The sequence below is a fragment of the Toxorhynchites rutilus genome, chromosome 3 (assembly GCF_029784135.1).
Source record: "Toxorhynchites rutilus septentrionalis strain SRP chromosome 3, ASM2978413v1, whole genome shotgun sequence".
Lineage (NCBI taxonomy): Eukaryota > Metazoa > Arthropoda > Insecta > Diptera > Culicidae > Toxorhynchites > Toxorhynchites rutilus.
In genome coordinates, this window is record NC_073746.1 from 47,318,527 (window position 1) to 47,462,705 (window position 144,179).

The 144,179-nt window shown below is 38.7% G+C and overlaps 6 protein-coding genes and 1 long non-coding RNA gene across 11 annotated transcripts in view; 1 reads left to right on the forward strand and 6 right to left on the reverse strand.

The window, feature by feature from the left end:
• Positions 1-9,443: 9,443 nt before the first annotated feature.
• Positions 9,444-50,490, reverse strand: LOC129779788 (uncharacterized). 3 transcript variants are annotated; one of them, XR_008743769.1, is made up of 5 exons: positions 50,341-50,490; positions 15,381-15,762; positions 11,678-11,801; positions 10,157-11,457; positions 9,444-9,999 (listed from the first exon to the last, which is right to left on the reverse strand). XR_008743769.1 is itself a non-coding variant. In XM_055787491.1 (5 exons), exons 3-5 carry the CDS (start codon positions 15,584-15,586, stop codon positions 9,889-9,891), a joined length of 441 nt encoding a protein of 146 aa, XP_055643466.1. In that variant the 5' UTR covers positions 15,587-15,762; positions 33,124-33,536; positions 50,341-50,473; the 3' UTR covers positions 9,444-9,888. The 3 variants fall into 3 exon arrangements, 2 of the variants coding, with proteins under 2 accessions (XP_055643466.1, XP_055643465.1); XM_055787491.1 differs by lacking the exon at positions 10,157-11,457 and adding an exon at positions 33,124-33,536 and having other exon boundaries at positions 50,341-50,473; XM_055787490.1 differs by lacking the exon at positions 10,157-11,457.
• An 11,513-nt stretch (positions 50,491-62,003) lies between these two features.
• On the reverse strand, positions 62,004-63,596 carry LOC129773086 (uncharacterized). The gene has a single exon (XM_055776637.1). It carries the CDS (start codon positions 63,594-63,596, stop codon positions 62,004-62,006), a length of 1,593 nt encoding a protein of 530 aa, XP_055632612.1.
• A 59-nt stretch (positions 63,597-63,655) lies between these two features.
• LOC129773087 (uncharacterized) lies at positions 63,656-66,089 on the reverse strand. Its single transcript, XM_055776638.1, has 2 exons — positions 64,056-66,089; positions 63,656-63,733 (listed from the first exon to the last, which is right to left on the reverse strand). Exons 1-2 carry the CDS (start codon positions 66,087-66,089, stop codon positions 63,656-63,658), a joined length of 2,112 nt encoding a protein of 703 aa, XP_055632613.1.
• Positions 66,090-79,600: 13,511 nt separating this feature from the next.
• LOC129779783 (ankyrin repeat domain-containing protein 13C) lies at positions 79,601-106,475 on the reverse strand. Of its 2 annotated transcripts, none has more exons than XM_055787481.1 (6): positions 106,140-106,475; positions 105,687-105,728; positions 91,432-91,536; positions 90,575-91,371; positions 86,954-87,201; positions 79,601-86,819 (listed from the first exon to the last, which is right to left on the reverse strand). In XM_055787481.1, exons 1-6 carry the CDS (start codon positions 106,240-106,242, stop codon positions 86,804-86,806), a joined length of 1,311 nt encoding a protein of 436 aa, XP_055643456.1. In that variant the 5' UTR covers positions 106,243-106,475; the 3' UTR covers positions 79,601-86,803. The 2 variants fall into 2 exon arrangements, with proteins under 2 accessions (XP_055643456.1, XP_055643455.1); XM_055787480.1 differs by having other exon boundaries at positions 79,601-86,839.
• Positions 106,476-108,556: 2,081 nt separating this feature from the next.
• Positions 108,557-109,987, reverse strand: LOC129779785 (serine protease easter-like). Of its 2 annotated transcripts, none has more exons than XM_055787484.1 (3): positions 109,486-109,987; positions 109,342-109,420; positions 108,557-109,287 (listed from the first exon to the last, which is right to left on the reverse strand). In XM_055787484.1, exons 1-3 carry the CDS (start codon positions 109,904-109,906, stop codon positions 108,681-108,683), a joined length of 1,107 nt encoding a protein of 368 aa, XP_055643459.1. In that variant the 5' UTR covers positions 109,907-109,987; the 3' UTR covers positions 108,557-108,680. The 2 variants fall into 2 exon arrangements, with proteins under 2 accessions (XP_055643459.1, XP_055643458.1); XM_055787483.1 differs by having other exon boundaries at positions 109,342-109,423; positions 109,486-109,981.
• A 189-nt stretch (positions 109,988-110,176) lies between these two features.
• On the forward strand, positions 110,177-111,553 carry LOC129779784 (phenoloxidase-activating factor 3-like). The gene is made up of 3 exons (XM_055787482.1): positions 110,177-110,662; positions 110,720-110,804; positions 110,869-111,553. The coding sequence occupies exons 1-3, from the start codon at positions 110,236-110,238 to the stop codon at positions 111,482-111,484; spliced, it is 1,128 nt and encodes a 375-aa protein (XP_055643457.1). The 5' UTR covers positions 110,177-110,235; the 3' UTR covers positions 111,485-111,553.
• A 13,403-nt stretch (positions 111,554-124,956) lies between these two features.
• The window catches only part of LOC129779791 (uncharacterized), a 181,125-nt gene continuing 161,902 nt past the window's right edge, over positions 124,957-144,179 (reverse strand). The window contains exons 3-4 of the long non-coding RNA XR_008743770.1: positions 132,327-132,389; positions 124,957-128,258 (exon numbers count right to left, since the gene is read on the reverse strand). This is a non-coding gene — a long non-coding RNA (uncharacterized LOC129779791). The remainder of the gene's footprint in view (positions 128,259-132,326; positions 132,390-144,179) is intronic.

The following is a 144,179-nucleotide window of genomic DNA, read 5'->3' on the forward strand; positions in this document are numbered from 1 at the left end:
TGACATTTCATATGGATGCATCGTGATGACGTTTTACCTCACGGACTTCCAGACTGAGTTGCCAGATTTGCAAGCGGACATTTAATGTTTGTTAGTCTTTTTTGCGATTGCAATTAAAATTTATAAACTTTTGAAATTGTAGGAATCATAAATGAAAGCTTTTGGTTTGGAAAACTGATACAGTAATTTACATTTAATGCGATTTGCCGGAGAACCACTCAGTGTCGCATTGGAGGCGATTTGACCTGTAATTGGACATTGAAGATGAGAGTGGTACAGCGTCGACGCTTGGGCCCGAACTCGATGTTTACAAAAATGTCTAACTAAACGTGTCGCATACAGGTCTGTCCAATTAGAAAAATGTCGCATTAAATGTAAATTACTGTACTTAAAATAGCAAAATACTATACTTTTCGCGATACAAATCAAAACCTCAAAGTAAACTGACAATGGGATGGTGAGAGAGTGAATGAAAATTAACAACGTCTTAGGAGTTTTTTAACATTGAACTCAGTCATTCTTTGCGCTAGCGAGCGGGGCAGCCACTTTAGTCTAAATTGTGTGTTTCTTCACACTCCGCTATAAAATTTGGAGAATGAGAAGATCTGGGAAAATCACAGGTGAAAAAACATCACGTGTTAATTCAAGTTACAGTAGAATCCCGATTATCCGCGAATAGTCGAGATGATGTTTAAACATAGAAACTATGTTCTATCAATGTAGAAATAGATACAGATACAGATAATCGGGGTAAAGATACAGATACAGATAAACGGGGTTCTACTGTCATAGTCTTATTTATCGAATAAAAACATTTGCTTGCAGATAATATAATTTGCATATATTTTCTCAATCTAAAATAATCTGGCATCCCTGAAACTGAAAGGATCAGTCTGTATTTGTGAAGCGAGTATTATGATGTGTTTTTGAGAAGAAAAAACGAGTTTTAAAGTGTAAATTATGAATGAAAATTAACTTTTCCAAATCAAATTAGTATTCTATGTGAATGCAAATCACTTTTTTTCTGCGAGTGGTGAGAAAATCCCATACAAAAATTGTATCTGAAACTGACGTTATATAATAATAATAAATTTTAGTAGAAATATCTGAAAATTCATAGAAAATAGGTAAACTTAGAGTTAGGACTACGCGCTTCAACTAATTAAATAATACCAAGTAGATATTTTCATTCAAATTTTACCAATTGAAAATTGCCTTTTCGCCTTCTAATTTGATGGAGAATAGTTTGGATCCCAAACTCGAATGTCGCCACTAGCCATCGGGGATATTTTCGTTGTCTCGGGTTGAGGGTGATATTGACCGTGTAAGGTGGCAAAATATTGATTGAGGTTAGATCGGATGTCGAAAGCCTAGCTGTCACGATATTGAAGACACTTATTGTCAATCAGTTTGATCGTGTAAGGTTCCCATATCAATAGAACATTAAAAATAGGCATGAACTGCGAAAAAACAAACAATGTTCCTATCCATATTGACATTGACATAGTCAAAGTCTCAACTTCAGGTCCAAAGTTTTTTCCAAGGCATATCAAGAAAATTTTGATTTTCTGATTGAGAATTGAACCCAATATCCAAAAGTTACAGAGAGATCTGCTACAATCAGAAATAATCGATATAACCATCTGATGAAAGATAGTTTACGACAATTCTGAATGAGCTATCCCAATTCCAGTTTCCACTTCAGACCCTACATAAAATTTCATTGTGTGTCAGTTTTCTGCTTGTGTTCGTTATTAACATTAGTCCAGGCACATCAAACGCGCGCGAGGCTCAAACTTTCGTAGTAACGCTCGTTTTTCTTTTTTTTAATAATATTTTTTTTAAATTTTTAAATAATAAAAAAACATCATCATAATTAGTACGAACATGGCAGTTGGAGATACCTGTTATTTTTTTTAAATTTCAATAATTAGTAAACATAAATAAATTAGTTAAAAAAAAATTCGAAAATTTGTTTACAAAACAGATTTAACGTACACATTCTCTTAAACTCTGCCATTGTTGCCGCTCGTTTTATTTCACTGGGCATCGAATTGAAAAAATATATTCCTTTGTATAACAACGAGTTCTGCGAACGACTGAATATAAAGTTAGGTGTTCTTGCATCATCCGCGTTTCTAGTATTGTATCTATGAACATCACTTCCTCCTTCAATCGACCACACAAATATCGAGGCAGCATACTGTTTAAAAATTTGAAGATGAACACCATTGTTAAATAATAAATTGTTGGAGCCGATCTGGCGTGGAGGTAACATCCATACTTCTCACGCTCAAGATCACGAGTTCAATTCTCACTCCCGACATTCTTCCAAAATGGAAGGTAAAAGTGACGAACCAGCCAGAAGCGTTGAAAGTCACTATAATACAGAAAAAAAAATAAATTCTTTGCTTCACAGATAGCCACTGTAGCGCGTCCAACATCAAATTAGAGTAAGTGTATCTGTTACATCTTAAAATCAAACGCATTACCTTATTTTGTAAACGCTGCAGGATCGACAAGCAAAAGTCTATATGTGGTGAGATCAATGATTTATAGAACTTAATTTTACTATTTATTATCAACTCCTTCTTCAAACGAAATAAAACGCTGTACTTTTTGGCAATCTTTTGATAATAGACTTAATATGAGACTTAAAAGTTAAATTGTCATCAATGATAACTACTAAGTATTTGATTTCTTTTACGCGTTCTTGTGTCTCACCATCTATTTAAAAATTAACGTCATTATTGGAGTTGGCTGAAGATTGGCATGTATTTTGTTTTGCCAACATTCAATTTCAATTGTTTGAATTTAAGCCACTGAGCCAGAGAATGCAAATCTTCGTTTATGTGTTCCTCGGTTTCTTTTATATCCTTAAGGCCCATTTATACGTTGCTAGTAGCTGACTTCACAATGAGCAGCTACTGACCCGGTGAACTCGCTTGACAAATGGTTGACTCGCCTTGTCCGTTCACACAATGTGAGCTGCTGACAAGAAACCAGATACCACGACACGGGTTTACCAGAGATGCCAGGCGATTTTTCAAATGTCCATCAAATAGTCAGAAACAGCAATCAGGTCCGAATTTGTCAGATGATTGATCCGAAATCGGCTTCTTTATTGGCAGTTTTCATCTTAGGTTTTCAGTTGAATTTATCATTACACAATTTTATAGCGAAACACACGCTGGCCGTGTTTAAAAATACTTTGTGCTGAATTTATTTTATACTGAAGGTACTATCCGAAAAAAGCAGAAAGAAAAAAGGATTCGGGCCAGAAATTGGATGCAAAGAAAAGAAGCAACAAATACAATATTGAAGTAACTCTACAATGATGATCTCCGAGAGTACAGAGCAGTGTTGAGAATAACACCTGAAAAAGTGAGAAAACTGTTGGATTTAATTGCTCCACAAATATAACGCCAAGATACACTCATGAAGGATGCTAAACCTACAAGAGTGAAACTAGAAATGATGTGCCTTTCTTCTGGAATATCGTTCAGATTATTGTCGAAATTTTTTAAAATCTCGAAAGCATCCATAGCTAAAATAATTCCGAAAGTATGTGGTGCTCCAAATGGCAGTCTAAAAGATTTTTCAAAATTTGATTTATTTCGCCTTGACAGCAGCTTCGTGTACCAATTTGTGAAATAAAAATGTTAGTAGATTTGCAGGAGCAATTAATACGCCTCAAAAACTAAAATAATGAATGAAAATCTACTTTTTCTAAATCGAATATGTATTCTGTTTCTTAGAACAATACTTTTTTGCAAGTTTTGAGTGAATTTTGAATTAAAATCGTGCCCGATAATGATTTTATATTTAGATCCCCAAGAAAACTATTTTTAAAAAACGTGCCCCGTCAGCGTGCAAAACTAAATAATAACGATTCCGTTTAGAAACTATGAGGGTTTAATTTGTTCTTCCAATAATTTTCAAGTCTATAAATATCTTCGCATATTTTCAAATATCTTAAAAATAGAGAAATGTAAAGACAATGTCAAGATTTGGCATCCCTGATTCGAGCGCTAAAATCTGTTTTTGACGTTTTGAGGGATGCGAGTGCGAGTAAAGGCCCATTTATACGTTGCTAGTAGCTGACTTGAGAATGAGCAGCTACTGACCCGGTGAACTCGCTTGACAATTGGTTGACTCGCCTTGTCCGTTCACATAGTGTGAGCTTCTGACGAGAAACTAGATACTACAGCATTGGCTTACCAGGGATGCCAGATGATTTTTCAAATGTCCATCAAATAGTCAGAAACAGTAATCAGGTCCGAATTTGACAGATGATTGATCCGAAATCGATTTCTCTATTGGCAGTATTCGTCTCAGGTTTTCAATTGCATTTATTTTATTTAGTTGCACAATTTTATCGCGAAATACACGCTGACCGTGTATAAATATACTTTGTGCTGAATTTCTTCGAACTGAAGGTACTATCCGAAAAAGCAGAAAGGCAAAAGGATTTGGGCCAGGAATTGGATGTAAGGAGAAGGAGCAACAAATAAAATCTTGGAGGAACTCTACGATGATGACCCTCTAGAGTACATAGCAGTGTTGAGAAAAACACCTCAATTAGTGGAAACACTGTTGGATTTAATTGGACCAAAAACACAACGGCAAGATACACTCATGAGGGATGCTATACCTGCAAGAGTGAAATGAAAAAAGGACATTGATGTGCCTTGCTTCTGGAATATCGTTCAGATAGTTGTCGATATTTTTTAGAATCTCGAAAGCATTCATAGCTAAGATAATTCCGGAAGTATGTGATGCTATAAATGACAACCTAAAAGATTTTTTTAAATTTTATTTATTTCGCCTTGCCAGCAGCTTCGTGTACCAATTTGTAAAATAAAAATGATAGTAGATTTGCAGGTGGAATAAATACGTCAAATGCGTCAAAAATTAAAATAATGAATGAAAATGTACTTTTTGAAATCGAATATGTATTCTGTTTTTTAGAACAATACTTTCTTTGCAAGTTGTAAGCGAATTTTGAATGAAAATTGTGCCTGATTCTATATTGTAAATTCTCAAGAAAACTATCACAAAAATAAAGCGTGCCCCACCAGCGTGCAAAACAAAATAACAACGATTTCGATTAGAAACTATGAGGGTTTTATTTGTTTTTCCAATAATTTTCAAGTCTATAAATATCTTCGCATATTTTCAAATATCTTAAAAATAGAGACATTTCTTCACATTTGGCATCCCTGATTTGAACGCTAAATTCTGTTTTTGACGTTTTTGACGGGATGCAAGTGCGAGTGAATTCAAAAAACTTTGAAGTAGCTCGCACGCCGGATTACACATGACACTAACTGGCATGATGTGTTCACACGGTGTGAGTAGCTGCACTGCAGTAACTAACTAGACCGACTCGTATGCTTAATCGCACCGTCTGAACCCGGCTTAAATTCAAAAAACTTTGAAGTAGCTCGCACACCGAATCACACATGACACTAGCTGGCATGATGTGTTCACACGGTGTGAGTAGCTGCACTGCAGTAACTGACTAGACCGACTCGTATGTTTACTCGCACCGTCTGAACCCGGCTTTAGCTGCGATGAATTGGACAGTATCATCCGCGAACAAATTAATGTCACAATATCGTAAAAGCCGTCGCAGATCATTTATATATAAAACTAGCTGACCCGGCAAACCTCGTCCCGCCCAAAATTTATTTTTCGTTATCACATTCACGTTTTTTACTGAGCGCACGTTCATGGGTCTAATCGCAGAACTGTTCATTGATTGATTTTCTAATCTACCCTTTCAAATTACCTTTTGCTATAAAATTCCTAGTACTTCTACCAAAACTCGTCATTTTAATTTCAGATTATTTTCAGACACAATTCTCGTTCAAGAATTTTCAACCATTTGCAAATAACATGTTTCTCCGTTACATGGAATAAATGTTTGATACAGAAAATATGATAGAATAAAGACAGCCCTAAATCGGACAATTCCTTTCTCGAGTTTTGCTCTTATCAACACATTCGGTGATCCATCGTTTTCCATACGTTTTATCTCACTATCAGCCCCCTCTCCTTCAGAGAGAGAAAGGAGGAGTGTCTATCTACCATAGAAAAGTTTCGTGCCTCCTAGAACCTTCACATGCCGAATTCGGATCCATTTGCTTGAAGTTTTCGAGTTATGCAGAAATTTGTGTTTCATTTGTATGGCAGCTCCCCCTTAAAGAGGGGAGGGGGTGTCTAACCACCGTAAAAACATTTATTGCATCCTTGATTCATTTATTAGGTCCAGTAGATCGTGTCCAATGACATGAAAGCAATCTTGTATCACTTTTGCGTTGACATTATAGATACCAGCCGATTTTTGCAACGAAAATCAAATATCTCTTAACTCAGCAAAAGTGATGGGAGACAAACAATCTAGTCTACAATTGATATTAATCGGCTGATTTATTTCGTCAGGTTCACTGGCCAACTCAATACTTTGGTTGATCAGCTATTGACACTATTGACGAAATAACTGTTGAATTTACCGGAGCAATACGCAACTTGCAATGAGTAACATGCAATAAGCTATATTTTTCTCGCCAATGGGTTTTTCCATTACATTTTTGTTGACACACCGATGCAATATGATATCGCAGTCGCATTTGTATAGCAACATATATCGCAAGCAAAACGACGTGTTGGTGTTGGTTTTTTCAGACTTGAGTGATCATTCGTTGATAATCTCCTCATTAAAATTATATGGGTGTAAAGAAAAAACTAAATTGACTAAGACTATTGTAGATCGCAGAAGTCTTAACGCCTGCTTCAAAGATTTCCTGAACACGGTTGTTTGCGGAGAGAGCGTCGAGTTGTGTTTGAGTAATCTTACGTCAACGTACAACTCAATGTTGTCTCAATGCTCCAAAACTATTTCTGTGGAGATAAAAACCAAAGGAAAAAACTGTCCTTGGATGTCTTTTGACCTTTGGAAATTGATAAAAATGAAAAACAAAATTCTGAAGAAGGTTAAGACTCGACCAAATGACTCGAACTTGAAAGAGATGTTAATACACATAACAAGCAAAGTTCTCTCTGAAAAACGTAAATGTAAAAGAGTATATTTCCAACAAGTATTGAACTACTCAAGTCAAGCCAAAATGTGGAAAACAATTAATTGTTTACTTGGACGCTCTACCCAGAAATCAGAAATTACACTAACCCACAACGGTGCGAAAATTTCTAACGATGAGGAAGTGTGCGAAATTTTCAATAACTATTTCTCGAAAATTGGGCAGGAATTATCGAACAAAATTCCCAGAAATAACGACCACTCACCGCTTACTCATTCTCGATATGTCCAAAACTCGATCTTTCTGCACCCATCAACACCAAATGAAGTTTTAAGAATAATAAATGAACTGAACAGTAAAAAAACTTGCGGCCCTGATAACGTCCCGGCACAATTAATTAAAGAGAACTCGTCAGCTTTCGCTAGAATCTGCTCAGACATGTTCAACAGAATACTAACCACAGGTAGTTATCCTAAATGCCTCAAAGTAGCTAGAGTAGTGCCAGTCTTCAAATCTGGTGAAGCCTCGAATCCATGCAATTATCGACCAATTTCAACGCTTTCTGTATTCAACAAGATTTTTGAAAGAATGCTTGTGAACAGATTATGCGAATTCTTCGACATAAATAAAGTCTTCTACAAGTTTCAATACGGTTTCAGGCGAGGTTGTAGTACGACAACAGCAGTCACTGAGCTTGTAGATGAAATTATTAATGAAATTGATCGAAAAATGATGGTTGGTGCACTCTTCCTAGACCTTAAAAAGGCTTTTGACACTATCGATCATAGTATATTATTGAAAAAACTGAACACGTACGGAATCCGAGGAATAGCCAATGATATAGTGCGAAGTTATTTAACTGATAGGCAACAATATGTAGCAGTAAATAATGCCAAAAGCACATTGTGTTCTATAAGTATTGGGGTACCTCAAGGCAGCAATATTGGACCTCTGTTATTTTTGTTGTATGTGAACGATATTGGCAATCTACCTTTAAAAGGAACTGCAAAACTGTTTGCTGATGATACAGCTCTATTTTACCCAAGTCCCGACGTGGAGCTTCCATGTAAATTTCGTCGTAAAAAAACTCGCATCCCTTTGTGGTATCTTGAAGAGAGTATCACCTTTCCTGCCTCACAAAGCTCTGATTAACTTCTATTTTGCATGCATCCATTCTCAACTCCAATACGGGCTACTGGTTTGGGGCTATGCATGCAAAACAAGACTTAAAAAAATACAAACATTGCAGAACATGTGTCTTAAAATAATTTATAGGCTACCGAGTTTGTACTCAACTCTAGACCTGTATCAAAATGAGACTCACAGTATCTTGCCTCTTATTGGATTGCGGGAACTTCAGTCTTTGAAACTTATACATAACATATTACACAATAACAACATACACCATAACATGACAATCCCCACCGCGAGTCATCATTACGTTACACGACAAGCACAACACTTATTACGAACTCGAGCAACATCTAGCATTGGTCAACAGCGTTTTGGACCGTCGCTATTCAACAGTTTACCTTCGCATATCAGGTCGATAACCAGTATAGACTTGTTCAGGGCAAAGCTGCGATTGCTCCTGAAGACGAAAATTAACTCTTTTTTAATATAGATATTTCAATTTTTTATGTAGACAGACTGACAGACAGACATAATTGTAGACATACAGTAGTCTGATCTTAATAATTAGTTTAATTGTGCACTCTTTTTGGATCCCTTAAAAGAATATCATTTCACTGGGATCCAACAGGTACTAATTGTTATGTATTGTACTCTTACCTCTAAGTGTTTAGCGTCCTGTGAAACAAAAAAAAAGGAGACCAACTCTAGGAAGCTCGAGTATGAGTTTCTTAGAGATGGGGGTGAGAGGAGGGAATAAAAAAAAAAAAAAAAAAAGCAACTTATCGCCCATAATTTGGCAAGTTTCGTTAATTAAGCAAATTGTTTGCATATTATCAGGCGTTTTCATTGCTTTGGTATGTGAAGTACAACAAAATATGTTGCATGTTGCATATTGCGTATTGCTGCTTGCTATTTGCTTATTGCTCGGGTGTGCGAGCCGCCTAACAAATTTGACAAACTAATATCTTATGGGTTTCATTGATTGTGATATGCGACGAGTGTTGAATATTATTTCTTTTGGATGTGAATACATCAAAATCTATCTTCGAATGCGGAAATTCAGGCGCATAAAATTAAAATGGAAAATTTAAATTGGAATAACTTCTCCAGAGATGATAAAAGTATGGCAACTTCTGAAAAAGCTTGGGTGCATTGAACTGTGTGGAGTTGGATTTAGGAAGCGAAAAATACTTAGGTGTTTGACGGACAGTGCAAGACATAATAATATTAGAAAAAACTTTGGCTTCAGAATATGAACGAAACACGTTCTAAAAATTTGTTACTTTTTTATTTTAAGTTTAAATAGCCCTATTGCGGTTCGATTTAAATAGAACTAATTTACAAAGGTTGGTAGAAATCCACGACTTGTTATGTATTTAGCACAATTTTGTTAATCCTTCACTTTCTTTGCTTCTCACTTTCAATATACTTAACACTTCGAAACAAAATCAACAACAAACAATCTTCATCCTTCTATGGATGGATGCGTAACATTCGCAACGTTGTAAAATCAATCACAATATTATGTCTATTTCATAGAACAAACAAAATGAAATAGTTGCGTGAGCGAGTATATAGATTTCAGCGGAAAATTTCGTTTCATCGTTTCAGGTCCTCAAACGCTTAGACGTTATGGCAATCCACTTATTTACAGGCATTATTGCGGTAGTTCTTTTTTTCTCCCTTTCCAGAACAGGGATCAACAATCCATCTAGTGTTGTCGTTTGGGCTTAATCCTCTTCATATCTTCGTCCATGTCCATGAATCGGCTCAATCGCGTTCCGTTGAAGGGAGCATCGCTGCCCGGTGGGTGCATGCGCATCTGTCGAGAGAGATTGGCCATTTTATTAATTTGATCATTTAGAACGGGAATCGGATTAGTTTTGTGTCGCAAATAAAAAGCTTCCCTTATGAAAACTAAATGTATTGAAAAAAATTGAAAAAAAAATATATTGCAAGCATTTACTGCTCATACGCACCTGCTGTTAGCTGCGATCCCTTGTGAAAATTGTGGCATGTTTTGTTTGCAAATCATAGTTTCCGTGTTTATGTAATGTATATACGTATTTGTACATGTTTTTTTTTCTTGTCGCGGTTGTCAAAAATCGGTTGTTAATTGGTTTTGTCTCGATTGTTCATGGCAAGATCGTTAGTGGTTTTATTGTTAAAAGGACTATGGGAATCAAAACTGTACTGTCCATGTTGGAAGGATTGACTGAATTAGTGAAACGGATTAGTTTGTATAGTCATTCCGGAAACCAAAGCAAACAGTTAGTGTTTTTTTAAATATGAAATGATTCGTTTTATTTTATTCCACCAGCCTGATCACATTTCATAGTTGTTAATAGCTCGAAAAAATTAACCGTGGTTGAGTGTTGTGCTGACGCACCCACGTTCCGCCGCAATTAGCAAACCCATTTCATTCCGTGTTTTAGGCAGTAGAATGGTAAACTAATGAAGCGGCTATTTTGGAATGATACTATGGAACTACTACTAGATGAAAGCCTAATTTGAATGAAACGGTTGCAAAACTCCGTTTGTAGAGAACGATTAATGCATTTTTCTAAAAGAAATTATTCGAATGAACGTTGTCTGCAATGGACTGGCAACACTTTCAATTCATTGCCAAATTCATTGTCATTGCCAAATTTTATAAAATTAGTTACTTGTTACTGATTAAGGGGTTTGTATAAATTCGAGTTTTCGTTAATATTTGGTAACCGATTGTTGGAACCCTTTCTTGTTCGTGTTTATTTAAATGATCAACTGCTTTCTAACATCAAAGCATTACTATGGCTATACACATTTTATCTTTCGAAAAAGTTATAGAGAAGCTGGTGTAGCCTGTTTTGGCATTAATTCTGCAGGAAAGCTTCGGTTTGTTATTTTGAATATACATTTTCGTTACTCGGGAAATAAAAGGAAACGTTACGTTATTAAAATGGTATAGCTTGTCAAAATTCGTAGAAGATCGTAGTATAACAGAGAGGAAGAACGACTAATAGAAGGTCAGTTGTACGTATTCGAGGGTTGCGGCTTTAGGTCGGTTAAGTCTAATTTTATCGTTCAATTTCGTGCATATTGCGTAGAAGAAAAAGATGAGAGAATGCTCGCGTGCGTTTTCCATTGCCAAAAACTTGGGCTCGCAGTGTAGGCGTCTAATGAAGAATTCGCGAGTGCACTTGGCGTTGCTTTGTTTGGTTTGTGTAGTTGTTTTTATTTATGCGTGTTTGTAAATGCGTTTTGATTAGATTTCGACATTTTCTTTGGCGTACCGTTTCTGAAAGTTACGAGAAAAACCAAAAAATAAAATATATCACCATTTATCGATTAGTAGGTTCTCCCTATCAACAAACGAATATATATAGATAGAGAGGGTGCAAAATTAATACTGCATTCAAGCCGAATTCAAAATGAAAAATAAAACGAAAAATGAGCCACGTGAGCGTATTGCTAATTTGCCTCTCAAATCAACACGAGCATCATATTTGAAGGGTTACCATAATCCTGTATTTTTCCTTGCAGGCATAGTCACTTTCGTCCAGATCCTTGTAACAATCGGATTTGTAGTCTTCCGGAAGAGGTTTACCCTCGTACTCGCAGAGTTTGTGCAGTGGACGAGATCTGGAAGGAGTTTGAATTTATTAGTATTAATGTATGATCGACATTTGTAACCGCGATAATATAAGTATCAGAGTATATTAGACGCAATAAGTATATAAGATAACTTTTTTTAAGTATGTGACCGGTGTCGTTTAACCATTAGAAGCCCGAATTACGGGAATTTGTATAATACAGCATCGAAGGCAGCTATATAACGCCATTTAGTGTGAGTTCTGTGTAACGTGGCTCATGACAATCACGGAGAGAAACAAGGCCAAGTAGAAGTATCAGAAATTGATCAATAAGACTGTTTTTATTTATTTTATCCGTAAAGATCAAAATCATTCTCGCAGACGAATCCTTCTGAAGGCTAGCATTGAATTTCATGGCGATATGATCATCCGACAGCCCTGGGTTTTCCCTGATCGTTCTCAGTACCTTCAAATACAGCTTCCGATCCTTGCCGTGATCCTGTCTATCAATAGTATGTCGCTCATGGTAATGCTCGAGAAGGCTAAGCACAGCATGCGATTTCGCCAATTTCCACGACTTGACGATTTAAAATCTGAACCTGTCGGATTTTCAAAGTGGATGTCCAAAATCAATTTTCAGTTCGCGGCTTCCTTAAAGCATACTTCATTGAAACAAAATGAATCGTGAGAAGCATTTCAGCACTGAGAGAGGAAACATTTTAAAACAAACTGCTGTCCATACATTCCAGATCTGGCCACTAGGAACACTGCCGAATTTATGGCTACAATTCAAAAGAACGCATAATACATTTGGTGATTCAATTATGTCTCAAACACTGTATGAATGGTATAAAGCATTCGAAGGCGGCCGAGAAGAGATGGGCGATTTGCCACGACCATGACACTCTTGGATTTTGTGGTGAAATGAACACACTTTTGAAATCAAAATTATGATACACAATTGCATATAACCATGCAAACATTTTCGTTAAAGTTTAGCAATTTAAAAGTGCCTTCGGGCCTTTGAATCTTATGGAGAATAATTTGGGTCCCAAACACGAATGTTGCCACTGGACGTCAAAACTGTACATTTGTCATTACGGAGCTCGTAACAGGCTTTTATTCGAGCCAGAGGTTTTTAAACCCTTTGCACCTTTTGCACTCGAGACCTTTTTCGCTTGCGTGAACCAGCAATCCGAAACGATTTCTGTTTGAAACAAATGTTTCGCTGAGAAAAAGTTTTCAAACTATCTCCTGCCACGTTCGACTGCCTGTTCCCATCCGGAGCGAAGAAGAATTATCGGTTTTTCATACGATTATCCTGTCACCTGGTGGTGAATCTACCTATGTATCGCCAATCGTTGTGTAAAGAAACCCTGTTGTGTAAAGAAAAAATTGACAGCGTTGTTGGTTGATTTTCAGCAGCCATGGCAACAACGCTCGAGGCTTTGATCTTACTGCTAGCTCCTAACCGGAGCGAGGAAGTTGGACATCGTGAGACACTTCGTGTCCGCGGGATATAAGCGATCCAGCATTAACAACATCCTCTCGCTTCTACGAGGTATGGCTATTCAATAACGAGACTGGTTACGAAAAAGGGTTATATTTTGAAAAATTATGGTACAACGATATGCTACCCTTCAATATACTTCCCTTGGCTCCTCACATACCTTTCCATACGTTTTTTCCATTGTTCGAAGCAGTGCTGAAACTCTTTTTTTGTGATGACGTTCAAAAGCCGCGTCGCTTTTTCCTTCGCGATTTCCTACGGAATGAAATCGGGTACCGTTCAACACGGATTTGATCTTATTGCCTCCAAGCGCGCAGTCTCGTTATTTAATAGCCATATCTCGTATGTCGTGAGTGCAACGGAAGCTGAAGAGAAAGACCGAGCGTTCTGTATAGTGGGCCAGGAGATCGGAGCAACCGGCCTAACGTTGAAGAAGTACCTGGTCAAAATGAACATTTTTATTTGGAAGCGTCAGTCGAAGCCAGCCATGTCTGAGTGGCAGGTAATCGCCCATTTGATCTTGGGGAATAGAAAAAGTCGCATGGGGCTAGATCTGGCGAGTACGGGGCATGTTCGAGCACTGGAATGCCCTTATCGGCTAAAAATTGCTTCACCGACAGCGCGTTATGAGCAGGTGCGTTGTTGTTCGTGTTTTTCGTCACACATGATTTACGACGCGCACTACAAACCACGTTCCATTCAAACCACTGCTGCTCGCCAACTACTATAGTGACAAAAACGTGTTTTCGTACGTTTATAGCAGACATTTCAAGCTACCGAACGCACGAACGTTTTTCCCCCCACCCCTCTAGCGCGCCCACCAGGCGCGCAGTCTCGTTATTTAATAGCCATATCTCGTATGTCGTGAGTGCAACGGAAGCTGAAGAGAAAGACCGAGCGTTCTGTATAGTGGGCCAGGAGATCGGAGCAACCGGCCTAACGTTGAAGAAGTGTAATTTCCAAACTATACTATTTTACAAGCAAATCCGATCTGAAGTGCGAATGGTAAATTTAATGCAATATCTGCCATCGATAATAACTCCAGGTCCAAATTAGATCTATGATACGTGAAGAATCAGATCTTTAGAGGACCTCGACAGCGGCCATATGGTGCGTTGGAAGCACACTTGTTGGTCTGCAAGACTTTGGAAATCACCAGTCTTCAGAATGCAACACGGTGTTGATGTGTAACATGTTTTTTGTACTCTGTTATGTTTTTGCACCGAGTTTTTCATCGTATTTTGCGCCGTATTTCTATACCTGTTTTACGCCGCGCTTGAATCTGGTTTGCTTTCTCTGTTGCGTTATTTTTCTTCACAAGCGCATACGGTTGGTATGGATGCGCGCTGTTGTTTTTATGCTTTGCTAATAACTAGCGAAGACAAAGTGGGCGCTAGAATTTTAAGTGTGTGTATAAAGTGAGGCGCACATCACACTAGTGAGAAACGATGTTTAGTATCTGAATTCTGTGCCGTTGTTTATTCGGCGCTCTCTTCCTTATGAATTTGGTACACTCCGTACCAAGAGAGAATACGTGTTTGTTATGAACGCGCACTGATGAAAATTGAACTCAAGCGCAGCGCAGCGCATGTTTTCTGAAGACTGGATACCACCAATGGAGTGACCTTAAATTCATTTTGTCATCAAACGACAGATAGTTATTCCATTTGTTGATTTTTGTAGAATTGTCATGGATTACACTAAACACATTTTTTAAATCTTTCATATCATGTTGTTTATTAATTTTAATCGAATAAGACTTCATGATGAATTTCCCAAACGTTCCCAAATCTCAGGAAATATTATGGTGGAAAATGGTGGCGTTGTTGTTAAACTGACATATAAACTACTGCGTCTTAATTGGAGGATCCTGCACATATGGATTGGCTAAAGATTTAAAGAAATGTGAAAGTACCATCTTGACGAGACGAAATTGGGACGAATGATAATTCTTGATGTTAATGTTAATGTTAATGTTAATAATTGTTTACAGAGCATCATGAACGGATATATGTTTTTATCCTAACACAACCCTCTTAGATTTTCCCCTTATTAACACCGTTTTGAATCTGTGGGGATTTTTCTAATTTATAGCCATTATCAAGTGCAAACACTTACCTCACAATCATCTTATCCATCCCGGTGGGCTTGTTGGTGGGACAGTAGAATACATCGGGTGTGTTTTTATCGTACACGATCGACTTTCGCATCAGATCTTTCTCCTTGTACTTGATGTGTTTTTCCTTGGTATCTTTGGCCGCTTGCGCGAGCTCTGCCACCGCGAGCGCCACAATGAAAAATACGATCGCCGCACATTTACTCATGTTTTTCTTTGTGTTTCCTCCTTCACCTCACGCTCGGCAACAACAGGTGTTTTGAATGGAAGCAAATTTGCTCGGCTGCCCTTTGCTTGTAGTTCGATGGTCTCAATATCCAACACTGGGTCTTTTGTATGATAGTTGAGTGGGTTCTTCTATGGCAAAATGTGGGACAGTTCAGTCTGCGAAAGATAATGAAGGAACAAGCAGAAAGTTTTAATTCATATTTCTGGAATGCTACAATAAGTTTACGGTTTTCAAGGTCGAATCATGTTGGAAGAACTTATTAAGAAAGGGGTCAATCTCGACTGAGCTGGGGATCGACAATGAACTTTTAGTTAGGTCTGTGTAGATCCCTGCAAATTGACAGTGTACTTTTCTTAATTTCATTTTCGAACTTTCCAAACGAGTAGTCCACTGTCGTTAATCCGAAGGGGACCGCTGTACCAGACGGTAAATTTAATGTGTAAAAACACAAAATTTATGTGGTCGTTCTACTATTAAACATTAATATACAAAAGTTGTGCATGTGAGATAAGATGCGCTATGGTGTTTTTGTACAAATTATTTCATGGTCAAACCGATTCAGATAACCACACGCTTCGGTTATTATTTCAATCCCCAATTTGTGATCATTGTTCCTGTCCGGTTGCAGTCATTCAACAAAAAAGTGCAATTATTCGAAAGAGAGCAATGGATTAGTGAATTTAATTCAGAGATACCGCTTTACTACGGGTCGATTTTAGTTTTTTCCTCACCAAAATTAATCATCGAATGAGTTAATGGGTGCAGTGGAAAAGTTTCTCGCACTATTGTGAAGCCGGCTACAAGATCACCAGCGATTTGCATCTTATGTTGGGTACTGCAGCCGCAGAACAAATAAAAAAGACGAAATAAATGGGAACTGCACCAGTTCAAGTTCGAGAACGGTACAGTGCTATCACTTGTCCGGGATCTCTCGGAAAAAAAATAACAAGCCATGTCTGCCAATAGATTTCTGTGTCGTGGACACTAATCGCTACTTCTCAAGTGACTATCGGAACAAAGTCTTTGTTTGCTCTCGTTGATTGTTGATTGCTATTAATATTTACTTTGAGAGTCAATACAAATATAATACTTGTACCGAAGAATGTATTTTTCAATTTTACCAAACCTAACCACGGAATAAAATGGAGTAGTTTCGCCGCGATTTCATTCAACTATAAGAAAATCTGATTACAAACTAAGTGCAGTAATCAAATAATTCATCATTCATGGAACTTAATAAATGCGTTTAGAATAAAACGATATCTTCGATACGTTGCGGCAAATTGACCAGAACATTAGTCTCGTTCATGAGAGTTCGCTTCTTGGATCAACAAAGAACATAATTCAAGAGCAGTAGTGTCAGCAGTTACGGTCCCGTGGCTGAGTGGTTAGCGTTACACGTTATTATCATGCCGGGGGTTCGGGTTCGATTCCTGTTCTGGCCGAAGGATCTTTCGTCAAAGAAATTCCTTCCAATTAGTACTGTGGTTACGCGTATTCGAATCTCTAACATGTCTACAGTTTGGCGGCTAGTGATGCATGGTTAATCTCACAAAAAAGTAGGTAATAATTTTTGAAAATTGATGAATAATTGAATTGATGAAGTCACCGTGGGTGACCACGACCCACGACCGTGATCATTATATTTGTTTCAAGAAAACGTTTTCTTGAAACTTTAGAATGAACGTCACCCGTCTTCTTTGAAATTCGTTCGAGTTCATTCTGTGATTGATGTCATTATTCAGTGAACAATTTCACCATGGAAATGTTCATGTAAATAATCTTTCTTGGGTTTTTTTTGTTTTGGATGGAGGTTACTGATTTGAGTAACGACAACCCTCATTAAAAGGGTATTCTAGTGTACACAAAAATTTTTGGGCACTTTTTCTAGCTCTGAACAAGTCAAACAACGAATATTTTCACTATCAATTATTTCATAACTAGTTTCTTTATGTTTTAACATTACAACAAGAAAGAAACGGTAAAAATATTGAAAATTAAAATAGTTACAAGCTGGTGAAGTAAGGGGGCTTAGAAAAAGTTGCGCCATGGCGTAAATGATTCCAGCTCTTCTGGTTATCTTAAACCAAAAAAAAAAACGAACAGATCAGTAAAGATGCCGCTATCGTATGGGCCTCGGAAAAGTGAAAAATCACTAAAATGACTATAATTTGGTTAACGATGGAATTTACGAAAAGTCCTCTCTGGGGTATATTCTTGAATGTCTAGACTATGAAGAATATGAAGGAAAAAAATCTTGTTTTTTTAATTTATATACTACAACACATACTACCTTAAATGGAGAGTGACGGTTCAGTTTTCATGAAGTGCCGTTCTCAATTTTCGACAACGCTCCAACCATGTCAGGGGGAGTTCAAGTTTGGTGGGGAAAGCAAAACAAAAAAGCCGTATTCAAGGGTTTGTAAACCACTCTTCGAACTTACATGCTTGTAATTTATCTTGTTGGAGAAAAGAGCATTGATCGTTTTCATTGAGAATTACAAGAGCGATCAAAATCGCCAAATAAGTAGCCGTAATTCAAGCAAGACACATGTTAGCAGTATCTGACAGCGAATTGAAAATGTTGATTCCCAAATTTACAATTTTTTCATAAAATTCCATGAACATGGCGGTATAACACGACAAACATATTAAAAGAGCCAATTTACTATAAAAAGACAATAAATTATAAATATTTTTTAAAATATCTCGAGAATGGCTGCATTTAGAAGAAGATTGAGAAACAGATTTTTTGTTTTTAATCACATCAGAATTCATAATTTGAGCCCAAATTTTCTACATGAATTCTATTTTATATGAAAAAATAAAAAAAATATTAAAAAATATGTATTTTAGAAATTGCAAATTAAAGTTTTTTTTTTGTAAATAGAAAAAAAAGTATTAATTTTTTTTCTGAGTGTACATTTTTTTCACGTTTCAACAACAATACTCCATAACACTTTCTAAGACACTATTTCGGTACCCGCGTAAAAAAACCGCGCTAATTGGAAAATTCGCGGAAAAACCCCCGTTAATTGCCATATCCGCGTAAAAACCACCTCGTAAAAAAACCTGGGTGCATCTACGTTTTCGTGCGAATGTCCGATAAAGTTTAGAAAATCCGGTGTTCTAGAAGATAAATATGAAAACATTCTGTGGTCCTGTGGTCGAGGAAGGTGTCGGTGTCTTTCGAACCTCTCATACAGGTAAGTACGTTCTCTCCGATAGTTTTCCATCGCCTGATAGTTCTTCGACTTTCAGTGCTCCTCAGCAAATCTGCAGCATTTATCCGGATATTGAAGCCACTGAACTTTTGGAAGGCTCCAGCGTAACACCAAGCCACGTTCGACACGTATTGATGATTCATCTGATTTCGAGCGAACAACAAACGACGGTCTCTTGGTGTACTACCAGAACGTCCGCGGCTTGAGGACAAAGATAGATGACTTATTTTTGACCGCTGTTGACTCCAACTACGACGTTATAGTTCTCACTGAAACCTGGCTTGATGAACGAATTAATTCCTTACAATTGTTTGGGAGTATGTACACAGTATTTCGTAATGACCGTTATCATCTGAATAGCTCTGAATCGCGCGGAGGTGGCGTCTTGAATGCAGTTTCATAACGTCTTCGTTGCTTTCGCGACCCTACTCCAGATTGTACATCTCTTGAGATTTTGTGGGTGAAAATTACGACACCAAATAGAGCATTGAGTGTCGGTGTGGTGTACCTTCCTCCAGACCGGAAATCGGATTCCATCAGTATCACCAAATTCATCAGTTCGATTGGTGATGTACTATCTCGACTAGAACAGAATGACTTAGCTCTGGTACTTGGTGATTACAATCAGTCTGGGCTGATTTGAAACGTCTCTGCTGATGATTCCGGCCTCTTGCTGTACACTTCTGGATGGTTTCAGTTTGCATAATCTAACGCAAATCAACCAAATTATAAATATTGACGCTCGGATTCTCGATTTTGTGTTGGTGAATGAAGCTGCAGTCACGGAATGGTCTGTTGTAGAAGCCTGTTGAACCCTTGATCGGTCTTGACAATTACCATCCTGCCTTAGAAATACATATTAATCTAACGTGAGCGTGCGTAAGCTCATCTTTCGAAGAACCGATTGTGTTGCATTGAGGCTTTTGCTCGCCCAGGCAGATTGGCAGTTCCTGGATTCCTGCGCATCGATAGATGAAGCTGTTTACTACTTCGAGGAGGTCATGGGCAGAGTGATATCTGACTGTGTACCGTCGAGCAGAACTGCGCCGAAGCCTGCCTGGTCCAATGCTCGACTACGTTATTTGAAGCAACTGAGATCGAGGGCGCTTCGCAAGTACTGTAACAGCCGTAATTCAGTCGCCAAATATTTGCTCTCAGCAGCCAGCAAGGAATACCGAAAGTACAATCGTTTCCTTCACAAAAGGTATACTAGGCGCATTCAGGACAATCTACGGCGTAATCCAAGGCAGTTCTGGTCGTTCGTTAAAACAAAAAGGAAGGAGGATGGACTACATTGGAAATCCACCTGGGCAACAGAATTGCCTGTACCCCATTTGAAAAATGCAAACTCCTGGCCTAGCACTTCAGAAGTGTTTTTAACGATCGCTCCGCTTCGTCGATCCCGATTGGAGATGCGATAAGAGACACTTTCGATTTTAATATCATTACGATTTCATCAGCCTGTAACAAAGAGAATATTTTTCGAGAGTGAATGGGATGGCTGACGACTTAAGTCTGAAATACTAAATTATGTTATTCATCAATTTTTAATTTTTTTAATTGAAATCGGATTTGAATTTGAATTTTATCAAATTATAAAATTATTCAATTATTAAATAGCTGGATTTCTAAATTATCAAATTATTAAATAACTTAATTTTTATTCTTTCTAATTTGTCTAACTGATTTTGGAGCAGTTCTCTCGGGAGTTTGCTGCTGAGTTGTGCCCAAAAGAGAGGGTCGATGTGGAGAGGTCGATCAATTCACTTGTGTGTACAACATTGTGGTGACCGTGAACTGTATCGTGGTGGTGGTATCACTACAAAAGAGATCCTGCATTGCATTGGGCGAGCTACGACGTGAGCTAAGTATTCTTAGTTTCTCTTCCCCACACATCATATGATTTTTAGTTTCGCTTCCTGCGGATCCATAGTGGAATAGGTGTTTTTTCATTCAATAATCCCTTGTTGCGGCTAGTATTGATATTCGTATGGTATAACATCTTCCGTTCCAGAGCTAGATTACAAATTCGGTTTGTGTCTACAGAATAGGATTTTGGATAACAGCTTCAACTGTTGAAATTCTAATGGCGGTGACGTTTTGCGGTTTGAGATACAGATTTAGATTTAGATTCAAAATATTGTATTAATTTCACAATTTTTTTATAAAAATTTTACACATTAAATTCGTTTAACATGGGAAATAAACGCTTGTTATATATATATATATATATATATATATATATATAAATATGTGTGTATATATGTATATATATATATATATATATATGTATATATATGTATATATGTGTATATATATGTATATATATTGTGTATAGGGGACAAATGTCTTGCATGTTTTGTTTTGATTTTTTAAGCAACATATTTTTAGCATGCGTGTTAGTTTGGATATCGTCCGTAATTACATTTGTTTTCGTCCAAAAATGTGTGCAATACAATGTATGGAATACGCATTTTCAAAATCTCGCAAATAGAAATATGCTCTCGGTCGCTTAAGGATATCGTCCATTGTTGGGGTTTGAAATATACGATAAAATAATATTTACACGTGATGAATCATTTATGATAGTTTTTTGCAGTCGTATTGCAAACCGATGGTTTCTAGGCTTCAATATTTATTACTTTAAACTATTTGACATTAGTATAAGTGCTTCTGAACATGTTTTCTATTTTTGATTTCAGCTGATAGTATTTTATGATAAGACCATCATCATTAATCAATACACAATTACACAATCCACAATTGTCGAGTTTTTGTAACGGGCTCCAGATTTCGCTTCAACTTTCGTACTCCTAGTGGCTTCTGAAGGAGCTTGTTATTATTATTACATTATATTATGTGATATCACATTATATTATATTTAATTACATTATGTTATATTATAATATTTTTCATTATATGATACCATGTTCCGAGATGTTGCTAATTTCTGGGAGAACCATGAGCACGGCTCATAATACTGGAACCCAGTTTCAGTTTTTAGATGTCTATCAGTTTCACCTTCTGTATTAAGAATGTAGTTTCTAAGTGTAGATTGATTTCTTTCATGCAGCTATTGACGTGACATCGAATGAAACGTTACATTTTACTATTGAGTTTCACATAATTTCATTCTATTAATATTTATATCTTCTTCTACTTCTGTTCAGCAATTGCTCAACATTTCTCAATTGGGTGGAGTCGAGGGCATTTGGAGGGATTTTTTTTTTTTTTTTTTTTGCAGACTTATCTCACTTCGTAACTAGGCGAACCTAGCCAGAATATTCACCAAACCCCGGGCTACTGAATGCCAAAAGGGGGACTAGGCTCTGTGGATTCCACGTATCTTGCATGCTCGTGCCGTTTCAGTCCTGACATAGGAATTGTCGAACTATCGCGCAGGTGCCAAAGATGACCGATTTTTGGATGCCGGACAATTCCTTCTCCATGTTTACACCTTAAGCGCTTCCAATTGTTTATTTTATTTTTTACTAATCCGTTTCTTTTTACAGGCTCAGTTACACAGAATGATGGATTGATGTCATTTCGAAGAAATTCAGTAATAGTAATAGTAATAGTAATAGTAATAGTAATAGTAATAGTAATAGTAATAGTAATAGTAATAGTAATAGTAATAGTAATAGTAATAGTAATAGTAATAGTAATAGTAATAGTAATAGTAATAGTAATAGTATTAGTAATAGTAATAGTAATAGTAATAGTAATAGTAATAGTAATAGTAATAGTAATAGTAATAGTAATAGTAATAGTAATAGTAATAGTAATAGTAATAGTAATAGTAATAGTAATAGTAATAGTAATAGTAATAGTAATAGTAATAGTAATAGTAATAGTAATAGTAATAGTAATAGTAATAGTAATAGTAATAGTAATAGTAATAGTAATAGTAATAGTAATAGTAATAGTAATAGTAATAGTAATAGTAATAGTAATAGTAATAGTAATAGTAATAGTTATAGTAATAGTTATAGTGATAGTAATAGTAATAGTAATAGTAATAGTAATAGTAATAGTAAAAGTAATAGTAATAGTAATAGTAATAGTAATAGTAATAGTAATAGTAATAGTAATAGTTATAGTAATAGTTATAGTAATAGTAATAGTTAATAATTATCAATCAATCACTGACTGAGTGTATCCTATGGCCTACCTTCCCTACTAACACATTTCCTAAGTTCCCGAGATATTTATGAGAGGTCGTAGAGTTCTCTGCATCTCTCTTAAGTAAATATCGAACTAACAATCCTTCCCTTTCCTCAGCAGTTGCAAGGACGTGGCCAGGACAATTCTTAACGGTTGGAGAAACAATGCCTTCATCTAAGAGATATTACCAATCGTCAGTAACGGATGGAGGCGAGCTTTTGACGTAACAGTTCTGAATTCGTACCACCTACGATATTGTGCAAGTTGCTTAATGCTAATGCTAATGCTAATGCTAATTACGATTTCATCAGCCTGTGTCGAATCTGCCATCGAAAAACTGAAATTTTCCAACGCTGCTGGTCCTGACGGAATTCCCTCCTGCGTACTGAAGAACTGCTCTGCTGAGCTTATATTACCGCTGTCTAAACTGTTCAATATCTCGGTACAGCAGGGCGTGTTTCCAACACGTTGGAAATATTCATTTATGTTTCCGGTTCACAAGAAAGGGGACAAGCCGAATGTCGAAAATTATCGAGGGATCACATCGCTTAATGCCTGTTCAAAATTATTCGAGATCATTATCAACGACGCATTATTATCTCGCTGCAAAAACTATATTTCTGCTGATCAACACGGTTTCTATCCAAAGAGATCTGTTTCAACGAATCTTGTTCCTTTCGTTTCAATTTGCCTCAGGAATATGGAAATTGGGGCGCACGTGGATGCTGTGTACACCGACCTCAAGGCTGCTTTCGATAGGATTGATCACAACATACTGCTTGCCAAACTCGAGAAGCTTGGTGTATCTCCAAGGCTCACTCGTTGGTTCAGGTCGTATTTTACCAATCGAAAACTGTGTGTGAGAATTGGAACGGATATCTCGGAAAACTTCACTAACAGCTCCGGAGTACTTCAAGGTAGCAACCTCGGACCGTTGCTTTTTTCTATATTCTTGAACGAGATTGGGTTGATCCTCCCAATTGGTAGTCGATCGTTCTATGCGTGGTGGTTTGGTGCCCCTATCAAGCGTTGTGGGTTGATAGGATCGAATCAATTCAGAGAAAATTCGTCCGTTATGCCTTACGTCATCTCCCATGGAATGATCCAATCAATCTCCCACCCTACGAGGCCCGCTGCCAGTTGGTGGGTCTCGAGACACTTCAGAAAAGAAGGATGGTAAGCCAGGCAATGTTTGCAGCCAAAGTGCTGTTGGGAGAAATAGATAGCCCTGGTATTCTTGCTGAAATGAACGTCTATGCACCTGAGAGAGTCCTTCGGTCTAGAAGCTTTCTTCATAAAGGGTGTGTCACATCAAATTGCATTACGGAAAAAACGCTGTAGAAATTTAATTTTTAGGAATTATATCTTCAGCTTTCGCTTATAATCAGATAAGAGTGTATAGATCACGTTGGCCATGCTTCACTGTAAATTTTTCGTAAATTTGGAAAAATGTCGTCGAACGAAAAAGAGCGTCGTGAATTAATCTTGTGCACTCATTTCGAGAATCCGGAGTTGTCACATCGGGACATCGGTAAGATGCTGGGAATCGTCCAATCCACGGTCAGCAGAGTACTAAAACGATACTCCGAGAACCTAACCACCGACCGGAAGGTGAAGAACGGCAAAAATGGATGCTCCGTCAGTGAAAAAGATCACAAGCGCGTAGTTAAGCAGTTTAGACGTGATCCGAGAAGTTCGGTCCGGGATGTCGCCAATAAGCTGAATTTGTCATTCGTCCAGCGGACCAAGCAGCGGGAGGGCCTACGTACATACAAGGTTCAGAAGGCTCCTAACCGCGACGAAAGGCAAAACATGGTGGGGAAGACGCGAGCCCGGAAGCTGTACACCGAAATGCTGACGAAGCCGCATTGCCTGGTAATGGACGACGAAACCTACGTCAAAGCGGACTTTCGTCAGCTGCCGGGCCTGTTGTTCTTCTCCGCAGAGGACAAATTCAGCGTTCCGGAGGAGATTCGCAAGCAGAAACTATCCAAGTTTGCCAAAAAGTACATGGTGTGGCAAGCGATCTGCTCTTGCGGGAAGCGGAGCGTCCCCTTCGTGATGACCGGCACGGTAAACGGGCAGGTTTACCCTAAGGAGTGCCTACAGAAGCGCTTACTACCACTATTGAAGCAGCACGAGGGCCCGATCATCTTCTGGCCGGATCTCGCTTCGTGCCACTATTCAAAGGACATGTTGGAGTGGTACGAAGCCAACGGGGTCACCTTCGTGCCAAAGGAAATGAACCCGCCCAACGCGCCGGAGCTTCGCCCAATAGAGAAATATTGGGCGATTATGAAGCAGGCCCTCCGGAAGAACCCAAAAGTTGTCAAATCGGAGGCGGACTTCAAGAGAAAATGGAATTCTGTTCAAAAAAAATACAACCTGACGTTGTACAGAACCTTATGGACGGGGTAAAGAGGAAGGTGCGAGCATACTGGCTTGGGCTCGAAGTATGAATAAAAAGAAAATGCCAAAAGTTGTTTAATCGTTTTTATTTTACTGTCTAAAATTTTCAAAAGAATCGGTCTACTGGGCGAATTTCTACAGCGTTTTTTCCGTGATGCAATTTGATGTGACACACCCTTTATTGGACTACGTTTGGTGAACTACGGCGCACACGACCCAATTCGCTTTATGAAAGCACGATTCAATATGTATTACGAATTGTTCGACTTCAACCTATCTGCTGAAGCTTTCCGTGGTCGGATTCAACGTGGACTACTGGATCAAGGATGATTACTGGACGAAGACGCTTCCTACTATGAGTTGTGATAAATGTTCTTGTTTTTTTATATTATTTTATAATTTGACCGCCATATGTTTTTGTGTTTCTATCAATGTATGACGTGAATATGTGAGGGTTTACACTCTGGCTTTTACCCACCGATTTTTCAGTATGACAACAAATAGTCAGATGAAATAAAGATTTAAATAAATAAATAAATAAATAGATAAACGTAAGCGTAATTTTAAATCGTATTTTAATTGGACAGCTGCGATTTCGAGCTGCGATTTTTTTGAAAAATGTTATTCATCGAAGATACCGTTCTGAATCATATTTCGGACACTTTGTTCTAATATCTTGAAATGGTTAATGCACTGATGATATAACTATAAAAATAATATCACAATTGGTTCTTTAGAGTAATTCCTTGGTTTCACTATCATTTCATATGAGAACTACATTAGAAATTATAACATAATCGGCAAAAATCTATCAATCTATCACTACTTACTAACGTTTGTGTTTGACGTTTGCTTAGCGTGAGCACGTATAATTTACCCGTTCATCAACATTAAAATTTCTCTCGTGTTTTATCAGTTCTCATCATCGTTAACAGTTTACCGTGATTGCTTGGTAAGTGTTTCGCAGTTGACTATAAAATATAATCAAGTGTAATGTAATTTTCATCAAGTGTAATGTAATTTTCGAAATTTGAATTCAATCTGTCCGAAATTTGATTTAGTGTCCGAAGTTTGATTTTTATTCGTTTTCATTTTATTCGATGATTTTTTTATGTTTTTAATCAAATAGGTACCAAAGTAGAAAGCTTCAAAGCATATTGAATTAATTTATTAAAAATATCAACCAAATAATTTCTGTGCATAATGTTTAGACCTGTCTTCTGCATCATATGCCTTAAGCGTCCGAAATATAATTCAGAACCGTACCCTCGTATAAAAAAAACATTCGTTTCTAATATGAGTCACTAGAGGCGAATGAACTGAAAAGTTTAAACCCTCTTAAAGCCAAAAAGAAGAAGAAGAAGAAATGAGTTACATACAAACTAGTATAATTGTTATTTGGGTCCACGTATGTACAAAATTGCCAAGAAAAAAATAAGAGCTTGGGGCAGGATTGGCAGTTTTTTGAGAGTTCGGCGTGAAATTGCTCATCTGTTAGAACAGGAAAGTAGGGTGTTAGATTTGGATTCATGTTCCCGTGGAATAGTTTTCTGAAAGTATCTTCTGTCATCTGGAAGACAAGTAGCGTTTACGGGACAGCAAGGGTACGGACGGTGTCAAGTTTTAATCTTTTATCAGCAAATTATGCTCGCATGCAATTATGCTGCAAACAATTAATTTTACATTTAATTTACTACGACTGACAATCAACTTGAAGGAACCAGTTTTTTTCTTCTTTCGAAGCCCGGCGTCCTTGATATTTCATCCACTTCTTTGCATGTCGTGTGTCACCTTTTTTAACCCATGGCTGGTCTACAGAAAGAAATGAAACCACTTTTTTTAGGTATTTCGAATCCGATTGTAGAATATCAGTCCTGGAATAGTATAATTTGACGATTAATTAAAAAAATTTTTTTTGAGAACCAGAGGATTCAAATACCATGGTAGAACGGTTGATTGAAATGTCAGCCGAAACAGGCAAACAATACACGAACAGCAACAGTTATCCATCTTGGAAGGTGAAATCACGACACACGGTAGACTCCGCAAATAAGTTCACCACATTCGCGTGGGTATTTCGTATTAGCGGTAACCGATCATTATTCGGGGCGCTTTGTGGGGCGGTAATCATCTTATATCACGACCGAGTGTCGGCCCGGTCCTAAAAACTGACACATAAAGGCAACCCGGAGAGGCAGAGAGGCAATTCAAACTGCCGTGCAATTATCCTATTGGCTGAGAGTTTGGAACCAGTTATCTAATTACGACTCGGGGTGGTGGTCGACCGTCGGTAGCGCATAAACTGGTCGAAGGATCAGCTCATTTGGGCCGATTTCAGTTTCCTCTTTTCAGTGGTGCAATTTACGAGCGGTGAGTCAATTATCTTTTACATGTTCCGCAGCGCGGTCCGAATTATCGTGTTGATCGAGAAAACTGCGTACGAAAGGGAAAAACGAATGCACTCTCACTCTCCAGTCCACTCTGGTGCAACGGTCGATAACATACCCGGATCGTTGGATGCACTTTTCATTTAGAGGAAAACACATGTGAACAAATTAACATAGAGATGATCGTTTTCTAATGACGTCATGATCATTGTTGAACGAAAATATACATACATAAGTTTCGGAATTACGACGGAACTAATTAATTACGCATCCAATATACGACAGCTCACAGTCAGATACTCTCAAAAAAAAAAAATGTGTCTACCTGTGCTAACGGGACATGGAAAATTTCACGTCCAGCTGTAATGTGGGCCTAACGATTAAGCGTGGAGGAAGCACGCTGTAAAAATATAAATAAAGCTGGCGAAATGTTCAGTGTGGAATTCTGGACCCCGGCATTGGAAGTAATATCCAGATCCAGCTTTGAGCCGTGGGAAGCAAAATAAGGCGGTGATCTTCTTCTGCGCAAAAAAAATTGTGTTGGAAGACCAGATTCACCAGTCGGGGGCCGAACGTGGTCGGGAATCTGGAATGAGTCATCGGGCCACGTTCGATTGGTTGACCAGCAGAAAAGAGGTTGCGTGCATGAATGATTAGGTTGGGAAGGACCATTGATTGTGGCAATATAGGTTTACAATGGCCCGTGTTTGGAAAAATAATGCGTTGGCAAAGAACTGGCGTGAATTTCTAGTTTAGCTAAGTTTATCGCGCCTTCTGTTTCTGCGGATCATCATCGCTTACCGTTGTACGTGCCGAAGATGGACTGATCAACTTACGGTTGAAATCGCTCACGTTTTTCGAGGTTGGCGAACATCGTATGGTCTCCGTCCACACCCACGTTTTAAATCAATGTCAAGATTGAGACTTAGTTTGCTGTTGTTCAAAAAGTTTTTTGAAGTTGAACGGATGTATTTTGCGAAACTGTTCTTTTGTATTGGGATTGCGTCATCAAGTTGGAAATAATTAAACAAATTTCCAAATCCTTGCGGTATGCAAACCCTTACAGATAAATTCATAAATAAACCATTTTAATTGAGTTGAACTTTTGACGTTTTCGATGTTTACCAGTTACCATGAATGGTGATGAAACTTTTAGTCTGACATTGAACACACAAGAGAGTGGAACCAGTCCGTCACCAACATCACTCGAAGCCATGATATGGTTCCAACCGTCTGGTTGTGCAGTAAACCGTGGCACGAAAACAAAACTTTCATCTGTTGAATAAAACTTCCATTCGAATTCCAAGCCCGGCGAATAATACGAAGACTGGCGCTGCCAACAGCAGCTTCTTCGAAGCTTCGATAGATAGCGGAGTTAGTTGAGGTAATATTGGTTTCGCTTTTTATGAGTCGTAATCATGGTATCGCTTTATGCAAACCACCCCGTCAACAGACAATAAACTCGATTTGAAAAACAAGCTTGTAGGAGAGTGATAATCACTTCGTGTTTCATTGATTTATGAATTGTTGTTATTGTGAACGGTAGTTGCTAGTTTTATAAGGTATGTGCTTATGAATTGGTTTTAACAAGTGCGAGAATGCCTGTCTATTGTACATTATTTAGTATTATTGACGATGAAATCGAGACGCTTTTTAAGAATAATCCTCGGTACATGACATGTAAATTTGTCGAACTACCTGCAGAATTCTCTTCAGGGCAACAAAATTGATAATTTGGATAGCAAAAAAGCACCTTGACTACCTGGAACCTCGAAAAAATGATAAAAGCCACGAATATGCTGAAAAAGCATGGAACAATTAACTAATTCAATACGAGGTCTGTACAAAAAGTATCGCGATTTCGAATTTTCGCAGGATAAGTACATCCGGCTTTAGATTTTTTTTGATACCCATTGTCTACCCATGTCTCACTTTTGCTCGAAAGTTCGGTTATTTCGAATGTTCAGATAATTTTGATGATGTTTTCATAATTTTGCTTGCACGTGTTTTGGCTCGTCTTCGATTTTCAAAAAAAAATTGATCAAAGAATCAAAACAAAATTAAGTGCACGGACACATTCGGAATATTGACTGCGGCATATGGCACAAGGTAACTAAGCCCGAAGGCACATTTGTCGGTGACACAAAATGTTCTCAGAGGGCCGAGAAAATGTCTGTCAAAAATTAACTGAACATTCAAAACTTGTTAGCGTTAGTGAAACACATGAGTGCCAACATTATGCCACAAAATAAGTCAAAACTCGAATATACGCAACTCGTGGAAGTTTCCCAGACTTTTTAGCACGCTCCCTGATATCCTGACGAACACTCAATTTATCCTGATTTTTCTGGAATGATCCTGAGTTTTCCTGATTTTTGTACTCTTTACATTATTGGTAATAAATATACTGGTTTCCATGTCAAATTTTTCTGTCATGATAGCTATCCGGTTCACACTTGTATATATCGTACATTAAATTAAATTATCTAGACGCAAAGCTGTACTTATTTTTTCTATCTCTACCCTCGATTGTTTCTTAGCTTTCCAAAACAGTGCTAGAAAATTTCATGAAGCCATATTGTCTGACGAAGTTATTGAATTACAACGAGTTAAATTTGAGGAACAACATTGCTTTATTGAGGACAATGTGTATGTAGATATATCCCCCCATGCTTTTCTCATGTGTTGAGTAAAGATTCATTCCAAAGCATGGAGAATGAATTCAGTGAAAATTTGAATATTGATTTCTCTATATTGATTGATATTGATTGACTGTAGTAATGCTGTAGGGTTTTCGGAAAAAATATAAACGATCAAAAGGTTAGGCGAAACACTAGAATTTCCACATATGCGAGGATTTATACCATGCCTCTAAATTCTTTCACATATCCGGTCTTCGCCTGAAGAATGATATAGGGGAAGTGGGGGCATAGTGGTCACCCTAAGGAATATGCCCATTTCCAGCGTCCACATACCGCTTCAATCCGCGTTTTTCGAAGAATATTATAGTTCAACTCATTGTTGTTCGAGATAACAAACGACTTTTATTATAAAAATTCAAAATAGTACATTTTTCATCATTAGAAAAAAAAGGTGAAAAATCGAACTATGTTTTTGCTTGGAGGTAAAGTGGTCACCTAGTGGGGGCAAAGTGGTCACTCTTACATATCAAGCTAAATGGGATAGATTTATGCGTTTTTTTCGTCCAAATTTGTTCAAATCATATTTGATATAGTAGGTACATGTATGAAATAAGCTTGGCCTATTCACCTATAGTCCCAATTTAAATTTTTTCATGTATACAAAAACGTAGTAAGAAACACATAACGTTCCGCATAATTAGGCTTGGTTTAGTTGGAGTGGCATATTTTCCTAGTGTCAAAGCCACAAAAGGAACCTCTTCAAGAGCAGAATGCGATGAGGCATATCAGCTTTATTAAACAGAACATTGTATGTCGTTATTCATCCATGACCACTTTGCCCCCAAACATCAAAATGAGTGCTATGCTAATCAATCGCTGAGATTAAAGAAAATATCTGTTCAGCTCTCCAAGAATATGTGAACAGTCGTCCAAACTGATGGTTTGTCTAACATATCAGATTGAATAAACTAAATTTCACGAGAAGTTCCTTACATACCATGCGGACAGAACTACGGCCGAATGGCTATCGAGAGAACAATTATTGCTTTTGTTTTTTTCCTACAAATGTCACGAACTTTCTGGACAACCCAAAATTTATATATGACAGCTCCCAGCCAGACCTGTAAACAATCGATACTTTCCATGATGGTGATCATAAGTAAGGCTGCTCCCATCTCCCATCCTCTGAGATAGAGCAAAATGGCGTAGTCATACTCATCTTGCTCGAGATTCTCTGTATACACATTTCGATGATGATCAGATTTTTTTTTCAGTTTATATTTCGCATACATACATTCAGTCATACAAAAGCTGAACCTTCCCTCTCCCATTGTCTGTCGAACTGTCGAATTATGATATCACTAAGAAATTAAATGTCGGCCAAAGTACCGTCAGAAAGATTCATCTGAGAGAAGAATTTCGATCTTTTCTGGCCTGTAAACAACCGAACAGGACACTGAAGCAGACTCTAGTGGACAAAAGGCGTGCCCGGAAGTTCAACAACGAAGTTCTTACGTAGTACGAAGGATGGATCCTCATGGACAACGAAACGTACGTGAAGATATAGTATGGCAGCTTCATGAACAATAGTTCTATAAAGCCACTGATCGAGATTATGTTCCTAGCAAGTTCAAATTCGTTTTTGCCTGCAAGGTATTTGCAGCAGCGAAATAAAAAATATTGACAAATGATACTATGGATTCCAAATGTACAAGCAGGACCCAACAATCAATCATTAGCTGTTATTGAACTAGTCAGTTGAATGATGGTTGAACAAGCGTATTGAGTGTTTAATAAGACGATGTGCTGGACTATATGTTGTATAAATGCTTATTCAAACCAGGACACGAAATTTTCGAAGGTGAAAAATGAAGACCGACTCTACTCTCACTAGCTTCGCTTCGACTAGGACTGCTTCGGCAGTCACTGTCCACAAAAAATGAATTACAGTAGAACCTCGATTATCCGCGAGCGGATGATCCGCGATGTGGATTATCCGCGAAAGCGAGTTCCCTAGTAATTCTATAGATCTACCCGAAATTTGTCATTGAATGGTAGAGTTTTGCGCTTTTGTTTTGGTCATGACTTTCACATTATCTGAACATTGGTGTACAGATGGATAGTTTAATGCTTCCTGTATTGATGAAGCATAGTTTTCATGCTAAAACATCTTTTTTTTCGTGTCTACACCTCATATTTAACCCTTCATTGCGTTATCCGCGATTTTCGTTATACGCGGTGACCTAGCCCGACTATTCCGCGGATAATCGGGGTTCTACTGTAACTAGAAAATGAATTGACTGACGTTGAGAGCGAGGATGACAGATGAACTAGTCCATCCAGTGGTTATTCTAACTGACGGGACTAATAGATACAAAAATGCCTCTTCATTCAACTGACTTCAATCCACATTTCTACCCCCTAGGAATGAAATTGTTACCCGCGTACGCAATCATATAAAGAGGAACGAAAACTTGATTTCTGATGCAAAAAAGTAGTTACCCCATTAATGAACGGTTTATTGTCTGCCCATCGTGAACTCAAACCAACGAACTTAGACAGTTATTAGATATGATATAAAGGTACTCGCGTTAGTATTAGTAAATAGCGTGCAAAATAGCGCACACACACTGCATGCTATTTTATATGTGTGTTATTTTCGTGTACGATACAAAAATAATCTAGCTCACCTGTAGCGTATGTCAAACCACGTTGAACCTTAACATCGATGCATGCATACGTGATTTATGAGAGAGAGAGAAGAACGAGTTCGTTTTGGGGGAAGCCACTTCAAAATGCAATGAAGACAATTTAATGGGGAAGAATGAAATGAGATAGTCGAGTCGAAGAGGAGGAAAGCGATTAAACGCCCGACTGGCTGTTCATTCGTTTTGGCGGAGAAACTACGTGAAGAAGCCAAAAGTCATTTCCAACTGAAGGGCGGACGACGAAATATGTACACACTGTAACAGAACAACGGAAACTCTGCAGCATAAATTCAGCGAATGTTGTCGTGTAGCAACTGCGTGGACACTGATGCAGCGTAAAACAAAAGAAATTCTCAACGGTTGGCGAACTTTATCCTTCTCGCAATTGTTAAGGCCTGCGCTAGGGAATAAGAGAATAAGAGAATAAGAGAATAAGAGAATAAGCATTTTAAAATTGCTCGTCGTATATATAAAACACATACATAGAACCGAAGGAGCCATAAATTTATTAGCGCTTGAGAATTGAATTGAATAATGAAATGTAAACATGTATTTCTGTAAATAATATTTATCAATAAATTGACAATGAATTAAAAAAAAAACAAAAAAAAATACGGAGGGGAATTTCTCTATAGTCAGCTGACTATCCTCAGTTGACTATGACAATGCCGAGCCCTAATTCGGACCAAATTGAAGCTTTTGTTCAACCATTCATATAATACGCCAGTGAAAAGTTTTGAGGGTGCTTTAATTGTCAACAACTCATGAAAAAGCTGAACAGACGCAATATAGGCCTGAAATATATCTTTTATTCGACTATTTACACTCTGTTCTACCGACACGAACCGATCATTAGATGTAATAAAATTATTCAGTTTAGTAATGGTTGAACAATGGTATTGAGTGCTTAATAAGACAATATGCTGAACTATACATTGTATAGAGGCTTATTTAGACCAAATTTAAGCTTTTGTTCAACCATCTATGTTTACCTGGGTCACGATTTGCCAGATGCCAAAGAAACGATTTGAAAACGTTTATTCAACTGCAAAGCAGCTCTTGTACAACACATGATGGACTACCAAAATGAGCATTTGCTGTCAGTGTTTTTAAGCCCATGTTCGACTGCTTGGCTTTACATGTTTAAGTGTTCTAACGGTACGAATGGTTTGATGGAGAATCATCGATGTAAAGGTCGTAAGTTTGAATCTTGGCCATTTTTAATTTTTTTTAGAAGTTCATCAGAATCTGAACAAGTTTTATCTAGTAGCTGTAAAATAATCTAACAAGCGGCTGTCAAGATGCCAAATCAAATCCTATTTGTAGAAATTTGGTAGAAGAAAATAATGCAGTCAAACCAAGATGTTCTTCGATATCGCAGCTAAGTAGAGCTAATGAAATCAGAATATGGTCGAATAGACGTTTCCATCACACCTTGGAGTAGAATAAACGTTTTCTTATTGACTTTAACCCTCTACCGCCCAAGTTTTTTATTTATCTAAAAAAACCTACTCCACTTTCATCTCGAATTTACGACTTTCAACATAAAATACTCCTAGCAGAAAGCTGCCAGCATAAAAGCAATGTGTATGTGGTATAGCTGAAAATATTCTAAAGACGTTCTAGTGGGGGTGAACATTGAAAATAATGTCTGAATAATTTGAAAAGAGAATCCGCGAAGCTCGTCTATAGAGGGTTAAACTGCATTTAAAAAACAATATCGGAATAGTATTTTGCTATTTTTTCTCAAAAGGGCAATAAATGACCTTTGTTTTGAGTACTCAAACTACTTGACTACTCAATATTTTTTCATTAATATGGTTCCGAGATAGATCCGTTTTTTACGTCCAGATAATATAACTATAACGCGATTTAACTCAAGCTTACAAGTATAGATGAAAGAAGAAGCCGCAATCGGCTACCTCGGCGAATACACTTCGACGATCATCCAAATTGACCGATACTACCGAGCGAACACGGCAGGTTACAAAGCAAGTGTTGAAAAATTTCTGGATTATCTCAACCGCTACGCCAGCTCAGCAACCAAAAGTCAATTCTCAGAAGGTTTCTACAGCGCAACCAAAATCAAGGAGAGAAAGGCCTTACATGGGCCAAGCGACTACCCATTGAATACCAAAATAAGATGAGAGAAGTGGAAGCCTCCTGTAATGAATGCTTGAACAAAATAAAGTCAACAGCTCATTTGAATTTACCGAAGTTCTATTCAGCCTCGATCTAGTTATTGTGGCGAGTAAGATGGGGTATCTCTGGGCTCCCTGTATTACCTGTAAAACTCATTTTTTTCGAGCGATGTCGTCGTACGGAATCGGAAGGGCTGGGCTTTGTTGAATACAACAAATAGTCAGAGATGCCCTACAGAACACCACTTTAATGTGGATTTCGGACTACTCGGCAGTCCACCACGATGGGTCTGGTAGAATAATGGAGTTTTATACCAAATGGGTCCTCGCAGATGATCTAAGAATATGAACTACCAAAAACTCTTGACGACAATCTTCAAAGAGTTCATTTTCATGAAGGACACTGGACCACATGACCACGGAACAGCCACGAGAGATTACGGACAGCGGACCCAGTAAACAAAGGAAACAACAACCATTGACTCAACAGGCGTTGACCAGGCACACACAAGGACAACGAAAGCCGAAACTAAATAAATTTAGCAATGAAAATATAAGAGTCCAAGCCCCAACTTCTTTTTTGAACCCTCATGTATAGGGTATAATTAAATAGACATTTTCCGCCACTTGGAGAGCCCCCTCAGGACTCGAGTAGTGGGTCTACCAGACTCTCGTTTTGCGGAGTCCTCCGAATCTCCTCCGTATCCGGATTGATTAATCTTGGATCGGCTGAACAGAGAAGCCAAATACAACATTGTTGAAAGCATCGTTATTTTTTCGACACTGATGAAATCATCGAAACATTTATAAAAACCAGTCAATGAAATGTTATTTCTGCGTCATGGCGTTTCATGTCATGAAAATTGTGTTGTTTTGATATCAATACAATTATTGTTTTTACGATTAATGGGACTATAATGTAAGTTTTAGGAACTTTTAAATTGGTTAAGAAAATTGTACTACTCGGAACACTACTACGGCTGCCTCTGCTGTCAAAAATAGTAAACGGAAAAGATTACATTCAATCAAAATGCTTCGGCCAACGAAGAGAAGGGTTAAGCTCTCCAACGTGAATATGTGAAAAATACGATCATGGAAGGAAAATATTAAGGAATTATTAACACCGAGTTACTGTGCGGAAGAACTTGTTTATACCAAAAGAGCCCCAATTCGCATGTGTTGTAAATTTGCTCATGTTACATCATTCATACATATTACTTTAGTGTTGAATTGTTTTTTTTAAATGTATTCTAAGATCCGTGTCAGTGAAGCGCCAAAGTCCGATAAGAGTAATTCCAAATGAAATCGACAAATGACAAAACATGAGTATTTTTGATTCGAATGCAAGTGTGTATTACGTTTGGGTTAGAGGAAATATGAGTTTTCCACAGCAATTGGGAATTTTTTGATTCAAGCGTAACTTTTGAAAAGGGCGTGTCGATTTGAGTAAGAGAAATCTTTGATAGTTTATATCTCAAAAACTATGAGTCGTACCGAAATAGTGTGTTAGAAAGAGTTATAGAGTATTGATGGTTGAATATGAAAAAAATGTACACTGAGAAAAAAAATTAGTACTCTTTTTTTATTTACAAAATAAAATTTTAATTTGCGATATTCAAAAATATATTTTTTTCAATTTTTTCGTATACAAAAGAATGCAGAAATTTTAAAAAATGGGCCCAAGATGGTAAAACTATTTTTGACGAAATTTGTGGAACATCGAATTTTTAGGAATTTTCGAAACTTCGAATTTTTGTATGTTAGTAATCATTCCTAGCCACAAATTATGAATTCTGATGTGATTAAAAACAAAAAAGGTTATTATCAATCTCCTTCTAAATGCAACCATTCTCGAGATATGTAAAAAAATATTTCTAATTTATAATCTTTTTTATAGTAAATAATCTCTTATAATATGTTTGTCGTGTTATATCGTCATGTTCATGAAATTTTATGATTTTTCCTAAAATTTCCAACAATTTTTTGATTGATTGAAGTTACTATTAAGGTAAAAAATATTTTTTAGTTTCGCTACATTTGTATTAACCCACATGTCTTCGAATGTTTCGTAACGTAACTCCTAAACATATGTCTTTACCATAACGATGTATTTGAAAAAGTTGTTGGAAATTATAAGCGAATTCATAAAATCTCATGAACATGATGGTATAACACGACAAACATATTTAATGGGCCTATTTACTATTAAAAAGACAATAAATTACAATTTTTTTTAAATATCTCGAGAATGGCTACATTTAGAAGGAGATTGATAATAACCTTTTTTGTTTTAAGTAACATCAGGATTCATAATTTGTGATTAAAAATGACTGCTAACATACAAAAACTCGAAGTTTCGAAAATTCCTAAAAATTTGATGTTCCACAAAGTTCGCCAAAAATACTTTTACCATCTTGGGCCCATTTTTTAAATTTTCTGCATGACTTCTATTTTGTATGAAAAATATTTAAAAAATTAAAAAATACATATTTTTTTATATCGCAAATTAAAATTTTATTTTGTAAATAAAAAAAAGAGTACTAATTTTTCCTCTCAGCGCATATTTTTTCAAATTAAGCCAACAATACTCTATAACTCTTTCTAACACACTATTTCGGTACGACTCATATTTTTTGAGATATAAATTATCAAAGATTTCTCTTACTCAAATCGATACGCCCTTTTCAAAAGTTACGCTTGAGTCAAAAAATTCCCAATTGCTGTGAAAAACTCATATTTCCTCCAACACAAACTGAATACACACTTTCATTGGAATAAAAAATACAAGTTTTTAAAATCTGCATTTTTAGGACGATTTCATTTGGAATTGCTGATAAGTGAATTAATCTAGTTACGTAGAAAAATCACAACAAACGGACTTCTCTCACACGCACTATTACCCCATAAGAACACGTGGTTTTAACACTTTGGCGTCCGGCGACACCACAGTGGTTACGTACGGAAACTAGCGTCTAAATGCCGGCGACACCACAGTGGTTACAGTGGTTCCCGATAATGTCAAGAACGGGCGGTGACAAGCCAATTAATCCAAATTAGCGCTGCCGGCGCCAAGCGAATATTTTTTTATGAATGGTGCGGACGTCAAAGTGTTATTTATACTACTACAATGGCTTCGTTCCTTCACATTCACCTTAAACGATCACTGTTCCGATTAACATATAAGGGTCTATGAAGCTGATACTCGAAATGAATTCAACTAACTGAATTCGAAATTAAGATCATTTTCGAATCGTGCTAGTAGCGCATCTAAGTTTTCATAACCAATGAATTTTCTTCACATCGAGAATGTGACTTCGGTACAAAAAGAGATATGTCAGATATGTCACGGTTACTCATTTGTAAAATTTTCATTTGCAGATTTTTCTTTTACAGACATTCTGATCTGCAGATCAAAGTCAAATGAAAGTCATAAATGAAACAAATCATTAAACAAAGAATATAAGAAGGGTAATGAAGAAAGCATATATAAATTGGAATCCATTAAAACCTATGAACATGATGGATTGACTGAAAATTTCTTTTTGAATCAGTTTACAAACAGAAAGCGAAATTATTTTCGAATTGAGTATAGTTTTAATGACACAAGAAACGTACATACGCAAATGGATCATCTAAGCAGCGAAATGGAATGGGATAATGGCTGATAATTAGAACTGATAACCCGAAGATAATTGATATTACATCAAACACCAGTCTGGCAGAAAAAACATAAATGTATAACATCGTTATTAAAAAAAAAATTACTTGTAATATCAGTAAATGTCTATTTAAAGATGTGAGAGTGAAAGTTATTCCGAAATTTTCGCTGGATCTTGAAAGTGTTGTAACCGAATATTTAGATAAACTTTCCATGGTTGTTAATTTATTCGATGGAACAGGTCAAGAGCGGTTGGGAAAACTCTTTGAAGTTGATGCACTGGTGCATTAGTTTACAAAACCTTGTTGCTATGGGCAATAGTCACCATTGTTATCATCGATAGATTGGCAACATTTTGTTATTGACTTCAATTGCTCAAATGCAACCAACCATCAAAACAGCGATTGATAGTAAAATAGTGAAAGATCCGAGAGCAGCTGAAGATAGTGCAGACGAAAATATATAAATATGATTACCGACATTTCATAATTTGATTTAAAGATTTCTTGAACAAAAGGGAAGTTGAAAAGCTGAAAATAAGCTGAAAGAAGGCATGGATGGTAGCGATGAAACGGATATCCGGTAGCTATTCGGTATCCGGCCAATATTTGATATTCGGCCGGATACCGGATAGTGACCTACTATACGGCCGGATACCGGATATCAGAAAATATAAATAAGTTCTAATTAACACAAGATAAACCATAACAAAATAGCAAATTAACATCATCCATATATAATTAAAAGTAATGTTTGATTAGTAGAACTAGGCGGGGCCTTCATTATTATTATTATTATTATTTAGAATGCCCGTTCCTTATTTCCCAAAATTGAATTAACATTATTTCTAGCAAATCTTGTCAATTGAATATACTTCTTAGAATTGCCACCAAATGTAAGAATCGTGATTGCGGTCGATTCGAAATGTATTCACATAACAGTCATCCCGTCGATCTATCCCTCCCTCCATAAAATGTAATCCTTTATTTGGTTCATGCACACATGCTGTTTTTTCCAGTTTCTTTTTCGCAAATGAAAAACCGAATATCCGGCCGCCGGATATCCGGTATCCGGTATCCGGCCAAACTACTATCCGTTTCATCACTAATGGATAATTTCATGTAAATTTTCATAAATTGTTACTTGAGTAGAATTATTATATTTTTGAACTGCAAAAAGTAATTTCAATTCTCGGAATTCCCTAATTTCATTCCAACAGAAAATGTATGCATAATCATCTATATACATAAAAATGGAAGGCCAAATGTGTTGCTAAGTGCATAACCTGAAGAAGGAATGGTCCGATTTGAGCCGTCTCTATTTCGTTGTATTCGTCTCTGCCCATAGATCAATGTTATGATGAGAAGAAGTTTTGAAATTAAGAAGAAAAATACTTCTCATATGTTCCGCAATGACATTGTTGTTACTCAAATTATATTTCACGTTTGCGGAATTGGGCTTCGTGTTCCGTTAGAGTAAAGCGAAAATGATTCTCATCGAAAGTAAAAATTATGAATGAAAATTCACTATTCTGTATCAAACATGTATTCCATGTAACGGAGAAACTCGTTATTCGCAAATGAATAAAGAATCTTGAGCGAAAATTATGACTACAAATAAATTTGTATTATAATGGCGAGTTTTGGCAGAAGTAATAGGAAATTTGTAGAGAATGGAAATTGTGAAGAGCCAAATGGAAATTGTAAAGATCAATCAATTGAAAGTTATGCGATTGAACCTACGAACGCTAGCTCGGTAAAAATAAGGGAATGTTTGAAAGAATTGATATCAAAAAAAATAATTTTGGGCGGGACGAAATTTTCCGGATCAGCTAGTAATTAAATAATTTTTCACTTCAGTAGATTCGGACTGAAAAGTGAACACAGCACGATGCACGTTGGTGCTGAACAGACTTCTGGTATATGCTCTTAATTATAAAAATATCTCTAGTTGAATACATTTGCATTGATTTCTTCTGAAGAAGAGAATGTGGATTCGTTTTCGATCGACGCTCTTTCTTGGGAGTAAAACGCATGTATACACCGGAAATTGTTTCGATCTATCACCAGAATATAAAACATATGATCCTTTATCTCAATCGTTGAAAACATATTTGTCGCTTCTGATGATATGAGAAGCATGATCAATGAATATTCATGATACCAAAACTTGCTTTTCGGTGAAAACAAAACCAACCTTGATATTTCTACCAACACGACGAGTCGTATCACTTTGGATTCATAAATGTCACGGTCTGAATCTCCGTTTTACGTGTATCTACACAAAAATCACCTTTAAAATTGTTTCTTTTTATTTGAAAAATAGAGAAAAGCCAATCAAGGACCCATTTCTTTCTCATAAGCACTGATTGAATGTCCTCGAAAATGAAGCAATAAGTAGTGCCAAACCACGCAAATAAAAAGCATCTTCAAGTGTGGAATTTAGATGGAACTTGTTGAGTACTGTTTGTGTTTTGCAAATGAGTTAAGAAAAGTGCGAAGTATGGTTAACGGTTATTGAGATTTAATGAATAAGAGACTTGGTTGCACAAGCAAGCATCCGAGTGCACAAAACACACCGCTAGTGTGGTGCCATGGGGTCATGTTTACAAAAGGAACAGCATCTTTACAATCCGACTTTTAGTCGTCAACGCAATATTGGTGTTAAAATAATATTATATGAGTTACACTCTTCCGTCGGAAACCGATTTCATAGCATGGCGCTTTAAGAGCGGAAGCAACATTCAAGCGGACGCTCAACATCACAGCTTTCACATTTATGTTTTGGTTCGGAGCATCTCTAGAATATAGGGGGTCTATCACTAATTTATTAGGTTGGCATGTTTTGCACCTGTCATAATTCTTGATTTTAACGCGATTAATAAACCAAAAAATGAAGCCAACCGCGATTTCTAAGCATGATGGACAGCTTAGACTCTGACTGACCTTGGGTGATTCCGAACCGAATAATTATCGGCTTGTTTTGTAGTTTTCGAGAAAAGGTGAAATTATGAACAGATGAATGAATGAATACGTACACCCTCCATGCGCTCGAAGAATTGGATGCATAATTATACAGCAAAGCGAAGGAGCCGAAGATAATTTTCCAAAGATTAACAATTAATGATTCTATCGGGGTGCGCTTCCGAAATACTTCAAAGTCCCACCAGTGCTGTTTAACAAACTCTAATTAACTGCCTGTGCTGGTTTTTTTTCACGATTCCTCTTATCTTCGCTTTTATCGAGATCCAGATCAGTTCCGGGAGTGGAGCAGTTTCCATTTCTCATGTGCCAATTTTCCTGTTTGCTTCCACGCCGTCAATCTTCATCAACTCTTCGCAACTCCCCTTTTTGGGATTGTGTGTTATGCGAACAGCCACTATCTTGGTCTGGATTTTTTCGAACATCTTTTAATACGATATCAGAGTGTTAATAAAGTATTATGTGTTGAATTACGAGTGGAAGAAGCTTTGGATAGTAGCAGTTTTTAAATTTCTTTTCGAAACAACAACAACATTTCGCTACTCGTACTATGCGTATGTTTTAGTTCCTAATACTTTTAATACTTGTCTATGAATTTAAAGAATAGTTGAAAATCCTTCATTGCTTGCAAGGCGACTTTGGGGTGATACTCATATATGGCACACTAGAAGTGGTTTAAATATTTTTTTCGAACAAATCACAAGCCGATCATTTTTATTGTTTCATTTTCATATTCTTTCAAGATACATTCAACGAAGAACAAATTGTAGACTAGTGCAGTATGTTTATGCGCAATTTATGGAATTCTTGCTGAAATTGCTTATCCGGGGTTTCCTGATAAACAATACTCCCCGATTGACGATTTGAAACTACCACGTTAAATAATTTGTCAGTCATACTGCATCATTTGACAACACTTCAAAAAAAAAACCTTTCGACGAATGTTATAATCTATGCCTTTAACTCATGAAGATTGTTTGTTCTGCGGCTTCGAGTTTAGCAAAATCAGATGATCAGAATAACTGCATGGTAAATCTCCCTCACTGAAATTTATAACGAACCTTTTTTTTCCTCGAGTTCTCAAAATATTTTAAATTATTTTCAATCTTGCCTTTCAGTTCGACCAGGTTCGCCAGGTTCGCTAGAGACGGCGAAAGACTGTTCTCTGAAGTTGGATTGATTCACGACCCCAAGCGATATCCTGTGTTATCGCCAAATGCTGAAAATTACATATTTATTCTTCATCTTTTAACATTTACTAGATTTACCTCCTAATCATTATGTTTCCGCCAAAAGTGGCTTATGTCAGTGATCAAACTTCGCCTAATTAATAACACATAAATTGAGTTATAGGCTATTCTGATATGATTTATAATGATAAAGAAGAATAAATGATATTGATTTTGATATTCGATCGGATAGTGAAAATTGGCATCATATGGGTAGTTGCTGGTTATCCGTTCCATCTCTAACATCAACATAAAATTCCAACATTCGAAATAACGATAATAGGGCTGATTACAAACGTCACTTCACGGTGAAAACGAAATGAATTGTATGCAATTTGTATACATTTTATTCCGTTTTCACCGTGATGTTCGTAATCAGGCCCAATGTCTTCAAAAATTGACCGAATCCGTCCGAATGTACACATTACATCAATACTGTAATTCCGAAGAATGCCATACAAATGAAACACAAATTTCTGTTTTTTTTCGAGAATTATTCAAGCAAATGAAACCAAATTAGGCATATTGTAGTTTTAGGGTGCAATAAAGGTTTCTATGGTGGTTAGACTCTCCACCCTCCTTTCTAAGGAGGGGCTGCCATACAAATGAAACACAAATTTCTGCATTACTCGAGAATCAATCAAACAAAGGAAACCAAATTTGGTATGTGGAGGTTTTAGGGTGCAATAAATGTTTCTATGATGGTTAGACTCTCCACCCCTCTCTCTAAGAGGGGCTGCCATACAAATGAAACACAAATTTCAAATTTCTTTCCGGATAAAGGGAAAATTCGGAATTTATTCCTATATGTTCTACAATTACATAGTGACAAGGGCTTTTAGTCCATTTGATGTTTGCGCTAGCGAAATTGATCTTTGTTCGAAACTGAAAATGGATTTTAATGTGATGAAACGCACTCCTATATCTTCTTCTATCTATACAAAAAAAAGGATCGCAGGATGTGTTGATAAGAGCAGAACTCGAGGATGGAAGTTAACCATTTAGGGCTGTCTTTATTCTATCATATTTTCTGTATAAAATATTTATTTCATGTAACGGAGAAACATGTTATTTGCAAGTGGTTGAAAACTCTTGAAGGAGAATTGTGTCTGAAAATAATCTGATATTATACTGATGAGTTTTGTTAGAAATACTAGGAATTTTATAGTAAAAGGTAAATTCAACGGGGTCGATTAGAAGATCAATCAATGAGCTATTCTGCGATTGGAACCATGTATTGATAACAAAACACAAATTTTGGGCGGGACGAAGTTTGCCGGGTCAGCTAGTATTTTAAAAAAATGGAAGATTGCTCAAAAAAAAGGAAGGAAACTGGATCCTATATAACCATATTATTTTAAGAAGATCGGTTTTGATTTATCTAAAGTGTTTTTTTTACCCGTTCCAATGCTTGAGAAATAAAATTTCCTCTGAAGCATGGTGTAGTATTTATATGTAGATCATAAAATGATTTATTTCGATTTATTTTAATTAATCATATCATTCGAGCATATCAAAATGATGATTGGGGTACATGTTTTCCGGTTATAGATCACTGCATCGAACTCAACCTAAATTTTTTGCCCTTTTTCTTTTAACGCGAATTTCGACATTTCTGTATTATTTTAACAATCTTCGTTGCCATATTTTTCACACTCACGAAGAATGTAGAATAAAAGAAGTCAAAAAATCAATGCATGGTGCCTAACCCCACCTTCGGTTTGACGTTCCTGCGTGATTTGTTTCAACTCCCATTCGTTGCACTTCCCACATCTCCCTATTCAAATGTCAAAATGATATTTTCAACCACGCAAAACTGTCAAACTGACGTCTCTGTGCACTGATTTATGTACTTCTTATATTAGGCCTGTCCAAACCAAATTCTGGTTTGCAATACAAAGTATGCATTAGCACTTCAGGAGAGTTAATATTATGCGTAAGAATAATGCTATTTAGAACTAAAAATCGCTTGAGTGACCATGAGAAACTAATATCCAATTGACGTGTAGCAACCCAACTAACCTAGGGTTTTATATTCATTAATGAAGCACATTTACTCTATGACCTTCCGAACATTAAAATGGTTTAGATGATCTATAACAGGGGTGGCCAAACTTTTGGGCATTGCGGGCCACTAATTGTTTAAATGTGAGGCTGCGGCCTACCAACGCTGAAAATCAAAAAGTGATTAGAAAATGAATGTAGTACTAAACGATAAAACAATGTTTGTACCCTCCTGTACTCGTGGGCAAAATCATAACTTCTTTAACTCGCGCACAGTGTCACAGACTATACGTGTCTCTGTAATTTTGCTATTGTGTATTCTTAGGCGTTATTGGTATTTACTTAAAGTAAAAAAGATATATTGAAATGAAAAAACTCAAAAAAAATTTTTTCTTCACCTTCATTCAGTTTCAATTGAGTCTTCTCAAAACAAAATTATTGATTCTCGGTCCGTAAGACCGTATACTAGAGTATAGAAAAGTTAATTGAAAGGAAATCATAGGTCATAATAATAAATATTGAATGATAAATCATTTTATAAAATAAATATAATTACCGGCTACTAAATAATTTATAAGTAATACTTTATTTTATAATAAGGTCATCAATCGATAATATTGATTGTGACTATCCGGTATCCGGCCTATACGGCCAATATTTGTTATCCGGCAGAATACCGGAGAGTGACCTTCTACCCGACTGGATAGAAGTTTATTAGATGATTAGAGTTTATTAGAGAATGGATCAATAATTTCGATTTCGATTTTCGAATTCAATTTCCTTAGTAATGAATTTTTTTAATGGAAACTGACTATCACTTTCATTTGCTACTTCGTTGAAACTGCCTCAAAAGGCGTCATGAGATTTGTGTATAAGGTTTTCATATTTTGCTTCGTTCAATTTGATTTGTGGTGAAGAAAGTGTACCTTCTCTCAGATATCATCTCTTAAGACAGTTCCAAGTTTTTCAATCAAGAAAGAAAATAATTACTTATTTAAATTCGTAGTACTTAATCTTACTCGATTCTCAATATCTCAATATACAAACTTTTTTTTTCCAATATACCCATAAAAAATTGGTCTTTTAACAAATGATATGCTTGGAGAAAACATTGTTAAAAATGTTTCTAGAGACAATATTTTGCTTTATTATACGTTATGGTCGAATAACTGGATGTGTTAATATAAAATAACTAAAACTCTGGAAGAAAATATTAAATGGAAACTTTAATGAAGAAATATCTACTCTTAAAACTAATATGTTTCATTGAGGTTAGCATAAACACCTTATAAAATGATAACGGCAAAAGGTGGAGGGATATTTAATCCATTCTGTTTGGAGGTGACACTGTCCTAGACCAGCTGGCGGGCGCCTAGGAATACATACGCGGGTAACCGGTAGACCGCGGACTACCGTTTGGCCATCCCTTCTCTATAACCTCTGATGTTTATATAATGTGTGATTTGCGAGTGCTATATAAACATTGTACTTAGCTGATTAGTTATTCGTTATTTAGTTATTCGCTACTGGCAGCAAAGATAGATAAACATAGAAGTGCGCAGAAAAAAAAAGGAACGAATTAATTGGAATGCTTCAATTATATTAATTTTAACCTTTCAATGTATAACATACGAAACAAATCTTAGAGAATTTCCTATTCGATTGGCATGCAAATCCTCAAAATCCGTTTGCAGCCGAAACAGTTATTAACGTTAAAACTATTTCATAAAAAACTTGACCTCTTTTCAGATTTGGCACCCTTACTCAAGAATGTCACAGAAATGATTATCATAGCTTATTGTCAATCATTGGATCATTGGCTCTGTAAAGCTGTTACGATTGAACTTTTCAGTAAAGCAGAATAAAAAGTGAAAGGGGTTTTACTGAAGACTCGACCACATTCTTGGTGCAAGTCCACGACGTTATTTTACTTTAACATTTTGGATATTCTTTAAGAAAGCATGTAAACTTATGAATTAATTTACATTGGTGGTTCTGAAAAGAACCGATGGTTTACGTTTGTATTATTCAAAACTAAATAGCCATAAAAATGCCGCTTAGAAGAAAAAAAACAAGTCTCTCGTAGTTTTAAGACTGATATTACACAGTCATTTACCATCACCATTGCTTCACTTTCTGATAAGCAAAACACAACACTGTGGTAACCTCTTCAATCTATTTTCGACAGCACATAAAAACAAAAGTGTAGCTTCGCCAATATACAGGTCGGACTCGATTATCCGGTGTATTGATTTTTTTTTTCACTCCGGATAATCGAGTCATAAAAAAAACGAATTTTCTCTCGGTAAACGTAATATAATTATGATTTGCACTTATTTATTAAACGTTTTTATCTAGGTTGACCCGTTTGTATGTTTGTGACTTTGTAGCTTTATGACTTTGTCTATTAATAGAAATTTAATCCCCTTCCTGTTGACCGATTGATCTGAAATTTGGAACACATCTTTATCTCTGGTGTCTTTATAAAACTGCCTATCCCATGATCTTGACAATCCAAGATGGCGGTCGTTACAAAATGACGGATAACATATTTTTTTAGAACCACTTCAATGTGGGCATCAAATGAAAGGGCTTGACTAGTAGAACACAGTTATTAATGAAAAATGTATATCCAAGATGGCTGCCGCTACAAAATGGCGGAATACACAGTCTCTAAACAACTAATTACTTTTTAAAAGGTTTCATTCAGCATGACCTGTTTGTATGTATGTTTCAATGTTTGTAGGATCCCACATTAAACGAAAATTAACAGTTGAATTTTTCAAGATCATGAAATACTCAGTTTTATTATGACAGTAGAATTAAAGATATGTCCCAAATTTCAGATCAATCCGTCAACAGGAACGGGGTCAATTTTCTATTAATGTAGGACAACATTACAAACAATCAAACATACATACAAACAGGTCAAGCTGAATGAAATCATTAAAAAGTAATGGTTTATTTGGGAACTGCGGTCATCTTGGATTTGGATTTATCATGATCTACTGTGTTCTACCAGTCGAGAACTTTCATTTGATATCCATATTGATGGGGTTTTGAGAAAATATGTAATCCGCCATTTTCTAGTGGATTGGATTTGCATTTTTCATAAATAACTTTACTCTACTAGTCAAGCCCTTTCATTTGATACCCTTATTAGCTATTCAATATGGAATTATTATACAAATTATGGCCGCTAAATTAGGTGTTCGTTATTGACGGCACGGATAGGAAATCACAAAAAAAAACACAGAACATTTGTATGGAAAAATGGGGATGCTTCCTTTTTTTATTGTAATTTTAAACTATTTAGGGCTGGGAAATCGCAATGTATATCAAACAAATCATAGAGAGTTTATGATTCGAATGCAAATCTTCAAAAAATGTTTTTAATACTAAAATTTTTTCTTAAAAACGTGACATGTTTCTTGCAATCAATGGAAAACGTACGTATAAGGTTAAACATAACAGTTTGCTCGCACTCCAATTAAGGTTATAAGAGAGCTGGACGAGTCACCATCATCCACGTCTCTAGTCTACTGAACCAAAATATGGAAGATACCCACAGTTGCAGATCTGCAGGCACTGGTTGTGAAAGGATTTGTGGTGCTTGAGGGTGGTTCCAAGAATTTTTCCAGTCGTTCTTTCTGAAATTTGGAATATCTCGAAAACGCTGCTGGTAGCGTTAAAAGAAATTGAGAAACGATTGGTCGATTTCCAATAGTTAATTATCTATTCGCAGACCAAGACTAAAAACAAACATTCGTGATATCCATACTGTCGTTTTCTAATGTCGCATTAAAGTAAGTTAAGATTTTGCGTGATGTGCACTTGACCATTCATGCTTGGTCAAGTGCACATCAGTGTTTCAGTGTTCCAAGGTATTCGACATGTCGAGAACACCTTGTGTAGCAGACAGCACTTAGGTAAATGAGAAATGTGCCACCGCATGCCTAAATGTTCATGTCAGGTGTCAGAGTGAGGTTCTGATCGACTCGATGGATGCAAAGGAATGTAACTTAGAAAAATAAACATTCGAAAACAACATGACTCAGAACATTTAAACAAAAAAATTCGTGATTAACGACTGTGCGCGATTTAGTTTCTATAGATCATTATAAGTAGGGTGGAAACCGGTGAAATATGAACCTCACCAACTCTACACCGAATTCGTGAGACAAATAAACCGCCATAAAATGCATCGAGCATGCAGCTGAGATGCCGGATGAGATACCGGTTGGAGTTATTTCAACATCGCGTGCAAGGTGACTGAGGTATTGTTCGAAACCAATGACACTGCGTTGGTTGCTTTCAGAATATGTCCATAATTTTTGTTAATTCTTTTTTTCGAGAAGCAGTTGAGGCAAATTTAATTATTTGATCTGAAATTTTAACACCCCCTAGGTCGTAAATGATTGTATTCGATTGGAAACAAATAAAAACATTCTACTTCTCTCGCAAGGTTCTTAGCTGCCGCTAGCAATTGAGGACCTTTTACTATTTGTTCATTGCAACTTCACATAACACATAAAGTCGTGTGCCGCACTCATTCTATCCAGATGCATTCACTCAGCATCCCGCGGAGGCAATCGCGCTATCGGGTACCAATAAATTAGCGTGCACTGCGGTGACTCACGATGTACTCCATTCCTTGACGATGTCGTCGAACAACAAAAAAAACTTCCAACTCATATTCAGCACCGTATTGGAGCACAAAAGGAGCGGCAGCGTCGTCACGATCGCTAAAAATAAAAAAAAATCCAAGACCTAAAGCTCGCAAAGATCTACCCACACGCGATCACCTTCCAGCGGGTTGAAAACAAAACAAAAAGAAAAGCACTTCAAATCACGGAAGGGAACGGACAATGTTCACTCCAATCTTGTCACGGTGTAGCTCGGTGCCATACGGTGTTTCCTCTCGATTTTTTTATCACCGGTGGTTGAAAACATAAACTCACACAATATCGAAATATCAATTAGTCAACTAATTTTTTGCCGTCATCGATCGATCGCTCAGTGTTCCGATCCAACCGATCGCGAAGGTGATGTAATTGAACGATTGAAAAGCTTAGATTCTGAATGAAATCACAAAAAAAACCGACACACTAATCGACATACGACTTCGCAAAAGCAAAAGGACAGGCAAAAACTAACAAACAAAATACAACGTTTTGTTTACTGACCATAAAAGGGGCGCAACTGCAGTATCCGCGATCTTCTTTTGGCCTCGCGTCGATCTTGGTTTCGCGAAGTAAACACCAACTGAAAGCCTATCGATACGTCTCGGTTCACGTCCGCCTTGGAAACGGCTTGAAGTGGTACTGAGGATTACGTGCGACGTCTTGTGGTTTTTTTGGGTTTGTTTGAGCGAACGAACAGTCCGATGAGAGTGATCCCAGAGATTCGCTGAGTACCAGGGTTGAAATCACTCAACTCAATATGGGTTTATGTTGGGATTGCGGAATTTTTTTACTCTGCCTGTTTGTCTTTTTTATGCTTCATTTCTTCCTTTTACTTCTTAATAATTAATTAATCCGATAAGGAGCGTTGCACACGCGTTTTGCACAGAAATGTGAGTATCCTTCACATATTTGATTCAAGAGTAATTTTTCAAAAAAGCATATGTATTTTAACATGAACTTGTCATGTGTTCTTTTTTTCTTCGTAGTTGGTGAGAGGGAATTTAATGTCATTGCTATAATGTCACATCTCCAGGGTTGAGAAATTCTAGAAGAGTAGGTGCATTTTTTTGGATTTTAACTAGTTTTAGAAATTACTTTATAGTAATACGTTCATTACTATAAGGTAATACAATTCTTTGCTCTATGAAATGATATTAAATGGTTGTAGAATGTTCATTTTTAATCAAAAAGCTCGTAGTAATTTCCCAAATATCCATCCGTTTTTAAGATAATTGAAAAATAAAGTTAACATTTTTTCTCTCCTTCACACATTATCTCCCTCTTTTCCCCCTCTTTCTCTTCTTCTCTCTCTCTCTCTCTCTTCCCCCTCTTTCACTCTCTTCCACTCTCTCTCTCTCTCTCTCTCTCTCTCTCTCTGTCTTCTCCTCTTTCTCTCTTTCACTCTGTCTCTCTCTATTTCTCTTCAAATCTTTTTTTATCTATTCTTATTTACTATTTCTTTCTTTCCCTATTTTTTTCTTTTCCTTTTTTTTTCATTTTCCCTTTTTTCTTTCTTTCATTCTTTCTTTCGTTCCCTCTTTTCCTCTTTCTCTTTCATTTATCGAGTTATGGCTCTTATGGCCTATCTCTTTCTCTATTAGTCTCCTTTTATCTCCTTTGGTCTTTCTCTTTTATTTCGCTGTAGAAAATTACCTAGTTGACCGATCCTTCTAAAACTTTCAGACAATAAAATATAGCCCATTAGTAATCTTTTGGTATATTTATTTCTTTCATCTACAGTACCATAACCGTATGCTCGCGCCTTAAGCTTTCGCCACTCATAAGGTTCTGTACAACATCTGGCTGCAACTTCTTCTGTACGGAAACCCACTTTTTCTTCATGTCTTCCTCAGATTTGATCTCCTTGGGATGCTTCCGTAGGGCCTGCTTCATAATAATTCAGTATTTTTCGATAGGCCTGAGTACCGGTGTTTTGAGGGGTTTATGTTCTTGAGTATGAAAGTGTCCCCGTTGGCTTTGTACAACTCCAGGATATCCTTTGAATAGTGGCAAGAACCTAGATCCGGCCAGAAGATCGTAGAATCCTCGTGTTGCTTCAACAGAGGAAGCAGATGCTTCTATAGACACTCCTTGAGATGGATTTTCCCGTTTACAGTCCCGGTAGTCACGAACGGTGCACTTCGTTTGCCACACGATCAGATCGCTTGCCAAATCATGTATCTGTTGGCAAACTTTGAAAGTTTCTGCTTCCTTACTTCCTCCGGAACATAAAGCTTGTGCTGTGCGGTGAAGAACAGTAGCCACGGAAGCTGCCGGAATTCCGCCTTAACGTAAGTCTCATAATCCATGATGAGTACATGTACATTTTATTTATTGGCCCAAAAATTTGACCATTAAATGCGGATAGTGGAGATCCAACGTGCCCCACAATTTTATTTTAGTCTCATCAATGTCCTTGATTAATGAAGGAAGGTATATGACAACTGCTAACTGCTATTTGCCTAATTGTTTTCTAGCTTTTAGTACATTATCTGTATCATTATTTTGTTTAAGACTTTTATTTTTGTCTTTTGTCTTTTGTTTAAGACAAAGAAACCGTTTAACTTAAAAAGTTTTTTTTTACTTATTTTATTTTCTAGTTTTTAGTACATTATTTGTATCGTTAGCATATTTCTCTATAATAAAACCATTCAACTTTCTTTTTAATTTTGTTCCTTTCTTATCCAATTTTCCTCGGAATATTTTTATGATGTACTGAAGTCTATTAGTCAAATCATATAATTTAATACCGACATTGAGGAGATTGCAAAAATACATGGTAGCTACCTCACAGACATTCAAATATACATACAAACAGGTCAAGCTGAATGAAACCATTTGAAAAAGTAATTGGTTATTTGGGGACAGCGGCCATCTTGGATTTGGATTTTTCATGATCTACTTCGTTCTAATAGCAATTTCATTTGATACCCATACTGATGGGTATTGAAAAAACAATGCTCACCGTTTCACCGTTTTCTAGTGGTGATCATTTTAGACTTGTTTCTTTTTATAAATAACTATGTTCTACTAGTCAAGCCCTTTCATTTGATACTCATATTGATGTAGTATTCATATTGCGCATTTTGTGGTTGCAGCCATTTTGTATTTGCATTTTTTTATAAATAAATGTGATCTACTAATCAAGTCCTTTTATTTGATACCCATATTGATGGGATTCAGAGAAAATATGTAATCCGCCATTTTGGATTTGCATTTTTCACAAATAACTGTATTCTACTAGTCAAGCACTTTCATTTGATACTCATATTGATTGAGTTTTAAAAAAATATATATGTGACGCCATGGCGGCCATTTTGGATTTGCATTTTTCATAAACAACTGTATTCTACTAGTCAAACCCTTTCATTTGATACCCATATTGATGAGGTTTTGAGAAAATATGTAATTCGCCATTTTGTAGCGGCCGCCATCTTGGATTTTCAAGACAATGAAATACGCAGTTTTATAGCGACTGTAGAGATAAAGGTGTGTTCCAAATTTCAGATCAATCGGTCAACAGGAAGGGCGTTAAATTTCTATTAATGAAGAACAGCGCTAAAGACATGCTACAAACATACAAACAGGCAAGCTAAATAAAACCGTTTAACAAATAAAAGCACCTTTTTCAAAAGGTTTAAAATGATTGTATGTATGGGAGCAGACAGCTCTTTCTCTCAGACTGAACGTCAGCTTGGGATTGTGCCAAGTCAAAACGAAGTCAACGGGGATCGAACCATTGCCAGCTAGAATGCAAGGCTGATTTACACGACCATGCTATCCACATAGCCACTGGTGCTGTTGCATAAATGCGTGATAATATTACACCTCATTATAAAATGAAGTTGAAAAGTTACTTTACCGAAGATGTTCAATGCAACCACGGAAACTAATGTAATATTTTCGTGAATCACACCAATATCCATTCTCTAGAACAGGGATGGCCAAACGGTAGTCCGTGGTCTACCGGTCGCCCGCGTAGGTGTTCCTAGGCGCCCGCCACCTAGTCTAGGCTAGTGTCACCTCCAAACGCAATGGATTAAATATCCCTCAACCTTTTTCCGTGATCATTTTATAAGGTGTTTACGAAAACCTCAATAGAACATACTCAAAGATACGAACTATGTCTTGCGAAATTTTATTTCGTTTTCTAGACATATTTAGATGATAAAGAAGGCCTTTTTGTCAGAATAGTTTAAAATTGAGGTTCACAATAATATTTCTAATACAAAAAATATTCTAGTATTTTATTTTTAAATATTCGAACAACTGAAACCTTCAGAATCTCTTCGCACTCTGACATCAATTGACATTCTGCGATTGGTTTTCTGTTGCTTTTCGTCATCTGTTGTTTATCGCTTCTTTCTTTAAGATTACGATATCGGATAATGATGATACATCAATGAAAACTAAATTTTTGGAAAAAAAAACTTTGCCTTCAATGACTACGAATGTGAGTTTTAATCAAGTACTGTTATTTTAATTATAAAACTATGATAAGTAAAGTGAATTAATTGCTCAGATTTCTTTCAAGAAATATAGTCATGAAAAGAACAACAGTGAAGAGTGAGAAATTAGAAAATTCTAAAATTATATATTGGGCCCTATTATGTAATTCTAGCTGTCGGCATAATTTTTCAAGCTGTTTGGTTTGTTTGTTGCATTCCTGATATATTGCTTTAGGAGCATTTCAAAATATGCAATTCGCAACGCATAACGTTCGAGAAAGAACTCGATTCGATAAGATTCTATCGATTTTCAAAATACCATAATTTCTCGGTGTGATAGTTATAGGGATCGAATTGATCGTTCGATTCAATTTACATAATAGGGGCCAATATTTCAAATAGATAGATCTTATACCTCTAGCTAATTGAGGAATATAATCATCATCTTACAAAAAATAAAGTATTATTTATCAATTTTATTTTTTTTATTAATTGGTTACTTTTACAGGCTCAGTTACTTAAGTTTAAACGAGCCGAATCCTTAAATATAATTTTAAAACTATAATTATAAATAACTTTCTTACATCTTTCTTACATTACCTTACTAACGGTGGGAAACCGATTACTCGCGGTGTACTCGAGTTTGGAAGGGTGACATATTTTTAGGAGAAGGATGGGATATAAGGAAATCGTAACAATGTTGATGAACACTCAATTCTTAAATATATTGGTATATCTATAGTGTGTTTACGTTTCTACTTATTCTACTGTTTATAGCATGGGGCAAAGGAAACTTATCAATATTTAGTAACCGATAATTATTTTTATTTTATGGAATAATGTGTCATTGAATATTTATTAGTATGGCCTATTTTTTTTTTTTTATCCAAAAGATATATTTTTATTAAGGTTCATATGGCGTCAGCCTAACGGGGCCGGGAGTTCAATATTTCGACAATGTTTGCTTACAACTATGTTAGTAATATGTAACCGATTACTCGCGGTTGGCTCGAGGTTAGTATTACAAGTGTTCTCATAATTGGTATATTACAGTCTTCGATGCTCTGTACGTGTGCCCGACACGGGATACCTCCTATTGGGATGCAGCTGACCATTAATCAGCAACGCCCCCCTAGTCTGTACCCCATATCTAGCGTGGTGCGTCTTTCTCGACTCGAGGAATCCAGGATAGAATGGTCACTAGCCGGCGCAATCATCAGCTCGTGTAGAGTTGTCATAAGCGGTACAACCTTTGGCTCTTGTTGAATGATCAGTGGACTGCACAACCTTTGGCCCGTGTATCTGTAAAGAGTGTGTGTATGTATTGCCGCAACTAAATAAAAGTTTATCGTTTGGATAGGAGGGATATGAAACGGGGACACAACGAAGGAAACATCATTAAACGTTGACATCGGCGTTTCTGAGGAACAGGTATAGATGAAGCAGAAGATCAGGATCACGGCTACCTAAGATATCCCGGACGGGGATATCCGATTGTCTGCCTTGTGCTCTCAGTGCTCTAGAGAGCTGAGAGCGAGCAGCATGGAACCGGATACACGACCAGACAACATGCTCGATGTCGTGGTAGCCATCGCCACAATCACAAAGATTGTTTGCTGCGAGCCCAATGCGATAGAGATGCGCGTTTAGGTTGTAGTGATTGGACATAAGCCGAGATATCACGCGAATGAAATCACGACCTACATTCAATCCCTTGAACCATGCACTCGTCGAGACCTTAGGGATAATCGTGTGTAACCAACGACCGAACTCATCTCCACTCCACATGCGCTGCCAACTTACGAGCGTGTACTGACGAGGAATGTGGAAAAATTCATTATAAGCAATTTGCCTTTCAAAAAGTGTGCCTTCTAAAGCGCCCACCTTAGCTAGCGAGTCCGCTTTCTCATTCCCCGGAATCGAACAATGAGAGGGAACCCATGCTAAGGTAATCTTGAATAATTTTTCGACCAAAACACTCAATAGTTGTCTTATTCTTGTTAGGAAATAAGATGAGCATTTATCAACTTTCATTGAGCGGATTGCCTCTATTGAGCTGAGACTGTCTGAAAAAATAAAATAGTGGTCGATGGGCAATGTTTCAATGATCCCTAATGCGTAATATATCGCACCCAGTTCAGCGACATACACGGAACAAGGATCTTTGAGTTTGAAAGAGGCACTGGAATTTTCATGGAAAACATAGACCATGAGTATGGCCTATGTTTTTTTCTTTAATTAACTCTCCTATACTCGAGCATACGATCTCGCAGATCGAGAATAAATAATTTTGTTTAGAGAAGGCTGAATTGAGTGATTATTGAAACTGAATGAAGTTGAAGAAAAAATATTTTCTGAAGTTGTTTCACTAAATTATATCTTTTCTTACTTTAAATAAACACAAATAACGCCTTAAAATACACAATAACTAAATTACAGAGACACGCACATTCTGTGACACTATGCGCGAGTATACTAGTTATGATTTTGCGCGCGAGTTCAGGTTGGTTAAGATTTTGATTCTTTGTCTATTAATTTTCTAATGTTTTTTCGATACAGTCAACGTTGGTAGACCGCAGCCTAACATTTGAACAATTAGTCGCCCGTGAAAGAAGATCACTCAGATCTGTCATTTCGAAGTGGTTCCTTAGCTTTGTGTATATAAGCTTCTCACCATGATTGTCGATTCATAAACACAGATCAGCATTCCTTCCCGGAACCATACTTGGATTAGTAACACGTGTAAGCGTTTATTCCAACGCTTCGCAGTAATTTTTTTTTTGTAAACGACACACTGAACCTTATTTTTCCTGTAGGTACGACTCCAGGTGGACACCTCTCTCCTTTCAACACGTCATACAGGTACACGGTTTTAGCATCCATATGCATCCAGTAACATTCCTTGAGCTACCAATCTCGTTGTTTATCATAATCTCATCGTTGCAATGTTCTTTATTTTATAGATCTATCTTTAATTGATGATACGTCCGTTCGCAGGTGACTGCCTTTTTCAAGGCAATTGGGGTGGATGAGTAATATGAGGAAAGAGTAGAGTTTTCCAAGGACCTTTTTGAAGGGTGGAGACGAATGAACTAAAAAAGTTTAAAGTCTTTTATTCGACAAGGAAAGGAAAAGCAAACGAAGCAATGGACATCGCTTGTTCTTCTTTGTTTTGCACCATCACATGTCTTCGTTTCGGACTGTGCTGTGGACGCGACCAAGTTACTCACTCGCTGATGTCTCTGGCATTGCATTCATTGCTGACGCCATTACATTAATGTTTTGAGCTACACAATTGTGCGGGGAATCATCAAGCTAGGCTAGGCTGAAGCAAATATTCAGTCTTTTTTCCAAGCAGTTAACATTGTTTGTTTTCCGTGGAATGTTTTAAGTTATTTGGGTTCGCGTGCCAGTCGCGAAACTGCCTTCAACTAGGATTACATTTGCGCTAATCTTGATCATAATGAAGCAATGCTACTCTTTTCGAAGTTGTTGAGATTAACAGAATGAGATTATTTCGTTTATTTAGTCACCATGAAAGTAAATGTCGTTTTGGAATTTTGTATGTGATTTGGTTTGGCTCGCAAACTTTCTCCACTGAGAATGACAGGTGCGCTTATCTTGAGCATGAGAAAGTAATGCAACTCTTTTCGAGGCCAGTAATATTAACACTAAACTTACCACGAGTGGTCAAATGACCCATTTTAAACATTTAGTCAAAATTTTCTTGCAAATTACATTGTCACAACATCATTTGTCTACACTACTTTTCTTAAAACATACATAGAATGTATTTTTCAGTGTTTACTCCTCTCTTGTTATCTTTTTTACTGATAAATATATGTAATCTGCCCTAACTACCGCAACGGGTCATTTGACCCTTGCAGATATTTACATGATATCAGAAAGATTTGTATGTGTGGTTGTGATACAAAATCATTGTATTACACATTTTTTGCTGTTGTATATTTTGTTGTATTTGTGAATGAATAGTGAATGATCAGAATTAATTGTATTGCTGACTATCCAAGCGAGCTAACAGTAACCATTCCAAGCTACAGTGCTATTTTGCTTGTCAAAAATTATAATTTCAAGATTTTGCTAATAATTATTATAAGAAAATGTCGAAATATACAGGAGAAATATGGTATGTCATGTTTCTCAACAAAATTTTATATATCGAGTCATTTATTCACTAACTATTTACGCATTGGTAGGAATAGGTATACATGAAACATCGGTAGGTTTAGTGTTAACAGAAGCGTTTCTTATGAGAATAGCGCAAAATAATGAGAAGTATTTATATTTCTAGTATCTTTGAGCCACCAATGTATGGCTCTGTATGTATGCTATGGCAAACGCTTGTTTGGCGCTTGATTTACGTTGTACGGATGATGCCTAGAGGTGCGATTTCACTGAGGCAATACTAAATAACAGGTAGCATGATATTTGATACTTGAAAATATTGTCATTATTGTTGTTTCCATACGATGTCAAAGATATATTGATGTAGTTATAAGATGTGGAATAATGGTACTGGTGCAACAAGTATATAATCGATTGTAGCTGAGTCTATGTCAATTGCGAAAAAGGCCACCGGAATAGCGTTCAAGGTAAATTTTCAATGCATTGACATGAAACAAATTGCGACATACGATAGGGCTAGTGTATTGTTCTGCAGAGCGAAAATGAATCATCAATCAATTATCGTCAACTGATTCTACAGTAAAAAAAACCATTTCAGGGCGATCAAACCATTATACTAGACATTTATTTCTAAAATTTCACAGCTTTATAAAATAATATCCGAAGTTATAAACAAGCGACATATATAAAATAACAGCGTAGTTCTACGTCAACAATGCGATCGTGTCTTGGACACAACCTCCTATAATTTTTTTCAGGATCTCAACTATGATGAACCGGAAAAATAGTCTGTAATCCTTCAATCTTGTGCCAAGATTATGGCAAATAATTGGGATGAAGATGAAACAACTTAATAGTGAATTCTGTTCACTAATCAATGAAAAAGATCATAGAATTTTCGGTTGACTTCAGCCCTGACGGCGAGAGCCAGCCTCAACACACATCGTGAGCGGTATCGCGAGCTATAAGCTCTCGGATAATTGCGGAGAAAATAAACGAGGAAACGCTTGCCAACACCTGCGGCAAGAGAAGAAATAATATAATCATTTTAAATGGTGCCTTCTAGTAATCTTTCTTCCGGAAATAACATGATTCATGGGACAAATCCGACTGATCCGGCCGATCGGAGGGATCCAAGTCGCTGCCACAATATCCCCGGGCGAAACGATTCACGAATGATCCGATCCATCAGTGGTTTATGCGGCAGGAGAGAGACGTGGATGCAGGAGAGTGATCTCAACGTGCGATGCGTTTCAAGTGATGAACCTGTTTTTTTTTATCGCTACGCGCATCGATAGCATAAATGTTGGTATGTTTTAATTCACTTTCGCTTTCGCTACCACGACCGTGTGCGATCAGTTATGTGGTGTGATGTTTTTGTCGCTGCTTGCCTGAAGATGAGCGGTGATGTCTCGGTGATGGCGCGTAGATTCGGGGAGGCATCCATGGGTGGTTTGGCAATCCACCGGTCTCAGTGGTACAAAAGCAAAACACACCATTTACATTAGCATTCGAGACGACGGTACAAACAGAGCCGCGAAGTAACACAACCGTACATTGCGCCATTTCTGACTTTGTGGAGTTATTTGCCTGATGATTGCCCCACGGGTGTTTAGTTTTTCCCGTGCTCGCGCTAGGAGAAATGGATAACGGGTTTTTAATGGCGCTCCGTGGAAAGCATTTGTTGATTGTTTGTAGCTTATGGAATGGAATGGATTCTATTATGGTTGCACTTTGTGCCCATGTAGAACACTATTGGAAATGAGCAGATGAGAAGAACAAATGCTCTGGAAGCATTGGTTGGAACTTTGAAGAGGAGTGAATGTAAGCAGAAATTGTCTTGAGCGAAATAAAACCAGTAATAAGAACACAATATAATAATTCGACATGCATATTTGAACGCAATCACATTTCTCATTCTTCTTTAGGATGTAATACAAAGTATTATCAATGTAACCTGAAAAAATAATTTTCTCGAGGATGTAACATAAGTTGTTGTGATTTGTTTTTTGGATTGATGTATTGGATTCTAAAGCCTTGTCAATCTTTCTGCAGCGAACGTGGTAATTCGAGAAAGCTATATTATAAGAACACCTCTGCAACGCATGGGAGTGACAAGTTGTTACATTAGCAAGCAACTTTTTTAGCATCATGTCATGTCTAGATATCCCACTCTCTTCGGTACAGATCCAGATATCCCACTTTCGTTGAAACAGAGTGAAATGATGATTGGATGATGATCAAAAACCTGAATGTATAAATTGCCTCCTCATTCACCTAGTTGAATGTTGCAATGATAGCACTGCTTTCTTGCATTAGTATCTATCCCGAATTGATATATTGGATGAGTCATTACGATAAGCAGTGATGGATTGAAGAGCGCTCCAATTGAAAATTGCTCTACTTGCAGCATGATACAAGACCGCATCAACCCCTTGCCTTATTATTTAATTTAAAAGGGCATGGACCAAACACGAACACAACGAATCATTATCCTGCTATGCTGTGCGTGTGTACCTTAGTTGTGCCGGTGAATTAGACAAGTTTTGAGCCTTGCCTTGCTTTCCCACAAATTCTGCATCGCAAAATGTTTGTCTTAGTAAGCTTTAAAGTCTCCTGAAGACTATTTGCATGTAAACTTTGAAATATAAAAGTTAGAGCAAATAAACCGTATTTTTTTCATGGTGACCCTAACGCAGCTTAGAAATATATCCGTTATATCAATAGATAGAAAAAAAACTTTTTTCTAGAAAGTTGCTTAAAATAACTGGGGCTACAACATTGTTGAACTATGTTTACATCTATCTATAAAGATAAAAAAGTTAGGAGATTTTATTTCATCGAAAATTTTGGTCACCCTATGATGACGATGCACTCGTCTTTACCGCACTCGAAGGACTTCTTCGCTAGATGATACTAGCAACCGAAAAGCACGCACTCCAAAGAACTTGTGCACAACGCACAATAGATCACACGCGAAAGGGACAATGTCCAGTGTCATCGACCGACCAACGAAATGAAGAGACCGTACTGTTGTGTAGAACGTATATTTGGTAAAAGAGGGTCAAGCTTTACAAAATGTGTTGCTTTTATAGTGACCGTCGGCTATCGGTCATTTCTCGTTATTCTAATTCCCTCTCACACTGGCTTAGAATATTTGAATTACAGTTCATTTCATTTCGAGTGGTACCTTACGAGTTGGAACGGTAGGATGAACTAACAATGTTTATGGATAATTCCAACATTCCGGCCACCTTGAAATATGAGGTATTTCAACATATCTTAATTCTACTATTTACAAAATTGAATTCGTTGTTTCTTCCGTTGTAACACTTCGTTCTCCGGGTGCCAAGGGCGACGTGTGGATGTAGTGATGGATTGCCGTAATGAACAGGTTCTCGTGTTGATTCAGTAGCGAATGTGGAATGGTGTACCTCGACGAAGACCGAGAAGCAAGAAAACACCAGGTAGATCTTTCAAGACAAATATATTACATTGGACTTGCAATTACCTGTGCAAAGCGCAGGTGCGCATCGAGCAAGTTCTCCCTTGAAGGGTTGCTCTACCTGGTTAAGCGGTTGAGGTTGATTTCGCTGATGGAAGTAGAGCAATGCGTGCTACGGGACGGATGACCTCTGTAGCTGATGCTGTGCGGAGTGTCACCACTCGAACGATGCCATCTTTTCCTGGATGAAGCTTGACGACTTTCCCCAGCGGCCAATTTGCTGGCGGAACGTTGTCCTCTTTGATGATGACGACGGCACCGACTTCGACGGTGACTGGAGGATTGCAACCCTTTGTTGCACGAGATTGAAGCTGTTGTAGGTACTCTGGGTACCAGCGGGACCAGATCTCCTGCAGACGTTTCTGGGTCAGATCCCAATGATCCAAGCGATTATCGGCAGTGTCCTTCCAGTTCGGATCAGGAACTGCTTGTAGACTGCTGCCAACAAGGAAATGTCCTGGCGTCAGGACTTCTAGGTCGGATGGGTCCTCGGCTATCGGAGTAAGCGGGCGAGAATTGAGGCACATCTCGACTTGTGCCAACAATGTCAACAGGTCTTCGTAAGCGAGATTGACGTTTCCCACGGTCTTTAGAAGGTGCGTCTTCGCCGATTTGACGGCAGCCTCCCAGAGACCACCGAAGTGTGGTGCTCGGGGCGGAATAAACTTCCAAACGATCTCATTTTCGGAGCACCAATCGAAAATTTGATCACGGTCAACAGCTTCCACCTTCAGCATACGGTAAATCCTGTTCAAGGCATGAGAAGCTCCTTTGAATGCAGTTGCGTTGTCGGAATGGAGCTCGACAACTTTCCCCCGGCGAGCGACTAGACGACGGAGCGCAGCTAGGAACGCTGGAGTCGACAAATCGCTCACTAGCTCGATGTGGACAGCCTTGGTTGAAAAGCAGACGAATATGGCCACGTAGACTTTTGTAGGGCCACGATTTCGAACTGCTGACTTGACGTAGAAAGGCCCACAGTAGTCGACACCGCACACGGAAAAAGGACGCGTTGGCGAAACTCGCGATACCGGGAGATCGGCTGTGCTCTGCTGGACTAGAGTGGGCTTGGAACGGAAACAAGTGTGGCATCGGTGGAAGACGGCTTTTACTAGATTTCTGCCGCCCAGAATCCAAAATTTCTGGCGGAGTGTGGCTAGCAGGAGTTGCGGAACTGCGTGCAGTAGCTTTAAGTGGTAACTGCTAGCCAACAGAGCAGACAGCGGGTGTTTAGAGGACAGTACGATCGGGTGTTTAATTGCATCGGACAATGCGGAGTTACCAATGCGACCACCGACGCGAAGGATTCCATATTGATCAACGAACGGATTCAGCCATTTGAGCGACGATGATTTTGAAACACGTTCGCCGTTTGCTAGATCGTTGAGCTCCTCAGTGAAAATCTGGCGCTGAGACAGGCAGCACAGTGATTGTTCGGCGTGTTGAAGCTCCTTGGTGGAAAGTCGTGGTATGGATGAGATATTATCTCCTTGAAGAACGATAAGTTCGGTGAACAGAGGATCGGATTTGCGTTGTTTGGAACGATCCTTCAAGTATTGTAGGTAGCGTATACAAAACGCAACGACTCGGCGTAGTTTCCCGTACATGGAATAGCGTGCGAACAAATTTTCGCTGAAATCAGTTTGTGCTGCAGTCATGGTGACAATTGTAGTTTTGCGCCCTTCCTCGGACGCTGCGGTGGAGTACTGCTGGTCGATTATGGTCTTGGGCCACTGATCAGATGTTTGCGATAACCATGGCGGGCCAAACCACCAGCGGGAACGATGGACAATGTCTGTTGGGTTCAGACCCCGAGAGATGTCATCGGCAGGGTTCTCATAGCCTGCGATGTGTCTCCAGTGAAGAATATCCGTAGTGGTCTGGATTTTTGACACTCGGTTAGCGACGAATGTCTTCCAACGAGTTGGAGATGAACGTAACCACTGAAGCACAGTACTGGAATCCGACCAGAAGAATGGAGTGACTGATATTTTCAAAGACGCTTCTACCTTTTTGTAGAGTTGTGTGGCTAAGTGAGCGGCGCAGAGCTCAAGTCTGGCGATGGAGTGGTGAGTGGACAATGGAGCTACTTTTGACTTCGATGTCAACAAAAGTACTGTAATCCCTCTCTGCGATTCCGTGCGAACGTAGCAGCATGTGCCGTAGGCACTTGACGAAGCATCGGCAAAGAAATGCAGCTGAATATTGCTGACTCCAGAAGCCAGCGCCAACCGAGGAATACGGATATCGGCGAGAACGCGAAGAGTAGTGTGGAAGAGCTTCCACTCGGCTTGAAGTTTCTCTGATAGAGGTGAGTCCCATTCACAAGTAATACCATCGCGCTTCAATGTCCACAACCGTTGCATGAAAAGCTTCGCTTTGGTTGTCGTTGGACCCAACAGTCCCAATGGGTCGAATATTTGAGCGATGTATGACATCACTTTTCGCTTGGTGAGAATGGCAGCAGGGAGAGGCAATTCGACCTTGAATCGAAGCGAATCGGCGATTGGTTCCCAAAGCAGGCCGAGTGTGGAAATTGTCTGCTCATTCTGCAAATCGTGGATAGGCTGAACGGCTCGATCTTCCGGTGGGACATCCTCTAGGACCACCTGGACGTTTGATGCCCACTTCTTGAGCGTGAATCCAGCGGAGTTAAGCATAGTGGTGATTTCTTTTCGCAGGGTGATGGCAGATTCTACGTTCGATGCTCCTGACAGTAGATCGTCGACGTAGAAATCTTCAATAACAGCTTCGACAGCAGTCGGATATAAATGCTCGTGATCTTTCGCGATCTGCTGAAGTGTCTTCGTTGCCAAGTATGGAGCACTTGCTGTTCCGTAGGTGACGGTCTGTAGTTCGTAGGTGAGAATCGGATCGGTGTGATTCCTACGATACCGTATGCGAAGGAACGGTAAATCGGCAGAATGATGCAATACTTGCCGATACATTTTTTCGACATCTGCTACGATGGCGACAATTCTTGTCCGGAACCTTAGGTATATCGAATATAGGTCTTGTTGAACCACAGGCCCAACAAGCAGCGTGTCATTCAAGGAATAGCCTGACGAAGTCTTGCATGATGCGTTGAAGACTACCCTGATTTTAGTGGATGTGCGGGATTCCTTGAATACGACGTGATGAGGAATGTAGCAATGCTGTATACGATCATTTACAGGCTCTTTCACCTTCTGCATATGTCCAAGCAACAAATACTCCTCCATAAAACGGTGATATGAGTCCTTGGTTGCAGGATCTCGTTCGAGTCGACGTTCCAGGCTCAGGAAGCGTCTGTCAGCGATTGATTTTGATTCGCCAAGGACGACTGAAGGATCTTCAACTCTCGGTAGACGCACGATGTACCTCCCAGACGAATCGCGCGTTGTCGTTGCAGCATACAGCTCTTCGCAACGACTTTCTTCGGTGGAATGAACCGGAGCTGATGGAATTGTTTCCATTTCCCAGAATTTTCTTAATGTAGCCTCTAGTCGATCATCTGCCGTGGAAAGAAAACAGAACCGTGGAATGCAGGTAGCCGTGCGAGATGCGGGACCAGTGACCGCCCAACCAAAAGATGTTTCGACTACCCAAGGAAGATTTTCGCCAAGATATATCTTCCTACCCGTGTGGAGTTCCCAGTAGCTTTCGCTGCCGATGACCATATCGACACTTCCAGGAACATTGAATAAAGGATCTGCTAGCATCACATTCGGCATCTTCCATGCCGAAATGTCAATCGGAATAGTTGGCAGCTCGACTGAGGGCTGCTTCAGGACCAGAAATTGTAGTTTCATCGAGCATACTTGATCTTCTGACTCGATGGTTGCAGTAATTGCACTGTTGATTGTCTTCGTGGACGATCCGATGCCTGCGACAGACACGTCCACCGAAGTTCGGCGACTGTAGAGTTTCTTCGCCAGCGGTTTCGATATGAAGTTCGACATCGATGCCGAATCCAGGAGAACTCGAGCTTTGTGTTTATTGCCATAATCGTCGACGATATTGAGGACAACCGTTTCCAACAGTGTCATGGTGCATGCAGTTTGAACTGCCATGTTGACTTGGCGGGAACCAGAGGATTCTACGATTTGTGACGTAGAAGGAAGCGGCTGTTGAACCAGAGATGCTGTAGGGACAGCGGAATTCGATGACATAGTAGATGACACAGATGAATTTATTTGGTTGGCTGATTTGGATGAAACCCTTAATGGAGTAGGATCGTGCAAGAGCGAATGATGCTTCTCGTGGCATGTACGACAAGTGAATTTCGAATTACATTTCTTGGACTGGTGACCCAAACTGAGACAGTTCCAACATAACCGTTTCAGCGAGACCAGTTCTCGACGCTGGTTTATGTTCTTTCCCAGGAATATCGGACAGGAATATCGGACGCAACGAATGATTGTCCGAACATGAAAGCGGACAGGAGTAACTCGGAGTTGATGTTGATGCTGTGTTAGCAGACACTTTCTGCTTGAAGTACTTCTGTTGATTGCCGGCCACCTTCAATGAGGCTGAATGATGGCTATCTGAACCAACGGAATTGATAACACGAACCCGTTGATATAGAAACTCGATCAGTTCATCGTACCTAACATTTTCCTTTTGACTCGTTTTCTCCTCCCACGATCTTAGCGTTGCTTGGTCCAGCTTGTACGAAAGCAAATTGATGAGCGGCGTGTCCCAATGATTCACGGGTTCACCCAGTTTAGATAGGGCGCGAACATGACGTTGATAATCGTCGACCAAAGTGTGAATGCGTTTCGCACACTCCTGCTTGACTGCTGGTAAGTCGTATAATGCGCGAAAGAGCTGCTTCTTTAGGAACCGTGAATTGTCGTACCTCTTTAGAAGTGCATCCCATGTAACTGCGTAGTTGTCGGCTTCGATGTCCACCGATTCAAATGGTTTCTTGGCATCCCCTTTGAGTGATTGAATAAGATACTGCAATTTTGCAACGGTGGGAATGTCAGCATTTGCATGAACCATTGACGAAAATGTGTCCCGGAATGAAATCCAACGAGAGAAGTCACCGTTGAATTTTGGTAAATCTATTTGTGGTAGACGGAGATGAAAATTTGACGCGAATTGTTGTGGACCCTGCAACGAATTGTTCAAAGTTTCGTTCAGATCCCCTGTGCGCTTTGCAAGAAGAAACCCCTTCGTTTTACAGAACCGTTGTTCGAAGTCCACTCGTTCCTCAATGTGCTCATCAAGTGACTCCGGTTTGTCATATTTTTCGATGATATCCTGACACTCCATGAAATTGACATACAACCGATCTAGGGATTCCAACCGTACACTCAGCTCACAAGCATCGCGCTCGTGCTTATATTCGCGTACAAATGTGTCCAACGCATTGCGAATCGCAATAAGTCCCTTACGCTGGACTAATCGCTCAGCTAACTGCTTCTCTGGTTTTGCGGACATCCCGAACGAAAGCGAAGCGGAAACGGCAGTAATCAGATGAAAGCGAAAATCCTTCCCAACGTGAACTAACCGTTTCTACGCGAAACCGTACCGGACGAGGGTGATACACAATCGAAACGTGTTAATCCTTCCCGAACCGGTGTATAAACCCCTTCGCGACGTATCAATCGAACGGAAGTGGGTCGTCTTAGTATCGAAATCGGACTCCTTCCCGTCGCGAACGTACCCACTTTACGCGGTTTCGCAAATCGAGGGCGCGAGCGGTTTTCCACTCGAAATGCGACCGTCAACCACCAGCCACAATAGCCTTTGGCTACCCACTTTCTTACGTTCTAAGAATTGCTACTGCCAACCACAAATATATAACTTGGAACAAACTCACCGGGATCAATCCAATGGGATGAGTGCTTGTATAAAGGAACAACGTAATGGCGTCAAGTTGTCCTAATGGAGTCCAGTTGGCGTGTAAGATGGCGTTCAGTTCTGTTCCAAGCCACGCCACCAAGCGTCCAAAATGGCAGCGGCGTCGTTCTTCAGAAAGGTCAATCACTTCACAACAATGGCTACTATCCGCGATGGCCAGACACAATGGCTGTCTTCTCCATATAACAGATTAACACCTGTCTTCGTGCAATTTCACGTGCGAAATTCTTGTCCACACAAAGTACACACACTAATTATTTGCCGACGGTGAATTTGTACCGTATTTCGAACGTAATGCTTACTATACCCGCGATCGAAATAATGGTAGCAGCGATAGTCACTATCGTTCACCCAGTTCACCGTCACACCAAGATCAATAATTAGTGATCTTATGATCGAATTTTGCTTCCCGCGAATACCGAATAATATTCGCCACTAAACCACGCGCGACGAAGTACACAATTGATGGTGATTGAATCGAGATTAATTGTTCTCTGTACCTCCGAGGTTTACCCGACTTGGTAAAACCTCCCAGCGCACACGCACTGAATTTTTAATACCCTCCGAGGTTTACCCAACTTGGTAAAACCTCCCAGCGCACACGCACTGAATTCGGAACGCACTGCAAAGGATAGTGGCAGACCGTTGACCCACGCGATCGGTCAGATTTCCACTTTCAACACTATCGCGACGCGCACTTTCCGGTCTGAACCGCCTTCGATCCGGTTCGAAGGACCAATGATGACGATGCACTCGTCTTTACCGCACTCGAAGGACTTCTTCGCTAGATGATACTAGCAACCGAAAAGCACGCACTCCAAAGAACTTGTGCACAACGCACAATAGATCACACGCGAAAGGGACAATGTCCAGTGTCATCGACCGACCAACGAAATGAAGAGACCGTACTGTTGTGTAGAACGTATATTTGGTAAAAGAGGGTCAAGCTTTACAAAATGTGTTGCTTTTATAGTGACCGTCGGCTATCGGTCATTTCTCGTTATTCTAATTCCCTCTCACACTGGCTTAGAATATTTGAATTACAGTTCATTTCATTTCGAGTGGTACCTTACGAGTTGGAACGGTAGGATGAACTAACAATGTTTATGGATAATTCCAACACCCTATTTTTCACAACATGAAAATGAGCGCTCTATCATATGTAACAACTTTGTCGAAGATAGTTTTTGTCTAGGGAATAACTGTCGAGCTCTAAATGCTAATTTCCACTTACTATATGCCTTATGCGTCAACTATATTTATTAGAATTATTAGGTTTTACTGGGACGCATAAGCATAATCATGTAGAACAGATATAATACAGAACCTTTTCGTTTTTGACAACAATGTCGGATTTGATTTTGACCATAGGAGCAATTCCACGCTTAATTAACCGACCGCTGGTCTCTTTTCTTGAAACTTTGTACATATGGTATTAACTACCCAAAATCACAATTTTCATTATTAGATTACTATTATATAAATTATATGAAATGTGTTAGATTTCGAGATCGGTTGGTCCAAGGCTAGAACGTTATATATAATTGATGTAGAATCGCATTTAGATTCCTTTTCTTGTATTATTTTTCTTGAATTGAAAAAAGTATTGTAATTTCATAATTTTTTCAAAATTTTATTTTGTGGAGTTCGACACGACCCCACTATACGTCAATCTTTGTCAAATTGAAAGACTTTTCTTATAAAAATATTTGGGAAATATCGAATTCAGACATCTGGGTTTTTTTTTCCCAAAATATATTTTTTATTAAGGCACATGTGGCGTTAGCCTGACGGGGCCGGGAGTCCAATATTTTGACAATTTTTGTCTTACAACTATGTTAGTAATATGTAACCGATTACTCGCGGTTGGCTCGAGGTTAGTATTACAAGTGTTCTCATAATTGGTATGTTGCAGTCTTCGATGCTCTGTACGTGTGCCCGACACGGGATACTTCCTATTGGGATGCAGCTGAACATTAATCAGCAACGCTCCCTAGTCTGTACCCCATATCTAGCGTGGTGCGTCTTTCTCGACTCGAGGAATCTAGGATAGAATGGTCACTAGCCGGCGCAATCATCAGCTCGTGAAGAGTTGTCATGAGCGATACAACCTTTGGCTCTTGTTGAATGATCAGTGGACTGCTCAACCTTTGGCCCGTGTATCTGTAAAGAGTGTGTGTATGTATTGCCGCGACTAAGTAAAAGTTTATAGATCGGATAGAAGGGGTATGAAACGGGGACACAACGAAGGAAACATCATTAAACGTTGACATCGGCGTTTCTGAGGAACAGGTATAGATGAAGCAGAAGATCAGGATCCCGGCTACCTAAGATATCCCGGACGGGGATATCCGATTGTCTGCCTTGTGCTCTCAGTGCTCTAGAGAGCTGAGAGCGAGCAGCATGGAACCGGATACACGACCAGACAACATGCTCGATGTCGTGGTAGCCATCGCCACAATCACAAAGATTGTTTGCTGCGAGCCCAATGCGATAGAGATGCGCGTTTAGGTTGTAGTGATTGGACATAAGCCGAGATATCACGCGAATGAAATCACGACCTACATTCAATCCCTTAAACCATGCACTCGTCGAGACCTTAGGGATAATCGTGTGTAACCAACGACCGAACTCATCTCCACTCCACATGCGCTACCAACTAACGAGTGTGTCCTGACGAGGAATGTGAAAAAATTCATTATAAGCAATTTGCCTTTCAAAAAGAGTGCCTTCTAAAGCGCCCACCTTAGCTAGCGAGTCCGCTTTCCCATTCCCCGGAATCGAACAATGAGAGGGAACCCATGCTAAGGTAATCTTGAACAATTTTTCGACCAAAACACTCAATAGTTGTCTTATTCTAGTTAGGAAATAAGATGAGCGTTTATCAACTTTCATTGAGCGGATTGCCTCTATTGAGCTGAGACTGTCTGAAAAAATAAAATAATGGTCGATGGGCAATGTTTCAATGATCCCTAAAGCGTAGTATTTCGCACCCAGTTCAGCGACATACACGGAACAAGGATCTTTGAGTTTGAAAGAGGCACTGGAATTTTCATTGAAGATGCCGAAGCCAGTGGACCCGTTTATGTATGAACCGTCAGTAAAGAACATTTTATCAGATCCAACTTTCCCATATTTTTCCGAAAATATCGACGGAATAACATTGGAGCGTAGGTGATCTGGGATTCCATGGATTTTTTGTCGCATAGACAGATCAAAAATGACAGAGGAATTGCAGAAGTTAGGGAAGCAAACTTGGTTGGAGATGCCTGGTGAAGGGTGCACGTCGTGGGTAAGGTACTCATGGTATAAAGACATAAAACTTGACTGAGGAGTCAGTTGTAGTAGATTTTCAAAGTTATCAATCACCAATGGATTCATGATCTTGCAACGGATGAGAAATCTGTAGGATAATTCTGTGAACCGAAGAGTAAGCGGGGGTACTCCTGCCAAAACTTCGAGACTCATCGTATGTGTCGAATGCAAACACCCCATGGCTATACGCAAGCAACGATATTGTATCCTCTCCAGCTTGAGAATATGAATCCTGGCAGCTGATCGGAAGCAAAAACTGCCATATTCTAACACTGACAATATCGTTGTTTTGTACAACTGAATGAGGTCTCCTGGATGGGCACCCCACCATGTTCCGGTTATTGTTTGGAGAAAATTGATTCTTTGCTGGCATTTCTGTTTCAAATACGCAATGTGTCTCCCCCAGGTACATTTAGAATCAAAATATACACCCAGATATTTGAAAAACATAGAGTGTTGGATCGTTTTGCCGGATAGGTAAAGCTGGAATTGGGCGGGTTCGTGCCTGGGTTTTAGGATATATTTTTTGACATGGGGCTACGTCTAACCTTTCAATATAGGGGTCTATATCAAAGTTTTGGATGGAAAAAGTGAAAGATTTTGAACGTTAATATCGCTCCAATTAACGGATGTATTTTGATTCCGATTATACAAATCAAGAGGAAAGGTCCCCACGTATGTTTTTGTCCACGACATATATAGGGGTAGTGGGGGCAAATTGGTCAGGGGGGGGCAAAGTGGTCACCTGCTTGTTTGGTAGTATAACTATTGACTATGGATTCCGTATTGATAGTCACCTTATGTTTGCAGAATTTAATGACTTTTGAGTCACCCTGTACTTCAGTAGAGCTGTCGCATGTCAAAATATAAATAAAAACAGAAATTGCTCTCTCGATAACCATTGGGCCGTAGTTCTGTGCGCATGGTATCTAAGGAATTTCTCGTGATTTGGGTTTGGACGTCTGTTCACATATTCTAGAACAGGTGAACAGATATTTTGTTTAATCTCAGCGATTAATTAGCATAGAAATTACTTTGATGTTAGGGGGCGAAGTGGTCATAGGTGAATAACGACTTACAATGTTCTGTTTACTGAAGCTGATATACCGCATCACATTCTGCTCCTGATGAGGATCATTTTGTGGCTTTGACCGTGGATAAATATGCTACTCCAACTAAACCAAGCCTCATTATGCGGAACGTTATGTGTTTCTTACTACCGTTTTGTATGCATGAGAAAATTTAAATTGAGCATCTAGGTGAACAGGCCAAGCTTATTTCTTACATGTACCTACTATATCAAATATGATTTGAACAAATTTGGACGAAAAAAAATCATAAATCTATCCCATTTAGCTTGATATGTGCAAGTTACCACTTTGCTCCCACTAGGTGACCACTTTACCTCCAAGCAAAAAAAAAGTTCGATTTTTCACCTTCTTTTCTAATAATGAAAGGTGTGCTATTTTGAATTTTTATAGTAAAAGCCGTTTGCTATCTTGAAGGAGAATGAGTTGAACTATAATATTCTTCGGGAAACGGGATCTGAATCGGTATGTGGACGCTGGAAATGGACATATTCCTTAGGGTGACCACTATACCCCCACTTCCTCTAGTGGAAACAGTAAAACAAGTGAACAATGTAACGATAAAAGAGGTCGATTTCACTCGTAAATGCATTCTAATGCAACAAGCAGCATTCCTCCATTCCATTCAATTCGAGAGTAAGTTTACATGGCATGGCTTCTGAGAATATTATTGCTATGCCCATTCACGCGCCGCTCAGAGTTTCACGATGCACCGAAGCGCGATTCAAATATCAGGCATTCCATGTCAAACCGATATAGTGATTCTCAGCTTTTCGTGAAAAGTGGTAGATTTGTTTTTTATCGCAAAATCTTAGATCCGTATTTTTTTATCTTTCATTAGGGTTCCCTTTTTCAGTTTAGGGTGGTCAGAAAAAATCATTTTTTCCAAAAATAACTTCTTTCGAAAATTCATAACTTTTGAATTACTGGACCGATTCAGATGATCGACATATTAAATTAAAGACAATTGAGGGGCTTAGAATGAAAGGGGTGTAAGTGATTTCATCGATTTCTCTACATCGACTCTCTCTTTTGGTCATAACTTAGCTGCATATACATTCCCAGCTGTATTTGACAATGCGGAAGACAGGTCAGAGCCTCATCTATCGGATTCTATAACAAACTCAAATTGGAACGTTTTTGCAGTTGAGTTATTAATTGAAGAAAAAGTTGATGAAGAGAAATCGATCAAGTCACTTACACCCCTTGCATTCTAAGCCCCTCAATTAGTATTTTTTAGAAAAATATTACACTTGCAAAAAGATTGGATTTTTTTTCGTAATTATTTTTTTTTATCCCATTTATTTATTTATTAGGCTCTTTAGCATTTTATCTGTAACAGAGCCGGGTTTTATCGTGTACATGTACATATGTTTATGTTTCTATAAATTGTAAATTACACAGTAGTAGTAGTAGCCATTTAGGCGTTAGGTTTTTCTGTTCCATTACATTATGGTAAATTACACTGTAGTAGCCATTTAGGCGTAAGGGTATTCTATCTTTTCTTCCATTGTTGAGCAGACCGGACAGCGGAGACAGTTGATATTGATCATTGTTGGGTTATTTATAGAACAGCAGCCCGATGTTTCTTGCTGAGCAGAGCAATTGTATGGATGAATCGATCTTTGTTCCACCGTGGATCGATCTCCATCGCTGATGATGGTTGCGCGGACATAGTTATTCTATAACAACACAAAGATGGTCAATTGAGGGCCCTGAGTTTGAACTCACGATCGATCGCTTAGTAAGCGAACGCGTAACCAAGTGGCTACGAAGACCCCCTATTTCGTAATTATTGATTGTATTTAATTTTCGCGTACATGTTTTTGTGCGTTATCAACTGTCCCAATTCCGTTATGTTAGCGGCCCAATTCCATGTTTCAATAAGTTTACCGCAAAGTAATTGGAATAGCTTTGCTGTTACACTCGAACAGACTCTCGCAACTTTTTTCATTTCTTCTATTCAATGTTTATTTTTTAATCCGAAAGTCTCTGTGTTTCACACTTTTACTCTTTCTGTGCGATCAATTGTTGCTCTTTCAATTTTGACTTTAGCATACAACTCTCTACTCTTCATTTCTTACTATCTACTCTATACTTTGTTCTCTCTGCTCTTCATTTTAAACTCTCTACTCTTCACTCTCTGCTTTCTACTATCTACTCTCTACCCTCTACTCTCCACTCTCTGCTTTTTACTCTCTACTCTCTACTCTCTCTCCTCTCTCTCCTCTCTCTACTTTCCACGCTCTCTACAATCTCTCTCTCTACTCTCTACTCTCTCTACTCTCTACTTTCTCTACTCTCTCTACTCTCTTTACTCTCTACTCTCTCTATTCTCTACTCTCTCTACTCTCTACTCTCTCTACTCTCTACTCCCTCTACTCCCTCTACTCTCTCTACTCCACTACCACTAGATCCAAAAGAACGAAAGTGGAATGCTAAAATCCAGTCTTTCTTTCGATCCATAAATCAGTTTACCTTTCTTGATAGTCATATAGTGCGAATTGACAAGTTTGTAACAAGAAAACTTTAAAAAGTAGGCTACCAAACGACCGATTTTTATTGTCCCGTCTTTTTATGAATTTGCACCGTATTTTGAGTATACAGAAAATTATTATATTCCTTAATACTATTATTTTCAATAATTTTATTCGAATGAACATCTGATGTATGAATTGGGATTTACATTGTTGTATTCGCAGAGATTTCACACAAATGTCTTCATCATGCAATCGATATTGAAAAATGAAGAGTTTTTGTAATTTCGTCGGTGAACATGATGCTAAATTGCTTGAGCAGGGTAACACACGATTTCTTTCTCTGGGACCTTCTATCGAGAGGATTCTAAGTATTTTATTAGGATTGCGCTTTTATTTTCTTTCACACTAAAAGTGTCCTGTTGTACTACGGGATTTAACTAAAACACAATGTTTAAAACTATGGTTGCTTTACAACCGGAGACATCAGTTGATGACCTTCAAACATATATTCGTCTTGTTGGAAGATGCGATGTATCTGCCACTGATATTGTCGTTAATTTTGATGATTTTATTAGAATTATTATCTGCGTCAAATCGCCTTCAACTCGATTATCCCCAAGGTTGATCTCAAACCATAATTTAAAGGGCTGTAGGGGAAACGGGGGTAAGACGGACATGTTAAGAAAAACTTCAATTGTATCTTTGCAAGCTCTTCTTCTTCTTCTTAAATGGCACTAACGTTCCTAGAGGAATGTCGCCGTCTCAACGTAGTATTTTACCTGCGTCACTTTCATTAGTACTTAGTTGAGATTTCTATGCAAAATAACACGCCTTAACACGTTCGTCGCCCAAAGCGACGTTTTTGAGTTTCTTGCGAATAAGTTATTAAATGAAGATTAAATTTAGTTTGTAAATAACTTTTACATGATCTGACAATGTTTGTTTTCAATTGAAGACGAATTGATGACAATAAAACATGCCAAAGTCATATTATAGGGGTTTTGCAAAAACTGCAGTACAAACCATCCGTACTTAAATTAATAAAAAGTATAGTATAAACAGTATAATATCATGGTTATGATTTTATTATTTTTCTTCATATCCTATAGTTACATTTAGGTGCCTATTCTATCAAATTCCTTCTAAAAATCCTATTCAATCTGAACGAAGAAAGTGTCACCCATATCTGGGTGACGAGGCGTCGAAAGTGTTAAATGCATTCTGAGTGATAGGCTCTAGAATACGCTCGGCCACGGGAGCACGGAAACTCATGTTTTCCAAAATTTAAAAGCAGTTTCTTACAGTTCAACATACTGGTGTTCGAAATAATTAGTCAAATGTTTAAAAAAAAAATTTCCATGTTTTTTACTGAAATTGAAACAAGCCGAAAAGTAGAACATTTTTTATAGATGCGGGTATAATAGACATGTAGTGGGGGTATATGGACAGGTTCATAATATGCGAAGCGTAGAAGTTTATCGCTCGCGAGAGGAATAATTTCGCTCTCTCTCAGTGTTGTGTGTCCAGTAACTGAAATAGAACAAATATAAAAAAGGGTTGAATATTCCTCTCTTCACTTTCCATCATGCATTGGATGTGATCTTGGAAGTGACTGTCCATTTCAACCCCATCAGTGCATCTATTTTAATAATTTAAATTTACCACTTACGACACAATTTACTTTTCCGTACATACACAAATCGATCAAAAAATCGAAATATAACCATCAGCGAATTCAATTTTGAAATTAAACCACTCAAAATGCTCAATATCGAAGCCGCAGAAATTACATCCACGCGCGGAATCATGTTTGATTTTCGGTCTCCTAATGAATGCTGACATGTACATCGATATCCTTATGCACAATTTGAAGAGCTCAGCACAGAAGATCGCTTTGCCGAAGGATTGGATCTTTCAGCAAAACAACGATCCAAAGCATATGGCACACAAAACGATGTCCTGTGTTTTTGTTTCCCTATTCCACTTTTGATTAGTATTCATAGTCATAGGATGGTTTAAATCATATAGAATAGCATGTAGAAGGGGAAATTTGAAATTCATAATGCAACTATACAAATCTACCACCTGTCAATTATTTCCCCACTGTCCGTTTTACCCACGGTTCCCCTATTTCAGTCGGGACTCAACTCGCAACTTCTCCCGACTAACCAGCAACAATTTCTTCGTATGTGATTAAGGTTATCACGACATTGAGCATTGAGGCCCGAGGGAAACTACCCATTGTGTCGGTGTGGGATGTGTTGGCTCGGTTAAACCAAATCTATCTTTTCCTCAAAACTATCGATCTCCGTGTTTAAACATCAAAATTGTCCAAATTTCGTTGCTTCCTCCTCTCTATGATAAAAATATGTTACCCTACTAACTTCGAGTCTGCGTTTAATCGATTCCCCATCCTATTAACCGTAGAATAAGTAAATTGTAAATATACTTAAGAATTAAAAATAGATTTAGAACTTGGCTTCATCAAGTTCATATAGATGAGCCTATCAAAATGAACGATTTATAAAAAAATAGGACTCTTCAACAAAAAAGGAAAGAAGTATTTCTGACTAGTGAGTAAATACAGTAAACGAAATCTATTTAAATTGTGGATAATTTTACGATACTGCGTTGGAGTATATTTAAAAATGAAAAGTTAGTCTAGTAAACACAGTATAAATGGATTTTATTAAAGTACATTCCTAATTGACCATTCAAAGTTACATTAGTAAAAATCTACTTTTTCAGATAAATGGAAACATGTTGTTTGATGAGTACACTAAAATAATTTAAATTGATTAGATAAGGTGGTGGTAGAACTAATAATCCTTGCCAGTTGCAAATCATTGGGTGCAAATATTCTCATAAATGGAAAATGAATTTCTATAATGTAACTTTATTATATTTCATGTGTGTCTAGTAGTATCGTAGTATATATGATTTTTCTATGATGACCAATATGTTGACAACGGAAAAGTCACGACTCAATATTGAAATAATTATCAAATAGAACTTTCATCTAGATTGTGACAAAATTTATGAGAGAGAACAAAGCAGGTACAAAACACAGGTGATAATTTTTTTTCTTTTTTATCCAAAAATTTCGGGTCTGGTATTTTGAAATAAGGAACAAAACTATCAAGCTGTATAAGAATGCTTAATTGTTTGGTTTTATTCTCGGTTTCATTCACTCAATAAAATTCTTCAAAACATGTTTTCTTTGCTTACGTGCTCCTTTTTTTGTCCGGGTCTAACAGTAAGTGTAGGCTCAGAAACATACTTCATCTTCTGTTCAACGATTGTTGTCTCTTCTAAAACCTGTGCAAACCTATTTATGTTTTTAGTTTATTCTTTTAAGGATGTTCAAAGCTTGAATAACAATTCCCCTGTATCACTAAAACATTGCACTATTTGTGATCTTTGCAAACATCGTCCTACACTTTTTTAAACCAGCAAACATTCGTTTGAGAACCAGAACTGACAAGGAAATATTAGGCTGTCAAAAAAGTCCTGCGGTATTTTTTTTGAATTTTCATTTGTTCATAAAATTAGTTACAATCATCTGTTTTAAGTCAAATATGCGCCGTTTTGTTCGATGACTTGTTTCCAACGAGATGCCAACTTCAAAATATCCCTGTTATAGAAGCTCGCTTCCTTATTGGCAAAAAACTCGGATAGCCAATTTTCACAGGCCTCTTTTGTGGCTAACTTCTGACTACCTAGCTCGTTCGCCATGGACAAAAACAGGTGGTAGTCACTTGGTGCAAGGTCCGGACTATACGGCGGATGCAAAAGAACCTCCCATCCGAGCTCCCGGAGCTTCTGGCGCGTCACCAAAGAAGTGTGTGGCCTGGCGTTGTCCTGATGGAAGACAATGCGGCCTCTGTTCGAAGATGGCCTCTTCTTCATGAGTGCTACCTTCAAGCGGTCCAGTTGTTGGCAGTACAGGTCCGAATTGAGCGTTTGGCCATAGGGAAGCAGCTCATAATAGATTATTCCTTGACAATCCCACCAAACACACAACAGAACCTTCCTGGCCGTTAATGAGGGCTTGGTCACCGTCTGAGCCGCTTCAGCGGGCTTCGACCACGACCGTTTGCGCTTCACGTTGTCGTAAGTGACCCACTTTTCATCGCCAGTCACCATCCGCTTCAGAAACGGGTCGATTTTGTTGCGATTCAGCAGCGATTCACATGCGTCGATACGGTCAAAGATGTTTTTCTGCGTCAACGTGTGTGGCACCCATACATCGAGCTTCTTTGTGAATCCAAGCTTCTTCAAATGGTTAATAACGGTTTGATGACTTATCCCCAGCTCTTGGCCGATGCTACGTCTGCTACAATGCCGGTCTTTCTCGGCTAATTCAGCGATTTTGTCGCAATTTTCGACGACGGGCCTTCCGGAGCGTGGCACATCTTCGACGACCTCTACACCAGAACCAAAACGTTGAAACCATCGTTGTGCGGTGGAAATGGAAACTGTATCGGGTCCATAAACTGCACAAATTTTATTGGCAGCTTGAGATGCATTTTTGCCTTTGTCATAGTAGTACTGTGAAATATGTCGGATTTTCTCTTTATTTTGCTCCATATTTGCGACACTATAACTCACGAACGACTTAACCAAACAAAACACTGTCAAGGACTATATTATAGCGCACAAAAACACCTTTCCAACAAGCTATAGTATGACTCGATACAATGAATACAACTAGAACTACGCGCTTACAACGACACGTCGCGGAAATACCGCAGGACTTTTTGACAGCCTAATATGTTGATTTGGTTCTCTTGGGCATTCATGGCCGTAATTTATTGGTTAAACCTTGTCAAACATTGCTGAATCGTTCATGTACCGAGACTACCTGGAACAAATCGCTTTTGGATCGGGATGTGATATCGTTAACCATTAGAACGGTAATCATGGCTCTGAAGCTCTCAATATTCGTAAAACCAGACAAATTCTTTATTTGCTATTCATCTCACGAACATGGGGGCGAATGGTATCATTACAGTAAAATAAAACAAAATGAGCTAACGTGTTCTAGTTTCATCAAAGCCATCGAACGGTTTGTATTACCACTTGGTTGAATGTTCAGACCGTTTATTGGCTGCTTTCTCTTGAGACTAAGCATCAGCTTGATTCACCTCTCGATTGTGGTTTGCTGTGTATATTTTTTCGTTTGTTTTTCTTCAATAAATATGTAGCAAATGAGAAGATTTGGTGCAGAAAAGCGATAGTATTCGTGGTTCTTCTTCACGTCGGGTTAAGATATAGTTTTTATGGGATGCCTGGGTAGAGTTGGCTCGAGGTGTTCTAGGTAAAAATTCGCTACAAATGTATGTCGTATGTGATTTGTATTACTTACTGGGTGCGCTCAGCAAGCGTACTTTGATTGCCATCTGATTTAGAAAATGATTATCATTTTCTGAATGAGGTGAATTTCTAATCCGATTCATAAATGGTACAATACTTGCTCGTTATTTTCAGTACTATTTTAGCATGCAATGGTTGTTTTTTTGTTTAAATTTAAACTTGTTTAATTGAAGCTTGATATATTCGACAAAACAATTATCCACTTTGGGGTCTTCAATTATCTGGGGAAATATTTTAACCCTAAATGCAACTGAAAAAAGCACATCGCGCGTTCCTGAAAAAAAGTGTCAAGCGATGGAACCAACGTTTTCCGGAACGTGGTGGGATCATGTTCGCTGAACTCACGTATAGCACTGGTATATTACTTGCATTTCAGTGTTGCCTCATTGGAATCGATTTATAAGAGTTGCATCTCGCAATACAAATTATATAATTTATTCGCCACATTTATGGTCTGTGCATACTCTCCAATGGACAATGCATGAGGAGTGAATGCAAGTCTTGATCGTAAGCTACACCCACAAAGTCTCGAAATCTGTACGATTAGAAAAAGTTCAAATTTCGTTCGCGAGATATCACGGCTTATATTGATTCGCTCCATCATATGCTGAATGAGCCTCACGATCGTATTAGCTTCATTCAAGACAATCTATGTGATTTCGATGGTTATGCGATATGTGGTCGGCCAATCACGATATCCAGCATATTTACCGATCTTGCCGATATTTTACATTTCTCGCTTGCAATCACTGACAAGCTGACAACATTTGTTGAAACTCGAATATTGGTTCCAAAACATGTTCCAAATTGTTGAAAAAATAACGTCGAAGAGTTGACTGAGAGGGCCCCTAACACAATGCCTTTTAATTCCTTGATACAAGGCTGCTTGTTTGTACAAAATGTCATTCTCTTGGAGTTCTCGTATCTTGCCACAAAAGCACGTCTAGAAATTTGTTATTTTTTCCATAATTAACTCTGTTTTTCAATGATTACCGTATGCGTGGTAATGTTAGCACCATCGTACAAATAAGATTCCCGTTTCAGCCGATCACCTTAGTTTGGCAGTTGCACTATGACCAAATTGCAGCGTATTCGTGATTTGTCCCACGCGCAAATATCGCAAAAAGATATTTCAATCGCCGTGTCCCGGTGAACTGTGAAAAGGGTCTTGGACCGAGAAACGAAAGGACAACTACCGCGAAGGTGGCCACAGCTCGTCCAAGGTCATCTCGGATTCCGATGGTTATCGCTGTCATAAAACGGCACGGAAAATCGTGAAGGAAGATTGTGGGCCAAAGTCGAGGGCACGGAAAAAACTCACATGATCACCAACCGCAGCCGAGAGCTATGAGTCGAGCGATGTAAAAAAATTTGGAATATCCTCAAGCGAAAAAAAATCCGGTAATCCTGTTCACCGATGAGAGCATGTTTACCGTCGATCTAGTATCAAATTCCAGAACCGATCGCTGCAGTGGTTCTCTCCCGGTAAAAAATGTGGCCGACGAGTATAAAAACGTGTTTAGGCGGATTATGGAAGCGGTGTGAATAAAACAGACTGAATGGAAAAAAACTACAGCTAAACGTTTGTTGTTCTGAATGCTTTGACCGTGTGTAATACAATGAAGATCAGCTCACAGGTAGTCGAGCGGCGGTGATGGATATCGATGATACACGAACCTTACTGATATTCCGAGCCAAAAGTTGCGTCTGCTACAGTTTGGCAATCCTGCGCTGTTATCGTCCTCGATAATTGGATGTAAGAATCTAAACACTGTTCGATGACGGGCATGATAGATCGTCGAGAGTGTTGAACGCCTAATAAGATTTACTGAACACGATCGTAGCTGGTTTCAGCTTCCATCGTCAACCTTTAAATATTATGGCTTCGTTTCGACACCTGTACCTTCTCTCTGATTCTCGGTCTGCATTTACGGGATCTGGATTATCGGCTCCTGGTTTCTGTGTGGTTCCAATCTTTCCGCATTTGGTACATCGAGGTTTCTTCTGTGGCAATGGACATTTCGCTGACAGATGACCTCTTTAGTTGCAATTGAAACAAAGTCTCACTGACGGTTGCTTTTCATCATCTTTGGATATTACTGGATATTTCACGGCTTCCTCCTTGACGTATGGTTTCGTTTTTATTACACCTTTCATTCGGAGACATTTTGGAAGACAATGAATAAGTTCCCAGACCTGATTAAGGACCTTCGACATCTGGTGCTCCTGTAGCTTGTCGTCGTTCACGTTCCTAATAATGTAGACAATGACAGCTTTTTATGTCGAAAAACAGCATCTGCAGTATTTACATCTTAGGGGTGAGGAAATAAAAAGCAGCGCTTCAGTGAAATATCTAGGTGTTATCCTAGATGCTAAACTAAACTGGAATGCGCACTTAGATTCAACAATTAGCAAGACCAACTCAGCCCTATGGGCATGCTCTAAAATGATAGGAAGAACATGGGGCCTTAAACCAAAAATGGTTATGTGGGTCTACACTGCAATTGTGCGGCCTAGGATAACCTCACTTGTATGGTGGCCAAAGACTAAGGAGACTGTAGCTACAAAACAGCTCAACAAACCCCAACGACTAGCATGTGTTGCAATTACTGGAGCAATGTGAAGCACTCCTTCAAAGGCATTGGAGGCTATCCTTCATCTGGTACCTTTGAACCAATATGTTCAGCTAGAGGCTCTAAAGCTTAAAAGATGGAAAAAATACTAGACGGGGACAAAACTGGTCACTTGAGCATCCTAAATCTCTTGCCCATTGGACCAGCTTCAGCGGTGAACAATGATTGGATGGAACCTAGGACTAATTATGACAGAGTTATCGAACATTCTCGTTCAGTATGGGATGAAGGTGGTTCAATCATGTTCTACTCTGATGGATCGAAAATGGGAATCAGAATAGGTGCCGGAGTGTATGGTCCCAGAACAAAAATCTATGTAGCTATGGGAAACCGGCCAACAGTTTTTCAGGCAAAAATAGCTGCAATCATAGAATGTTTAAATGTCTGCCTCAAAAGAAAATATAGACATGCTAACATCTGCATATTCTCAGACAGTCAAGCGGCACTTAAAGCTCTAAATACTTTTAAATGATCTTGAAAAATGGTCTGGGAATGCATTTCCCTTTCACGGCAATTAAGTCAGATAAGTTCGGTACAATCGTACTGGATTCCCGGCCATTGCGGTATAGAGGGCTACGAGCGAGCAGATGAACTTGCCAGGAACGGTTCAAACTCATCATTCACTGGTCCAGAACCATTCTGTGGACTTTCTGACTGTGTGTTGAAAAGTGAGCTAAGAAATTGGAAGACCGGGAAGTGACAGCCAATTATCAAACAGATTATTCCTTATTGGCACCTATCTCGCTATAGCTTCCAGTCTACTCCTTCATCAATAAGCGATAGATAAGCTTCAAGTGTAGTATAAAAAAGAAGTATACCACAATAGTTCAAAATAATGGACGCAGTGGTTAACCCCAACAGGGGGAAAAAATATCGTTTTTTCTTTGTTTTAAAAAATAGTCCCGGAACTTTTTGGATGCACTGTGTAGAGTGGTAGTGAAATCTCGAGCAAAAATTTCCGGCTGTTACACGTGTATATGACCAAGCATCCTGGTAACGTTATGGTGTTTGGATTGGTGGCTTCCAATGGCAAAAAATAATCCGGTGTTCATTTCAAAAGACAACAAAGTAAACACGGAGTTCTATATTGAGATCTTGAGTCATTATTTCTTCTGTTGATCAAAGAGCAGTACGACCCGATGCCAAATGTTGTATTTCAACAAGATGGGGCTGCGTGCCACACCTCGCACCATACTCGGAAGTGGTTGCAGGAACATCTGCCGTTCTGGGCGAAGGATATGTGACCGCCATCCAGCTGCGATCTCAAATCGCTTGATTACCCAGTATGGTGCGTCATGAAGGCCTTCAAGTGGACGGTACAACCCTCAGCGATCCGGCAGATACATCGATTACACTCGGAGAATGTTTAGCGGGGCTGTCTTTCATCTCCGAATATGACCCGAGTTCGTCCGTCGACAGGGAGCGATACCACTTCGGTCAGCAACTTTGTGATCCTGGTAAGCCGTCCCAATAATCCTTTTAGCCGGAACGTAATCATCGGAGAACTTGTCGTCGCCCTACGTTCCGCGAAAGGTGAATCAACCGGTCCTGATGGTATCGGATATAAGACCCTGAAACAACTGTCCCTGTTTGGAAAATCCCTCCTTCTCAGCAACTTGAACGACCTGACGAGTATACATGGATTTCCCGAGAGCTGGAGACACAGTAAAGTAACACCCATACCTTCGGTCTACCGAAGCAGTAACATCGTCAAAGACTACCGTCCAGTTTCCTTAACCTCCTGATCCTGGAAAGAATGACGGATAGACGCCTGGTCACCTTTCTGTCCAGAACTGGAAATTGAACTAGAAGAACAGCTACCTTCCGACCGGGTATAAACGCCAACATCTATTTCGCGAACCGCGGAGAGGTATAACAGAACATAGATCCCGTTTGTGCAGAAAACTCTGGCAGATTGGGGTGTTGACAGTTCACACTTCACTTCATCAAGAACTTCGCCACTCGCCTTCGAGGTCAAAAGTGGTAACAGCAGCTTCCGAGTTTTTCACGGCGAGACCGGATTATCGCAAGGTTGTTTTCTTGTTGTCATTTTATTTATCGTCCCCATGAATAGCCTGTTCCAGGTCCTGCCTAGGGGAGTCTTCGTGTTCGTCTACGCGGATGACATTCTTCTGATGGCAATGGGTGACACCCACAGGCCGGTGGGCGGCCGAGAGAGGATTCAAACTTTCAGCGCAGAAGAGCGGCCATATGGTCATATGCGGCCACATACATCAGGGTCTGAATCCAGCTGTACAAAGAATACATTTCTCATCGAAAAACATTAAACATCCTCGGAGTGTTCGATCATAAAGTTAGCTTCCTCCACCATTTCGAGGAAGTTAAAAAGAGCAAACTTGGTTTGGGCCAAACGACTGGAGCTTCTCAACCAACTGATATCGTGGAGAACGGTATCATAAACAACTTATGAGCCGGGGCGAGCTCGGCCGGTCTGCAAGAACACTTTAAGGTTATCATAGCAGAAAAATACCATCTCCACGAAATCAAACATACGAACGTCTCGAAAGAACCATCAGGAGTTGGTTTTGAGGTAAGCGACGGTTATAACAGATTGATTTCCAGCAAAAGACTTGCAGACATCTGCCAGATCTTCTCGGCAGAGGTGACCGAAATTTTCAAGGCAACCGCAATCCGTGACACTGTGCTCATGTGGGTTCCCAGACACAGATGCGTCGCAGGGAACGAAGCGGCCGACCGATTTGCCGGAATCAATCCCATCGGACCGTTCTTCACTTGGGAGGTGTCGCATGATGACTTGAAGTTGTTGATCATCAACTCTTTCCGTACTTTTTGATCCGAAAGGTGGTTCGCAGAGAGAGAGAGACGTAAGGTTAAGGGCACGATGGCTGGGTTCGAGTACGTGAAAATGATGCGAGAACAACGAATCCTGAAGACTGACCACTGATCGGTCTCGCACGGACCCTTCCACTGCCACCATTGGTGTGGTCGCTTGAAATATGATGATCTGCGAAATCTGTATGTAATTAGCGGAACCACTTCAAGAGGCTGAAAGCTTCTCAAATAAAGAGAAATAGATCTAGGCTACATTTATAGGACCTGCCGTGCGTTACGGAAGCGTGTGGAGACCGTAATTGCCGCAAAGTCGAAAACGATCGATGATTACCATAGTTCAAGACTCAAAAACATCCCCCTTCTGAATGAATAAAGAAATCTAAACCGAAATTTTTGAGAATTTTTTAAATTTTGACACTGCTTAATGGTGCAAACATTATCACACATACGGTACTGCATTATGGCTTGCATGGGCGAGAAATACACACTTTACGGAGAAGCCTTCTCTTACTCTTCATATGGTCAGTGGTGTCAGAGGTACCAGGATCAGAAGTGTATTGGTGAGTTGATATAGATCATTGTAATCTGGCTTATATAAACATGAAGCTGATCGGCGATTTCTAAAATTTCCTCGCCTAGTTTATAAATGTTTAATAGTGGAAAAATAACAAATGAGCCTAATAAATAATTACAGAATAAAACAAATTGTAGGTCAATCTGATTCCGATTATACATTGTTGCACTCGCACGATCTGCATTTAACTTTAATGGAATGGAATATTCACCTGTATTCGTGTGATTAGGATCTATAAAATGGAGGGTAGAAAAGGTTTTTGTTTCTTCATGGTAATCTTCCCATTGCTACCTGACTTAGTTTCAAGGGTTCGTGTGTAGTTATGTTATTCACGGTATTCCTTTCATCCACTCGTGAAACGAGATCCTTCGTGAATGCCAATCAAATGTGATTTAAAAATGCCAAAATCGGTTCAAGAAGAGTTTCGTTTCTAACAGTAGTTTCTAGGATGTCTTTCGTTCGTCACATATGTTTTATTATTTGACTAAATCGGAATACATGCGCTTTTGCAAATATTGCTAATATTTGCGTGAGGATTGACGTAAGTTGGATGAAACAGCAGATGATGCTGATGATGATGATGATGGTGATGAAATTGATGACGATGAGCAAGCTTATTCCGCTGAGAACGAATACTGCGAATCTCGCACTCACAAGCGTTCCGAGAACAATGTTCACCGGGGGGTAACTCAATCCTAGTAGCGCTCCGCTGCTTACGTATTCGAAATCGAAAGGTCATAAATCAGGAAATCTATAAAATAGATGAGAAATCTGATGATGTTAGTAACAAAAGTCATGGTGTTAGCAAACATTGAAGAAGGGAAAAGGAAACATCATAATTTTAGCCATATTATGTATCGAAAATGTAGACGAATCAATGCTCACCTCATGCTGTCCTCTTTGTAGTTGTCCGGAATGACGAACAGATCCGGTGAGATGTCGTTCCGGAATTCGAACTTCTGAAAGGTGATTTTAGCCGACACGGTCGGCAGGATCGGTATGTCGATCTTCACCGGGAAGCCGCCGGGCAGTTTCAGGGTGACAAACTCGCGCAGTTTGCTGAAGTGCTTGAACGGGGCGATCACCTCCAGCACACTCAGCAGCATGTCGACACTTAAGGGAAAATCTTTGCTCTGGAAAGATACAGTAGAAGTAGAGGTGAAAATTATGTAGATTTTGTTATGTATTCAAATTAAATTATTTGTTTTGACTATCTGTTTAAGGGGGGACTGGACAATCGAAAAAAATGAATTTTTGTTTTTTCCATTTTTGGGAAGCTTATGCCCTTAGAAATATTGTCCTAAAAGGATTTTTCGATATTTGATTTCGTTGGAAAGTTACAGCGAAAAGTATGAAGTCACCTCAAGGGATTTAGTATATCTGTACGAATTTTAAAACGCGTTTTTCTCGAAACTGAAATTTTTTATCAGCATGTAAAAATTAATTATCTAAGGCGTTACACAGCCGTTTTTTGATATATCATTTTTTCGATTTTTTAAAAATCGCTATTTCGAGATTTTTCATGAAAAATATCTAATTTTTAACAAAAATGGCCGCCGTTTTGGTAATTTTTGGAATATTCAAGAACCCCTATGTAACGCTTTAGGTATTATTTTAAAGTTTCAAAATATTGATTGGAATTTGTTCTACGACACCCCGTTGCTTCAGAACCGATACCACCAGCAAGGTACCGATTTTTAGACAGCATCTACGCATCCAGCTGTCAACAGCGTCATAATCATTATTCGTGCACTCAAAAAATTGAAAACACATCTTCAAATATACCTTAAACAATAACCAAAATACACGAACACTTCACTTCATCCGTAACATCCGAAAAAATCCACGAAAATTCATTATTTTCCGACCTTCCAGACAGGGGCCCCCTTAAAAGAGCTCCTGGTCCATAGCATTTCACTGCAATACGAAAGTTACGTGGGAGCTTGCGTCATCCATTGTGCTCGGGACACCGATTAGTCATCGATTTTAACATAGTTCGTTGAAAGTCGTACAACATGCTTCAACACAGGGCCAAAGACAAGTGGACCATGAGAGTCTGGCCATAATATTTGCCGACACCATGTTCCACACACACTACGAGCGTTAAGAAAGACGTTATCAAATCGGTGCATACCCCACGAGTGTACCTGTGACGGAGTGCGCGTCATACCAAACTACGTATGAATTTCGCAGCGAAGTACTGAACATCTTAAAGGTGAATCCCGAATTGACTGAATTTTACTTATTCAAGCAACCTGTCGGTCGACCGTACTTTGTAGCAACTTAAACAAAACGATGAACGGCTTCGGTTTACCCGAGCCAACTGTCGTAAGAAGACTGTCGAGAGGAGGCTGTCACGAGTATACGATACAACATTTTGAGGGCGAAAATGTTGCGACTTCGACTGTTTCACATCCTAAGATCATCAACAACTACTCACAAGCAAGGTAGTGGAAGATCGGCCACAATTATAGACGCAGAAGGTGTTCGTTCTCTTTCTCGTGTCTTGAACAACAAGGATTCACTGAACCAAAGGGATGCCGTCGAAAAGTTTAACTGTTCTCACCAGAGCATTGAAAAGAGTCAGAATAAAGTGCTAAAAGAAGACAACAGCTCCGAAATACACTGAGAAATAGATTTCGACGCTGAAATCCCAATGCCACTGGTTGATAAAAATGATTTCGGAAAATGTTTTCCTGTTATTTTCCTGCACGTTCCCGGAAACGATGAATACTATTCCATGGATAGTTTTAATGCAACATAAAATGTATTAAGTGTACCGGTATTTTTCTTCGGTTTTACAACAGATGTCGTAACTTAATTATTATTCCAGTGAATCAAATTTCCAGACAAATGTCCAAATTTCCATCGTTGGAAAGCTACTGTCACTGCGCGTCTTTTTCAGTATATGTCAAAAAGTTGAAGCGTAAACAACATAGTTGTTTGCCACTTCGAATATGTCGAATTTCGTACCAACGAGAGTGTTTTTGCGGGGAGTGTTGCTTTATTACTTCAATATGAAGAAAAAAGCTGCGGAAAGTCATCGCATTTTGGTGAGAGTTTATGGTGACCATGCTCCAACTGAGCGAACGTGACAGACGTGGTTTGCACGGTTTAAAAGTGGTAATTTTGACTCGGAAGACGAAGAACTTTCCGGACCGCCAAAAAAGTTTCAAGATGATGAATTGGAGGCTTTACTCGATCAAGATCCGTCACAAACGCAACAAGAACTTGCAGATACACTTGGAGTAGCTCTGCAAACCATATCCAATCGTTTAAAAGCAATGAGAATGATCCGAAAGATAGGACATTGGGTGCCGTATGAATTTAAGTCACGAGACGTCGAATGCGTTTTTTCAAGTGCGAACAACGGTTTCAACGACATGAAGAAAGGTTTTTTTTTGCATCGAATAGTTATTGGCGATGAAAGTGGGTTCATTACGATAATCTCAAACGTCGGGCAACGTATGCATACTCCGGCCATGTATCAACATCGACGGCCGCGCGGAATATTCACGGCCAGAAGGTTATGCTGTCTATTTGGTGGGACCAGCTGGGTGTGGTGTACTATGAGCTGCTAAAACCGAATGAAACCATTACGGGAGACCTCTACCGACGACAATTGATGCGTTTGAGCCGTGCACTGAAGGAAAAACGGCCACAATACTAGCAAAGACACGATAAAGTTATTTTGCAGCACCACAATGCTCGGCAACATGTCGCGAAACCGGTCAAAACATACTTGGAACCGCTGAAATGGGAGGTCCTATTCCACCCGTATTCTCCATACATTGCTCCGTCCGATTACTACCTTTTTCGATCGATGCAACATGACTGGTTGACCAACACTTCTCCAATTTTGATGAAGACAAAAATTGGATCGATTCGTGGTTAGTCGACAAAATATTTCCGATTATTTCCGCAAAGGGATCCGTGAATTGCCAGAAATATGGGAAAAAGTTGTTACTAGCGATAGGCAATACCTTGAATATTAAATTTGTAACCATTTTTGTAGAATAAAGGATTAATTTTTGAAAAAAAACCAAGAAACTTACCGGTACTCCTATTAAGCTTCAACATAATTTTGAACACATAGTGATGATGTACATTGTTATTTTCGAGGGAGGTATTTCTAAGCTGTGGTTCAAGCTCAAGGTTTGACTCTCAATCAAGTTGAGTACCAGATCGAATGTTTGAAAAAATTTAGATCCCGTTTTAACAAAAACATCATGCAGATGAACAATACGTGTTTTGACCGTACAAGCGTGGTCCGATAAGTACATAGCCTCATCGCCCGATGGTGTCAGTATCGCAAGAGAGATTACTTATCGTACATTCTTGTAAACGGCTACTGTCAAAATTTCAGCCGAATCGGGCTCGTAGTTTTGTTTTGACCGGAAAAAATGGAAATTCCGCCGTCGCCACGGCCAAATTGATCGAATTGCACTACGAACTGCTGCCCCATCCTCCGTATTCTCCAGATTTGAACTAAGAATAAATACTTACCATAGCAACGGTGGCTCTGAAGTTCTTACTCGATTCCTTATAAACTAAGTCACGTCCAAGGTTAGGATACTGTCCCGCCTCCGCCTCGATATACTCCTCCCAGGTGATACTGTTAGTTGATGGGGGCTGCAGCGAGGCTCTCCGGATGATTTCTCCGTTCTGATCGATACCCTGCGCTTGGCCTCCCTTCGTAAGGGACTCCATGAGCGCTTTGTTCTTCTGCAGATCATCCCGGGAAAGGTGCTCCCGCCTTTTGCGCTGTTCCAGGGTCAGCCCGTTAATGGTGTAGAGATCACTGTCGTACTGTCCGGCCACCGTTTCTTTCTTGTCCTCGCGAAAGATCCAGCCGGATTGTGCTTTCGTAAAACTAATACTTTTGGTTGACATTTGCGCCGCGAGGATATCGCTCGACATCAGTATGTCCACCTCGTCCTCGATCTCCATTTCCGTTTCCTCGTGGCGAACGTGTTGATAGCAGCGGCACTCGTTATCGAGCGCCGTCAGTGAGTCTTTGGGGTGATTGTCGCCCTTGAAGATGAAGGAAATGTCCCCCCGCTCCCAGCGCATGTCTGAGAAATCTACCAGCGTCGTGTCGAGTCTTATCGAGCAGCCCGACTTGTGGATCTTGCACACGTCCGACGGGAGGATGCGTGAGATCAGCGGAACCCACGAGTGGAAGTCCCACTTCAGTTCCATGTAGAAATCGCCCATCTGCTTGAGCGCCTTGACCAGATTGGGTCTTCGTTGCTCCATCTGTTCGCGGGCTTGTTGCTTCAGCTTTTTCAGCAAGGAACAAACTGAAATGGATTGATCGAAACATTTAATACATTTGAACGCACTCGTTAATTAGCACTCACTAATTTGCCGATCCCCATACGAGATGGCTTCGGCCAACGGTGACCATCCCTGTAGATTCTTTACTTTAACCGGTGCGCCGTGTGCAAGCAGTAGGTAGGTGCATTCTGTAATGAAAACAAAATATAATGTGTGAAAGATTGTCAAGATTGTTTTATCAAATTGGATAGGGTGTAAATAACATGATATTCTCGAATGCTATTGAATTTCAAATCTAAGCTTATACAATGTTGGGTTATGTTAAACTACCATGGAAGGCAACCACGAACAGCCCTGTTCACTGAACCTTGGTTTGGCTACATGCAAGAACATTATCGATTGATTAGTAGATTTCGCCCAATACGTAGCCAATACAACCCTTCCTTCATCATTTTCACATTTTCACACCCCGAAGCCACGGAAAAATACGTCCCTCATGATCGTCTTGCGGTGACGGGGGGCGGCAGTAAGCGCAACCGATAAAAATAGCACACCGTAATGCTCGTGGCTCGAATAGCCAACGCTCACGGAAATTAGCAATAAAGTTTACTATTCTTGTTTATTCTGGGTTTCCATTCGGTTACAGCTAGCGGTTTCAGAAGTAATAGTCGCCGGTGGCTTTCTCAGGAAACTCAATTTGGAACATTCCGTGATTGAATCGAATCATGGAGGGTTGGGAGCAAGGATGTCAGCTTGTTTTTTGTTTCAAATTTCTGGTCGGTATTAATTGAGACTTGTTGTGCTGGACTAAGAGCCATAAGCAATTGTAACAGGGTCAAAAAATGTATAGCATATCATTCAAGTATTTCGCAAAGCCTTATAACATCTGCAAATAAAAAAGGAGTGTTATCGGTGTGCGCTGATAACAAAGTCGAAAACGTATTTAGATTGCACTGTGGTGATCTGATTTCACTTATGACCTAGTTTAGATTGCAATACAGCACGTTCAATGTTTATTCAGTCCATTTTTTCGTGTGAAACCGAATCAAATGGAAAAAAATGTTATGTAAAGAGAAGACGAACAAGTTCGCTGACCCCTATAAACAGAGGATACCCTTCCCGACGTCGTGTCTGACGAGAAAAAACCTGTCATCGCCTATAATGAGGATGGCGGTGTATTCAGCTAGTCGTGTATCAAATACAGATCAAGGCAAAGCGGAAAATCTCCAAGCATCCAAAAATAAACCGCACGCAGAATTTTCGGATCCTTTCGCCGAATGGTTGGGAGAACAGAGATGAAAGGTTTTTCTGCACATTAACCTTCGCGTGGTTGTGCTGCCGGAAGGAAGCAGAGACTACCGAAGTAGAAGAATGAAAAAATTTTAGGAATCCATCCCCTGTGCACACTGTGGGCTGAATAATTAAAGTAGAATCAATTTAATTATTTATGTTGTGTTAGATTTTTAGATGAAATGCTAAGCCATCTTTTACATTTTTATTTATAGAGCTTATTTTCTGCCATGCAAAAATGCTAAAAATCATATTCCGCTGTCGCGTTAAGAAACACATGGTCTTTGCAACGAGCAAAAAAATGTTGTTGTTTCAGTCGAGACGGAATCGCTGCTCATTTCACAACACCAGTTATCGGTTCCTGTTTGTTTTGACGGCAGTTTTGCAGGTGCCTCTCTTTAAGTTCTGCAGGTTTGGGGAAGATTCATCTTTGGAAGAATCGAAAAAAAAGGTTTCAGGTGAAAGTCGCCTCTTCCTGAGTCACGGTTCAGCTTTGAATACTACAACTATCACGAAACCGCTTGTGTTAGTGTAAACGTTTCGAGGGACACTGTAACCAGAAACCAGTGTTTGCCAAATGATCCACTCAATGAAAAAATCGCTTTCGTTCGTTCAAATATGATCTTTCAGGAAACATTTCCCCCAGCGGTATTCTATTGTTGTTATGTGCTGCAAATCACGACACAAAAGAGAACGAGACAACTCTGAATCGGCTCGCACTTCATTGCACACCAGCATGCAAGCAAAGCTATCATATACGCTTTCGGTGCAGAAAGCTTATTTTCTTCTTTGCCTCTAACATATGCATACCGACCTCTCCATGCATCATGAAACAGCAGGATCGTACGGACAACGCAAAGCGAAAGATTCATATTCAGCTAATGTAGCAGATCCTGATTTTTAAGTCTCAGAGAGTGCAAACTATATGATTATTTAGCTCGATAGAGGCTAAGGGAAGGGTAGTCAGATTATATTTTCCATTTTTAACGCCTCTATCCCTTGAAATGTGTATATTCATATAGACCGCATAATTTTACTAGCAACACCGCTCCAGTGAGAAGCAAAAACTCTCGCGTTTTATCTCTTTTCCCATTCGCTGCTCTCCGCAAATGGTGACGTAATGATGACGTAATTTTTCTTGTATCATTTATTGCTTTGCACTTGTCTGTGCAGTGGGTTTCGCTATAGTAAAATGGGACGATATATGCGGTTCAAACTTGTATGCAGGCTTCGAAAATGGTATGCGATGTTTGATACAGATCGGATATGCAATCAACAGTATTCGTTCCTCTCTCAGTTTAATCACTAAATATTACACAAGTGATTACTGACATTCATACAAGTATCTGAATGATCCTCTCATATTTGGTTATATGTTCGTGAGAGTTTACTTGCATGACACATTGTGTATCATTCGATTTTGATCGAAATCCAAACACTGCCAGAAACTAACCACATTCGAGGTACTGATTTTTTTTAAATCAATTCAATGAAGAAGAGCAGTGAGCATACAGAATCCTGCAAGCCATGATTGTGAGGCACACTGATGCCCATTTAGGAACTTCGTTGGACTGAAGGGTTTTGAACGAACGTCTCAAATTAAATCCAAATACTTAGTGGGGAACAGCAGATCATGGAGTACTAAACCCAGGAGTAAGCCCGCAAAGTAATGAACATATCATCATATGTCAGGAAATTAAGTTACTATTGGGTGTAGGGACCAATCCTAGAGAGAACGAGAAAATACGCACTACTCGAGATACGGCAGGGATGGTGAGAGATTCACTGAATTGTCTGCTTCTGAAACCTGCTAAAATCTCTACCAACGGTATTGAGTCGGTTCCGACAGCGACGAGTAGCGATTACAGGAGATATACGTGAAATGTATCACCAAATCCGAATCTGTGAAGAAGTCACAATGATTTCTTTGGCGTACTGATTAAACAGAACCTCCAAGCAGTAGTGGTCATGGTGGGGATGATCTGGGCAGTCGTGACACTGACGAGGAAATGGCACACTTGACGATAGATGTTAAAACTGTGCATTCGAGGACGGATTTCAGGATCAGTAACATTCTAGTGCATTTCGGTGTTGTATTTGCACGAATCAGAGCAATCCATCTAGGCAACAGGAAATACCGATTCGTGCCTAGTTCAGTAGAACGGGTATTGGGAATAGAACAGGGTTTATGAGCCTGTTTAATCCATTTGGCACGATAAGCAGTTTTTTTACAGGGTTTTCAATAAGGTCGAATAAAGGGTGTGTCACATCAAATTGCATCACGGAAAAAACGCTGTAGAAATTCGCCCAGTAGACCGATCCTTTTGAAAATTTTAGACAGTAAAATAAAAACTATTAAACAACTTTTGGCATTTTATTCATACTTCGAGCCCAAGCCCGTATGCTCGCACCTTCCTCTTTACCCCGTCCATAAGGTTCTGTACAACGTCAGGTTGTAGTTTTTTTTAACAGAAATCCATTTTCTCTTGAAGTCCGCCTCCGATTTGACAACTTTTGGGTTCTTCCGGAGGGCCTGCTTCATAATCGCCCAATAATTTTCTATTGGGCGAAGCTCCGGCGCGTTGGGCGGGTTCATTTCCTTTGACACGAAGATGACCCCGTTGGCTTCGTACCACTTCAACACGTCCTTTGAATAGTGGCACGAAGCGAGATCCGGCCAGAAGATGGTCGGGCCCTCGTGCTGCTTCAATAGTGGTAGTAAGCGCTTCTGTAGGCACTCCTTAAGGTAAACCTGCCCGTTTACCGTGCCGGTCATCACGAAGGGGGCGCTCCGCTTTCCGCAAGAGCAGATCGCTTGCCACACCATGTACTTTTTGGCAAACTTGGATAGTTTCTGCTTGCGAATCTCCTCCGGAACGCTGAATTTGTTCTCTGCGGAGAAGAACAACAGGCTCGGCAGCTGACGAAAGTCCGCTTTGACGTAGGTTTCGTCGTCCATTACCAGGCAATGCGGCTTCGTCAGCATTTCGGTGTACAGCTTCCGGGCTCGCGTCTTCCCCACCATGTTTTGCCTTTCGTCGCGGTTAGGAGCCTTCTAAACCTTGTATGTACGCAGGCCCTCCCGCTGCTTGGTCCGCTGGACGAATGAACTTGACAAATTCAGCTTATTGGCGACATCCCGGACCGAACTTCTCGGATCACGTCTAAACTGCTTAACTACGCGCTTGTGATCTTTTTCACTGACGGAGCATCCATTTTTTGCCGTTCTTCACCTTCCGGTCGATGGTTAGGTTCTCGAAGTATCGTTTTAGTACTCTGCTGACAGATGCTTGGACGATTCCCAGCATCTTACCGATGTCCCGATGTGACAACTCCGGATTCTCGAAATGAGTGAACAGGATTAATTCACGACGCTCTTTTTCGTTCGACGACATTTTTCCAAATTTACGAAAAATTGACAGTGAAGCATGGCCGACGTGATCTATACACTCTTATCTGATTACAAGCGAAAACTGAAGATATAATTCCTAAAAATTAAATTTCTACAGCGTTTTTTCCGTGATGCAATTTGATGTGACACACCCTTTACATTTAAAAAGCCGGGGCAGCTGGGAGGACAAAAAGATTTATCGGGAAAATCAGACAAATTCTACCAACACCACGCTTGGACGATATTCGCCGGGTAGTCGGTGCACCGTCCTGTTGAAAGACGTAATGATACTTCCCGTAGAGGTCCCGAAAAATCCCCCGACCAGAACGGGAATCGAACCCGAACACCCGGCATGATAATGTGAGACGCTAACCACTCGGCTACGGGTGCACTCAAAACGCCTGGATACGGACCCTCAAGCCATCACCGACACGGTGATCTGGCACTGCGGGATGTTTATGGGGGTATAAATGAAATTCCGCTTCACCCCGTGGGATTTCAATCGCCGGAATATGTCGCCGTGTCGCTCACCTCTCGCAAATAACATTACTACGTCGTGTTACTCCTTCATAGTGAGCGGTATACAAACAACAAATGACAGCAAGTCGTCACCGTGCGCGTTGGTTGGACACCCTGTATATTATATGCTTCCGTTCTTATATTATATACTTGCGTATAATAGATCGATGTTGTGTAGAGCAACGTAAGAAAAAAGTTTCAAAACAAACTGCTGTCAAAACATTCCAGATTCGATCACTAGATCCCTGTAGTGGAATGAACAGTGCGTCTAGATATTAAATGACCTAGGCCAAGGACATAGTAAACGAGATGCGGTGCGATGCGATCAATTGGATCTCATCGCGTGTTATGACATACTGACCGCTTTAGATCGCGCGTTTTTTGATGTTCCATTCCACTCCATTCTACATGTAAACAACTCAGCACAAGGATGCCAGATATGATATATGATATATGAGATAATTTAGTAATGAATTGTATGTATGTGACATTTTTCTCAAAAAATCTCCAACCGAACATCTAAATTGACGGTAAAGCAAACGAAACATTTCTCTCAGTGGTATTTGGTTACTTCTTCTCAAGTGTCTTATATTATTTTTTCATTCATTCAATCAACGGCATTTTTTTCATGTGCGTGTATTTTCCTGAATGCTTTATGATAAGCCTCGATCAACGATATTGAAGATCGTTTTTTTTCTGTGAACCTGGTAAATTGAAAGCCCTTAATCAAACGTGGTTTTCATTATATGCATAATGTAAATTAGAATCAAGTTATATGATTTATCGAACAAAAGGAAAATAGTAATTTTACTACTCAATTTTTATTTTTGTTCGATGAGTTCGATTGTGAAGATATATTATTAAAATCGTCTGGCAACCATCACTTGCGTTCACTCGCGGCAAAACACTTCACAAACAGTTTCACCGCATTGAAATCCGCATCACTTCGCGTTTACTATGGCTGATGTCACATTAGGCGGATTCGTCGCCGCGGATATCGCGACGGTTTTTTTCTCGATTGGAATCGCTTCCAAAACCGCCCCGCTCTGTGCGACATGGCTCATTCACAATATACTGTAGATCCTCCGCTGCCGTTTTCCTCGCGGAATCCGCGGTGGCGAATCCGCCTACTGTGACATCAGCCTATGGCCGGAATCCGTCGCGATATCCGCGGCGGCGAATCCGCCTAATGTGACAGTCATGTCTGGGCGGTTTCTATTTGAAGTGTGGCAACACTGGTCCTGGTATCAGTATTCCAACCTATACAAGTTGAGCGTAGGCAGCAGAAAAAGGGGCTCACGCTCAGGGCTCAGCCTTATCAACAATTCAGTTGAGCTATCATGTTGTTCCATAATGTGAGTGTGGCTTGAGGCAATTTTTATGCTTATCATTTCCTATGCGAGCTACAAAAACCGTCATTCTTCAACCCTCTTGGATAGAATGGAAACAGCAGAAGGGCCACATTCACCATGAAGTGGTGTATCGAACTTTGACCAATTTCAATCGCTTCTCAGAGATTGAACTTTATGCGAACAGCGATATCTTTTATTTTATCAACAGTTGTCGCAGATAACGTAACGAAAGAAAAAATGAGGTTGCTTTTTACTTCGTACACGACCACATCATTGGCGTAGGTCTATGAAATTATTTTATTCAATTTGCGTAAGTGTTATTCTTCTTCTTTGTGTAATAATTTTAAAAACTATCGCAGCAATATGTTTAATGATTTTGTCGCCGGTTGGGTCGCTAGCTGAATGATTGATGATTTGTAATTGTGCATCTGCAGTGACGATTTCCTCAGGCTCCTTGGTTTTGTAGTCCGTGTTAGAGAAAATTATAAGAATGACTAATGTGCAATTTATTATAAGAATGACTAATATTTTGGTAGAAAGCATTGCTGTTGTAATTTGTAGTAATAATTATTAATTACTAGCTGACCCGACAAACTTCGTCCCGTCCAAAATTGTTTTTTTGTTATTAATACTTCAAACATTCACGTTTTCTTACTAAGCGCAAGTTCATAAGTGCAATCGCAGAACTGTTCATTGATTGTTCTTCTAATCGACCCCGTTGAATTAACCTTTTACTTTAAAATTCCTAGTACTTCTACCAAAACTCATCATTATAATATCAGATTATTTTCAGACACAATTCTCGTTCAAGATTTTTCAACTACTTGCGAATAACATGTTTCTCCGTTACATGGAATGAATGTTTGATACAGAAATGATATAATAAAGACAGACCCCTCCTTTCTTCTCCCCTTAGAGAGGGGGGAGGAGTGTCTATTCACCATAGAAACGTTTAGTGCCCCCTAAAATCTTCACATGCCAAATTTGACTCCATCTGCTTGGTTAGTTTTCGGGTTATGCAGAAATTTGTTTTTCATTTGTATGACAGCCCACCCTAAGAGAGGGGGAGGAGTGTCGAACAACCATAGAAACATTTATTGCATCCTAAAACCTCCACATGCCAAATTTGGTTTCGTTTGCTTGATGAGTTCTCGAGTTATGCAGAAATTTGTGTTTCATTTGTATGGGAGCCTCCCCTTAGAGAAGTGGGGAGGAGTGTCGAACCATCTTAGAAATGTTTCTTCCCCATACAACCTCCACATGCCAAATTTAGTTCCATTTGCTTGATTAGTTCTTGATTTCTGCGGAAATGTATGCTTCATTTGTATGGCAGCCCCTCTCCCCCCTCAGAGAGACGGGAGACGTTTCACCATAGAAACGTTTTGTGTTCCCTAAAATCTTCGCATGCCAAATTTGGCATTTTCTTGATTAGTTTTCGTGTTATGCAGAAATTTGTCTTTCATTTGCATGGCAGCTCCCCCTTAGATAGGGGATGGAGTGTCTAACCACCGTGAAAACATTTATTGCGCCCTAAAACCTCCATATACCTAATTTGATTTCGTTTGCTTGATTAATTCTCGAGTAATGTAGAAATTTGTTTTTCATTTGTATGGCAGACCCCCTAAGAGAGGGGGAGCAATATCTAACCACCATAGAACCATTTATTGCATCCTAAAACTTCCCCTCGCCAAATTTCGCCATTTACTTGATCAGTTCTCGAGTAATACAAAAAATTGTGTTCCATGTGCATGGCAGCCCCCTAAGAGAGGGGGAAGGAGTATCTAACCACCGTAAAAACATTTATTGCACCCTAAAACCCTCACATGTCAAATTTGGTTTCGTTTGCTGGGTTAATTCTCGAGTAATGTAGCAATTTGTGTTTCATTTGCATGGGAGCCCCCATGCTATCATGAAAACCTTCCCCGGCCCCAAAAACCCCTACATAGCAATTTTCATGTCGATCGGTTCAGTAGTTTCCGAGTCCATAAGAATCAGACAGACAGACAGAAAACCATTTATATATATATATATATATATATATATATATATATATATATATATATATTTATATATATATATATATATATATATATATATATATATATATATATATATATATATATATATATATATATATATATATATATATATTGGGGTATTGGGGTATAATATTGTATAACAAATCACATCTCAATTCTTCTTCTTTTCATTTGTTCAGACTTTAAATTTTACGACTCACTCGTCTCCGACATCTTAAAGAATTTCCGATTCGATTAGTATACAAATTATCAAAATTAAATGACGGAAGTTTTGAGCCAATCGCAAAGTGTTTTTGACTGTATTGTGCGAAATCGAGTCCATGATGAAATCTAGGCCTGTAATGTATGTGTCTTTGGATAATTTCAACCAAGGAGCATTGGATCCCAATAATTTTATTATACTAAGCTTCAGTGACGAAATCTATTTTCTGACGTACAACTACGTCTTTCAAAAAGTGTGCCAAATCAGAAAACAGGTCACGTTTTTATGAAATAAACTTAACGTTAGTAACTATTTTCACAGCGAACGAATTCTGATGATTTGTATACTTATCGAATCGGAAACTCTCTATGATTTGTTTGATATGCTATAATTACGTTTTCCTATTCCCTAAATGGTTTAAATTAATGAAAACAAGAAGAATTGCCTTTTCCCATATATTTGTTCTGCCGATTTGTGTGCTGACCCTACCCGTACCATCAATATCGAGGAACTTATGCATTCACTTCTGCACATATTTGGTATAGATAGCCATCCGCGATTTTAAAACATACCACTGGCAACGAGGTTGCTTCGATGGCCACGAAGCAACCTCGTTGCCAGTGAGCGTTGAGCGTGAGGGAATTGTCTTTCTCAAGAAGAAGGAATATGGAGTAGAGTTTCCTTCCACAAGGGCCCATCAATGTGTGCTACGAGGATCATTCAGAAAATGTTTGTGCTAGTGCGGAAATGGAAGAGTATCCAGAATTTTGGAATACGGACATACACTGCAGTTATTTAGATACAACGTATCTTTCGTTTTCAAACTCCAGTATGAAAACCTTACTGTTGCATGTTCTGGGGTTCGATCACACCTGGAGCAGAGTGTCGGAGTAAATGTGTTTAAGTGTTTATGTTTGTGTTCACAAAATTGTTCGCGTGTAAGAAGATTGGATTTTCGCGTTGCGCTTAAAAAATGTTGAGCGTTGCTTCTATTGTTTAGACGCCATTTTTATAACTGAAGAGAAAACGTCAAAATCGAAATAGAGGAATCATTCATTTAATCATTTCATCCACATTCAGCCTAAATGATACTTTTTTTGCATATGCAATTCGCGTTGACGACATTGAACTCAAGTGTTCAAGTTTTTCAAATGCAAATGTTTTCAAAAGGAATACGTCGAATCAGTCTTCCATGTTTCACAAAAAACACTGCGTCCGGGATAAACATGTCCACGCCGCTGTTCACAGTTTTGTGTTTGAATACAAACATGATTTTTTCGTACCTATGTTTGAAAATGTGACATGTTTGTATTCGTAGTATGTTTGGACATACGATGTTTAATCCTAATGTTTCACATGATGTTCGAACATGGTGTAGTTTCCCTTTTCACCCCAAGCACCGGCAGTGCGTAAAGTAGAAGAAGCGAATCGGACACCACACCACCACCACTCAACGCGTGGTGTGTTGGTATGTTGACATAGAAAAAACGCTTTCCTATCATGACAATGGGTGGTTCGTCTAAAATATTGGGCAAATAAAATAAACCTGTTTATCTGTTCTGAACAAAATAAACGTCGATTGATATAAGAGATTTTCACAATTGATATCATTATTTAGTGCACGCATCAATTTATATATTGAACTAGCTGACCCGGCAAACTTCGTCCCGCCCAAAATTTGTTTTTTGTTATCAATACCTTCAAACATTCACGTTTTCTTACTATGAGCAAGTTCATGGGTCCAATCGCAAGAATGTTCATTGATTGATTTTCTAATCGACCCCGTTGAATTTACCTTTTGCTATAAAATTTCTAGTATTTCTAACAAAACTCATCATTATAATATCACATTATTTTCAGACAAAATTCTCGTTCAATATTTTTCAACCACTTAAAAGTAACATGTTTCTCCGTTACATGGAAAAAATGTTTGATACCGAAAATATGATAGAATAAAGACAGCCCTAAATCGGACAATTTTTTTACCTCAGAAAGGTGGGAGGAGTGTTGAACCACTTTAAAAATGTTTCTTGCCCCCTAAAACCTCCACACGCCAAATTTGGTTTAGTTTGCTTGATTAGTTCTTGAACTATTCATCAATGTATGCTTCATTTTTATGGCAGTCCCCCCTCAGAGAGAGGGGAGGAGTGTCTATTTACCATGGAAACGTTCCGTGTCCCCTAAAACATTCGCATGACTCCATTTGCTTGATTAGTTTTCAAATTATGCAGAAATTTTCTTTCATTTGTATGGAAGCTCCCCCTTAGAGAGAGTGGTCTAGTGTTTAACCACCGTAAAAACATTTATTGCACCCTTAAACCTCCACATACCAAACTTGGTTTCATTTGCTTGATTAATTCTCGAGTAATGCAGAAATTTTTGTTTCATTTGTTTCATTTTTTTTGTGCAGCCCCCACCCCCTCCTTAGAGAGGGGGGTGGAGTGTCTAACCACCATAGAAACATTTATTACACCCTAAAACTTTCACATGCCAAATTGCGTTCTATTAGCTTGATTAATTCTCGAGTAATACAGAAATTCGTGTTTCATTTACATGGCAGCCGCCCCTTAGAGAGGGGGGTAGAGTGTCTAACCACCATAGAAATATTCATTACACCCTAAGACTACTATATGCCAAATTTGGTTTCATTTGCTCGATTAATTCTCAAGTTATGCAAAAATTTGTGTTTCATTTGTATGGCATCGTAAAGACGAATACTGCGAGGACTTCGACGAAGCGAGCGCCTAGGAAGGCGTCACCAAATCGGTGTGTACCTCACGAGAGTTGCTGTGACGGAGTGCGCGTTATGTTGGAGGGCACTACCTAATCGGCGCTCCGTTGGGAAGCGAAATCCTGCGAGGGTGGCTGTGATGGGGCGCGCGTCAAGTTGGAGGGCGCTTCCTAATCGGTGCACGTCTCGACAGGTAAACGGATACTGTCACGAAGAACAGAAAAATGCCTGCCTGGCAACGCCTCATCGTGGCCTGGATGGAGGAACACTGCGAACATTTCGAAGGAGCGAGCATCATGGAGGAAGCCATCGACAAACTGGTGCAAACCCCACGAGAGTAGCTGTGACAGAGTGCGCGTCATGTTGGAGGGCACTACCTAATCGTCGCTCCGTTGGGAAGAGAAATCCTGCGAGGGTGACTGCGACGGGGCGCGCGTTAAGCAAAATTTATTACACTCTGAAACTTTCACATGCCAAATTTCGTTCCATTTGCTTGATTAATTCTCGAGTAATACAGAAATTTGTGTTTCATTTGCATGGCAGCCCCCCCTTAGAAAGGAGGGTGGAGTGTCTCACCACCATAGAAACATTTATTGCACCCTAAAACCCCTATATGCCAAATTTGGTTTCATTTGCTTGATTAATTCTCGAGTTATGCACAAATTTTGTGTTTCATTTGTATGGCAGCCCCCCCTTAAAGAGGGGGGTGGAGTGTCTAACCACCGTAAAAATTGCACCCTAAAACCTCCACACGCCAAATTTAGTTTCGTTTGCTTGTTTAACTCTCGAGTAATGAAGAAATTTGTGTTTCATTTGTATGACAGCCCTCCCTTAGAGAAGAGGGAGGGGTCTGGAAATATGATAAGAACTTTCCTCGACCCCATAAACCCCTACATACCAATTTTCATGTCAATCGGTTCAGTAGTTTCCGAGTCCATAAGAATCAGACAGACAGAAATCCATTTTTATATATAGATTCAAGATTCATCTAACATCCGCTATTTGATTTGATTAGCTATTTGAATAAGTACTAACATTGAATAGAGCGTGGCGGAGATGTTTAGTTACTTTCTTTCTTTGTTTTTAAGAGGCTTTAAACTTTGCAGTTCATTCGCCTCTAATGTTTAGTTACCCACAACAAATTTTTATTACAATATAATTTTAATCGAATATAAAGTACCAGAATTATTCAGCAGTGACATGTTAGGCGTAACGCTAACCACTCGACCACGGGAGCAACAATTTTGGCTGGATCTTTAAATACAAATGGCCAATATTGCTTGTTCGCGACGAACGCGACCCGAGCTATAAAACGAGCAAAGAAGAGGAGAAGAAAGGATTATGCAATCGCATGCACACATAGCATATGTAGTGTAGTGTAAGTGTAGCTTTTAGTTTTTTTCTTTCATTCAGTTTGTGATAACATCGATAAATTAATGGTGTGTTTTAGCCGCTGAAGGTTGCATCTAAAACTAATTTTTGGGTATTTTTTTTTTGTCAGCATGTGTACGAGAAAGCTTCTCTCTATTCAGAGAATGTTTTCTTTGCACGAAACCAAGGATTATTTAATCAGACTTGCAAAATGTGCATGAACTCATAGCCTCTCAGTTCGTGCAACTTTTGTAATGCGAACTAAATTTCAAGTTCGTTTCTGTGAAAAAGCATTCTACGAAAAAATGTTTTCGGATGAATAATTTCTTTCCGTGTATGAAAAGAAACGAAACGAAAGCAATGAATACTGTGACATCGGGTGATATGTTTGTACATGATGTTCTTGAATTATAAACATCGTGTTTGTTCTCATATGTTTATGTTTGTGTATCATTGTTCGTGTTTGGGATAGATATTCAACACTAGCGAAAATCATGTTCGAATTCAAACAAAAACATGAAATTCTCACATCGCGTGGACATGTGTAAGTGTTTTTCGGAAGACTGCGTTGAATTCAAGTTGGCCAAATTTTGCTCGTTCCACCTTTAAACTTTCTCGTTTGATTTATAACAGCGCAGCTCACAAGATGCATCCCTGGACCTTCAACGTATTTTTTGCATTCATATTCAAACTTCCCCACATTATTGGTTTAGACTTTTCAAATGTAATGTTGTTTGTTTGTAGGTATCCAGACCAAGGTTTAGTGAAGACTTGTTCGTGGATAATTCCCGCCGCGGATCATCCGCTCGCGTATAACAACAGCAAAAACCAGAACGGTATATGTACTATCATATATTCGACTGAATCCATGAATTAACAAAATTCATGAGTTTGCTTTAAATACTATGCTTTAATAGAAAAATCCCATATCCATACTATGCATTATTTAGATTCGTTATGAAACGGTTATCTAATACCGCCATCTAACGTTCCTAATAGTATTCAAACAGCCCTCGTTGACGACTGTAGAAATGCATAATATTGTATTACGTTCATCTATACTGTAAACATGTACACATGGACATTTACTAGCGGATTAGTGCAAGGACAGCCTTCACATCATCCATCGTTAATCTTGCTATTATTGATTCTGAATAAAAACCATACTTCTTTACACTTCTCGTTCGATCGCCCTAAACAATCCCGAACTCGACCTAGACCACTTGTTGTTGTTGGTTGTTCATAAAAATCGATCGGTGGACAGAGTGTAACTTTAGTGTGTAGATGATTTCCATAACAACTCACAGCACTCACAATGCAGGCTGCACTAATTTGTGATTTGAGGAAACGAACTTTCGCTTCTGCAGCCCAATGTTTGACATCAGTCAGTAGTGGGTGAAAGAATGAGGGGGCGTCGGAGGAAAATGTTTTGTCTATATTTACCTTTCCTGCCCAGCATGACCGCGAGATGCAGTGGTGTATTGCCTAAAAATACAAACATGAAAGTATCGGTTCAGTCAATATGCGCGGATTTGGAATGAAATAAAAAAAAACGATATAAAACAGGCGCTTATAGTCGATAGGAAACACTTTTTTATGGTTTGTTTATCAATAAAAATCGCTCGACTCGAATGGTGGAATGTGGAGAGGTGAAAACATAGAAAAGCAATTCGTTTAGTGTGTGTCATGTCTATCATTGCTGATTATCGATGCATGAAGCTTCTTATGGTGTATCTAGGTAGATAGCGGAAAATTGATACTACACTCCAAATAGACAGACATCCACTTAGACGGGAACTGTGACCGAGGATAACCGAGTGCACGGGGATCAATTATCCCGAACAATCTCACTGAAGTGGCCACGAGCAAAACTCCTGAAGGCGATTGCAAACTCACCATGTTTATCTTTTTCCGTGGGCTCGTGTGTTCGCAGTAGTTGGGACAGTTTCCTGGTGTCACCTTTGAAAACGCACTCATGCAGAGGATACGTTTCGGACATTATTTTCGCCTGGTTCTGGTGCTGATGAATGAAAACATTTTACTGACAAACCTCGTCACTGTTACAAAATTCGCTACGTTCGGCGTACAGCTCTCTCGGTTCACTAATGATTACATACGAGGGTGGACAATATACTCTCACTCACGACATCAATGGGCCTTTTGCTCAAAGCGTTTACAAGAGGAGAAAGGTGAAGGTCAGAGCAACGGTGCGGACAGGTAGTTATCGAACGAACGGCAGACGTTTATCAGTTTGAAGTTTCTCACTGCGCACGGTTGGTATTCAACAGGGCGCAAAAAGCGTAAACAAATGGCTGCGTGCTTTCGATCGCTTATTATTTGAAATGGCGTTTATATAAAATTCTCCCCTTTATTCTTTGCGGCGCATGACGGAGATAGTTAAGTTTCTAGCTGTATTGTGGAAGCCTTTACTTTTCAGCTCTTATTTGATACCCGACTCGATAACATATAAGGTCATGACTTCAAATCTCACCTAAGTGACAGATTATAGTCACTCCATTTCACAGTGGGGAATCTCTGGCCATCAGGCAAAAAATGAAAATTGCCTCATCTATTTCGTAATATTTTCCCATCCTTGCTATAATATTCAGGTGCTTAAATTCCAAATTTGGGCGTAGTATCAAGGAATCTGATTTTATTAAGACTTTACAAAGACTGACATACTGACTGTTTTTGACAATTTTTTGAAAGAAAGTACATTACTTTGAAATGCTATGCAGCTTTAATTATAGCTTGATTTTTTTTGGCGTCAACGGAAAAAGTTGTTCGAAAAACTATACAAAACAAATCTCTTTCATTAGATAAATCATCAATACTTTCTATCAACATTTCATCCAAATTTTACCTTTAGCTTCTGTTCTACGTAGACCTGTGTTTCTTGACAGCGACTTTCTTTTAATCAAAGCAATTATTTCAGATTCATTGTTAAAATTAGCAAACAATAATTCTCCTGATGCAATAAAACTCCTTTCACCGCCTTCAAAAGGCTTCTAATGCTTTGATAAAATTTCATTTCCTTCAAATGATGCAATTGTGGCTGTTTTCGACTTCGAATTCGATCTCGAGAAAACAAACAGAAAACAAACTCTGCAAAACATTCATTTGGAGCCAACGATAGTTTCTTTTTATTTTAATATTTTTTGGTAACGTTTATTTTTTAGTAACGTGTAAATATCAGACAGGCAGACAAACATTGACCGAAACCTACATTTTTGTTCTTGTACCCAATGGTTTTTTTGTACATCACAATGTGTAATCTTGTCTCAAAGTAATGTTGTAAAAAAGTTTACTTGTTTTTAAATTTTGTAAGGTTTTGTTTTTTGTTAGGCTATGTGAGGTTATGTACTTTTCGCACATAATTGCTTTAAACCGATTTTTACGCCTAATAAATTGATACATATTTGAATGAAATTGTTAGCAGGTGGTAGCTAGTAGACTGAGCTGTCATTTGATACCAATACCTTACCATATGGTTGCTTTCCGAAGCCATGAAAAATTATCGAATTATCAATTGGTTTTTAGTTAAATTATCGAAGTTTGAGCACTGATTCATTTTACCAACCTTGTTCATTTTAACCGCATTTCCCCTACCTTTTTCATAACTTTGGAAAATTTATCTCTCTCTCTCTCTCTCTCTCTCTCTTTCGTTTTTGCTCTATCGACGAAATATGCGAGCTATTCGATACCAATTAATGTATAAATGTGATCATTTTAATAACGTTTATCAGGATTAAATATAAAAAACCCTTCTATTCAAATATAGCTGTAGAAAGTACATTTGGGTAAATGTTACTTTCATGTAAATGATGCATTCGAATAAATGTTCCATTCGGGTAAATGTCGCATTCGGGTAAATGTTCATTCGGGTAGATGTTCCATTCGGGCACTTGAAGCATTCAGTGATTTGTTACATTCGGGTGAATGTCTTTCGGGGAGCTGTTGTTCGGGTAGCTGTCGTTCGGGTAACTGTCTGTCAGGTGAATGAGACAAACGCGGGCAACAAAGTACATGCCAGGGTAGAGTAGTAGTGGTGAAGTGAAGTCAAATTGAATGAGGAGGCAGATTAATGTTGATTCGGCACGCCAAATAATACAACCATTTGTTTCAACTAAAATTGAATTGACGAACGTTAAGAACGAAAATAACTAATGAAAGCGTCATGTTTGGCAGCGAATGTGTTCATTGTGACTCAATAACAAGAGAGCGGAAGACGTTTATCGAAATGAACCTGCTCGAAACGAAGCGACTGGGAGGAAAGTTAAATATCATGTTTCGTTTTTCTGAAACCATTTAAATCGTGTTCACGCCTACAATTAGGATTTATTGAGATACCATTAATATTATTCTAAGAGTGCAGTGATTGTTACGAACAATTTTTTTCAAAGAAATCAATTCTCACATTGAATATAGTTTGATGAATCACTGTTCCATATTGGACACAATCCAATCCAACTGCTTGCGCACGTTAGTATAGAAGCCTGGTATGGGACTACCGCACGATAAACCCTTGCTGATGATTCCTCTCAAAAAAACACCGAGCTCTGTTTTCGAAGCTTCCATTAGTGGACCACCGGAGTCTCCCTGGCAGGAATCTTTACCGTCTGATCCCAAGGCACAGATAATGGTGTCATCAATTTTAATCAGTGGAGCATTAAGAAGCCGTCGACATTCATCCAGATCTACACTTTTCAAATCTGCATATAGTTTTCTCGAACTCTTAACGCTTTCCTCGGTGAGTCCCCAACCGGCAACGAACATTGTCCGATTAGGCTTGGGCTGAATGTCAAAATTAGCTGCCGGAAGGCAGATAGGTCTAACATAATTTCCGAAGGTTATATCCTGATTCAGCCGCAGTAAAGCTAGGTCAATTTTTCCGCCGGCCGAGATTCGGCGAGTGTAATTTATATGTATGGAAATCCTTTCAATTCCTACGTCAATAATAGGGGTTGCGCAACGTTTTACTCCTTCTACGATAATGCAATCCGGATCGGAGCGAACATCCCATTCTCCTAGACGAACTCCAGCTCTGAAATAAAGATCGTGTTAGAAGCTGGTACTGTTAAATCGGGAATTATGTTACATGTTTGGAATACAATGAGCCGCTGTCAGTACGTAACGTTTGTTGATCAAAGAGCCGCCACAGTTGAATATCTCATTGTCTTCTAAAATCAAACAGTCCTTTAGTGAGTTCAAAGAATATTATGTTTTAACAATAGAAGCTCGCCATCATCGTTATGTTTAATAAGCACCGTCCAAGGATATTGATCCAAATCGGCTTCGTCTCCATTATAAATCATTTGGTTTAATCCAATCCCACCACATTCAGCTTGATCCGGGAGAAGATTTATTTGAACCGATTGTTTCACATCTTCGTACGATTTGGGAATTTTTTGTCGACGTTCGCGTTTGCAGCAATGTAAACCTTTCGATTCCTCACCGGAACACTTATTCATTTCTCGACGGATAAGGTCGCGGTCACTCGTGAACAATATCGATTTTTTTAAGATTGACCTGAGTGCGTTACAACTTTGAAGTGAAATACAAACACCATCTTCACCATGTTCGGTACGACAGGACTTAGCCGAAGTCAGCGGCAACGAGACTACTAGGACAGATAGTGAGAAACGTATAAATGATATGGACATTTTCACGTTCAACAATGGCTAGATATAAATCTAATCTGATTAAGTAGCGCTCCTTGCAGATGTTACTTATTCTTTTATAATGGCTTTACAACAATATTTTGCAAACATGGTATTCCCATAATACAACCACATAATACATTGCCTTCGGTACAATATATAAGTTCTGAGCGAAATACTCAAAGAGAGCTTCATGTACTCACCGAGCATCGGCTTATCAATGAAACCACGCTATCAATAATAATAAACATGTAACCGCCAGGATCCTAATCATCATTCTCAACTTATTCACACTAGATGTTCGTTGAATTTTGCATGAATACAACGTTAAAATGGCAGGCTTTTTGCAGAAAATGATCACAATTCTACTCGCGTATCTAATTACCCACCAGGTGTTGGCCAAAACTTGTGAAACCGAGGACTATGAAGACGGTGTTTGCGTTCCACTGCAAAGGTGTGACCGTTTCAAGGAAAAACTCGCGAGATCAAGCCTATCGGAGGGAGAACGAAGAGTTATGCAGAAGGAACAGGAAAAATGTGCGGACGAAGAGCGAACGGGATTGATATGCTGCAAGCGAAAACCTCGTGTCAAGGTTCCAAGATCATACGAAGATATTCAACCGTTGAGGGATGAACAACACTCTATGCTGCCGAATCAGAGCATCTGTGGGTTGGATAGTAGCGATAGGATTTTCTACGGAAATGTCACTAATTTAGATCAGTATCCCTGGCTGGTGCTGATCAAGTACATTAACGATGGTATTATGATACTGTTCTAAGTGAATTTATTGCTTAAACTCATGTATTTCATTGCAGAGGAACAGGAAGCATTTCAATGTGGTGGCTCTCTTGTCAGCAAACGATACGTGCTTACGGCTGCTCATTGCATAAACAACATGATGTAACACGATTGATCTTTGCTTCCATTTCCTTATTTCATATTGCGAAACATTTTACTTTTACAGAGCCGGGGTTCGACTTGGAGAATGGAATCTGGAAACCGACCCGGATTGTGTATCGAAGCAGGGCATCGTGGAATGTGCCGATCCGGTTCGGGACGTAGGGATAGAAAAAATTGTTGTACATAAAAATTACACCCGACGCCAGTCCAAAGGAGGGAAGATCGATATGGCTTTGCTTCGCTTGGATCAGGATATTGTTTTCGGGAAGTATGTGGCCCCCGTTTGTATACCCAAAACGGAAAGCGAAGCTCAATTGAACGATGGCCATGTGATGTTTGTGGCAGGATGGGGAATGACCGAAAATGACGTGACGAGCACGAAAAAGTTGTTCGTAGACGTGACCAATGTGGGATTGAATGAGTGTCGACGAAAAATCAATGCGCCGTTGATAAAGATTGACGAGACAATGATTTGTGCTCTTGGTGTTGGTGGGAAGGACGCATGCCAAGGTGACTCCGGTGGACCACTGATGGCAATACAGAAAGGGACTGGTGGAGCTGATCGGTTCTTTTTGAAGGGTGTTGTTAGCAAGGGCTTAACGTGTGGAAGTACGAAGCCTGGATTTTATGCAAATGTATACAAGCAATTAACCTGGATCGTCTCAAATCTTGAGTCCTAAGTGGGGTGATCGGGGATAGTTTCATAATTAAACTTTGATAAAATATTAATATATATCGAAAGGATTGACTATCTGCTAGTTTTTTTTAAAAAAAAAGAGAAAAACTGTTATATATTTTTAATGAATGCTGTTTCATTTAAAAGGGTAAACTGTTTCTTGGTCCGTCGTACGTTTACTATCCGATCTTATACGGTTCGGCTAAAACAGTAACTGACTGGTATCCAGTAGCTGATGCACCTACCACCACCGAAGCTAAACCCAAGACAGCAGCCCTGCTATAGGATATGGATCCTTGGGTTAATAACTCATTGACCTCAAATTATTTTTTTAAGGGAAACCGAAATTGCCGATTTAATGGCAATCACGCGGCAAGCTTAATGGAGCGGTAAGGTAATCTTGCATGAATAACATTAATCCTTTATAAGGTCGAGGAGTTTAGGCAAGAAATCGACTCAAAGCTCAGAGAACATAATGCGTACATGAGGAAGAACACATGTTTACTTTTGATAAAAAATAAACTATTGAAACAGTTGAAAAAATTGGTGGCAATATAGTTGCCACAGCACGTTAACCCCAAGAACACTGTTTGCCGCTGCCTTGTAAGCTCATTTTATTGGCTATGAAAAAACTAAAACAATATTTCTAGTGCAGAATTTTTTTTGTATATCATTTGAAAATTGAATATTGTTCAACAAATACTTCATTAATTTCTTTGGAATATCTGCATGATCTTACACAGTAGATGCTAAACACAACGTTTCTAATGCAAAACTTATCAACTTGTTGGATTTTCAACGAATTTCAATAGAATTTTCTGTCGGGGCTCTTAAGTAGCGGTTTGTTTACATAAAAATCACTCCCAAATTAATATACTCTCAAAATAACATAAATTACGTACATTTTAAGCTGCTTTAAAAAAAATGGAGTATTGCCAGATACCTTTAGAAGTCTTTGGTTGAACAAAATATAGAAACAATATTCCAATTGCAGCGAAAAAAAAATTTTTTTGTGAGTGGCAAAATAGTTGTCACAGCCTTATAAAGTTTTAAAGATTTAATTTTTTGTTTTAACAGACGTGCTGTAATATCACGCCAATGCAATATGGCAATATGGCGGCCTGACAATGGCAAAGGCTGTGTCGGCGTTGCTCATGACCAGTAGTGCTCAATCGTTCGCATACTTGTCAACCCCTAATTATTGGCACAGCCCATTACATCGCAGATGTCGTCATTGAAGATAATGAAGATGAAGAGCGCCATTTATCATTCAAACACGAAATTCGTTCAGTTTGAAAAACCCGGTTAAGTTGTTTGGATATTGTTTATAAAAAATAGTAAAAACGTGATTAAAATCATTCACAAACGAAATGTCAGTTTGAAAAACGAACGACGGTTAAGTTGTTTGGATATTGTTTATAAAAAATAGTAAAAACGTGATTAAAATCATTCACAAACGAAATGTATGTAACGCGTGATTTATTTTGTTAAGGTATGCTTAATTTTTAATTTAAGATAAGGATTAATTTCATCATTGTAATTGAATTTGATTCCCGGGAAAGCTTTGAATTTTGTATTTAACACATTGCGGACTGCTCACGAGATTTCTCGTGTTTCGCGTTCCGTCTGTTACGGATGGATCAAGAAATAACCCGTGTTTTCTACACTTGAAGGTTAAATTCTTGGTTTTCCAAGAATCTAACGAGGCCTACCGATGGCTCGCTTTCATCTCATCCACATCGAAACAAACGTTCTCATTCATGAAATCCATACAAATGAAGCGTTCAAGTTTGCCCCAAAACGTGCGGTCCTCAATATGTTAATGTATTTTTTTAAATTAATGAATAATGTGTTCTTACGAGGTTTGTTCAAAAAGTATCGCGACTTTCGAATTTACGAAGATTATGTATTTTCGATTCTAGATTTTTTCTGTGGCATTATGTTGGTACTCATGTCTCTCACTTTGGCTGACAAGTACGGCTATTTTGAATGTTCAGTCAATTTTTGACAACTGCTTTTCTTACACGTGTTTTGGTTCATCTTCGATTTTTGCCTATTGCAAAAATGGATCGAAGAATCTGTTTCAAATTTTGTGCGAAAAACAAAATTAAGTGCGCGAACACATTCCGAATATTGATTGTGACATCTGGTGAACCTATCTTGGAGCGAAACAACGTTCATCGGAGTTCGGAAAAAATGTTCTCGGAGTGTCGAAAAGATGTAAACGACGCAAAGCGTGCCCGCACGTCAACAACTGAAATCGAATATAAAAAATCCGTGGGTATACAAAAATCGTGATACTTTTAGAACAACTCTTGTAGATAGAGTGGTCCACTCTATTCCATTCCATTAAGCATTTCCATAGCCATAGCCGATTTTGCTTCAGCACTACGAAGGGATTTCTCTAGAGATAGGAGAAAGAGATATACCTCGAATATACAGGGAAGGTTAGAACTTATAATTCTTTTTATTCCATTGAACGAAATCAGAAGCCAAACGTATTGCTCCATCAAGCCATAAAGCAAGTTTTGTACTGAAGTCTCTCAGATTAAAATCCCTGAAGACACTCCTACAAACATCTCATCATTGCGATAGAAAATCCTTATCAAAAAATATCTGTTCAAGATTCCTTGTAGAAAACTTGATACTCAATCGAAGGATATTCATTCTAGACGGAAAATTTTATAATCGTTCATTATATCAATACAAAAATATGTTGATTCTTCTCCCTAAAATGTAATGATATCGCATATAAAATATATATTCGCATAAAAAAGCATAAATATTCGCAAATAAACAGCCGAGTATCCGGCTATCCGGCCTCGAAGCTTGCCGGATATCCGGTATCCGGCCAAACTACTATCCGTTTCATCACTAGTAATTACACTATGAGTTTGGGACCCAATTTCAAATTGTAAATCGCCACCAGACGTCGACACTGTATCACTGCCATCGCGAATGTCCAATTGCAGGTCACAATCGCCTCTAATGCGTCACTGAGTGGTGTCTCGGTATGTCGAATAAGAGGAAACTCTCTGTATTTTGAAGCCACTTTCAATTCGGAAACAATGCAATTCCTTAAAACTGAATTATCGATCGGAAAGTCCTCAACCGTCATTAAGCCCAAAAACACTCCTAAATTAGCAAGAACTCTCATCAAATGAACAAAAATCAGTTTTCTTTTTTTATTGTTTCGGGCATCATCATGAAATGCATTATATATAAAAATCTCGTGTCACAATGTTCATGATCGAACTCCCCCGAAACGGCTCGACCGATTTAGATTAAATCATGCACAAAAAACTTGGTAATCATGAGAATAGGTCGTAAAATCTGATTTTTTTTTCTTAAATTTGGCTTTAATAATTGATATAACCACAAATTTAAAATATCCTATTTTGAATGGTGATTTTAGTATTTTTGTATAAATAATATTCAAATAATTTAACCGTCTTTCGTTGTTCAAACCGAACGAATTTATTTATGTTGTTAAATGTCAGATGGCGCTACGCCCGCTACATCTAACTTTCATCCACACATTCGCAGGTAACCTCACTTCGTCTGAGGCCAGGCATATCGTCGGCGAGCTGAAAGTATTTTTGAATGAGCAAAACGCATTATTGAAATACAGTGGAACCCCGATTATTCGCGAGCGGATGGTCCACGGTGCGGATAATGCGCGACAGCGAGTTCCATAGTAAATCCATAGGCCTTCCCGGAATTATTCAGTGAGTGATAGTTTCATGCACTTTTGTTTTGGTCATGGCTTTCACATTATCTGACCACTGATGTACACGACCTTGTAGATGGATAGTTTAATTATTTCTGTATTGATAAAACATAGTTTTCATGCTGAAATATCTTTTTTTTCGTGTTTCGCACTCATTTTAGTCCTTTATTGCGTTATCCGCGATGAGCCAGCCAGACTATTCCGCGGATAACCGGGGTTCTACTGTACTTCAAATCACACTTGCTCTGTTTGCAAAATGACAATCACGCTATTCGGGAAATCGAAGCTGAGTTTGACAGCCAGTTTATATGAAGCAAAGCAAAAGTGGTGGATTGTAACAAGTAGTTTCACAAATTTAATGAATTGGTTTTGATAATGGTAAGCGTTTAATGGAAGAATAATGTTCGACGGAGCTAATTTGGTTGAAATATATACACTAGCAACATTAGAAACATTATTTTATTGCTGTAGAAATTGGCACTTCCTATGCGTCGGGAAAAATAAACACAGCTTCAGGAACAAAATTATCAATGAAAATCAAATCCGTTTAAAATTAATATTCTAAGTAAAAGTGTAACGAGTTTCGTTCAAGCGATAAAAAAAATCGTGAGCGAAAACAGTGTCCAGTAATGATTTTTTCGCGTTTTTTCAGGAGCCATTATTGGGAGAAAACGCAACATGTATTTGTGGGCCTGGGAGATATTTTTTTTTTATTTTAATGCCGGAGGGAGTCGTTTGGTCACCGAGGGTAATTTGACATACCTGCTGGAAAGAAATGCAACGCGTTGATATGAAGATTCCAGGTACGGTTGTTTATCAATGGCTCAATCTCCATCCTGAGCCGTTAAAGCTGTTCGATGTATCAGGTTTCATCTGTTTTGGATGAAAGGTTACATTATTCTGGGCCAATATCTTAATTTATAATCTGAAACGACTATACAAATCGAGCGTCATTTAGGTTCAGCATTATGATCATATTTCTCAGTATTACTAACAAAAGCAATTTATTTATTGTAAAGAAAATTCGTCCAACCTTTGAGGTCCACTTGTCAAAGGTTCAGGTGAAAAGATTTAGGAGTTCTTCTAGTGATGTTAATATACGGATCCGTACTATTTAAGCTGACTATGCAAACAACATTTCAAAATAGTTTTCATTCAATGTATGAAAATTTACAACTGCATTTGAGCACGCTAGTGTCAATGAAGGTACTCTTATTCGAGTCTGTATTGTATGTCAACACAATAAATAAACGGTTCCTGAAGTCAAAACTGCTTTATTAAGCTTCACTCTATCACTACGTATTCGTTTTTTATATAAACTACGAAAGAATTCGAGAAAAAGTAACACTCAAAGTACAGTTGAAAAACACACAGTTTGTTTACTTTTCCCTCATATATTCAAAATATCCGCTAGATGGCGACAGCATACCTCCTATGTCGCGAATTGTCATCAATCCTGATAAAAATTGTTATTTCAAATTCAATTTTCAAACGTTGCTAGAATCATAGATGGCGACTGCACAGTGACGTGACGTGATCGTAGTATTACTTGCATCATTTTTAGTAGTACTTGGTTGAGATTTCAAGCAATACGCCTTGCATGTATTCTAAGTGACTAGCTCTGGAACATGTGTGTCTATAATGAAGGGTCTCTTAGAAGAAAAATGCTCCAGCTGTTATGAAGGGACAAGACAAACATTGAGCAACGAGACCCCGCTAAAGGTAATCCATTCATTATGAACATCATTTCTCATTTTGAATTGTATCATATGCTGATTCTATATGATCAGGACAACGTCATTGTACGATGTCGTGAGCTGTTCCAACAATTTATGATCAAGTGTGTTCAAGCAAAAAATTAGTTTACGTCGGATTCGGTCCTACATGTTGCTGAGTGTAGTCGGTTGAATGGAAGACACGAGGATTATCTCATACACATATTTTTAGTTTGGTTAGTCGACAAAATCGATAGACCCTGAAGATATTGATAATGTAATTTCCTTAGGAATTACAGATCTGTCTACTAATCAACTACTATCCCGTATTCTGAAATCTGATCGAGTCTGAATTACCCGAACGGATTGCAATTTTGCATTCTTTAACCATTCGAATCAAAACCAATCGAGTTGTGCAAATGTGATAACCATACAATTCGACATAGCCGACATCGAGTTCCGATAATTGCCTTGAGCCTTTTTGAGAAGACATCGCAAGCAGCATGCATTTTAAGCTCAGGGAACTTGTTCCATTAATGTTTTGCAATGTAGTTTTGTATGCTTTATTCACCATTGGCTGTGTGTTCTTGAACCTTCTCGCATTAGGCCCAAAATTGAGAGATACAATACCTTCAACTCTGGCGTAGAGGCTGGCCACAAGTCTTTAGGTATAAAGGTACAACACCTATCTTTTTGAATAATAGAGGGCCCTGTCGGAAATCTTGCACCCAAATAAGGACGGATGTGGTATTGTGGACTGATGTTGTGTAGAATCTATCATTTTGTGCATTGAGACTATGCCGTAACACGAAATTCTTTTTATCACAAAAAGAATTATCGAATCACCGTATCAGGTGGAGGAGCTTCTGACATTCAGTGATCCTGTTCTTCTTGCTTTCTTCCGTGAGTTCCTGCACTTAAAGTATTTTTATTGCTCTGTACCCATTCATTGCATTTCTGATAGTTTTGCGGTACACATTGATTTCTTTGGCCATTTTATTCACAAAGCGGCAAGGATTTCGACGAACCTGTCCACGTAATGTTTTCTTCGGTTCAGGAATTCGAACACGGCAAGGACAACCAGATTGTGTTGCTGTTTTCTTTTCATCTTCAGATACGATAGAGCAAAGACAAGATATTCCATCATGCCTTGCAGCCGGTCATATTTGACAAGGTCTTTTGCCTTGCCTTCTATTGGGTTGGGGAAAAAGAAATGTCGTATATTGTCAATATATGGCAACACTTAAACATATCTTGTGTTGTACTTATTGCATCGGGTCATACTATACGGCTATTTAAAGACGACAATCTGTGCTACAAGTGTTGTTTTGACAGTGTTGTGATTGTCCTTTTCAGTCTCAAGTTCTAGCGCTGTAGCATGGTACCGATTTGAGTATTTGGAAGCCCTTCGTTTCATAACTTTGAAGCCCAGAGTCAACACAAACTCGGTTGTGTTAATCTGAGCTCCTCTCTTCTTTCTCTGTATGGGATGTTTGGCAGCGCGAGTGCTTCCTCTGCTTTTGGATTCGAGCGTTTAACCATAATGGGTGCTGAATGTGACTTGGCGGCTGTATTTAGCCAAGACACCCACTGACCAATACACATCTAGAAGACTCATGCTTTCCTTTTTTGGTATTTTTTCTTTTGGATATTTCCTCCAAATAGCAGAGTCTTTCGGCGGGTTTTTTTATTCTTGAACTTCCAAAACCCGGCGAGCACCTCGACTTGAACTGTGCTCGGGAGGTTAAAGGGTATCGCCCGCGAATGCTTGAATGCCGGACCAATAAAAACACAGAGGAACTTCGGTATAATTACTGAATAGTTAACATCGTTAACTATTACGTAGTTCCGGTCCTTTTAGTATCTTGCTGATCTGAGGATTTACTAATATGCTCAACCATTCTTACTTCAAACGTGGAATAGGCAGGAACGGTCAAGTTAGTTTTTCGAACCGCGAGTTAAAGTCAAAAAGGTAAAGTCGGTGCAAAGTTACATCGTACAGTCAGTGTAGATAAGTTTTTTTTCTGTTTTTTTCGCAGCAGTAACGCCATTCATCGCTAGGAACGGCGATAAAGCAGAACGGCTCCACGTAATTCCTAGGTTGTGTGAGTACGAAAACTATTTTTATCCAATAACACATGCGCATGTAGGATAAATTATTAGAAAGCCACATCACTAACAATGAAAAACCACAGAACAATGCCACACAGCGAAGCACGATGCCGATGGTAGGCAAATGCCCATCGGTATAGAACGCAACACATTCAATATGAGCGGATAGATCAGTTAGTAAACGCGTTGTGCTTGAGTATATGAACGCTATGGGTCGAGGGTTCGAAACCGATACTGTAAATAAAATGTTTATGTTTGAAGTGTAGGTTTATATGGTTCATTAAATGTTTCTGGTAGAGTGTGTAATTGAATGAGTTTTTTGTGATTTAGAATATTAGTAGTAATGTGAATGAGATGATTTTTTTATCCCGTTTATTTTTATTTATTTAAGGCTCATTAGCATTTTAGCTGTAACAGAGCCGAATTTTAATCGTGTACATGTCACATGGTTATCATATATCTATAATTAGCACATTACACTGTTGCCATTCGCCTGTATTCCTTCTATACCATTACATATGGTACATTCACACAGTAGCCATTTAGGCGTAAGAGTATTCTTTCTGTTCTTCCATTATCCAGTTGGACCACCGGACAGCGGAGACAGTTGAATGATCATTGTTGAGTTATTTATAGAACAGCAGCCCGATGTGTCTTGCAGGGCAGAGCAGTTGTATGGATGAATCGATCTTATTTCGACCGTGGATCGATGTCCATCGCTGATGATTGTTGCGTGGACGTAGCTATTCTGTAATAACACAAAGATGGTCAATGGGGGTCCTGAGTTTTGAACTCACGATCGATCGCTTACTAAGCGAACGCGCAACCAGTGAATGAGATGATAATTATATAGATTTAATAAATGTTGTTGAGATAGTGTAAATCAGAACACTCTACCTTTTCTGGCTGGCGGTGTAGCCTAAAAACCCGACAAATCGATTGAATTTTCAGTTGGTCACGAGTCCAGGGTTGGGACTCCTCTTCTTGTGAAGTTTTTCAACCCCCGCTCCTGTTCTACGAAACTAGGTTTCAAGGTGGGTGGGACGGACATTGTTCAGTAGGTCCAGTGAGGAGACCCTTTCAGCGTAAATCGGTACTCATTGGATCGGCCGAAGTGTCCCTTTGTCGTTGGAATTGCGGAACGCGGACAAACGGTGTCGCGGGTCCGCAGTAGCGCAGGTGAAAGTCGCGGAACAAACCAGGGTTTTGAAGGAAAGGACAAACCCGCCCTTAGGTGTTGGGTGTCTCATCGCCGGGCAAAGCGAAAAAACGACGGTTGGTCTCCCCCGCGGGAGTGGCACTTAAGCCAACCGCTTACCTGCGTAAACCCTCCGGTAGCGACGAACTCGCGCGCTTCCCCGGCGTCGCGGGTCACAGCGCGTCAAAGATGGAGTCCACCAAGCAAGGAATTCGCCATTTTTTCGCCATATACGAAGGCGGCACAGGGTTGGTTTGTTCGATTTCGTTCTGGTGTAGTGGCTGTCAAAGATACACCCCGTACTGTTAGGCCAATCGTCGTGGAAACCGATAAAATCGTTGAAATCATCCAAGTAGACCGGCATGCGAGAACTCGCTCGATTGGCCAGGAACTGGGTCCATAAACCATAAAACCGTTTGGAAACATTTGCAGAAGATTGAATTCCAAAAAAAGCTGGATGTATGGGTGCCACACGAGTTAACGTAAAAAAATCTTTCAGGCCGAATCAACGCCTGCGATGCACTGCTGAAACGGAACGAACTCGACCCATTTTTGAAGAAGAGTGTGACTGGTGATGAAAAGTGGATCACGTACGACAACCTAAAGCGAAATAGTCGTGGTCGAAGCGCGGTGAGCCGGCCCAAACCATCGCCAAGCCCGGATTGACGGCCAGGAAGGTTTTGCTGTGTGTTTGGTGAGATTGGCAGGTAATCATCCACTATGAGCTGGTCAACTATGGCCTGACCCTCAACTCGGTTCTCTACTGTGAGCAGCTTGACCGTTTGAAGCAGGCGATTGACCAGAAGCGGCCAGAAATGCGGCCAGGAATGGTGTTGTTTTCCACCAGGACAACGCTCGGCCTCAAACATCTTTGATGACCCACCAGAAGCTACGGGAGCTCGGATGGGATGTCCTATTGCACCCGCCGTATGGTCCGGACCTGGTTCCAAGTGATTATCATCTCTTCCGGTCCATGCAAAACGCTCTTGGTGATACTAAGTTAAAGTTGGCCTCAAAAGAGACCATGGAGAGGGGGGCGGTTTTTATAAGGGGGGATAATTAAATTGCCTTCTGTATGGCAACAAGTTTGCGAACAAAACGGCGCATATTTGACTTAAATTGGATAATTTTAAGTATGATAAATAAAGCGTCAAATTTCGATCAGAAATACGACATTTCTTTTTCCCCAACCCAACATTTTCGAGATTCTTTACGAATGTATGGTTCAGAAACCGATCACCAGATAGCTCAACTATTCAAACGTGAGCTTCCACACTGAAATAAAAGAAACTTCCTCAGTTTTTTGGGCCAATCCTGTAGGGTACTAATTAAGCAGATAATCGGATGTATATACGGCCCCGATCCAGATTGCCTTCGCTATGGCTACAAGTGCGTTCAATAATTTATTTCGTATTCCCGTAATCCTTCTCGTTATCGCTGTCAAGTATCTTTTTCCTCATGCAAAATTTGTGGTGCCAATTTGAAGTTCCAAAACTGAATAAAAACCCATTTTAATCGATTCCATTTTCTGAAATAATATGTTTGTTGTTGGGGAATCGCGGGTAAGACGGACAGTGGGGGTATGATGGACAGTTGGTTGATTTGTATAGTTGCATTATGAATTTCTGTTTATGGGAACCCCTTCTACATGCTATTCTATAATATTTAAACCATCCCATGACAATGAATACTGATCAAAAGTGAAATAAGGATACAAAAACCGAAAATCAAACATGATTCTGCGTGTGGATGTAATTTTTGCGGCTTCAATATTAAGCATTTTGAGTGGTTTAATTGCAAAATTGAATTCGCTGATGGTTTTATTTCGGTTTGTGAGTTGACAGAGCTTACAGCTCAATATACTGATTTCGAAAACCAGTATATTGAGCTGTAAGAAACTGCTTTTAAGTTTTGGAGAACATGAGTTTCCAAAGATATAATTGAAGTTTTCCTTAACATATCCGTCTTACCCCATCTCCCCTACTTTGTTTCTGTCATCTTCTCATAAATTGATTCAGTGATGATCGGAATAATTCGATAATAGACATTATAGGGTCAATAATATTGGTTTGTCCGATTTTGGGTGTGTTCACGCAACTTTTAACGCAAATCGATTTTTCTTCATCAAACTCACATGTAATCAGGACGAGTTTGGGTTTGTGGGAAAGCCACAAGTCTCTAGTTGCTAATAATACCATAAGGCGTTTAAATTATTCGAATTTTTATGTTTTTTCACGATTTTCTTCAAAGAAAAATTATCATCATGGTTTGTCCACCTCTGATCATAGTTTATCGGCTTGTAGAAATCACTTTTTTCAAATGAAGAAATTCAAATTTTTAAGTATATGTTGCATTTCTCATTGTTTGAGTTTACTGTCATCATATTAATTCATTCATAATTTAGGCTTTCTTTAGAATATTGCTGTTACGGACCCGGCTTAGATAGCAGGGCCGGTCAATAAACAAAATGTAAAATTGAAACGCAAACAGGCGCATAATAAATATGAAGCGCAACAGGCGCATTTGTAAACATATGTGAATCAATACCAGCGAAAAGGGACTATTTCTCTTTCCATCTTTAGCTTCCAGAAGATAAGAGTGCGCATGATTTATGGCACTTAAAATATGTAGAACTAGAATGCTATGCGAAGAGGCGCATAGCAATCATCAATAAACAAACCCAAGCGGGCTATGTTTGACTCAGCTTGGACGAACGGTAAATACGGTCGAAATGTCTAGTTCCTTTCTTAACCAGATGTTGATAAGAAAGATGGAAACAAAAATAACATGTTGCACTTGTTTGTTTAGGTTCCCGTGCGGGAGGCAAAATCTGATTGCTAACCGCATGGTCTCGCCCTTTATCACATGAGCGCGAAGGGCAGAGAAAGAATAGAACGCTAAACGCATGCGTTTAAGCGATAAGCGGCGCATAATTTATGACGCACGACTTTAGGGAAGAAATAATCAGGCATATGTTTGTTTGAGACCCTACGCGGTGGCGTAGTGGAAGATGAGAAACAGGAATAGAAAATTCCCACGCTGGTAGATAAGATTAGAACCGCACGGAACAAAAGGGTAGGATTTTTATGTAACAAAGAATTAGGCAGGCAAACCGACGCGGTCTCGGTTGTCTGAGTAGGGGAGGGAGATCTTTTTTCTTCCTCGCAAACTTAGGCTGGGTAAGAATTTCGGGTATATAAACTCGGGATTCTTGCTTAGCAAAACAGTTCAATTCGTTCAATCCAAAGGTTTTAAGGTTCAATTCATAAGAAATTATAAACATTTCAATTTCAAGATTCAAACAAACAAAAATTCAGTTCAATTACAAAAGTTCAATTTGTGAAATAAAGTTAGTTAAGATCAACTTTAAAAGTCCAAACGTGAGATCATTTTATTCTAACTCTACGAGACAAGCGCCCAATGAGACCGGCAACCATCACAATCAGAGTTCCTAACAGGCAAGGAACTCGAAAAGAAGGTATACCACAAGAAAATAATCCCAAACGAAAGTAGTTACGAGTTTTACTCGGACGACCCCATCTGGAGCCGTCTGATACTGAAACATATTCGTGATTAGGGGATATTTTCAAGCGGGCTTAGCCCTTAAGAGACCAATTCAAAACGAGTACAGGGAAATAGATTCTCTGGCTCACGCACATTTTGGTAGCTCCGTTCTTGGAGAAAACTACCACGGAAAACGTGATTCTTAGGCATAAATTGCCTATATCTAGGGAAATAAATTCCCTAGATTAAATCACGGATAGCTCGAAAGAGGACGAGCTAAAAGTCTTGCTTTAATAGCAAGAATCTAGGAAATTTCGATCAGCGCATCGGACAAACCATTATCAGAATTGAGGTCATCGAGATACATTAATAACATGATTCAGATATATAAATCTGATACAAATGGTGTGCAAGCATGATGATATTTGTAAGTGTTATAATCTAGTTATAATCTAAATACGTACCAAATAATTATCTGGTGGTTGATTAAAAGTTATCGTTGACACCAATAGAAGGTGGACTTTAAAAACCTTTAAAACATGTGAATTCGTGAAAATATCTTATGAAACTACTGTAAATTGTGAAAAGGCAATTTTATTTAGGGGAAGGTCGGGAAAGACGGACAGGGTGGGAAAGATGGATACCTATGTATGATTGATAAATTACATTTTCTTTTAATTTAAGTAATATACAAACACGAAAACAATCAACTTTTACTAAAGGTGCCCGCCTTTACCACCCTTTCCATATACGTTTGGAAACATTTGAAAACCTAGTTTGACACAGGTGCGCTGAACCAGAGCATTCGAAAAAGTGGACAAACCAAGATCATATTTTCGACTGGATAATCAAACATCATTTACCCTACAATAAACTTGTGCATCTGTCACTATAATTCAATAAAAAGTTATTAGCTCAGGAGTTAACATGAGTCAACGCATGAAATAACATCGAAAAATGTTAAACGGCGTTTCTAGTTTACGGCAAGTGAACGTCAAATTATGTAGAGATTTCTGAATCGCATTCAGTGTGGGGATGAAAAATGAATGAAGTGAATGCTTTCACACCGACAGTGAATCACAAATACTATCGGTCCTAATTAGTTAGTTCTCTGTACAACAAGTACAATGCGGAGGATTCATAGAAATCCAATATGGCTTCCCTTCCCCATGTTGTTTCGAATATCGGATACAGCTGCTTCAACCTTTATCTGCTTGACTACCAAATAAGTTTTTATTTTTATTTATTTTCATTTACTTTTACATCTGACAATATATCTTTTACAATTGTTTTTTTTCCTTTCATTAATCTTGTAATAATCTTTAATTATTATAATAATAGTTGTGTGTGTGTGACTGTTGTGTTTAAGTACTGTTGCTCACTTCTTGTGTAGCATGCCTTTTATGCTGAAGGATTTTGCGCACTCTCATTTTTACAGCTCGAAGCTGATATTGTTCCGTTTGTTGTTTTTTTCTTCCTCTTCGCCATTTTATTTCCACCATTCTACTAGACTGGAAATCGAACTTCTCAACAGTATATCTTTACAGTTTATTCACTGTCAGCTATTAATCATTAATATGATAGTAATGAGTATTTAAAATAGTATGCATATCATATCATGTTAAATTTTCTTTCCGAAGTTTTTTCTTTTTCTTCAAACACTTGTTCTCCTGTTCGTGTGTTAGTGACTCTATAGTTGTTACTATATGCGTAAAAACAATCACTCTCGATCAACGTTGTAGTAGGACTGGAAATTTTCACAAACATTTTTTGTTATTAAACTTAATAGGTCGAAACCAAATTGAAACATGCTTGAACAGAAACCGCTTATATCAAACGAAAAAAAAAATAGAACGATTCATCGAACTTTCTTAGGAACTTTTATTTGTTTAGTTTGATTGTGTTAGTTTGACAACACAAAACTTGGCCGTGTTCGGTCAAAATCACCAACGACATTACCGAAACTTCGGTATGATGATATCGAGCTACACAAGCTTCTGGCTTTTTTGTTTTCAAATTTTGAGAACGGTCACTGTTAAGAGAATTACCCAGAAATGACATCTTTTCGTACATTTCGTTAACTTCCGGAATTGAACTCTCTGATACTTTGGCTATTCTCGGGAAAAATAAAACAGATAAAAATCAACAAAATTGTTAGGAAACTTAGCCGGCTCTTCGCCCTCAGAGCCAACAGGAACTTTGTAGTAGTGTTTGCAGGTTTTTCTGTGAGGAAACAACTAGGTTAGGAAACAAAACCGTGTCACGTAGGAGAGTTTGCCGCCGTAAAAAAAGGATCATTGCACATCTTTCGGGCAATTCTTGTCTGTATCAGTCATGCGTGGCAAATTGTTAAGGGGACATTGGGTGGACACTAGCTGGAACATCGAGTAGATATATGAATATACCATTTGTGTTTGCTTCTATTATGAGTAATAGTGAGATAGTTGTAATATTGAGTGACCTTAAAATGGCGCAATCATGCGTCTTTCTTTAAAAAATTGCGAGGACAAAATTAAACATTCATGATATGTCGAGTCTTTTCGTTATTTCTCTCAATTTTCCTCTCAATTTTTTTTGTAGGAACAAAATTTGTTTTGGATTTGTTCAAACGCTCTCTTTTTTTTCATCTGGATTTTTCTAAACACTATTATTGTAGTTTACGCGAGTACTTCGTTTTTCCATTTTTTTTATCAATGATCCAAAATGATTGAATCTAACAATAAATTTGCCGAATCTTGCCAATCTATATTTCCTCATGTGTCTCCAAAATGATTGTTCTTCTCTTGTTTGCGAGTGCGATTTTGGAATGTCTGTCCTTTCAAAAAGCTGTTAGAAACAAAAACGCAGAAAAAAGTTTTCGGGAGGATTCCCAGATCCAAGGTGTGGTCGCGTTTCTTCCGAAGAATGTGTTCTGCGAGATCTTGGTGAGTTCGACGCCTTCGGAATCAACTACGGGTTTAAACCTATAACACTAAGATTAATTGTTTAGCCGCCCCTAACCCATCGGATTATTTGGGGTTCGACTTTTAGGAACTTTTTATTTATCATACGCTTTCTGCCGCCTTCAAATGTCGTTAGTAGATCTTTTTTCAACTTGACACAAAACTAGAAATCCTTTCCCTGTCGACTTCAGGAAAAGTACTTGAGTTTTGCTCTCATTTTTTGTTGATACCTCGCAAATTTCTTTTACCAACAATCTTTCCTTATATAAACATTGCACATTGAAAAGTACACTAAGCGATTGAGTTTTCTCGCTAAACTAAACTGAATAACTTCCATCTATGCACTCTTGTATTTTTTTGTGTTTTTGTTTTTTTTATTATTTTTTGTGTTTTCTGTATTTTTCTTTAAATAAAGCTTTAAGCCAACTACATTAAGTATAATCAGTTAGTGTTAAGTGTGATGTATTTCACCCTAAATATAATATTATTATGCTCTTTACAATTCGGCACCACAAACTCGTAAATTGTGGCCCTTGTCTAGGATCAGTATCATCATCGGCCACACCCTGGCACTAAATGTCCTCCCAAAAGCTTCTCCAATAGTATAAAAATAAACTGAATTACACATTGCCCTTACGAATTCATCCGAATCCATACTATACAAAAGTTAGTGTCTTCTCCTTACGTTAAAATACAGTAGCTTTATGTTCTGTGTCGGCAAGTTATACAATTTTGCTTTTCCTTCAATCAATGAATTTTACAAGTATAATAAACGGAAGCTCGGTCCACCGCACAGTCCGGTCTCGTTAGTGGGAGCAAGCGAGGTGCAAAACTGGCGTCCTTGGGACGCGGCCGCCGCGGAAGCGATACGAAAAATAATCCAAACCTTTCCGTGGAAAGTGACCCTCCACTGGACACTGGTAATGCTGGCAGCACTGCTGGTTTGCTCTATTGCATACTGAACGGCGATTCTCCGTTGAATGCCGCTGCAAAGAACCACTCTCAGGCAGTGTTGTCAGAATTATCCAAGTCCCGGATGGTACGGATCGTGATCAACTGATCGGTCGAATTAAGTTACATCTCGCTACCACCGCGAACCAAACCATCACCAGGGAACGAATCAGTTTCTTATCTTTACAGTTTCACTACCCAACAGGATCGAGGTGGCCGGAAGCAATCCTGTGAGCGATACCGGCGACTTCCGTGTCATATCGACTTATGATTACAATTACATTACACTCTCGTTTATAACGTATATTTTTATCTATGTTTTAGAGTAGGAACTTAATTGTTGCATTTTCATCTTCTCCCGCTGTTTTCAGCTGCTTTTTGCAGCCCGTTTTCCCGTTTTATTTAGTATTCGGCTTCATCATTTCCGCCATCCGTATGTTACATTCGGTGTTGGAACTCCTTTTTCCGTATTCGTGCTCTTCTCAGCTGTTGGTGGTAATGGTGGTGAGTGCATGCATCAGCTTTTGTTAGCAGTGTCAATGGTTGGGTGACATCTGCGATCCAACTGTCAACTCTTCGTTTCATTTTTGCGCTTGTTGCCGTTTTGGCGGTGTATTGTGGCGAACCTGAAATAAGGAAACTTTTAGTGAATCGTTTTCGTAGTTATTTATTTATTTGTTTGTTTAATTATTCCATTAGTTGGGCAACTATGTATAGGTTCACAATAGAAATTGAGAACATTCATATAACATTTCATTCAACAAATTAGCGACTGATCAAACAGGTTAGGTGTCACAGCTATACGAGGTTAGGAAATTTAATTCCGGGAACCAAGTTGTATCTAAATAATAGGCAACACCACATCGCTAATGCGCATGTCTCTAGCGATTTGTACTAGGGATTTATGGATTTATACGAAGATCAGAAAATGCTGCAAACACATGTGAGAAAAAAATTAATCCGTAGCTCGAAGGTAAGATATAGCGAAGGCAAGATATAGCGAAATGGGTCGTGGTCTGACAAAACGAAGGTCAACTTGATCGGTTCTGATGGAAAAAGTACATTGTCCGATTGACTGCGTCTTCAAACTCGACGTTCAAACACGAGGGAGACAACATCATGCTCTGGGGATGCTTCTACTGGTACGGAGATGGTCCCCTGTACTGGATCGACAGAAATGGACCAATACCTATACGCTCAGATATTGGATGACGTTATGCTACCGTACGCGTAGTGGGAAATGTCGTTAAAATGGCAATTCATGCAAGACAACGACTCCAAACACACCCCGCACTGTGAAGAAATGGTTTGCTGATCACAAGATCGTCGTCATGGAATGGCCAGTTCAGTCACCGGATATAAATACCATCGGGAATCTGTGGCAGATCGTAAATAAGCCGGAAAATCCAAAAACAAGCGGGAACTGTGGGAAAGAATCCAAATCGAAATAAAATTTCGTGATAATCCCTGATATTCCAGTAAGACTTCCATTGAATGGTCGAAGGGAGTAGTCTACCTCAGCCTCCTCCTCAATAGCAAATATTCGCTAATCCAACAAACAACGAGATATCGTCACTGTCCCACGAAAATAAGCTTTTTATTCACAATTGGATACGAATGCTAATTCGGAAGCTATGCGCCAAACCCCACGATGCAAAGTTACAAATTATCCCAAACAATGGTTGATTCATGATTCGTTTTCACCTTCGTGAGAACAGTATACAAGCTGCTCATATATCGCCAACTGTTTCCTTATTGTCAATGCATGGGCTGCGCAACACATTTAAAAAAATAGAACGTCATAAAATTGAAATGTTTTTTTTTGATGATCTAACAGTGCAGATTTCGACCCCGATTTTTTTAAGACCTCCAATGAAGGTTTATATCTTTGTTCTTTTAATTTACAAAAAAAAAATATTTCCAACATGGTCTTCATTTCTTATCTTTGCAGTAGATTTTTTCTTCCTTTTCACCTAGATCAACAGCGGTTTTGTATCCGGTGTATTTTTTAGTCGGATCGAAGACTAGTTCAAGCATAGATTTATTGTCCGCGGCCATTTCTTCTTTGCGATCCATGCGTTCTATTCATCCAGGATTTTTTCATCGTTTGTTTTATTTTACAGAAAAAACAGATAACTTAAAAAAGATTATTAAAGGTTAAAGTCAGTCCTTGCCATTTATTGACGCAGGACTACGTCTTTGATCTCTATATAGGGGAGCCACTCTACGAAAAATGTATCGTTTATTAAGAGTTTTCAAATGCATATTACGCAGAATTGTTCCTACAAAACAATAAAAAAGTGAGTAATTTAACAAATAAAGGAGGTATGTTTTGCGAGCGGATGCGAAGATAAAGCATGTATTATGCATTCTTTCTTTCAACTTCGTTCCCATGAATGTTGTGTGCAATAATTCGTTCTATCAAACAAATTAGCTTCTTCGAATGTAAACATGTGAAGTAATCAGATGCAAGATTTCATGCATCACTCAAATTTCAAGCAAGATTTCATCAAAGCAACGAGTAAAGTGATCGTTCGTTAATTGGGTCGGAGATCAATACAATTATCGAATTTTACTCACTAGCTGGACTGCATAACAGCAAAAGCAATACTTCAAATTGAAGATGACATCTATTATTGATACATAACTGCTTTGCAGCCCAGTTAACGTACGCCCTGTTTTAGATAAGTCCAGTTGAAGATCGTCCAGTTAGCGAATGACTCCTGTATATGACGGGGTAACGACATCTTAAGCGAATGTCCTCTGGGCTGCGGCAACATGGGTAATTGTATAATGGGAATAAGATGAGAACGGAGGGAGAGCAAATTGGTCCAATCAAAACTTGAGATTTATCGCAGCAGAAAATCAAACCAAACGCATCATTAATTGCACAGTCTCGTATTCGTATTGAAAGATCAACTGAGAGAGCACAGATTGCTTGTGCCAATTGACCAATCAGAACGTGGGACTTTCGTGTAGACAATGCTTGACATTTTTCAATTGTTCGATTGTTAGTTTGATAAAATATATAATTTTCTTCGTTATATTCAATTATTAGGGAATGCCTAAATCTATTAATGCAAATATCTTGAAAATCCATCAGCAAATGACTGAGCAATAACCGCTTGAAATTGGACAATTTTTGCGATGCGGCAGATTTTTCGTTTTTCACATTGTACACCGATATGTTCCCGATAGACGTAATCCTACGTCAGAATTTTCACTCAAAAATAAAATAATTATGATCAGAACTTCACAGTTTTGAAATAAGAAGATGAGAATGATTTTTTTACTTCATCTTTTCTCATTAGCCAGAATCATTTTTAACTGTGAGTATTCTTGAGTTTGAGCTTGAGCTTGGGTAGACTGTACAATTCGTAGTTGCTCTCCGTGATTGACCTGAACTAACCAAATTACATTTTTAACTGTGAGTATTCTCTACTCAAACTGAAACAACGATTCTTCAATTTCGTTCTTTTCTGCTGTCGTTTCCTTTGAATTTGAAAGCAAATGCTTTCTCTTGAAGATTGAAACTGCTCGAATTCATTATCATTTGAATGGGCTATTTGTCAGATTCAGTTTCACATGTAAAAGGACGATCATTGCTTCCAATTGAATGTTTCATTTGGTTTCATTTCTCCAAAGTAGAGTCTTTCCAAAAAGAAATTATTAGAGGCATATGGGGGCATATTTGTCTTACAACCAGCGCCAGCAACTGATTATACTTGCTGGCATACTGTACATCTTTCCAAATCGTCATTTTCATTACTTTCAGTGAATACGGTTCGAATTGTTCACAAAATGGCACGTGTCACTGTTCTGTTGATACCACATGTTAACCTGATTTCGCTCGTATAAATATTGGAAATCATTGAACGAAAGCGATCACAATAGACAGGCAATCTAAGTTCAGAAAGACTATGTATGAGCACCATCAAACGATGTGACTCTCTTTCCGTCGAAAGAATTTCGCTCGATTACGCTTCAACAACGCCAAACCGGCTGTTGAATCATCAACGCACCGCTGTTTTTGGTCGACGATCAGCAAACGCGGCACCCATCGCGCGGGTAGCTTTCTCATGTCCAAAATTTCGTGCAAAATGTATCCCACTCATTTTTTTTAAATGCCTACGGCCTCAGCTAACTCGTGTAACATCACTTTACGATCGTCCAAAACGAATCAATGTCCTTGTTTTACGATTTCTAGATTCGTAGCCTTTTTTGGCCTTCCAGAGCGAGGTGCATCTGCGGTACTCGTACGGCCCATTTTAAATTCAAAAATTGACCGATAAACTGTTGTTTTCGAAGGAGCAGAAGTGGAATAACATTTCGTCAACCACTGCATTGATTGTGCAGGAGTTTTTCCCATCAAAAACAATGTTCGATCATAATATGATATTCCTCTTTTTCCATTTTCTATACAAATGTTCAGGTAGTTACACTTAAACAACTATAGTTTGTGAACAAATAAACGAAATGTCATGAAACTTTACACATAAGCTAGTGACAGATGAACCTCTCGAAATGAATTTTGTTAATATTTTATTGGCGCCATCTGTTGAAAAATCCCCGGTGACAAATAAGTACAATTTCTGTTCAATGAAATTTATTTCAAACACTCTTGAAAATCAGAAATCAGTGATTTATATTGAGTCTTTAAACTTGATTATCGTTTACACATGGACGCTACTCACCAAAAATAATTGTATGGAAAGCTGTTTTCTTGGAGAAACCAAATCCTCTTCCGAAAGTTATGCCTGAAAAGTAATAAAAGAGTAGAAAAAAAGGTAATTAGTAGTCATACTACTGTTGGACTAAGAACCCAAATACTAGGTGCGTTTATTGAGTTGAACGTGTATATATATGTATATATATGGCAAATAACTTTGACAAACGTTATCGGAGACCTTCTTTGGCACATTTCAATCAACATTCCAATCACATGCGCGTATCCACACACCTCAGGGTATAATTTAAATTGAAAATTATCTTCCGCTGTTGTTACGATGCCACATTCACACATGCGCTTCTTGTCGCGCAATTTTCTTTTCCAAGAATTTTTTTTTCATTGAAGATGGAGAAATTTATCCTCAAGCCGTCACAATCGGTAATGGTGCTCTCGTATCGGCTGTTGACGAAATTTTCGTACCTTGTGATGAACATACAATTTTGTATGCGTGCGTGACTGATTTACGCTCTGTCGTATGTCTGGAATGATGAATCGGGTGTGAAGGAATCGACAAACGAGAGATGAAAATTTAAATTTCATTAAAGTATACGAATGATTGAATAGGAAGAGAAAAGCTGGCTGGAGTGATTCGAGATGGAACAAGATACTTCGGCTGATTCGACAAGACAAAGCGGCCCGAAATAATGATACACGAATAAGCTATGGTACAGGAAAACTCATTAAAACTTTTCAATTGCCGAACTTCGAAATTTTGCTAAGCATCTTCCGAAAACAAAATCCCCGTTACGTAACGGTGTATGACGGCAAGACCGGTCTTAACAGTAATTATGAAAAAAATATTCTTCCGAAAACAAAATGGAGAACTCCAAGAAGGAGTATATATTATCTTTAACACAACATCATGCACCATCTATGTAGTTCGTACATAGGAGAGGTATCACGTCTTCTCTAGTACATACAACTTCCTCTCACCCCGGCTTCCCATCTTCTAATTAAAGGCAGCAAATTAATTCTCTCTCCGTTGCTTCTTTACAAGCAAGCACACCCCACTATTCCCCATTTTCCATGCCTGGCTTCACTTCCTCGATTCGATTGCTTGATTCTCCCCTTTTTTGTGACCGGCTGAGGCTGAGGCTGAGTTTCTCTCATTCGACGAAGATCACTCTTTCGTTGCTAATTGGTGGATGCGGAAAAGTTTCTGCTCCGGCTGGGCTGGAACGGGGTTGTGAGACGTGGCTCGGGTTGGTTCGTGGGGTATCCTCCTTTACCACACCAATGTGGTTTGTGTGTTGGTTGTATGGGAAGGTTTGTGCCGAACCGATAAGGGGCCGAGCATTGGTGCTGGCTTATGTACTAATTAATACCGGTGCTAAGCGAACTTATGTACACACGATGTGTGGAACAAAAGGGCGTGGAAATGAGTGGAAATGTAAATGAACGAATCTCCACATCGGAAGATGAAAATACAATGGCGGATGCTCGGGAATGTTGGTATATTTTGTACAATCAGACTATTTTTCGTTCAGCTAGAGGAGTGAAATAATTTTCATTTATGACGAAAATCATGATGTTACATTCTCTCGACTAGACTATATGGATCAATAATCTGTAATTTGCTGACGGATTCGTGACAAATATTTTGATTTAAGCGGCGAATCGTCAATATTCAGGCATCGCGACTGCTCCGATCTTCTGATTGGCTGCACATAAAATTAGAAACATTTATTTTCAGAAAGCTCAACATAATCACTGAAATTTTCACTCCAATCCACAAATACGACAAATTTCAACTACAAAAAAACTTTTGATAACAATGATTATTCATTGTTCCATAATTACCGAAAAAAATAGAATTTCATGTTTCATTTTCGAAAATGTTGGATCCTGCTTGAAACACTGCGACCATTAGTCAAACCTGTCGCTGTGACGGCATTATCAAAGCGATGACGGTTTTCGGCAAGCGATGGCGGTACGGCATCGTATATACTGCGGAATACTTTCGAGAGGCAGTATTTTTGGTTCGACTGGTTACGAAGAATTAATATGAAATCACGACAAAGCAATAAGGACAGAACGCAAACCACTCAATACGTGTTCATTTATTTGATTGCTCGTCCGCTGATTGAGCGAACGATCGTGAGTTCATTACCAGGACTTTTCATTGATCGATCTTCTAATTTGTGCTTTTCAAGTTCAACGGCGTTTCGTCCGCCTTATGAAACTGTTCATAGGACAGGTAGACAATCTCAGAAAAAATATCAAACAATTCATTTTTTTTTTTCACATTTGTAGATGAAGATGAAGATTCATCGAAGGTAGTTTATTTGTAATTTTCATATCATTCTGAATATCATTATTTTATGTTCTATTTGGGTGAAACTTTTTCACCGTTAAGAATGTAATCTGATGGTTACACTTCACTGCACCATACAACCCGCACGCAACACAACACTTAGAAATAAGCAGTAATGACTATCGGGTCCAAACCTTTTATCTGAACGCGGCGTCATTCAAACACTTTTCTGCATCGTTAACCCTTTCCCGTGCAACATCGAATCTCACCCGTGGGTACTTGAATAACATAGGCGCTAGAACACTCAGCAGTGAAATCACTTCATGTATGCCGTATTAAATAATACGGGATGGGGTTAATCGCGATAGAGCAAACGCAGCTATGTATAAAATGATCACTACTACTAATGATGCCTTGCATAAAAATGATATTCGAGGTTCAAAGTTTTTCTGCTGAACGAAGTCGATGGAAATAATAGAAAACCATTTTTAATTGAACAGGTAGCAGCACGCCTCTGTTCAAGCTTAGAGTGAAGAACGAAGTACAGTGTCGACATATACCGAAGTATGAAGCTATTAATCAAATCAGCAGGACGGAGGGCAGCATAAAATTGTTCAAATTTGGAAGAAAATTAGTAGTATTCAATTCAAACTCGTAGCTCACATTGCTTTTCAATATAAGCTGATCATTGAAGTTTTTGTTTTTAATTTCTCAGCATTAAATAGATTCTTGTAATCTCTCAGTTCTATTATTAATTTACACAGTTTAATTGATCCTTCAAGCGTATTGGTTTTTGGAGTCGTTTCAACTAGAAATAATGGATCATTTACGTATTCATTAATTTCTACCGGCAATGTAATTGAAATGCAAGTTGTCAAGTTGAAGTTGTTTTTTTAATTTTTACTGGAAGAAGGAAGAGGAAGAGGAAGAGGAAGAGGCTATGTTGTTATTCGATTCTCTTTAATTCTCAAATCCGACCCTAGCACCACAAGTCGATGAGTTCATTTTTGTAAAAATGGAAGTACTGGTCATTGTCATTGGTCGGATTATATAGTCGCCGGAAGAAATGATATCTGTTTACAGGTTATTTTTAAAGAAATAAGCAAGATCAGGCTGCTGTTGCCATGCAGCAAAATTACTTTATCGGGTTAATGTTCATATTGCAGTCATTTACACGTCCATGCTTGACTCAAATGCGTAAGTTTTGTTCGGTAGTTACTAAATACACAACATGGTCTTCGATGCAAGTATGTTAGGTTTTTTTTGTTGTTTTTTTGAAGTATAAAAGGATAACGCTGGTCATTTCAAATGTAATAATTTATTCATGTTAATGGTATTATCGATCAGAAGAGAGCATACGAGATTGTCTGAATTAAAACATGTTTACTTCATTTGTAGAATGCTAACGTCAATTTATGCGAACAATCAATCGCTTCAACGAACATTTGTTCGTATAGCTTGACGTGGGCACCAGATTACTTCGTCTGTAATGTTAGCATTTACATTTCCGATAATAGTCAAATCGTCTCCGAAGTTAGTTTTACGCTTTTTCAAAATTGCTCAATTATTTTTGAACATAAAATGTTTGTTAGCATATTGAGCATACAGGTTGCATTGTGTGGAATTCGTAGCAACGAAAAAGTCGATTTTGTTCATTTTGTCGCTTACGTCACCTATACAAACATGGGCAGCCTAGCCCCACAATGAAATATCATGAGAAACGCAGTAATTGGCAAGATTTTTACAGATAGCATACCTCTCCACTCTCATGTGACCGTATGAACTCATATAAATAGAAAGTTTCGAGTACTTGTTTTCGACTTTCAAAAAAAGTGAAAAGAATTCCTCAAGGTGGCGTACGAATTCGGCATCTGATCTATTGAATACTTTGCACGACACATTTAGTTTTCGTTTCGATGGAAAAACAAATTGAAAGAACATTCTAAAATGCACATCGTTCCGTGCGTACATAACACCGTGAAACATTGTTATGCGTAACTAGCGTGAAAACGAAAACCAATCCCACAGCTCGCCATATGATGAACAAAATTGATAAATCATGCTAATCTAGAGCATCGAATCTATTCCCGATTATTGAAACCGCTAAACCTGTGTCCTACGCGCGCACCCATTTCCCCAATTCGAAAGCTGGTTATTATAAATTATAAATTACAATCATTCATAATATCAAATTGAATAAACGCACCGCTGCACATTTGATCATTATAGTTATTACCGAAACCGTCCCTCCGCCCCAGCTTCCCACCACTTACGCATCACGGATCACGATTATCACGCTTGATCTGCACGTTTCGACCATTCTCCCGACCAGACCCGGCCCGGAGCTGGGCTACTTTTGATTAAACAAAATCCATGATGAATGTGTGCCCGGCTTGGCTTTTCTCCGGGTGTGTGTGCCGAACGGCCGGAAAACCCCCAACACATAAATGTATCGTGAAAGGAACCATTGAACCATAATATCCATCCATCGGTCGAACCCCCGTCTGGTTTCGCCCAACCAAGCCCATCCAGCCAACCAGCCAAGCGATGAGCTTTTTGCTCATTTTCAAAATTTTCATTTCGAAATGAATAACCGAAGCGAAATGTATGATATGCAAATGCATTTTATGTAAATTCGTTCATTTCGAAAATCCCGGCATAAAACAGAATTCGCCTGGGCGTATAACGGGCGCTGAGTGTACTCGGTCCAAAGGCAGCGGGTGGAGTTCGCACCGTAAGAGCCTCGCCTGAACTCCAGTTATGGAATGCACTATTTTCGGAGGCAAATTTATACTTCTATATTATATATGCGAAGTGGAAAGCGTTGACGGTGGTTGAGTTGCAAGACCTTTCTTTAGAATCTGATGGTGCGATGGAACATTTCGTGAATTTACACCAATTTGTGCTTCGTGCATGTCAATGAACGTTCATCTCCGAGAGTTCCAAAGTCCGGTTTACTCCCACTTTCCACCGAGTGCCGAAGCCATGCTAAGAGAGGGGCTCATTGCTGATGGTATCGTATCTTCTGCAACACTTCACTCATATACGGAAGCGACCATACACCAAGAGGGCACTCGTCCGCAATGCAGCCTCCACTCATTCATATTTAATCTATTGACGAGTATGAAAACTTTCAACATTTCGTTTTGCCATTTTCTCGTTTTCCCCCACATATGAGGTTATGAAATTTGAATGGCCACTGTTTGCTAGCTCGGTATGGATGTTTGGGGGCATTCACGTACTGGAGCCCTATGATTGCAGCCTTTGGTCAGTTGATACCAGCTTATATAATCTTCGAGCTTCATTATAACGCAAGTAAGTTGGTTAGTTGGTTGCTCAAGATTATGTTAAAATATTCCACCAAATTCCATCAACTTCTTTGCGAATCCCTCCCGCTAAGTGTTATTTTATTTCGAAAACATTTTTTCATTCCGCTATCAGCGAGATGGCGTTGTAATGAAATTCCTAAGCTTACATTATATCTGCTTGAAAGCCCCCATTGCGACACCAAGGAAGAGGGAAGCTCTCCTGCAAGCCGTAGAAAACGAGCACTCCGGTCGTTGTATGTTTATGTAGATGAGATGAGCGTCATTGATGCATACATAAGAGTACATACGCCTGCACTCTTCGTCCCGTTCCTCCTCCTCCAGCTGACATTTATGAAAAAATCTCGAACCAACACACTTGGAAAGTGAATTAGTTGAAGGAGAAAAGAAAAAAACTCGAATAGCAAACGAATGATAAACTTTCAATCCTTGTTCCACACATGAAGCCTTATCAATTGACGCTTCCTCTCCCTCGAGGGTGTATACTTCCCACCACCACCCACTCCCAGCTGAGTGGGGGTGGATTTTGACTCGAGCAGCACTTTCCATCTACATTCTACTCCTCGGTACTCACCGCTGCGACGGAAGCCAAATCCGTGAGCAGAAAAAAATCGTAAATAAATAAAATAAAATTGAAGAAAGTTGAATAAAAATCAATTTACTTTCCATCGCGCACCACTTGGCATCATCTTATATTATTTCCATTCCGAGGAACCGCCGTGTGTCGTTTGGGTCTCTCGTTTCCAATCCTCCTATCGCCCTCCACCCCCCAATGGCTGAGCCGAAGGAAGCCCTGGGTACCGGAGACATTGGCAGTATATTTGGATTGCCATCGGCTTTTCATTATTTTAATGATGATGGGAACAACCACTCCCCGATACATTGCCACCCATAATCTCTAAAATTCACACTCTGCCAAGGAAACGCGCGCACACACACATGCACATGCACACGGTGTGAGAGGAAATGGGACCGCCAGATCACACCCATCACACAGTCCAATATTTGGCGGTGATGTGTAGGTTTTTCGTTTGCCCTTCGTTTCATTTTGTTTTGCTCATATGCAAATTCCGGTGATACTCGTATTTGAGGATATGAGAAGTGTTTTTTTTTCCGGGCGGAAGCGGAACACGAAAAGCCAGAATGATGCCAGAAATATATTCGAAGTGGTTTCAAAGTTCACTTCCTCTTTGTTTTTTTTTCTTTTTTTTGAGAACAACTATAAATCATGATAGTTGCATAGAGATAGGCTCACCTTTGAAATTTGTTGATTGGAGAAAATATAAAACTCACCTTCGGTAATATTAGGTTGTTGAATAAGTCCATTATTCCATTATTTATGCGTGAATTCCAAAACTTTATTCAATATGATTCGAATTGTCCGATTTGGGTCAAATGTGCACCGTTTTGTTGCAAAATTTTTGCCATTCTCAAGGTAGCTTCATAATGTCTCTCTCACAGAGATCTTGTCCTTATTGGCGAAAAACTGTAGTATTCGATTTTTACAATCTTCTCTTGATCCCAATTTCTTATTACACAGGAAGTCTTGGAATGCGAGAAAATGGTTGTCATCGCTTAGTGCCAGGTTCGGACTATATGGTGGATACATTGAAACATCCTAATCAAGGTCCCATATTCCCAGTGCAACACCTCTTCTGTTGGCCAATTCTACACGTTTCTTGTCAATCGCTAGCTTCAAATGGTCCAGTTGTTGAGAGTAGAGATCTGAATTCAGTGTATTACACTAAAAAAAATTTTTTTTTTAAATAATAAAATAAATTAAAATAAAAAAAAATCAATTGCACATATTTAGGTGTTACAGTATCTGCACCATCAACACCATTCACAATTTCAGCGGTCTGGCTTGCATTTTCGCCTTTATAAAGCAAAAAGTTTAAAATGTAAATGTGTAATATCTTGTAACTCAATGAATGGCACAAACAAACAACAATAAGAGATTTTTTTTAAGGCGAAATGTTCCCCTTACAACGAGCATAATTTTAAAATTGAATATAACGCGAATGATCGACTTATGAAACTTATGAATAGGACCTGCCAGCATGGATCGATTCTCTTCACCAACATTCTTGTTCGTTAATAATTCAGCGGTAAGAGGTGTCCTGGTAAGTTCGACGATCAGGAGCAAAATCTGTCTGCAAGGCCGTGATAATCGAAGGAGATAGTCAATGCAGAGAATCGATCAAATGAGATAGGTAGTTTTTGAAAGTTACGCGAGTTTTAATCTTAACTGTATTAGCCCATCATTTAACTTTATACCTCTATAGTGTGGACTTTTCAACCTAGAGACATTTGCTTTGTTGATACTGATACCAGTCGCATTAAACACGTTACACTGTGAGGTTAGGTACTTGTAAAAAATTCTCCATAATTCAGGGGTCGACAAAGTCATATTCAACTGAGGATAGTTAGGGGATAATGACGAAATCCGACTTTGCATTCAGTTAGAAAAAAGTGTTTGCTTCTTCCAGCAGTGTATCCGTCAACATTACTCAACAGTCATTTGGTATCTCCCTCTACGACGCTCCGAGCTCATTTCATCCTTCGCCGTCAGGTAGACTTCGCGACAAATTGAAGTGCTCCCCAGACTGAATACGTTTCTTTCTCTGAACATGAATAGAATACCAAATAGGGTAAATAATCTTGGTTTGTCCATTTAGGGTGTTTTCACGCAACTAGTAAATGCAAATCGATTTTTCTTCATGAAAATCACATATAATCAAAACGAGTTTGAGTTTGTTGAAAAACCCCAAGTCTCTAGGTGCTAATAATACTAATAATTGAAATTATTTGAATATTTATGTTTTTCAACGATTTTCTTCAAAAATAAATTATGATCATGATTTGTCCACCTCTGATCATGGTTTGTCCAAAAAATGATCATGGTTTGTCCGGTTTTAGAAATCACCATGTTTGAATGAAAAAAAATCGAATTTTCAAGTAGATGTTGCATTTCTCATTGCTTGAGTTTACTGTCATCATATTGATCATTCATAGTTTATGCTTTTATCAGAATACGGCCTGTTCTTGGGCATTTTAAAAGTGTTCACCTCAGCACACCCAACACAGAAAAGCTTTATTCTTGAAATGCGCGAAGGACACCATAAACAAATTGTAGCGCACCAAACGGTTGCCATAGAAATCATGTGGACAAAACAACATTAGTGAATCGGACAACTCATGATCAGAATTGTGGTCATCAAAATACGTTAATTACATTGTTTAGCTATGTAAATCTGATACAAATGGTGTGCAAGCACGATGTTTACAATATTTGTAAGTTTTATAATCCAGAAAAAATCTGAATACGTTTCAAATAATCATCTGGCGATTGATTAAAAGTTCGCTAAAATGACCCTAATAGAAAGTGGATTTTATAATCCTTCAAAATATGTGAATCCGTAATAATATACTTTAAAACTACTGTAAATCATGAAAAACACAATTTTATTTATATGTTTTGAAACATTCGAATACCTGATTTGACACAGGTGCGCTGAATTAGAGCATTAAAAAAAGTGGACAAACCATAATCATATTTTCGACTGGACAAACCAAAATCATTTACCTTATATTACTCCTCGCTTTTTTCATGTAGTGGTAGGAAAAGAAAAAATGCCAAAAATTATTTGAACATGCATTGGCATGTTCTTGGAGTGTGTCTTTATATGGATGGAGTCTTTATATGACCATGGCAACTATATTATCACCCACAAAAAAAATTGTTTCGCAGTACTTCAATTGTATGATATTAATTTGGGAGACATTTTTATGTAGAAAAACCGCGAGCGCCGGCAGAAAATTTTGTTTAAATTCGTTGAAAATGTAACAAGATTTTCACTGTAAGCGTTTTATTTAGGATCTACTGTGTCATGCAGTTGTTTCAATAAAATATATGGTGTATTTGGTGAAACATTCAAATTTTAATTTTTTTTGTAAGTGTATATAAAACAATATTTTTATGGTGCACTAGAAAAATTGCTTTAATGTTTGCTTAACCAAAGGCGTAAAAAATTGAGTTTACAAAGAAGCCGCAAACATACTGTCTCCAGAGTTTTTGGGGTTAACGGGTAGTGGCAACTATATTGCCACTAATTTTTTCAACTGTTTCAATAGTTTATAGTAATTTTTTATCAAAGCTAAATATGTGTTCTTCCTTATGTAAAAGTTGTGTTCTCTGTAGTATTAAGTATTGGTAAGGTAATTGGCGGGAAAATGGCAACTCGTCTTTGTACCAGCTATACAAATATGAAACCAGAACGGGCTTTGGGCCGGGAGGTCGGGCCAAGGGGCCAGACAGTGAAAAATCATAACGCGAAGAAGTCGCTCGATGAGATAAACCGCCTGAAGATATATGATGTTCCGAAGTCCGCCAACCCTCCAAACGTCCCCAGTTGCGCCCAATCGAGAATTTCTGCGCAAACCTGAAGCGGAGGGTCTATTCCAACAATTTCGTGGCGAAAACGGAGGAGGATCCCTATCATAATGCATTATTGGCAACATTGGTATGTTTTGACATATAGCAATGAATTTCAGTTTAAAACAAAACAAGTTTTACTCAGCAGCATAAGTTTTAAGAGCATTAAACATGCCGATTTATTGTACCTGGAAAGTACGATTTGCGGTCAGCATTTACTTGTACCGTTCAGGGAAATCTACAGCAGAAACTCTCATCGAATGCTGAAGTTGTCGAAGCTAACGGTGAACATACTCATGAGAATAACAGTGTTTTGCGTGGTTTAAAAATAAATAATTGTAATCTAAAATTAACGAGAGCGTGGTCAACGTAGGATTACGAAGTAATTCTAATAATTTTTAATTTATTAATACATTCAATTCCTTAGTAGAATGTGTGATTTTGTTGTAACTTCAAAAACAAATTCTAATTTCCATATTGAGTTTCAATCTCATTATATGGCGTTGGCTGATCGCTGTCTAGAGTGAATTTAGAAAAAAAAGAAAGTCACTGAGTCAAATAGTTTATATTTTTCATGTAACATTGCATACATGCCAAATAAGTTGAAAAAGTACGAAAACGAATGCATTAGTTGCCCGTTATTGACGGTAGGGGAAGGTGAGCAAACAAATGGGCAGAATAAATGTATGAGAAAATGGAAATGCTTCCAACTTTGATTAATTTAAACCATTTACGGATTAAGGAATCGTAATGTATAGCATATCAAAATAATCTTGGAGGATTTCCGATTCGATTAGTATGCAAATCATTGGGATTCGTTTGTGGCGAAAATAGTTTTAAAAAATTTAAAAAAAATTAACGTAAAGTTTTTTTTCATAACAACTTGACCTGTTTTCCTGAATAGGTTCCTTTTGTTCGGATTTCTGGTACAGATTTTTGCAACAGTTCTGTTCGTAACTTATCAAAACTTTGTATAGATTTATTTCAAATGATAATAAGAATAATAAATTAAACACACTTTAAAGGCCTACATTCTTTGGTCTGTTAAACTGAAAGTCAAACTATTTTCCAATTCAAATAATTAAGGAGAATCTAACTCTTAAAACAATAATTTTTAGTATACTCATTTTCAAAAATCGCCAATGAATTCACCATTATCTAATTTCAAATTTTACAAATTCACTTCTTTCATGCTTCTATCATAATCTCTGATTCATTTCAATTTAGTCGTTTAATCTACTTTCATCCAACTATAGTTTTCGTTATTGCGAGTACTTTTTATCTCCTACTACATTCGACTTCAGTTTTTCATTTGTCTCTATCTGCGTGTCATAATCAATTTTCTGTTGCTTCACGCGCAGCATCCCGGACCATAATAATTCCAACAACTCCGACAAGGGAAGTTGGTACATGGCGGGCTAAAACCTCTACTGAAAGACGTCAAAATCTTGTTCTGTTCAAAAAAATATTTGAGAAATGCAATATGTTATTCGTTTCGGAATTGAAGTTATGAAAATACATGAAGAAGCTCATCTTCATAAGTGTACATAATTATTATTAGCAAAATTGTTTCATCTTTTCTTACGCTTATTGAGTCTCATATTGGTTGAGGAAATTCTTCATTTTTCCTAAAACCTAAATTTAAATTCCTAAATTTTCCTAAATAACTATATAAACAAAAAATTCAGACATTTCAAAAACAGATGATTCAAAAAAGATGGCATTTCTTCTATATTTCTTTGTGAAACATTTCAAACACGTTTCAAAATATTGCAACACAATCTTTGACAATCGAGCAAGAGC

Bases quoted from the DNA above. Each gene is read 5' to 3' on its own strand.
- LOC129779788 (XM_055787490.1), bottom strand. From the start codon at position 15,586: ATGAGTAAATGTGCGGCGATCGTATTTTTCATTGTGGCGCTCGCGGTG. The intron at 11,802-15,380 runs GTAAGTGTTTGC...AACTCCTTCCAG, and splicing joins ATGGATAAGATGATTGTGAG to ATCTCGTCCACTGCACAAAC. The intron at 10,000-11,677 runs GTAACCCTTCAA...CTCTCTCGACAG, and splicing joins AGGAAAAATACAGGATTATG to ATGCGCATGCACCCACCGGG.
- LOC129773086 (XM_055776637.1), bottom strand. From the start codon at position 63,596: ATGACTGCAGCACAAACTGATTTCAGCGAAAATTTGTTCGCACGCTAT.
- LOC129773087 (XM_055776638.1), bottom strand. From the start codon at position 66,089: ATGTCATCGAATTCCGCTGTCCCTACAGCATCTCTGGTTCAACAGCCG. The intron at 63,734-64,055 runs GTACTTTTGTTG...TGAACCCAACAG, and splicing joins AATCGCAGAGAGGGATTACA to ACATTGTCCATCGTTCCCGC.
- LOC129779783 (XM_055787480.1), bottom strand. From the start codon at position 106,242: ATGTCCGAAACGTATCCTCTGCATGAGTGCGTTTTCAAAGGTGACACC. The intron at 91,537-105,686 runs GTAAATATAGAC...TTTTCATTACAG, and splicing joins GGTCATGCTGGGCAGGAAAG to AATGCACCTACCTACTGCTT. The intron at 86,840-86,953 runs GTGAGCATTGAT...TAACATCATCAG, and splicing joins TACAAAGAGGACAGCATGAG to ATTTCTCATCTATTTTATAG.
- LOC129779785 (XM_055787483.1), bottom strand. From the start codon at position 109,906: ATGTCCATATCATTTATACGTTTCTCACTATCTGTCCTAGTAGTCTCG. The intron at 109,424-109,485 runs GCGAGCTTCTAT...GTTTGATTTTAG, and splicing joins TATTAAACATAACGATGATG to AAGACAATGAGATATTCAAC. The intron at 109,288-109,341 runs GTAACATAATTC...TCTTTATTTCAG, and splicing joins GCTCATTGTATTCCAAACAT to AGCTGGAGTTCGTCTAGGAG.
- LOC129779784 (XM_055787482.1), top strand. From the start codon at position 110,236: ATGGCAGGCTTTTTGCAGAAAATGATCACAATTCTACTCGCGTATCTA. The intron at 110,663-110,719 runs GTATTATGATAC...ATTTCATTGCAG, and splicing joins GATCAAGTACATTAACGATG to AGGAACAGGAAGCATTTCAA. The intron at 110,805-110,868 runs GTAACACGATTG...TTACTTTTACAG, and splicing joins CATTGCATAAACAACATGAT to AGCCGGGGTTCGACTTGGAG.